The sequence below is a fragment of the Electrophorus electricus genome, unplaced genomic scaffold (assembly GCF_041902795.1).
Source record: "Electrophorus electricus isolate QZ-2024a unplaced genomic scaffold, ASM4190279v1 Scaffold63, whole genome shotgun sequence".
Taxonomy (NCBI): domain Eukaryota; kingdom Metazoa; phylum Chordata; class Actinopteri; order Gymnotiformes; family Gymnotidae; genus Electrophorus; species Electrophorus electricus.
Window position 1 is genome coordinate 387501 of NW_027658780.1, and position 115000 is coordinate 502500.

At 40.6% G+C, this 115000-nt stretch overlaps 6 protein-coding genes and 1 long non-coding RNA gene across 17 annotated transcripts in view; 3 read left to right on the top strand and 4 right to left on the bottom strand.

Annotated features, from left to right (window-relative positions):
• The window catches only part of LOC145656218 (uncharacterized), a 32112-nt gene extending 30260 nt beyond the window's left edge, over positions 1–1852 (top strand). For both annotated transcript variants that reach the window (XM_081709577.1, XM_081709578.1), the window contains exons 11-14: positions 125–171; positions 371–532; positions 743–893; positions 1168–1852. In XM_081709577.1, the coding sequence (XP_081565703.1) occupies positions 125–171; positions 371–532; positions 743–893; positions 1168–1562 (755 nt within the window). In that variant the 3' untranslated portion in view covers positions 1563–1852. The remainder of the gene's footprint in view (positions 1–124; positions 172–370; positions 533–742; positions 894–1167) is intronic.
• A 1342-nt stretch (positions 1853–3194) lies between these two features.
• On the bottom strand, positions 3195–11267 carry LOC113577456 (transforming growth factor beta regulator 1). 6 transcript variants are annotated; one of them, XM_027010102.3, is made up of 15 exons: positions 10966–11267; positions 10630–10813; positions 10374–10431; positions 10178–10260; positions 10038–10074; positions 9651–9713; positions 8784–8984; positions 8589–8659; positions 7021–7256; positions 6685–6824; positions 5963–6109; positions 5426–5523; positions 5195–5305; positions 4909–5072; positions 3195–4541 (listed from the first exon to the last, which is right to left on the bottom strand). In XM_027010102.3, exons 2-15 carry the CDS (start codon positions 10755–10757, stop codon positions 4447–4449), a joined length of 1632 nt encoding a protein of 543 aa, XP_026865903.2. In that variant the 5' UTR covers positions 10758–10813; positions 10966–11267; the 3' UTR covers positions 3195–4446. The 6 variants fall into 6 exon arrangements, with proteins under 6 accessions (XP_026865903.2, XP_026865902.2, XP_081565706.1 ...); XM_027010101.3 differs by having other exon boundaries at positions 3195–4574; XM_081709580.1 differs by having other exon boundaries at positions 9651–9731.
• An 11521-nt stretch (positions 11268–22788) lies between these two features.
• LOC113577432 (cilia- and flagella-associated protein 45) lies at positions 22789–30807 on the bottom strand. Its single transcript, XM_027010069.3, has 12 exons — positions 30519–30807; positions 30244–30363; positions 29979–30112; positions 29683–29827; positions 28392–28562; positions 27559–27737; positions 27278–27407; positions 26902–27048; positions 25872–25985; positions 25410–25603; positions 24337–24561; positions 22789–22968 (listed from the first exon to the last, which is right to left on the bottom strand). The coding sequence occupies exons 1-12, from the start codon at positions 30519–30521 to the stop codon at positions 22893–22895; spliced, it is 1638 nt and encodes a 545-aa protein (XP_026865870.2). The 5' UTR covers positions 30522–30807; the 3' UTR covers positions 22789–22892.
• A 7473-nt stretch (positions 30808–38280) lies between these two features.
• Positions 38281–52930, bottom strand: LOC113577461 (uncharacterized). Of its 4 annotated transcripts, none has more exons than XM_035525470.2 (13): positions 52888–52930; positions 52747–52785; positions 51248–51275; positions 50973–51103; positions 49274–49408; positions 48802–48984; positions 48194–48227; positions 42904–42959; positions 42067–42167; positions 41658–41881; positions 40194–40510; positions 39849–39911; positions 38281–39619 (listed from the first exon to the last, which is right to left on the bottom strand). In XM_035525470.2, exons 1-13 carry the CDS (start codon positions 52904–52906, stop codon positions 39366–39368), a joined length of 1584 nt encoding a protein of 527 aa, XP_035381363.1. In that variant the 5' UTR covers positions 52907–52930; the 3' UTR covers positions 38281–39365. The 4 variants fall into 4 exon arrangements, with proteins under 4 accessions (XP_035381363.1, XP_035381362.1, XP_035381361.1 ...); XM_035525469.2 differs by having other exon boundaries at positions 39849–39908; positions 48802–48987; XM_035525468.2 differs by having other exon boundaries at positions 48802–48987.
• Positions 52931–72908: 19978 nt separating this feature from the next.
• On the bottom strand, positions 72909–87185 carry trpc6b (transient receptor potential cation channel, subfamily C, member 6b). The gene is made up of 12 exons (XM_027010113.3): positions 87049–87185; positions 83213–83978; positions 81365–81550; positions 81060–81224; positions 80614–80830; positions 79937–80164; positions 79549–79813; positions 78070–78265; positions 76943–77146; positions 76416–76472; positions 76222–76297; positions 72909–75834 (listed from the first exon to the last, which is right to left on the bottom strand). Exons 1-12 carry the CDS (start codon positions 87183–87185, stop codon positions 75698–75700), a joined length of 2634 nt encoding a protein of 877 aa, XP_026865914.2. The 3' UTR covers positions 72909–75697.
• A 3127-nt stretch (positions 87186–90312) lies between these two features.
• On the top strand, positions 90313–92536 carry LOC113577429 (RING-box protein 2). 2 transcript variants are annotated; one of them, XM_027010066.3, is made up of 3 exons: positions 90317–90518; positions 91226–91273; positions 91669–92536. In XM_027010066.3, the coding sequence occupies exons 1-3, from the start codon at positions 90344–90346 to the stop codon at positions 91785–91787; spliced, it is 342 nt and encodes a 113-aa protein (XP_026865867.1). In that variant the 5' UTR covers positions 90317–90343; the 3' UTR covers positions 91788–92536. The 2 variants fall into 2 exon arrangements, with proteins under 2 accessions (XP_081565716.1, XP_026865867.1); XM_081709590.1 differs by lacking the exon at positions 91226–91273 and having other exon boundaries at positions 90313–90518.
• Positions 92537–96096: 3560 nt separating this feature from the next.
• LOC113577451 (uncharacterized) lies at positions 96097–103457 on the top strand. Its single transcript, XR_003410629.3, has 3 exons — positions 96097–96975; positions 97798–97976; positions 98777–103457. It is a non-coding gene; the product is annotated as an uncharacterized LOC113577451 (long non-coding RNA).
• The last annotated feature ends 11543 nt before the right edge of the window (positions 103458–115000 follow it).

Genomic DNA, 115000 nt, shown 5'->3' on the forward strand with positions numbered 1-115000 from the left:
GTAGTGATTATAATGAGCTGGCCAACAACTTGGTATCAGCAGTGACTCATTATGCAGCTGGTGCTCTTTTTGTCTGACAAGCAGACCTGCTTATTGATTGTGTAAAATATCATCAACACAACAGGGAACGGTAGCTGCCAGGGCCCGTGTTTCAACGGAGGACGCTGTGAGGTATGACATTCACCGCTCATGTCTTAGGGGCTGTGTCCCAAATCGCTCAAGTACTGAGTCTGCAGAATGCTAATTGCTAGCTAGCACTTGGATGAAAGCACTCTGAAGTGCACCAAGAGAAGCTACTTTGATTTGTGGACTCAAATGCTTTTTTTTTCTCCCCACTGCTGCATCTCACAATGTGTGCTGTCAATTGCAGGACTCGCAATGCATATGTTTGCCGGGTTTCTCTGGTGAGCGTTGCCAGACAGCTGTGGGACCATGTGACAGCACTCCCTGTCTGCATGGAGGAGAGTGCTTGGCACAAAAGGGTGGTGTGTTCTGCAACTGTCCACGGGGATACACTGGAACTTACTGTGAGGTAAAGCCCTGCTGTACATTATACTATTTGCCATAGCAGTATATGTGAATAGATAAAATGATACACAATTATGCCAAAAAAAAAAAAAATACTGCATATCATACTGCATGGGCCTACGGATCCTCAAATACACAAATGATTATAAAATGTTGTATTTTTACATTTTTCAATAATACTACTTAATACTACACTGTTCTGGTTCTGGCACAGGAGGTGGCAGATCTGTGTAATCCCAACCCCTGCCAGAAGGGGGTGCCATGTCAGAGTACAGAAGGTGGCTACATGTGTGCCTGCCCAGAAGGTTATTTTGGAAATGAATGCATGAGCCTGAAGGAATTATGCCATGGGCTGCACTGCCAAGGTTGGTGGGCAAACGCTGGGTGAAGTGACTTCAAAGGCATAAATTAATGATTTTTCTTCTTGGGTAGTGTAATACTCCAGTCCTCACTGGCTCGGTACTTTCCGTCTCTCACTCTGTTTCTCTCTTAATTAAATTCAAACAATCTTTATTGACGTAACCACATTAATTTTCATACTTGGCAAAGCATTTAAACCTACGGATGTTATGTTAGAAGCTTGCGTTATAACTGGTGCTGTGTTGTCAATGTGTCTCTCCCTACTCTCTGCTGTCTCAGTGTCAGAGCCGAGTGGCAGGGAGTTCAGTCTGTACATGGTGCTGTTAGGGGTGCTGGCGGTTCTGTTGGCGGGGGGGTTCTCGGCGTGCGCACTGCTCCTGTCACGCCAGAACCGGCGCCGACAGCGTCGCACCAAGCAGCCCACCACCGAAGCCGCCGGCATCAACAACCAGCGGCACTTCTGCGCCTTCGTCCACAATGTGGAGCGGGGCAGGGCGCCACCGGCAACCGGACAGGCCATGCCCACGCTCTGGTCCGAGGAGATCGAGCTGACCCTCCCACCGTCGCCCGCCCTCAAGCCGGCACACACAGCCAAGCTGGACATCTGCAACCGCGAGCGAGAGAAGCTGAATCGCTTTCACTATGCTGCCGACGGCCAGGAGCTGGAGGTGTGACCTCTCCAGAAGGAGCGCCCGCCTTCAGGAAGGACTCAGGGCCCTACGAAGAAGTGTCCCCTCCACTGACCTCTCTCAAGCAGCGTCCCGCTGAACCTCGAACTGGGACTTGAAAAGGTCAAAGCGGGTGAAGGTTCCGCTGCGAGGTTCCTGGAGGTGGCCGTGCTCCAGAAGAGCAGCGGACCTCGCCGTTGTCGGCTCACACCAGCACCAAGGGTCAAACAATCGTCAATCAGAAGGTCAACGAAGACGGGGAGGATTTCTTTGTTTGTCGTTACTGTAATTTTGGAGTCATGATAATTTAAATGTTTTTGGTGTGTGTTTACACGTGCTCTGTGTATTTCTTCAGATCTGTGATTGTATGTGTGTGTGCATGTGTGTGTGCAAATGCATGAAGTTCTAAGACTCCCACAAAGCCATGCACATCATTACGTATCTTTCGGAACACCTTCGTGTTCCCTTCTCTAGTCAGATTAATGCAGGAAAGGAGGATCTGCTTCCGTTAAAAAAATGGAAAAGCAGGACTGTGGAGCAAAGCTGTCTGAAAGCGTGCCACACAATTCCTGAATCAAAATATCTTTCAGATTTTACATGTGATATATCATGATGCAGCTCTCAGAGATGTATGATTTTTTATATATACCTGAATGTAAATATACCCTCTTGTAAATATGCTGTATATAGAGGTATGGATCAGTCTTTTGTACGGTGGTTGTTGCCGTTTTGTCACCTTCTCCTTTTCTTTCCTTCACCTTCTGCCTGATATCTGCAGGCAGGTTGGTTTGGAATTAAAAAAGGCACCTGTGAACCAAAGGCTCACTGTTTCTGAAAACCAGGAAACTGGAGTAGCCACTTTGAATAGTGTAGTAAGTGTAGTATTGTAGTTATTGATTCTAGATTTTTAAAAATGTACACAACGGCTTTCGACGCACGTAAGTTTAAGCAAGTGAAGGAGAGTTTTGATAACTGGGAGTATTGCACGCATCACCTGCCTTCTGTAACACAGTTGTGGTAATACTGCACTTAATTATATATACCAATTCTCATACATCTATTTGTATGAAAAAAAAAAAAATCAATGTGACTTGAAATGGGTTTCCTATTAGAAAGATGTTCTCATTTGAGCTCGTATGGAATCCAGCTTGCGACCATGTTCACAGTACTGGAGAAAGTGAGTCGGAGAACAGCTAAGCGTGTGCCCAGACTGGAGAGCAAGACAGAGGTGCCCTTTGAACCTTTCTAGAGTAGGAATGGGCGGATATGTCCGTTGCCTTCCTGTTACCGCCCTTCCATGAGGAAATATGGGAAGTGAAGTCCTCGTAAAGAGTGCAAACATGCATGCTGGCACTCAGCAGCGTGGGCCAGCCGCCTGCCCTCCACACCTGCTGGGGGTGTCAGGATATCTGCCCCTCCCTGCACTGAAGCACATTGTGCTCTAGCCAAGGTGGGTGAGCGCACGAGCAGGGATTTTCCTCGGAGCGAAATTTGCTTGTAGATTAACTGTTCTGTAACATCTTAAACTTATGACATCCCAGGCTGATCATCATGCTTCTTACAGATATCTACCGTCAAGAATCACGCACCACCAAAGGTTCAGAGACAAACAGATCACAACACACACACACACACAAAGAAAGTACTGCACCGTGTATTTAACTTATTGCTGTGCTGGCCCTGACAGAGTGTTACAACAAGCACAGGTTAGAACATCGTCCCTGCTACTTTCACAGCTGCTATGATAACTGTAACCAACACTTTGCTGGTGTCCTACTTTGAACCAAGTTTATACACAAGGCATCTTTGTCAAAAACATGGAGAGAGAGCAGCTTTTGTCCTAGTGAGAATCCAAAGAATTGGGCAAGATCAGGAAAGCTGTTTACATAATGATCTTTGAACTTCAAGAAGACAGGGCGCCGAATGCAGACCTATTCATAGCTATATGTATGGTGTAGCATAGACAAAAGCCATTCTTGATTGAGTAAAGGAAGGATTTGAGCCCGTCACATACACTGTAGCAGACTAAGATTTTGTTTCATTTCATCCTATAGGTTTAGCTAGTATAACTAATTATTACAGATTTTGCTAGTATGAAACAAGACCCATTCGTAAGACCAGCACTAGCCATCCGTTTTTTAAATTCGGATTGTGACATCTTGTGGCTATTAGTGGTACTTCTGTTAAACTATTCCAGTGCTAAATATGGAAAATATGATGGAAAAAATGGAGACAAGGAAAAAACGGAAGGAAGGAAGGAAAGAAAATAAATAAATTATGTTACTGGGACACAGGCATCCATATATTTGCTGATAGGGGAAAAAAATGCACACTTAAGAGTTCTGTTTTCACTGCACATATAACTGGGATCATTTGCAATCAGCAATACTGAATGAGAGTTCATTGTAGGCCTGGAGCACAGAGCAGTTTGACCAAAGCAGAGCAGAAAGTGCACTGAGCACAGATGAGCTTCAGCTTCTCAGAACAGGCCAGACGAGATGAAATTAATCTAAAAGAACTGAAAAGCTTTAGGGAGTACAATTGCCCACCTTTCTGGTATCTCCAGTTACACACAGCAGTACACATGCACACAATTACAATCCCACAGGATGAAAAGCAACTAACAACCAATCAAAACATTATGATGTTAGAAAGTCTTAAAAGAACACAGCTACACAAGAGAATTATTAAATCATTAGATTAAAAAAGAGGATTTTGCAATGACAACTTATGTCAAATTACTGAATTCAAACTTCATAAGAACTTCAACTGGACTGAACATGACCAGGACGTTTAGGTTTTAGGTTCACGTTAGGTGAAATGGCTTGCGTCTGTGTGTGTGTGTGTGTCCAGCCAGTGTACAGACAGGGGGGGGCAGGCACAAGTGCCCTCAGGAGCTGGAGATGGAGCTGGCTGTAGCCTCCTCCAGAGACGCAGCACTCAACAGGTGCTGATGGGATGAAATGCCGGTTTGTAGGGGCCGCACTGTGGAAAGACATGAGATGTGGTGTCCATTTCCTGAAGATGAACCATAAACCATAATTACCAATTTAGAGATTGAACAAGGTCATCCTAACTGCAGATTGGTGCCCCCTGTAGGAACCCTGTGTGAGCACTCATTATATTCAAAGGGCAAGGTAAGTGTTATTTTGGGCACTGTATAGTCTCTACCTAAAGCTTTTTGAAAGTGGTTCTGACTGTGTTGCCCTCTTTTGTGGAATCAAGCTTTGATTGGATATTTAGGGAATGGGGTCTTATTGACACAGAATTATACTAAAGTCAAAGTATGATTTCCAGATCTGGGATCAGCTCCAATGAGTTTCACTGTTCTATGATGATTTGATTGGCTGACCTGTACTACTCTGGTCCAGAGTAAGGCTCTGATTGGCCAGGCCCTCATCACAGGCCAGCAGATGCTGGAAAGCATCGAAATTCACGGATGCGTCATCTTCCGACAGCGTCTGAGGGACCTGTCCGTCGCCTGGCCGACACACTTCAAACCGCACCCAGTGATAGCTTAAAGACAGGCGCACACAAACAAACAAACAACTCCAGGTAGACCTATGCCAGTTTCCGTTGTTTCTCATTTTAGCATGGCTTTAATACGTGACCCGAGAGAGAAAGAGCTGCCCACTTACTTCCTGCATTTGCGCGCTCCAGGACAGCTCTGGATCAGGTTCTGAACGGTTGGGTGAGAGAAACCAAAGAAGTCAGCGCCAGAGGGGCTGACGTTGGTCAAGGGCTTCCCTCTGTGCAAAGTCAAAAGACCAAACTTAGAACAGCAATACGTACATGCATTACACTGTTTATTGTGGCACAGAAGCACTGTGATCAGCAGTTGAAGAACTGGCAGCAGCAGACGCCTCTACCTCGTAGCTGCGATGGCCTTCAGCAGCTCAGCATGGCAGCTGAGTGCGGAGGCAGCCACGATAGTGTTCTGGGGGTCCTCTTCCGGGACTATCTCGAACTGTAACACACAAATCACCCAGCCCTCCAATGGCACTTAGGACATTTTGGAAAGTTGAAGAGTTAGACTTCCGGCGGTTCAGTGTGGCAACTGGGTAAACAAATGCACCAACTTCTGCCTTTTGATTCGTGAATTTGAAGGAAAAGGCTGGGAGCCATTATAGACCTCAAATTAATTCAGTAAACTGAAAGAGATGAACTACAATAGCTCAAAAAAGACTTGTCACATAATGAGAACTGCTTTAAAGACAGAACTCAAGTTTGACTTACCAACACCAAGCTACACAAAATCCTGTAGCTCACCTGGTAGAGCGAAGCTAAGAACGCTGAAGCCATGCGGTCGATTTCCAAGGGCACTCGCATATGAACATACTGACAAATATGTAAGCTGCTGTTGCTCTGGATAAATGAAATGGTCTTAAAGAACGGACTGACCATACCTGTGGTCCCTGGCCACCATCCTTGATTTGACAGGTGTACAGGCACTGCTGCTCGGGGTTCCTGGTGCTGGCAAACACTCGTGTGCTGCAAAAACCCACTGGGTAGATAGCGCTTTCATCATGGAAGAGGGCCCTGTCTGTGATTATCTGTGAGATGCATACAAGCCAGCTGTCATTTACTGTACATCTCCCGATTAACCCCTATGCTACGGTGCACAGTGGTCAGTGAGAATATGAAAGAATGATGACTTCTAGAGTTTATTACAAAATATTACTTAGATTATAGATAACCGATTATATTAGATTAGACTATAGATTACTGGTCTAATATTGTCCAATTAGCACTCTGTAGGCATCATTAATTGTGGTTTAAATAGTACTAATAGCAGTGAGTTGTGTTAATTTCTTTGAATGAAACATTGTATAGTGGGATGTTTCTTCAGCAGTGTAACAGCATAATCAAGGCTTTTTTAGAAGGTCAAAAGTGATACAAAGCACACCAAATACACAAGCACTCTCTGTACACAAACAAAATGCAATTGCAACACAAAGTTGGAATCTGTGTTAATACTTCAAAGCAGAAACTTCTCAGTACTGCAGTACATGGAATTCAGAAATCGATACTGCATAGGAAAGCCGGCCTCCATTCAGGTCTGCGCAGGAGACGGGAGATAATATGATATTCGTGTGTTGTGGGTAAAGGGCCTGCGCTGATTACTAACCTCCCCCAGGCTGTAGAGAGTGAGACCACCCAATACGATGGGGAACACGGGTCTACCAGTGGAGTCCAGTGGGATGGGCCGCACCAGCTTACGTACCCCGCCCTCGGCCACTTTCCTCTTCTTAGACATTTTCTTTGTCACTGAGAACAGTAGGAGAACGAACACTTGCACAAAGAGGACAATACCCAGCAACAGCGTTACTGCCCAATCTATGGGCGTCTGCCTTTTCACAACAGAAACCTTTTATTATGAAAGAAATGGAAACCGTTCTGCGGTGGGAGAGAATAAAACTGGCAAGCTTGGATGTTGTGACCCTCAGGGGAATTTCTGGCTCACCACTTTCTTCTCTTCCGTTTTCCCGCCCTCGTTCTTTTCGTTCTTTCTTGGGTTTCTTCTGGAAGCCGTCGTCGGGCCCTGAGGGGACAGGTGCCTGGCTTTGGCTGGCCGGCGCAACAGTGCCCCCTGCAGTACTGGAACTGAAAGTGGCAGGAGTGTGGGAAGTGTTGCTGGGGGTTGAGAGCAGCTCCCCCTCTGTCAGAGACTGGAACTGCAAGAGAGTCTTCAGTAGGAACCTGAAAAAACAGTGTGAATTCAAAGTGAATTCAACAAGCTCTTGAGACAGATGAGGACAGACACATGGGATACTAAACCAACTGGACCAGCATCTGCTGATGCCTGCTACTCACCCATAAACGCCAGCAAAATACATATCACGAAGAATTTCTACACACTCCAGATTTTTATTCAGATACCAACTTCATAAGTATGGGTTCATGAAAAACAGAAATGTAATCACAGTGGAAAATTGCGAAATACTATATACACATGGAATTTCCTTTCAGTAGCAATATGCAGCATACCTGCCAGAATGAAAATCAAGGCCTCTGTTATATTGTTTTCATGTCATTTGACCTCTTTACTGAAAAACAATACATGTGGCTTTGCATTTTAAAATACTGAATTCAGGTCAGAATTTAATATAACCCACCTTGAGATGCCAACGTGAATATACCAAGAGGTAAGTTTTGGTCATCTGTGATCATTTAGGAGTCTGTTGTGGCTCCTGGACTACACCCCAAATTCATCAGCAGGCTACGACTGGACAGTAATTGCATTTCACTGTGGCATGAATAGCACACTGAAATGCAATGAATTGTATCGTGTTTTATTTTGGCATGTCCACAGCAGCAGACAGTGGGATGCAATATTGTTGGGAGTTGATTGCACGTCAAATTTTGCATTGTTTTACTGCAAATTCAGCATTTCATTTATTAAAACAAATTCATTCATATTGCTTTTCTGATAAGAGATGGAGCGAATGTTAAAATCAATGTAATGAATCTTTCATTTGGTATTTTGGCATGTTTTGTGCATTTCACGGTTTAAACAACTTCATGTGTGTTCTGCATAACTACATTCACTACATCTCAGTGTGGCATATATGGTTGAATTGAAAAACAACTGTTGTGCCTTGAATACATTTCAAGGTGGATTGTATTCCATTCTGACATGAATTCAGCATTTGTTCTTTTTAAATGCATAGCTGCATGCAATGTTTTTCAATAAAGAGGTCAAATAACGTGAAAGCAATAACAGGATTTCCATTTCATTCTGGCTGGTATTCTGCATGTTAATTCCATTTCACATTTTTACCACTGTCAATTTGGCACAAATTCCTCTCCATGTATTAGCAAATATAAACCTGACAATATATTGACTATTAAGACACATCGTGAATCTTTCTTTCTTTGGAATGATTTATTGCACATATTTGTCACTGCGCTTGCCTGAAGTTATTTTTAAGATAGCAGATTAATTCAAAAACACCAACTTATTTTGCTTATTAGGACTATAATATGCCCACCAGGGGCAAAGCATCCATCATCCTGGGATTTTTCACCTACCTCCTCTCCTCCTTTGCACGCACAAACTTCTCCTCCAAGTGGGCAACTTCATCACACAGAGCTGCGTTTTCCTGCATTCGAAAGGGAGCTTAGCACTTGGAAATCAGGCACACAGTAATAGGTCAGTAAGTCTTGTACAAGTGTTGAAATATTCCCACCATGCTTCGGAATCTTCCCCACCGAAGGAATACTCACAAACACCATGGCACGAGCAGCTCTGCGAAGACGGAGGTACTTGAACCTGTACTTCTCATTCTGGTTCCTGCGCAGGGTCTTCCTGGCCTTCGATCTAGGTTCTGGGTGTCCATGAGGGGAAGGCGCGGACGGGAGAGCCGAGCTGGAAAAGGCCGTCTGCGTGGAGAAAGCCTGCAAAGCCTGCTGCCTTTCCTCATCTGTCTGGATGTGGCACAAAGTGGAAAAGTACACATGGTATGTGGGGAACGCTAAAGTTTAACACAGGAACAAATGTTGCACTAAAACGAATAAATAAACAGGAGTCTGGGCCACACACACACACACACACACACACACACACACACACACACACACAGACAGACAGAGACGCAGACTGTGTGATGGCACAGGCTTTCTAGACACACACATTCACAAAATGGCCACTGTAGCATCCTGATGGTAACCTAAAAATACATTTACACAACAGGTAATAACAATTAATAGTGAATAAGAATAAAATAAATGATAGTGCTTATACAAAAATAACCTGAACACTGTACAGTGATGAACTTTAACAAATGTTTCAAATCAAAAGGTAAAATGTGCTTAGATGGTGAGACCTGGAGTGTCTTTTTCTTAATCTCCTTGCCATTTTGGCTTGGTTTTGGCCAACAGAGAAGTGAGATGTAGTCAGCACAAAGCAAACTTACCAAGAGGCAAGTTTGGTAAGAGATGTGTGCTCGGTATAATACACACACACTTACCAACTTACCAAAGTCGCACATATTACCGAGTTTGAGCTGTCTTATCTGGTGTTTCCTGGTCTGTTCTGCCCAGACTAATGATAGATTAGAAAAGTGACATGTACCCAGCATGAAACAAACTTACCAAGAGGGCAAAGACGCCGTTTCTGTTCTCAATCCTCTTGAAGCGCCTGCTTCCTTTCTGTGTCTGAAATACAGCGCGAAACTGAAGCCATGCTAAGTCTGGTGGCAAGGCCTGAGCGTCATAGTTGGAACACCACGGTGTAAACCTCTCATCATGTGGTGCTTGTCAGAGCTCCCTCTCGGGCAGAGGCATTAACCCCGATGCAAGTAACAATTGTGCTCTACCTCCCGGGTCATAATTAAATCAATATTTTATAACAAAAAGATGTAAATGAAAAACAGATACATGCTACTGGTTATAAATAAAATACATGGAATACAAATTATAAGTGGCATAATGACAGAAATGATATAGACACACACCATGGTAATCCATGCAATGACTTACCTCACGGTACATCACAGCTTCGAGACTTGACTTTGCACTGAGAATGGAATATTTTCTTTTAAATTTTTTTATTAATACTCCACTGAAAGTATTGGGTGTTGCATGCAAGGTGTCGCAAAGGACACAATTCGACTCCATACTTTGACTGCACCAGTCCCCGATCAATGATCCTCTGCTTGATCTCTTTGATGTGCATAGGTCTCCCTGCTTCTTCCAGAACAATCTGAAACAATTGAGGAAGGATTTAGTTCAAGAAGGCAGGAAATCACATGCAACAAAACAGAATTTAATTATTGTCTCACACCAGCATCTGAAGAAATAAGAAAAAGGTGTGACCTGGGCAGCATCAAGCCACGTAAGGTTTGGTTTATCTGAGACTTCTCCGGGTGGCTCACTTAATCAGAAAAACACCACAACACAACCTACTTGAATACAAATACAATACAAATCTAAGTGTGTTTTAAGCAGTACAAAGCTTAGTGTTTATACTTGTCTAGTTCATGTCATCCAGCAATCTAAACCTTTTGCTAATTGACTAAGGGGGGGGATTTTACAGACACTTGAATGCTTCACAGTACTGTCAAACACACACGTTTCAAGAGTTTCAGACGTCCCAGACAGGCCAGTCATGTTGTCCAATGCTGGGAAAAGTGAATAACTGCCTTGACCGTCGGACTCCATCTCTGACTCGAAGTTGGAAAGGGTGTTGAGAGAGTCCATTGGTACCAGTGGTACTGTCGTAGATCTGCGATTATGTGCTGTGTCGGTAAAGCAGGCTGGTGTGGGAAAACACAGACGATGGAGGTTAGCTAGCTAGGCAGCTAACTCGTATGTAAATAGGCTAAGTTAGTTAACCTAGCTAACTCGATCGCAATTAGCCAAATTCAGACTGCGGTCAGAAAAACAAACGGGCAAACCTCTCACTTACCTAGCTCTGCATCACCATCAAGAACGGGTGACAAACACCTAAGCTACGCTAACTAAGTAGCTAGCTAAGGATTTCATTGCATTTAAACCTAGCTAGCGCTACTTCACCTGGCTATATCCATCTTACCAACATTTAACGTTAGCTCGCTAACTAAATTAGTAGTCTTTTTTTAACCAGTGTTCTTATTTTGTGAAGAACAGCCGGAAATATAATGTAGGTAGATAACCTAGATATGCAATATATAGCCTATAACTAGCTACTTTATGCAGTCTGTACAGTGGTGGAACCCCTCACCATTCTCTTTTCCCGGGAAGGAATTTCCGAGAACACCAACGTCCGTTTGTTCTACATCGTCAGTCACCAAATTTGCATCGTCCGCTCGCCATCTAGTGGACGTGGAGTGAAGAATCCCGTGTTACTGCACGAGTACACGTTTACAAAGCTCGAGTGCACCATTTACTTCCACGCATATGTTACGGTTTACAAGCTGTCTTATCTGTACCGCGCGTGTATAGTATATATTAGACTATGCCATATCAGTCTGTATTATGGTTATAGTATGATATAATACTATATTATGAAATTAGGTCTGGCAGAATATTTCTGTTTATTTTCTTTTTTCAGTGTAGGTTATTGCGTGCATCGTGCTACAGTAGTGTCTGTGCTGCCTGATGTGATGTTATCATATCCTAGTCCCTTTGTTTGAGCCCCTTTTCACTTGTGTTCAACTCCTGTTGTGATAAACCTCACATTTCACCTAGATATTACTTAGTGGACAATTGTAATTAAGAATGTTTTAATAGTATATAAAGTCTATGGTTCAGTGGTTCAGTGATCTGGAATGGCCCTTACTGAAGCCAACAGGCTAGTAATCCTAGTAATCCTAGCAATATGTCTTGATGAGACACACTGTTGGCTCTTGCCCTGTGTTTGATTTTTCTTCTCCATGAACTCTTACCCCTCATGAACGCTAAATGACCTGAGTTCTTGAAAGTACTTAGTCTTGAATGTGCTATTTATAACCCACCCATGCACATGCACGTGTGCTCATGCACACACACACCACTAACAGTGGGGAGCAAACACACCCAGGTTTGGGAGGGTTATTTTAAAAGTATATTTGTTTACAGATTATTGATTAACTATTTAAAACATAAATTGTAAACTAATCCATTAGATTACTTACAATTCATTATTTTCTTGGTTTGACTGTCAGCGTTACCGATTCTGGCCACCAGTGGTCCACCTCGGAGGAATACTAGTTCGGTCTCCATAGTTACATTCTCATATCGTATTTTTCACCTCGAATCCCTGCCTAGCACTTTGTACTGTTGCTATTTCTGCCCTCTGCCCTCTCTGATTTTTGGCCCTGCTCTGCTTTTTGGAATACTCTTTACCTGGTCCTGTTGTACAGACTTTTGCTATTAAGTTTTACCCACATATGGTTTCTTCTTGTGCTCCTGAGTCTCATTCGTTACATTGACAAAGAGTTTCAGATCACTGGTCCTCTACTGTGCCAACTAGTGTAGCCAACAGCTCCCGCAAGATCCAGTATCTTCTCTGTGCAGAGTCATGAACAACTTAGCACAAGTGTGAAAGTCCTACACGCCTGTCAAATAGGCCCCAACAAACCTGGCAGACAAGCTAGTGTGATCACTTCAGAAAGAAACCAATGTGCTAAGAGAAAGATGCAAAGAAGAAGAATGGAGCAAAAGAGAATTTACAGGTATAACGAGGATAATATGAGTGAAAACAGAATGAAAATATGAGAGAGGAAGTCATCCAGATGCTGTCCAAGATGCTGAGTACTCACAGACAGGGTAAAAAGGGTCAAAACAGTCATAGACAGGTAACCCTGCAATGTATTACAAGTGCAACTACAATAACAAAATTCTGAAGATGTCAAAGAATTCTTGGAAGTGATGATGACGTGCCATGGATAATCGAGGATTCAGGAAGATGGTTTGGCAAGAGAGGATCTACCTGCAATTTGTTGATAAGGCTAGAAAAGCAGGTGAAAAAGCCACTGTCATGAAACCTGCATTCATAAATGCCAGACATGTCAGTACAGAAGACTAGCAGAGCATACATTAAGTACAAGCCATGACACTCCTGTGTTTACAAAACCTCTGGGTGTCCTCCACTGGTTGGCATCTGGCTGTCTCAGCATGGCCTGTAAACATGGCCACTCAATAAACAATACATTTTCAAGTAATATGCTAAACCAAACATGTCATCACCCATGTTGTGGCAAAGTACCCAAGATAAAACCTTGCAATTGGGTCCTCTGCCTTTTGTGTGTGTGTTTATGTGCTCAATCGTTACAGAATATTTTGCCTATCTATGGATCCAGTAGAGGTTCAAGACAGACTGGCCCAACAAGAAGTCTTCATTGCCAAACTACGTGAGACAGTTCAGACTTTCACAGGCTCTTCCCTCAGCTGCCTGGAACTGTTTTGTGTGAGATATATCAGGGGAGATGTACAGCTGCTGACTATGCTAGAGAATTCCGTACAACCACCCCTGGCAGTGGCTGGATGGAAACGGCACTGAAAACCATGTTTCATTGTGGACTCTCTCCTGAACTCCAAACAGAACTCATGTGGCAAGGAGAGTCAGCTACGCTATCTGAACTCATCAAATTCACCATTAACGTGGATAACCTACGACGTGCACATCGTCTATCGCAACGCACACCACAGCCATGTCGTTCTGGGCCACCCTGGCAGCGAATCCACTGAAGTCCCCAAGCCAATGCAAGTGGGTTGCTGATGCCTCACCATCCAAGAACTAGCTAGACAATTCTCCAGTGGGTTGTGCCTGTATTGTGGCGCTAACAGTCACTTCAGCGATTGCTGCCCTGTCCGCCTCTGTTGAGAGAACGAGAGGATTTCTACGTCTAGCACACATGTAAGAACATCTTCTCTACTGTATATTACTTGTTATCTTACACTACCTGTAGTTCTGTCTGTCAATGGTAAGTGTTTCTCTCTCTGCCTTCTGGATTCTGGAGCAGCTGGGATTTTTTTGGAGGTTGGGTTAGCTACACAACTAAGAATCACTAAAATGACCTTAGATCCCCCGTTATGTGTTAATTCCCTTAATGGCCAACCCATAGGTGAGGGTGTAATCACATACAAAACTGTCCTGGTCACACTTAAGATCGGCTTTTTTCACTGAGTCAATCCAGTTTATTCTTTTACCCACGTTCCGTGACTCCATTATATTGGACTTTCCCTGGTTGTCTACCCATGACCCTAGTATCCTGGTCTACTGCTGAACTGCAGTCATGGAGGAAGCACTGCTTTCAGAACTACATGTCTTTGCCAGTCTTCCAGATGCCCCATCCCTTTGCTCTATAGGCCCTTCTCGGATGTATTCATTAAGGCTACTGAACCTCCGCCTCATCGACCTTGGGACTGTATGGTGGAACTCCTTCCTGGGGCTTCCCTACCATGACGAGCTAAACCCTACCCACTTTCTCAGCCTGAGGAGGCAGCTATGGAGGCATATGTTGCAGAGGTCCTGCAACACGGCTTAATTCGTCCCTCCACTTCTCCAGTTGCTGCTGGTTTCTTCTTTGTAGAGCAAAAGGGAGGGGGATTAAGGCCATGCATTGACTACTGGACCCTAAACGGAGTGGAAAGCATGCTTATGTTCTCTACAGATAACGATACCAATCTTCTGTCTTTGAAATTGATATGAACATGTTTTCTGACTTTCCCACACACCCAGCTAAAGATGCCAGGAAAAGAGGTGCTTAGGGTCAGTGACTCATAACATTCATAATTTCTGTTAATAAGAATTAATTTTAAAAATAATTTCCCCTAGGGCAATGCCTGTGCAGCTTTTAAATGTCACAACACAGTCAGTCTGATGGCCATGTGTTCATGCACTCCTTTTTGTACAAAATAGCCACTCTGCTCACCAGGATCCAGGAGCTCACCGTTTGACTTCCTTTTCAGTTAAAAGAATACAAGAAAAGAGGTTAAGGAGGAATAAATAATCGAGATGATCTGAGCATTGTTCACATATCCAGCACTGACACCTAGGGTACCTATTCACTGTGGGGCACTGACCACCCTCCTGATGCCTGTTGTGGGATTAAGAAAAAAGCAGGGGTCAAGAACCATTGTCGTTGGATTTTCGGAATTTTTCACTGGGAGTTTTATAAAATCTTTAAATTTAAAACACTGATACAACTGTATGAGTGCTTCTTCTTTGAAGGACATTGTTTGGACATTGTTATCATATCCTAGTTAGCTTTGTTTGATCCCTTTTCACTCAGGTTCAACTCCTGCTGTGATAAGCCTCACATTTCACCTAGATATTTACATTTACATTACCTACATATTACTCAATGGACAATAAGAATGCATTAATAGCCAATGGCAAATTATTGTGTTCGTTTGGTGTTTGGGAGAGGCCCTTGTATAAGACAACAGGCTAATCATCCTGGATGAAGTCTTATCCCCAGTGACTACTAAATAACCAGAGTGCCATGTAAACGTTGAGTAGACATTCCAAAGTGCTGCGAATGTGCTTCGGAATATGTTCGGTATGTTTCTGTGTTTTGCTTATGAGGATGTTTGTAGTTAAAGAATTATTAGTCCTAACTTTTTTTGCTTATTTTGGGAAAGTTTCTCTACCCCCATTGTTCTTGGGTTGCATCAGACAGAAAAAAAACAGGAGTGGGTTTCAGTCAGCATGCCAAGCAGGAAAATTCCAAATTTTACAGATCACTTCATTAGGGTGGGGTAGTTTGAATTAGGCTTTATATGATTATTTCAAAGTTTGAGTTCTTTTTCATGTTTTGCCAGACTAACGCCTAGCTTGCGCTGCCTTTGCTAAAATAGGCCATTGCAAGTATGATTTCAAACTGATGTATGTCATTCTTCTGCACCAGTGATCTGAAGATGTAATTATGTTTATGGTAAGATGATTATGACACTAGTCTTACTAAGACACAATCTTTTTAACAGCACATTCTTGTGGTCATGGGCTAACTAGGGTCTTACTCAACCTAAACTAGTGTGATTTAAAACATCTGATCCAGTGCAATGTTGCTCTACGTTTCCCTACCAAAGTCTGTTTTTGTGTAACCCTAAAAAGAAAGGTTGCCTGCTTTTTTCCCCCTTTTTTCAACAAACTTGTTTGTCTCCACACATGCTTTGCTCCTGTGTGTACAAAATGTCACAGTAGACCTTTAAAGTCATCACATGCGATCTTAAACTGGATGGTGCCTCAGGCGTAAACCACACTAACATTAGTAAATTGGAAAACATTTGTTTTGTTTGGAAAATGTATGTCTATAAAATAAAACATCTTTTCAAATGTGCTCTTGGGAATGTGGGCAGTTCTGAAATGCAGCTTTAGTGTTGTGGTCTGAATAAGGGAAGACGTAGCTGTTATAAAACACTGACATAAATATGTGACCTCCACAGTTACAAAATTGCAGAGCTTTACTGCAGTAAGTATTTTAATTTCATGTTGAGCTGCTCAACTTCCTAATCTGTCAAAGCAAATAAACTTTTCCCTGCCATTGGCTCTACATATTGGCTGCTATGTTTCATGCAACTGTGACGTAGCAGCCAACAAAGTACTGTCTTTGAAATGACAGAGGAGTCATAGGTCAGACAAATGCGCATGCATATCATTCACCATTTCCACCTCTTTTACGATAATTGATAAGGGGTGTGACTGGGATATCTCTGTATATTCAGTCAAATACTTGTCTCTAATCCTTTGAGATTTGTGGCATCTGACAACAAAAAAAATCACTGACGATAACACACCTAAACTTTGCAACTCAATGAGCTTGTATTTTGTTCTGATTTCTCATCTTTTGACTCATTTTGTTTTAATCACTTTGTTTAAACAATGCATAATTGATGTTGGCAATTTACCAGATTTGCTGTTCAGGATTAGCTAAGTGGCACATGAATAGTAGCAGCAGACTGAGATGTTTAGGCCTGTTACCATCCCCTATATTCCTTATAGAATATGGTCTATGGGGCCTGTAGTTGCTATCCAGTCATCCTGTATCTCATTTTATTAAGAGCTTTCTAATTACTGCCAGATTATGAGACCTAACAGGTACAGAATTCAGTGACAAAGATCCTCTTAGAGATATAAAATAAAAGCTATCTATTAAAATCGATTTGCTCCAGTTGACATTTCATCAGAACATGAGGCCACGAGTCATTTGTTTATTTTAAAAGAAAACTGTTGTTTTCTTTTAAAATTTGCTTTGTCCATTTCCATAATAGTTCGGTTTTTACTGCTCCATAAGAATTAGGTCATTTCCTTCCTCTATTACAATTAGGTAATTTTCTTGCTTCTTATAAGCATAGTTGATGTCATCAGTTTAGGAAGGACTGCCAGACCTCTCACCAAGTCAGTTAAAACAACTGAGTTGTGAGCAAGAAGTGTGATTCACCTCCCCCCCCCCCCCCCCCCCCCCCGAGAATGTCAGCACAATGATGAACAGATGAACGTGTCCGCATGTCTGAAATTGATCTATGTGTTTATTCGCAGCCTAGTTTCATAACTCCGAGCATTTATTTCTTTACTGGGAAAGAACCATGGGTTCAGCTAGTGTCACGTGTTATTATATCACTCGGAAATGTTTAGAACCGTATAGAACAAACAAACAAAAAGGATCTTTTTATTGTGCATATTATATACATGATCTGAACACAGGTGAGGTATTTCAACAAGGACATTGTCTCTCAGTACTGTGCCAGTCTGTGCAAGAGCAGGAGAGATCCAGCATGCCTTGAACACATTCTCCAGTGGACCCCTGGGCTGTAGTATTAGTCTGGGGGCTGTGTGGTCTAAGCATCTTCTCTTGTGTAGTAATGTGATTATCTTGCAGACATGTCTGTACATGGCCACAGGGATATAGGAAATGTTTGTAAACAAATAAGCCATTGCAAGCATGAAAAAAATATCTAAATGATTTATGTCAGAATTCTGTGTCAGTGCTTTGAAAATGTAATTATGTTTATGGTAAGACACAGCCTTACGAAGTCATACTCATTAATAGCACATTCTTGTTGTCATGGTCTAACTAAGGTCTTTAAAACATTTGGTCTGGACCAATGTTGCTCTAATTGCCCAACTATATTTTTGTGTAGACCTAAAAAGGTTTGGAGCACAGGATTTTTCAATACATGCAGAAACTCACAGTATAGCCAATCTATGCTGGAGTGTGTCTAAAAACAATTACAAGAGATTAATAAAGGATTACAATAATTCATTAAGAGTAGTGTGACTTAAGCATGGACTGCAAGGTGGAGAAGGGTCCAGCAGGTCATTAAACTGGATGCACCTGCACCTTTGTTATGGGAAGGCCATTTAAACTGTTTTCTTTCCTAGCAGGCTACCAAATATGCAGAAAGTTATAAGGTGATGAGTCATAGATGATGAGAGAGAAAGGCCAGTAGTTGCTCATTTTGTTTCCAGTTCTATAGTTAACCTGCGTTGTAATTGAATCAAGAGACCGGGCCTTCGGAAATGTTTTCATATTTACAAACAGCAACAGACAAAAAGTCCATAAACAGATTAATTAATAAACTTGAATCAGAAATGCAAGGAAAAACCCCCAAAACATGTAGTTCATTGAGTTCCCCAGGACTAGTGTAAAAGAACACTCCCTTAATACATGTGCACTGACTCCCAATGCTTACAGAATGATTAGCTATTGTTAAATTCAGTGTATTTCTATTATGATTAAACTCAATTTATTTCTATTCAGTTTTATTTCTATAGCAGACATTGTATCAGCTATAGTCCCCTAATGACAAATGAAACGGGATACATGATACAACTGGATAAAACCTGGAGCATTAACTACAAACAGGATCTTGTGGATTAAGTTGAAAATTAGTCAGTAGGCTGACACTGACATATTTACTTTATGTTGATTGCTGTGCCTTGTTCTTTAATAGTGTAACAACATAAGGAGTTGCTAATTCTGATCTATTTAAATAAAACTTTGCTGAACTAGCAGTTGCTCTCCTTAAACAAGCTGAATTGAGAAAATATGAATTATTATTTGGTAGCTAAGCCAAAGAATTAGCCTACCATGGTTAAAGCTACACGGTGGAATGAAGCGAAAAAATTTATATGGTAGATGCCTGGGAATTTTCAAATCAAACAGTACAAATCAATCGCTGACCTTTGGCCTGAGTGCACAGACATCTCATAGCATTTTCCCAATCAGATTCAGAGCACAGAAGCTGTTCCTCCCAATCACATCCTTCCAGATATCTCTATCATTCCAAACATGTTCCCCCAACAGGACTACAGAGTTAAAAACCTTAAATACCTGTCTCAGATGCAGAACTTCCTGCATCCACACAAAGAATTATTTTCCTCCCTGAGGTGCACAGTCTCAACGAAGTGACTCCTATCTATGCGCTGCCTTGTTTTGATTCCATTCCTGTTTCCACACTTCGCTTCGATTTTGTTGCTGGTTCCACCCCTTGTTTCGATTTTGTTCTTGGTTTTGCCCTTCATTGGTTCTGCCCTTCACGAGGTGCTCCTCATTGTCTTGGCATTACACACTGTATTTAAACCCTGTGTTTTCTCAGTCTTGTCGTTGGTCATAATTTGATGTTTAATGCTTTGGTTCCATTTGTAGGTATCCGAAGTGTACTCATCTACCTGTTTTGCTTTTGTCGGGTTTTTTGGGTTCTTCGTGTTACCTGTTTATTCTCATTTCGTTTCTATGTCTGATTTTACTGGCTATTTGATCTTGGACTGTCCTCATAGATATGAATATGGATTTGCCCTTAATGAATATCATTCACCTACACACTTGTGTCCTGCTTCACCTGTTCCACTGTTGCAGTGCTACAATATACAATAAAGCTGAGGTGCCCTCACTCTAATTTGTCCAGTTTCTCATTCCTAGAGCAATATGACCAGTGACTTTCTGTTCAAATTGTAGTAATAGTAATGTATTATTAGTATTATTAATGAATGAATGAATGAATTAATTAATTAATTAATTGGTTTGCGAGCTGTCTAACCTACCCATCAGCGGACCTCATGCTGTGTGATTTTAACTCTTTCACAAAATCTCTTGCTGATGGGATTTGTTCACCTTGCATGATTTTGCTGACAGTTTCAAAATCCAGCAGTCCTCTCAGCAAGATAATCATTTCATGAATGACACTGAATAAAAATGTTATGTAACGCTGTCCTTCAAACGGGAACTGGGTTAAAAGGGTCCAGTTTATCCAATTAACTTTTTATTGAGGACAATCATTCGGAGTAATTCTGGAAGGCACATGTTTTAGTGGGGAGGCACTGGGATGATGTACCCTCGCCTGGAGCCTCCATCAGGGTGCAGTAGATGTGGCTCATCCACATGTGGCTCGTCCACATGTTTGTTATACATGCTTGTCTGTTGTGCTTGACTTACACACTTGTGATGAACACATGACTCAGGTTCTGTGGGTTGTGCCTCATTGCAACTGTGTGATGTTCTTATGTTGTCCCTTTTATAAGCCCTTGGTGTTTTTATGATCATTTGTCTGTCATAATGTTGGCTTCTTTTGTTCTCATTAGTGCACTTTCATGTTTGCATCATTAAAGTCTTTAGTTGGAGACGTGTTTGCCTCCACTTTTTTTTCCTTTTTTTGGAAGACAACTACTTGTTCATGTTCCTTTTCTGCCTCCACACTAATTCTGTTTCCTCTATCCCAGACATTTTTCCTAGCCCACTGCTTTCAAAAAGGTCCAAATGAGGACCTTTTGCAAGTTATATAGATGAGTCATAGGGCTCAAACTTTAGCAGAGCTTTCCCTCCTTTGGATTGACCTTTAAATCTGTACTGAGTGTACATTCTACTGGTGGGCAGGGCTTCTTAGACAATCCCAGAATTCCTAGTGAATTAGTAACATGGAGCAAGGGACAGAGACCATAAAGCTGAACAGGTGAAAGCATATTCACTGATTAAACATTTAAAAACAGACACCTTTCAGTTAGAAACTCATGTGTTGCTGTTTCTTATCCTAACCATTTCTAAAGCCTTTGTGGAATGTATTTCTAAGTAAATGACAAAAACTGTTTTGCCAGAGTTATATATATTATATATATATCATACTTTTCATGAATATATATATATATATATATATATATATATATATATATATATATATATATATATATATATATATATATATGAAGATTCCAGGTGACTATGGGAACTTGTGTTAACTCTGAACTGCTTCAGTGTCGAACTCCGGGGTTCTCCACCACCTCCGGTGTGACCGCGAGCTCCAGTCGCAGTCTTATCCCCAACACCCAGGGATCCAGGCAGCAGCTTGGGATGTCAGCGATAGGGGCTGGGAATAGCCGTGGCTAGGGCAATATCCCCTAGCTTTAGAGCAGCGCGCTTCATCCTGGGAAGCGCCTGTTTTATGCTCTCCCAATAGCTCACTCTTGAGTGCATTCCCATGAGCAATCCATATGGCGGCGAGAGAGTTGGAGTCCTGTGGTGGCCGGCCCTTCTGTGACCGCCCAAGTGCTGCAGGGCAAGGAGCAGGACGCACAGACTCCCTTGATGTAGACAGACATTTATTGACACACAGGAAAGATAAACACAATTGCACTCACATAGAACAAGCAGCGTGAACACGAGCAAAGTCTAACCAGGGCAAGACTACAATCACAACAAAAATCACGATTAAAGACTGACAAAGAGGCACACACCAACGGGTTTAAATACATACATGCATAATATTAAACAAGGTGCAGGTGTGTGCTAACAAGGGGACGTGATTACAAATAAGATCACTGCACATGGCAGCCCATACCATGTGATCAGTGGGAAGGGGAGCGTTCTGTGACAGTCTACTGTGTTATTTGTAAGAGATGTAATCAGCTTTGCATTGGAGAAACCAAGAGATGGCTTTGAATATCTCTGTCATGATTGCCCCTCCCTGGTGTCGCGTTTCCCATAGCAACAGTGTCTATTATTGTTTAATTCCTGGTTCCGTTTCCTCGAGCTTCCTTGTTTTGGTTTCATTCTGTTCTGCACCCTTGCTTGTATCCCCGTCTACATTTATGTTCACCTGTGTCTTGTTCATCAGTCTTGGTATTTAAGCCCTGTGTTTGTTGGTTATTTTGGTAATCTATGTCTGTTTGGTACTTCAGGTCGTTCAGTATGTTTGGTTCTTGCTGTTTTGTGCCTTAGCCTTCATTATTTTTGTTATCCTGGTTCGTCCCTGGTCAGTGTTTATGTTTCTATCTGTCCGTTAATAGATTCCCTCTGCTCTTGCATCCGACCCCTCTTTATATATAAAAAGTGTATTCTAATACTATTGTGTATTATTTTACAATAATTATTCCATATACCACTGTTGTACTGTTATTATCTATAGTCCCATTGGTTCTCCACATTGTATACCTGCTATTTCACACTGTCACTTTCATTATGCTCCATATCATATCATATAACTAGTGGATAGGGTGGCACTTGGGCAATTGTGTTCATTATAGTAACTGTCCCCATAGTTTTTATTTTTCCTTTATTCTACTCTATTTATTTATTTTTTTACATTTTTCTTTATTCTAATCTACTCTTTATTCTACTTTACTCTTTTTTTGTTTGATCAACTGCGTCACCCAAATTTCCTCCATGGGGATCAATAAAGGAAACTTATCTTATCTAACTATAGACCCCTAATGAGCAAGCCAAAGGCGGACTTGTCAGCATAAAAAAGAATTTAAAAGGGATTTAAAAGGGATTTAAAAGGGAAACATCCTCCCACCCTAAACTAGTATGAAATAACTGAAATCTGAGAACAGTTTGTTTTAATATTTTTATTTGCTCATGTTACATACAAGACATTCTTCATGTTTGTTTGTTTTTTTTAAATGTATATGTGGGGGGAAATACATGAATAGAATATTTAGCGTACCAATGTGGGTAAGACGTAACTTTTCCGTTCCACTTCATTGCAATATTTTTCAGGAAGTCCAGCCACCCTGTGGGAGATTAAACCATTTATCATTAGCCATAAACCACCAAAGCCATTATATTCAATTCAACTACATACTTCCTGTGTATTGGCTTAAAATAATTAGATATGGGAGTCATTCTTGGCTGTTTGAGTACATGTTTTAAAGGGTCTACATCTGGAAAATGTTACTGTATCTATTTATGACATGTTTTGGCAGCTACAGAAAGCTGGAAACTTCAGAAGCATTCCAAAACCACACTACACATATTTCAGGACAAAACACCTTTTCCTGTGGGTGTTCGAGTTTGAATGGCACCGGATACATGATACAACTGGATAAAAACCTGGATCATTAACCACAAGCAGGCACTTGTGGATTTTTATTTGAAAATTAGCCAGCTGGCTGACACTGAGATATTTACTTTATATTGGTTGCTGTGCATTGTTCCTTAACAATGTGACATTAGGATTTGGTAATTCTGATCTATTTAGATAAAACAATGCTGAACTAGTAGTTGCTCTCCATTAACAAGCTTTCTTCTAAGATAAGAAAATTAATGAATTATTTGTTAGCTAATCCAAGGAATCAGCCTACCATGGTAAAAGCCTTAGAGTACTCTGAAATAAAGTAATAAATTAATATGGTAGATGCCTGGGAATTTCCCAATTAATGGGTCCAAATTGATCGTTGACCTTTGGCCCAAGATGCACCCCTTGTTTTGATTTTGTTTCTGGTTCTGCCCTTCATTGTTTTTCGGGTGCTCCTCATTGTCCTATAATAATGTAATAACATACTGTATTTAAACCCTGTGTTTTCTCTGTCATGTAGTTTTCTCTGTCATTCATTTGCTTGTTTGTTTTTGCAAATTAATTGGTGCAAGCTAGTAAAAGTAACTAACCAGTATCAAATACTCTTTAAATTAGTTAACTACAGGAAGTTACTATCAGAATATGCAGTAATTCTCTCCTTGTGAATCTTATGAATCTTTAAGTTGGTTTGTCATGCATTTGACTTTTTCATAATTACCAAGTTTGTGAGCTGTCTAAGCTACCCATCAGCGAACCTCATGCTGTGTGATTTTAACTCTTTCTCAAAATCTCTTGCTGATGGGATTTGTTCACCTTGCATGATTCTGCTGACAGTTAAAATATCCAGCAGTCCTCTCATCAAGATAATCATTTCATGAATGACACTGAATAAAAATGTTATGTAACGCTGTCCTTCAAACAGGAACTGGGTTAAAAGGGCCAATTATGAAACTTATCATTGATGATGTGGTAGCTCAGTGGTTAAAGTAATTGACTTATAATTGGTAAATGTAAAATGGTGTCAGTCATTGGGACCAATAGTGCTGTTTGCCAAGCTTCTTTGTGTTGCTTTTGTGTGGCTCACTTCAGCTCTTTTATCTTCTTCTCTTTGATCTCATCCAGACGTGCTCTGCGAGCGCGCTCCCCTTCGTTGAGTCTCTCTGCCTCATGGAAGCGCTCCCGTCTCTGGACAATGGCCTGCATCTCTCGCTCACGAACCTGCTGGCGAACTCCCTCACCGTGGCAGAGTGCCTGCTGGCGTTGACGCTCCTCTTGCTCCTTCTCCCATGCAATTAACTCCTGCTGTGTTCTGTCAAATCCAGAATTCAGAGACACCTCTGACACCTTCATGTCAGTGTTGATCCCAAATGTGAAGATTACCTGAGATAAATATCCTTTAATCTGGCCCAAAATCAAGATCGAAAAATAGGTGATGTTTTCAAAATGACACTTTACATGCCACATTATACAATTTGCAGTAATAAATCCAGCAGCACCTCTGGGAAAGCAGACAAGGTGTGGAATCCTGTCTGGGAAATAGTGAGGGATTGATCATATGATCCTGATGTTCCATAATTGTATAAAAATTTAAAAGTGTAATGCCCAGAACTATCATTCCCAGACTTCTGTCTATTCAGGTCCATGTTGTATCTGTGGATTCACAGGCTTGAAATGTAATCTAGTCTCTGGTGGATACCAAATGCTAACTTGCTTTTTGGAACATGAAACAATTCCCAGCTTCCTTTCTTATAGTATGTAAATGTACTATTTTTCCACCAGAAAAAAAATAAATGCATATGCTTATGCTAGACTTCCAGCAGACAATAAATGTGTTTTCCAGTAAATGGAAAGAACAGTTGGCTCCCATTCCTTTCCCTCCTCCACCACACTTCTGTTTTCTCTGAACTTTTTCCCTAAACTAGCCCACAAAAATAATTATCAAGTTCTTGTTTTGACCTTTAGATCTGTATTGCACCCTTATGCTAGCATCTCAAAACTGCCAAGGCTTGCCTGAGACACTGCCTCGAGTGTTTATGCCAAATGTATGCATTCCAATGCAGGCTGGGATGTTTTCAGACATTCACCAAATTCCTGATGAATTAGTAACACGGTCAATGTGGAAAACGCCTGGTGCTTATGAATGTGGTGCTTGTTCACCTCAGGACCCTGTCGAACTCCGCCCTCTCCCGGCTAGCCTCAATAGATAGCATGTGCTCTTTGTAGGAAACCTGCTGTAAGCGAGCGACTTTCAGCTTTTCCTCTTCCTCCAGTTTCTTCTTGATCTGCTCTTTCTCCTTTCTTCTCCATTCCCTCTCTGCAGCTTCCTGGTTCCTGCGAGCCCTGAGCTCATCCTAGGAGGATATGAGATCACAAAATTAACTAAAAAAAAATCAAGGAAAAAAAAAAAAAAAGAGAACTTTGCCCCCACAGATATGATTTATTACAGTCATTATTCATATAAAATATGTATATAGATTTTATCCTCCTCTGTCATAAATCTGTCATGACATTGTTATTTACTTAGAAATACAATCCACAAAGCTTTTAAGAAAATGATAAGAAACAGCAACACTGAAAGGAGTCTGTTGTTGAATGTTTAATCAGTGAATACGCTTTCACCTGCTCAGCTTTATGGTCTCTGTCTCTTTCCTGAAGAGTTCTGAGTCTGGCCACTTCTTTCTCCTTCTCTCTCTTTATTCTTCTCTGCTCATCCTCATACTCAGCCTCTCGTTCCTGCAGCCAGAAAACAAACCCTAGCAGGGTCAAAAGGTCACCAAGTTCACTTTTCTGTCTGTCCAAATTCCTGGGTCTATCTCACAGCCTTTCCACCATTCTTGCTTTGGGAGAAAATATTTCCTTTATATATAAAGGTTGGACTATATTGAATTTTCTAAGTTTTATTACTCCAAGTGCATTGCATTTCTGTTATACTCTGAAGAGGTAACAACATAATTTTCTATTGCTGAGTATTGTTTCACTGCTGGGTGCCATAGACAGATCAGAACATTGTGTACTTGGTACCAGATGGCAATCGAAGGAGAGAAGAAAATCCAGCTTGCATCTTTGTAACATTAATTCTAACATTCACAATTTCCCCAAAAAAGCACATGATTTAATGGTTTTAGTTATGTTTCATATAAAGTGTTAATATCGTCACTGTGACAGGATAAGACATGCCTCATTTTCCAAACACCTAACTCTTGGACATCAGTAGAAACTAGCCATTCAAGAAATCTGTATAATTTACTAATTCAGTCTGATTCTGTCCAGATTATAAATCTACCGATTTACTATCAGACCTTCAGGTTTGTACATAATGTACATGATTTATATAAAGTATATAATTTAGCCACGTCCTATAGGACTTAAAGAATGGGTTTGCAGTTCCTTTTCAGAATGTAAATGAATACCACAATGCTGTGTCACAGTAAAAGGGGCATGTCTTCAGACATGCAGGCCCAGAACCCAGACAATAATTAGTCACAAACCAAGCTTCAGTCTTTCAACCAGGTTCTCACTGATCTTGCCAGACCCAAATAATTCACATGCTGCCAATATGTCTGAACAGATGTTTGCATATTTTTGTCTAGTAATATCCATTTGGCAGACCTTTCTCATAGACAGATACTTTATGCCCAGTTTCACGTACCAGTTTCTGGCGTGTGTAGTCCAGAGCTCGGCGGTCTGCCATTCTTTCTTCTTCCTTACGGTGCTCCTTAGCAAGCAGACTATCTTCATTTATCTTCTGAATTTCCAGTTGTAGCTTGCTCTTCTCTGATTTCTTTCTTTCCATAGACTAGAACCACAGACCCACCCAAACACACACACACACAAACACACACACACAACATACATATACATATACATGCACATAAAAAACAGGTTTACCGGCATTGCAACACTTTCACAATAGCTGACCCACTCTTTAAGATATCAGGGCTACTATATTGGGCACTAGAAGGAGTGCTGCAATCAGATCACTTGGGAGAGTGTTATGTTAATAAGTGTGAAGTTGTGGATAACACCTCCAGCTCCTCCATCTGCATCCGCTCCATGTTCTCCAGCATCTGTTGCCCCTCCTGTTCCTTCATTTCCTCCTGAAGCAGCTGCTCTTCTAGGCGTTCCTCAATCTGCTTTAGGATACACATCTTCCCTCTGATGTTAGAGAAGTGTGTGAACGCACACGCACACACACACACACACACACACGCACACACATGCATGCACGCACAGACAGTAATGCAGGTGCAAGCAGGAGCAACACGTGGCTGAAGAGCAGCTGATGTGGCACATGGTGAGCCCTCACTGCATGCGCTGCTCTTTGCGCAGCTGGTCAATCTTCTCCTGAGCTTCCAGGGCTCTGCGGCGGTCTAGCTCCATGAAGGCATCCAGCCTCCGCTCCTCTTCTTCCAGCTCAGACTGAATCTGCTTCTTCTCCAGTATCTGAGCATCACGTACTGCATGGCACTGAGCTCCCAGGATCAGCTGTACAGGTTCCCATCCAGCCACACACACACACACATTGCACACGTTAACCAAATTGGAAAAAAATAGCGCATGCCTTCTTGGCATACAAACTAATTTCAACATAGATATTAGTGTAAAATATGACTAATAGTTTACATAATTTCAGTTGAGAGCTTTTAGTGATTCAGACCATATATGCACTAATGTGTTCCATTCCTAACCCATTAACAATTAACAACACTTTAGCACCTGTATATTCTCGTGAAACAGTTCAGCTATTGCTCAACCTAATTCAAAGTTGGACATCAGTACATAGTTAACTTCCTGACATGTTACTGCTCTTCACACCATTGGCCAATCGTATCTCCCAATAAACTATTTTATCAATTAATCTGCGTTGCCAGTGTTTACTACAATGTAGTCATCTATGTAGGATATATGATCTAACCAAACAGTTCCTTATTAAAAGTTATTATGTTAGCGTGTTGCGATGAGATGTACCTTGATGACATACTGAAAAGCCAACTGCATTTCATCAGAGATTCAGCAACATTACATTGGATTACATTTGTGTGAAAAGACGAAAGAGGGAGAAATTACGAGAAAGGACGAAAAGAAGCATGTTGATACATGCAGGCACAGCTAGGGAGAGCCAGAGGGTGCCAGTCAGACCTCGTTGAGCTTCTTGACTTCATCCTCTTGCTCAATCCTCAGGGCCTTAGCCCTCTCCAGCAGGTACTGAGCACGCTCCCTGGCCTCCTCCTCCAGCTCGCTAAGACCCTGGTTCTTCTGCCGAGACAGGTCCACCTGACGCATGTGAGCCTTTCGCTCCTCTGCTGCATCCTACCACACGTGGGGAAAAAGCACTGAGAGCAGCAGAGTGAAAAAGTGCAGTGGTTGAGGTGCTCACTCGATTTGTAAACAGAAAGTTGCCAGTTCATGCCCCTCCACTATCAAGTTGCTACCTTTGGGCACCTGAGCAAGGCCCTTAATCCTCAATGACTTGAATTGCATTCAATCATAATTGTAAATTGCTTTGAATAAAAAGTGTCAGCTAAATGGTTTATTTCAGGCATTATCAGCCTTCTTTACTATATACATTTTTTTCTCTCTGTCTCTATCAGGTTTGTTGCCACCCATTCTGAAGTTCTGAAGTTGTTATTACCTCAACAAATGCAACACCCAACAATTGTAATAATAGCTATGCTAACAAAAATGGTAATTCACATTCAGTCTTTTGTAAGAAATCATTCTTAATCTGAAACTGAGAGGCTGGAGCACTGGACTCTTAGTTGACTAGGTGCAGCCTTTGGAAAGGAAAGGTGTAAGAAAAATGTCTGCAGTGTCTGAGAAGATTCCACTATCCATGGAAATGTGTCCCCATATGTTTTATTACAGTAATGGACTGACTATATAAAATGATATAAAATACACATATAACTCTCTGAATACTGACAAATCCTGCTCACAGAACCTTTTGCCTTAGAAGAGAGATAATATAGTGTGGCCATTGGCAATCAGCCAGAGAGAGAGCTTGTAAACTAGAGAGAGCTTGTAAATGTTGTTTTAGAAATTGTTGAGCTGTATGAGTATTTAGTTTAGCCTGTCTCTATTAGTGATCATTTTTAGAAGGCCACACTTATGCTCTTCCCATTAGTCTTAAGTCTTATCTGTTGCTATTACAAAACCGTGTTTGTGAAAAAATAAAACATTTAAAAACTCTTTACCTTTTTTCTACACTGATGCTAGTAAGCTGACTAAACTTGTTCAAATGTTCAGATCTTTTTAATTCATTGGCTATCTTAGTGGAACTCTGGAGATGTAGAGTCATTAATACGCATCATATTGTTCATAGAGCTTCAGATTAACACAGCTCTAGATCAGATAAAATATTAGGATACAGCTTTAGGCACAGGTAGCCTACTAAAATTAATATGGAGCGAATTTTTTTTTCTTTCCATACCATGGCCTTCTCCCGAGATATGCGCTGGCTTTGCAGTACCGCTTCCTTCTCAGCTTTCGTTAATACACGTGACTCGGCCGTGATGCGCTCAATTTCATCTGGGCAGAGGATGACGGACTGTCCGGATGGATCCTTTCTTGGAATTCTATTTGAAAGCATTTGTATAGTTAACGTTTAACTTATGTGTATGTATATGTATAGCAAACCTAATTGTTAGTAAGGAGTATATCATGTTATTTCTTTATATTTAGCGTTGACATGTATCTTTGGGACCAAACAACTCTGATCAAACTTTCCTCAAGTCTCTGATCAGGTCCTTAGTAATGACGCGGACTGTCTCCGATTTCTGTGCTTTGCCGATGGGAGCAGAGCGAGACAGTGTTCTGGATGTCGGGACGTGGCCTGTATTGTCTTCCAATTCACACTGTGACTGATGGAAAAAAGCGAAAACTAGTTTCAAAATGTCCGCTTTATTCCAGAAATATTGTCCTTGTGACGCGATCAAAGACTACCGGTTTAGTTGTAGGGCTGTATGTCAACGAAACGTTGCACAGTGTTCACCTGTTTGGGTGTTCCAAAAAGAGCCTCATCCACTTGAGAGGTGAGGGCGCGCCTGCGGTAGCGTCGAGAGTGAGCGCTGTTGCTGGACATCCGTGTAGACGAAGATGCCACACTTTGAGGCTACGAATGCCAACAAAAAGGAACATTCTTCACAGGCATACTATTTTTTTTATTATCTCATGCATCATGTTATGCCTATAGAACAACTGACAGATTCTTGAACCTTTAGTCTGTCGTGGCTCTTTGTAATCAAACATGAAAACTCATCAACTTACCATGGTTCTATGAGATTTCAGTAATGCACCTAAAGCTTTGCTTCAGATACGATTATGAACTCTTATTATTGCATATACGTTTACCGTCATTTCTTCATTCAATACATTGCTTTTCCTTTATGTTTCCTCTACGGTCCAACCAGCCCTAACCGAGTTAAAGCCCTTTGTTGTTATGTTTCTATAGAAACGGCGAAACCGAGGAAGCTGTTGCTGTGGTTACAAAGATCTAAGAGCCAGTATGTTAGAACTGCTAATACAACACTTGCGGCTATGACAGGAGCCACAGAACTACGACAAACTTTTGGTGTATTCTTAGAGCATCCGGAAGTACACGAACTTTCACCCAGTTTCGCTTTCAGCTGACAGAACACTTTATGCGGTCAAGTCATCCGCGCTTTAAATCTGAATGCGCCTAAATGCTCGTGTATACTGCGGTATTTCCATGCTCTCCGCAAACGTATTCTCCCCAAGCAGATAGAAACTTTCATAGTTTGTTCAAGGGTATTGGCACAGACACGGTTTAAATACAGGTACAGTTTAAATCACAACTCATAGCATTAAAAAATCACCTTTGCAAGGATAGGCAGATTCTAATGTAGCATTTTAAAAGCCCTAATATCATTAATGGGACTTATCGCACAGAAATTTCCCATAATGCCAAAATAATTCTTGTCACGGCATGGCCCCCTCCTCCTCGACGTGTGTGTGTGTGTGTGTGTGTGTGTGTGTGTGTGTGTGTGTGTGTGTGTGCGCGCGCGCACATCACCACGCCTTTCCTTTATTAATTGGTCATGTGTTACACCTGTACTTCGTTATTGTCCTTGTTAGTATGTGTATTTAATGTTTTGTTAGTGTTTGACCTCGTGTTCCACAGGGTTCTCTGTGTAAGACTGTGCTTGTTCCACTTTATTGTGTTTTGCCTTTTTGTTGTTTTTTTATCTGTCAGCGTAGTGTCATTCTTAGTGTTTTAAATTTAGATCATTACTGTGTCAATAAACGTCAGTGTCTTTTGAACCACAACTCGCCTCTGCATCATTACAATTCCAATAGAACCTAAGGGCCTTAGCTCCTTGCTATCACCTTTGCTATCACAAGTTTAGACAGATTCTACTGTACAATTTGTTCATAAATTCACAAGTTCACAAATTAAAGTCATATTACTTTCAGGCAAATTAATATATGTATTTCTTATTTCTTATTGTTATCTATTTCTCAGAATTTTCCTGTAATGCCAAAACAATTCCACTATCACCCAAGACTAGTAGCTTGTTTACCTAGTTTAGTTCAGCATCCAGATTCATTTCATTCCTCAATTCCGATTATTTTTTTCACGTTCAATCTGTCTCACTCTCCCGAACGTTGTAGTTGTCTTGCATACCTAACAAGAGTAGTTACCTGTCAAAGGAATTTTGGGAACATGATAAAATAATGGAACACATTCACCTCTTGACTTCTGCCAAATATGGAGGCAGGTCAGCTTGTTGCTGGAGCTATATTAATTGGGAGCTAACTAGTATACTTTTCTGCTGTCTACTGAGCTACAAGGGCTGATATTAAGTTAAAGAAGTTATTGAATTGAAGTCTTTGGCACATCAAAGTAGTTTAGCCAGCATTCAGTTTTAAAAGACTGCAGTTAAATCAATCCACTAATAAATGACATCCGTTCTCATGAACAAGCCCTCCCAGTTTCCGTGTTCCATGTTTTCCCCGTCTTGTGTTTTTATTTCCGTTCCATAGTTTCGTTTTCTCCCTCGTTTGATTTTCAACACCTCGTTTAAATTTTCTATAGATTTTCAACTCCTCGTTTAGTTGATTGTATTTAAACCCTTAGTTTTTGCTTTTTATTGTGCATGTTTATTGACTCCGTGCGTACATATAATTTTGAATCATTGTGTTTGTTAAGTTTCTACTCCGTGCCTTTGTGTTTCTTAGCCCCGAGTTTTCCTAGCGTCTTGTTATAGCCGGATACTCCTGTTTGTGTTCGTTAATCCTATATCTTGTTTATCCTAGCCCTTGTTTTGTAATCCTGTACTCTTCCCGTACTCTCTGTGTTGGTAATATGACACTGGAATGCTACAATGACTCTGGTTTTGATTTGCCCATAATAAATTTCGCTCATATCCCTTTGGAGAATCAGGATGTTTTCTAACATGGTAGCAGCAATTCCTCTATGACCAAATGGGAAGGGAGATTATGGGAGTTGCTTTCTTGTCCAGAAATGGAACAGGGGTCATGTCTATTTTTATTTAATGATTTCTTTAGTTTCCTTTACACTCCTCTGTCATTTACGTCAAAGAACATCTGGATATCTTGTCATTTTAGCTTTGTTTCCACCTGTTGCATCATCATGGTGAGACATGGTATGAGACCGGTGTGCTTGTATGTTAAAGCACTAGTATGACCTGTATGATGGATATGAGAGTTGTGAACCCTTGCTTAACCCTAGCACATAATTTTTTCCATTATATCAAGAAATCACCAGTGAAACAAACAAGAAAAGTTTTGGGATTTTTCACTAGGAGAGATTGAAAAGACATTATGTGCCATTAAGCAATCTCTGATGTGGGATTTCCCTCACATGGAATCTCCTAGAGGACATGTTGTGTCAATATTACACCATAATGATGCAATAGGGGGAAACTGCTGAGACGTCCAGCTTCATTTCTCCTCTCATGTGAATAAACAAAAATGAGGAGTGGCAATGAGAAACTACAAAATAATGTATTTAATTTTCAGCAGAAAGAGACATGGTCCAAGCTCCAGGTCTGAAAACCAAAACAACACCTCCTTCCCATCGGGGCTCAGGAGAATCCCTGCTATCATGTTAAAGGACAATCCAATTCTACAAAGGGAAAGTGGACAGCAAACCCTCAAACCTTCCATATCATACAGGTCAGACCTGTATACAGCTCTATCACAGAGGTATACAGCTCTATCATAGAGCTGTACACAGGTCTGACCATTACGATAGGGGTATCCTTTTGCATTTTTATGACTGATTGAGACTCTTTTTTGGTCTATTCTATTCTATTCTATTCTATTCTATTCTATTCTATTCTATTCTATTCCTAACATGCCAATGACACTGAGAATGTAGTGACATGTTATATAGTGTTGAGCTGGTATGAATGCATCAGGATACAGCAGTGTTAAGAAGGGGAGTTAAAGTGTCACTGCTGTTTTGAGAGTGGTCTACCTCCTACAAAAACCCAGCTAAAAAGGGCCATGTGGTCACACACTGAAACTGGCTATTGAAGCAAATGTGAAGGATGGACAACACAGATAAAACAAAAATCAATGTGCCATAAATATGATGTGATGTAAATAGATTTTACTGTAGTTGCTGATTGAGGAGATCTGTGTCTTATCTGCCCGCATGTTAAATACATTTACAACACTGCACCCTGTGTCACCGGTGTAAAGGAAATACTATGTGCTTCAGTGATTCACATACATTCAGCAGTATCGAATGTTTGTGTAAGCAAAGAACGTTAAGGGAGTGTGACAATAGATCAGATAAGCAGCAAATGTCACTCTTGTTTTATTGCCTGCAACTTATTTATTGCCTACAAAGAAGAAACGACACCCAGCCAGATTGTTACCAGCTGGCCAGAGATAAGCAACGCTTAAAGCTGATTGGTATATGAGCCATAGCAACAGGAGGCAGGAAGTCCGTGATTGGTCAAAGCATACAGTTAGAATTGTATATAGGAATTGTATTAAGCAATGCTCTGTATGACTCGGGGCTTCTCTTGGTAGTGAGCCCCACACTCTGTGGAATCTTTCTTTTCTATTAAAAACCTTTTTTACTTATTATCCACATCTGACTCCCCGTTTCATTGAATTTCCACCACACCGGACACCTGGTTGCAAATGCAAGTTTAAAATTTTCCATGTTTATCAGAAGTCAGTGTAGTGGAACAAACCCAAAGTGATGCCATTTGTTATTTTACATGAAACCAATATGTTATAGCAGTTGAGACTAAAAGTGTTGTCTGTACAGCTCTATCAGAGACACAGATCATGTGAACCAGAGTTTGAGATTTTCCATGATTACCAGAAATTTGTGTATTGGAACAAAGCCAAAGTCATGTCTGAAACCAGTATGTGTATGTGTGTGTGTGTGTGTGTGTGTGTGTGTGTGTGTGTGTGTGTGTGTGTGTGTGTGTGTGTGTGTGTGTGTGTGTGTGTGTCTTAACCTTCTCCCCTTCCTCTGCACCTGGTGTAATCCCTCAAGGGGTTGTGGTTTCCGGTTTCCGATTGAAAATACACTGCACAAATTGGCTACCGCTTCTCATTTTTGTGTGGGTGATTGTAAAAGCTGTCTGAGTAACTGTAAAAGCATCCTTGAGTTCGAGATTGGTGCTATATAAATGTAACTAATGATATTTTAAAATTGTTGACTGTCCTAGAAATTCTAATAGAATAATAATATTATTAATTATAAATAATACTATTATTAATTATAAATAATAATATTAATAATTATTAATCATTAATAGAGGTATGTAATAGAGGTTTATGCCCATTCATATCTTACCTTAAAGATCTTTTGAGTCTTTAAGGCATTCCTGAGTTTATGACCCCTGTTTCAGTAGGCAGACAAAGGCTAATCTTCATTCATACTGTCATGTACACAAACCACTCCACTCCCAGAACAATTAAACCCCCCAGTAAATTACGCCCACCTTGTTCATCATCTTCTGAATACTAATGTCCTACACCTGTCACTTTCTATCAGCTTCCATATTTAATCCTTCTCTTCCCACTGCTTCATTTCATATTGTTTCTGCGCAGACTCATCGTACAGAGTGCTTTTCTGGATTTCTGTCCCTTTGGAGTTCTGTAATTTGATATTAAATTCCCCAACACTTCACATATGGATCCCTGTCCTCTAACATGCTAAAAAACATCACCAACTATAGCCATACCTGAGAGGTGTGAGAGCACTCATCACCACTGCACCAACTTTCTAAGGCATTACTCCCTTTACTTAGGTACACAACACCAATCATTTACAGTTTATTCCCATGTTAACTGGGAGAGAGCACGCCTGGGCCACAGCTCTCTGGCATAGCAATCACCCAGCCTTTGACACTGATCCAGTTTGATCTCCTACTGCTGGTATTATATGACAGGAAAAAGGAACTGCTGCAGATTATGCTTGGCAATTCTAGGCTATAGCAGCTATCAGTGGCCAGAGTCACCCAGTTTTGCCAACAGGGACTTGAACACAGCCCTCCAAACTGAACTAGCATGCAGGGTGACCGTAGATGACCTGGAAGAGTTTTGTTCACATGTCTTTTTCAGTGGATAATCTCATGCAGACACACAGAACGGCCTGAGCAAAGGTGCTCCCTCCATTTTCAACATCCACGAGGAGTACCTCTGCCATCTCAACGTCAGACACCCCAAGAAATTATTCTACTGCTCCATTTTTAGTAGGAAGCCCCACTATTGTAACTCTGATGTGGGGAATAGAGAGCACCTTGTGATCAATCTCATACAGAAGCACTGGCATCACTGGATCAAGGGTGCCCAGCATCCCACATCATAAGAACTTCAGCTACAAAAAGATCCCTTATCCCTCGACAGACAAGGTAATCACTATTCCTTACTTGCTTAGACTTGTTGGTAAACTACTGACGCGGTTCAAGAAACACCAAGACAGATGCTTTCTGTCGTCTGTATGAGATACCCTGAGAGTCCTCCCAACCCAATCCTGTCCTTCCAGCTACCTGCTTCTTAAACACCATACAATGGGAGCTGCATGAGGGCAATAATTTAAATCAACTAGTTTTGAACCTGACTGGAATAGAGCAACAATCATTTTGAAGAGGACTGTATGGTGAAACAGCACAGGAAGTTAAATATAAGTATACATTTTCTGTGTGGACATCAGAGCACTTTTATAAGTCTCTCTGGATAAGAGCATCTGCTAAATGCTGCAAATGTAGGAAAGTAAATCTAAGCAACATTCATTCACACACACACACACACACACACACACACACACACACACACACACACACACACACACACATACACACACACACATACACACACACACACACACACACACACACACACACACACTCACACACACTCACACACACACACACACACACACACACACACTCACACTCACACACATACACACACACACATACACACACACACACACACACACACACACACACACACACACACACACACACACACACACACACACACTCACACACACACACACACACACACACACACTCACACACATACACACACACACACACACACACACACACACACACACACACACACATAGCTACCTACCTTGTTTTCATACTGCTTTCATTCTTTCATTATGATGTTTTTTAAAGCTCCTTATTGTCCAAAGGTATATGCCTGAACTAATGCTGGAAATGTGAACTAAAAGACCACAGGAATGCAGATGTGCATAGCAGAGAGGAATACATCACTGACCTACTCACGTGACTCAATCCCCATAAACTGTTCTTCGGTTATTTTTTCTTTAATTAGGTTTAATTTCCGGTCTTGTTAATTGATGTAATAGTGTGATATTTTTGGGTTTATTTATTAATGACAGATTATTAACAACATATTACTTAACAATAGATTTTTGCACAGCAGGCCTCTGTGACCCTGAGTGTAAACATGATGAGCCCTCACCCACCAAAAAAAGAAGCTGCACAGAAACCTTTGTTTTTTCATAACTTTATCACATATTTTAATCATAGTTGCATATTACTCTTTCATATGACCTGCTGTAAAATGCTTTCACCTGATCCTTTAACTTGCTACTGTGACTAGTGCTGATTTGATATAGACTGCTCAAACTGTAAAGGTTGTGCAATAAGTGCGTGCTAATTGCTATTATAGTAATGATCTGTATTACAACTGTTTAACAAAATCATTCTTGGCTAATAAATTTATACTAATACACTTGGCTAATAAAAATACACTAGCTCTGCACTTCCTTGAATGAATTTTTGATTCAGGTTTCCGAGACAACATCCCTGGGCCAAACACAGCTTCTAAGCACCCTCTTTTTAACTTGCACTCTCACTTATCTGGGCCTCACAATAGATGGTAACCTCTTCAGCAAGATTCAAATCTTTAACATTTATTTTAGACAGTGATAGCTCAGTGGTTAGGGTACCTGACTTGTAATCGGACAGTTGCTGGTTTAAGCCCCAAGTTGCCATGGCTGGGCCCCTGAGCAAGGCCCTTAACCTTCAATTGCTCAACTTGTACTCAGTCATAATTGTAAGTCTCTTTGGATAAAAGTGTCAGCTTAATGCTGTAAATATAAACTTTGTAGTCACATAAATTCATTTACTTCTCACTTGTAATAGTTGCCTCTCATACTGGTATAAACATGTGTAGCTGGGTAGGTGACACCTCATGGTAATGTACACCTCTTACACTTAGAAAGCTAAAATAACTGCACTTATAGAGCATATGGTTATTTGCAATAACAGTATAGTTAACATAACTCTTTTGAAGCTGCAGTAATAAAACAATTGTGGTAAACTATTTTTAACATTTCTAGGATAAATATCATAAGCCTTAGGACTGGTGAAATGGTTTTTACATCATAACTCATTTAACTTTCATTGTAAGCAGATTATATATATATATATATATGAAATGTTGGCCATTACCCACTTTCCCAAATAGTATACTCTTTTCTCTGCAACTAGATTTCATCAAAATAAAAGCACAAATGTTAAATGTTCTTTGAATACTTTATTTGAAAGCATTATTTAATACATTGTATGAATGTGCAAAAAAAGGTTCATATGTAACTGGCACATTTATGCCATCATAAAAATGTTGAAATGCATACTTGTAAATATAGAAAATAAATGTATCATATAAATGTAGAAAATTGATCCCTGACACCAGAAAGCTTAATTTTAAGTAATACCATGCAATTACTGTATTATATTATAGCAAGCCATTTCCATATCTGAGTGCTCAAATAGTATTATGGATGTGTTTACAGTATTAATAAAATAAATCAATCTGCACCATATTACAGTACACCATTAATAGGTATCAGGATAATTAATAGTTTCATGTAAGGATTTAATTGATAACTGAATGGATAGCTGTGGCCTTAAACCAATAAGATCTAGGAGCAGTAAAAACTACTTTTAGATCCATTTAAAACTAATTCATTCATATTAAGAAATTAATAAATATTGAAAACACTTGCAACTTGTGTTGGCTCATTGTAGCTGAGAAATATTACATTCACTCCCAAATTGACTTCACGGAAATTAATTGCATATCATAGCTGTTGGCTGCTATGCTGTATAAACCGCACAAACATTAGTATAACTGATAAAAACACACTCAAGGTATACTAAGTAGTCTTAAGACTTCTAATCAACATTAGACGCATAATGCATAAATTAAGACTGGCATCATCTTATAAAATAATTCATGATGTTTCAAGATTTTGTGCACCTGGGCATGTAATACACCTCAGCCTCAAAGCACCAAAGCATCAAAGCTGTGTTTTTGCATTATAGGCATTCACAAAGGACCTGTCCCTGTGATCACAAATCATGTAATTTCTCAGTGCATAGTTTTTTTCAAATGATGCCACATTATTGCACGCTTAACAGTTTATGAGCTTAGTGTTTTTCCATTATCTTAGTGTTTTTCCACTGGAATGAGTTAAAGTGTGTTGTTTGGTCAAATGTCTAGTGCACAGGCCATTGCCAAGACATTAGTAAGATTACTGGGGAAAACAGAGGGGGCAGAATGTGTACTGTAAATATGAACTGAAGGTTAACTAGTATGTCTTGTATGAAATACTTAACAGTGGCTCAAGATGGAATGGAGAGCAGCCACATCAGGGACATTGGCTATTGGCTCATACTGACTGCCGTTGAACCTCCAAAGGTAGGGCCTGCCTGGCTCCAAAAGAGGGAAACTGCAGTGGTCTAGTGAGCTGACTTCATGGTGTCTCTGTGGTGTTATGGTGGTGTTCGACACATACAGAACATCCATCAACACTACAGAGCGAAATGCTTGATTTACAGCTTCACTCACCACTGTTCCCAGTAGCACTGAAAATGTACACGCCCACACACACATACACACACACACATGCACACACACACACACACACACACACACACACACACACACACACACACACACACTTAAAAAACACTAGATGAATACCATATCATAGGCTATGGAAAACTATCTAGAAATTTACCCTCTGTTTTCTTATTTTGTTTGTTAATATCAGGAATATTGAAGCATGAATAACTATGGATAAAATGACCTTACTTTTCTCTCTGCAAATGGTGGAGGTGTTGTAGTCTGACAGATGTGGAAGAAGCCTGAACTCTGCTAAAAGATTGAAAGACTCTTTAATCACAACATATTGAAGCTAACTCAGTCTTTTTTTGTAAGCCTGGACTCTTTTTAAAATCAGTTATTTTCATGACTACACAAAAACATCAGTGAGTGCAAGCATTATGAGGTCATTTCCTGTTCCAAAGTAGCAGCCCTGTAATTTATCAGAAATGCAACCAAACAAAAAATGTGATTTGCAATAATGATTTACAGAGCAAGCATTTTGTATCCCTACTGTCCATGTACATTTACTGTATTTTAAGTATTTCATCATACCTTGTCGCTGACCAACCCATGAGTCATTTGTCAGTGGAAAGAGTTTCCCAGCGCAGCACCTCCACAAGGACATGTTGTAGTACCAGTGTCCACAGCAGGAATGTCCATCCTGGACCTCATACACCAGAGTTTTCTCTGTGGAGTAGCAGCACTGCTGCTTCTTCCTCAGGAGGAGAGGACCACAGCACTCAGCCTCTGATTGGTCCTTCAGCCCTTTGAGGTCATGAAGGTGACCGGCGCAGCACTTGTAGCCAGGTGTGCTGGGGCTGTAGGCATCGAGGCCACAGCAGACCACATCCTCCGCTGGCCTGCTGTGTCTGTACACACAGAAAAAAAAAAACATTCATATACCTGGAGAATGTGCAGAAGCCTACATACAACACAGACCAGTTAGACTCTAGGTACACATCAGCTGTGTTTATTTAATTTGCTACACAGGCATCTTAAAATAGAGTCTATCTGAATGAATAGTATTAAAATAGCAAACTTAATGTCCTTTCATTTAGCTCACATTCTGATCCCCTCTCCTACATATGCATACCCATTATTATGTCAGAGGTGTCCATAAAATAACCGGGCAGCCAATCAGAAATGGGTATTTTCTGAGGCCAATAAACACAGAAAGATTTGCAGGACAAAGAACCTAATAACATTGTGTTTAATACAAATAATAGTGGTAATTATTCAGAAAAGAAAAATAAAATAATCTGCACAGATCACCCATTCTTATCAGACAATTACTAAGCACCAATGTCTCTTTATCTTCCGTTCTTTTAGCTCTACATATATAGGATGGTTATACAGATAAAGACAGGCTGGCACTTGTTTGATTTTGTAATAGATACAAAAGGCAGCAGTACCATCATGGTCTATGTAACAACATGAAAAATACTCCATCTTTGAAAAGTTATATGCTTATATTCACCAAAATACATTTTTTTAGGGCAGGTCATGTCTATACAGTTTTGTCATTGCTCTGGCATGAAACACTGATGAATGAGTACTGCAATTGTCTTATTGCTGGTCTGTGTCTTCCCAGTGACCTGTAAATCCTGTAGTTGCACTAGGGCGCCTCCTTGTCTATTAATGACTTGGGCTATTGCCAGGACACATTTTTCACATTACAGAATGGATGTTTCACAAACAGGATCAGTGAGATCAGTGAGAGCAGCTTGGTTGGAAAACAAAGCAAGGAATTAAAAAACCCCTGGTAATACATCCGCCCAACACACGTATGCACAGAGAGAGAGACAAATCCATCTCAGTCCAGTTCCCAAGGACTGCCAGTCCAGATTCCCTTTCATCTCTTCATTAAAACAGCTGGCAAAAATGTCTTGCATGCTTGAAATAAAAAATAAACAAACTGGTATACAAAAAAAAAAACCCCACAAAGGAATGTCCTGTACAGAACCTACACGAGCAAATCACACAAGTTTGAAAATGATGTGAGTGGCTGTACAGCACCTATGTCCTTTGCAGCAGATCTCCTTGTGAGGGTTGTAGGGGTGACTTCCACAGCACTGCTTGCCCGCGGGCAGGTGCACGTGTCCCTGGCACACGGTGTAACGATGCGGAGAGTAAACGGCTTTCCCAGCGCACATCGAGCTTGCCGGCTGGTCACGATACAGCACATCATCACAGCACAACGCTCCGTCTTCCCAGAGCTGGTACACTTCTGCACCGCAACACTGCCAACCACACAGTGGTCATTAAATCAAAGGCGAGAGAGAAGTGTGCAAGAGAGCAACACAGAATCAGAACTGAACAGCTTTTAAAAATTCTCCTGTCTTGGAAGATCTCCACTGCTGCAGAAACATTACAGTGCCCGTTTGCACACTACACTCATCAAAAACAAAAACTTAATGAAGCATACTCGCGTGAGGCCAGATTTCTTCTGACGCTTCTTCCCTGAGCAACAGATGCTGGTGTTTTCATCCTCCTCCTGCCCGCCACTGTATTGACACTCAGGGTGAGCTAAATGAAATTGAGAAGAGAATTGAGAATGGAAGAGAATTGAGAATGGAAGAGAATTGAGAATGGAAGTGAGAGGGGGGTATGTAACACCGTATGTAACACTATGTTTATAAATAACACGTTTTCTTGCTTTTTCCTAAATCACATACATCTGCTACTACTACAAGGAGGTGGGAACACGTACTGAAAGAAAAAGACAACAAAGCATCTGAACGTTTCCAACCCTGTAATTCTACAGCGAACCTTTTGGACCCATGTTTCCACTGGTCTGAGATCTGTGAGACTTTCAGCTGGAAGACTTTGTATAATTATATGGCAGAACGTGCTCTTCTTCTGCAAATTTAGCTTCTTTCTTTGAGGGTGTATTTACACATTCAGAATCAACTTTTTCAGCTGTATTTACTAAGGATCTCGTGCTTTTAAGTGTAAATGACCAGTGTTAAAACTGACATAACAAATGCATGGTATTCCATGTTGCGATGGTACATATCTGTCAAGAATAGCTATGTTGCTGGTGTTTTAATATGTAGAGTTGACAGTGGACCCAAAAAATATCCAAGATGAAGATTTACTAAGCTTCTGGTGTTTTATTTTAAGCTCTTTCAAAACCTGCAAGTAGAAAAGTCTGGCCTTTTATCACCTACAAATAATTGTATAACAAATGTTGTTGCCTTGGAGAGCATTTAAGCTGTTTACATCAAATATTAACTGTTGCTAATTATGTTGAATACTTTACCTTCAGTGTCCATTTTTCTGGTTACATTCAGACTACATTCTGCCTGGCCCTTCTTGCTGGTTACACACACACCCACACACACATGCGCAGAGAAACATTATGCAAATCATAAATGTATTCCATTCAATGGAGTATTATATATACACATTTATATATATATATATATATATATATATATATATATATATATATATATATATATATATATTTTTTTTTTTTTTTTTTTTTTTTTTATATTGCCAAAAGCATTCGATTGTCTGCTTTCGCATTCATATTGTCACGGCTGGTGGGCTGGCTAGCAGGAGGGACACGCCCACTCCTGCTAGGGATCACACCCCTTACCTGCCGCGCTCACAATCGCTGGAGTACTGATTGAACTCACCTGTTCGTAATCATGATCTGCTTATTTAAACCCACAGATCCCAAGAGACGGGGCTGCACATTAGAGGACCTAAGACACCAGTCTCGTCTGATAACTGCATTCACTTAAAGAGACCTACTGTTTGAGTTTTGCTTAAGTGTTATCATCACTAGATACCAATGGATAATAAAGAGCACTTTGCTGTAACCCCGCATCTCGTTTCTTCCGTGCTGCAAGCGTCACAGAATGTGCAGCCATCTGGAAGCAAGGCGAGTAGCTCTGATTGGGCTCAACTGCTGGCTGCCCAGAAGGTGGCAATGGATCAGCAGGAGCAGGGGACGGGGGAGTTACGCTTGCTTGTCATGCACCTCAGGCAGGTTGACAATCATCTGGCTACGAGCCCTGAACAATGAGCAACTCCTCCCATTACACCACCTGTACCGGAGGGGATAAAATGCCTCATCGCTAACCCCGTGATGTATGGCAGAGACCCAGAAGGATGTGAGGGCTTTGTCTTCCAGTATGAGCTTTTCTTTGGATTTCAACCCTGACAGCCTGGCCATGCCTAGGTTGCTTTTGTAATCCCCTGACTCAGGGGGAAAGCACATACCTGGAGAGCTGCTCTCATTACTAATGCTTCCCCACTTATGAACAATTATGTCAGTTTTATTCAAGAGCTCAAGGCTGTATTTTTTCATTCATGTCAGCGGAGTGTTTGTGGGCACTCCTTGCTCCGCCTAAGGCAAGGAATCGAATAGCGGAGGATTATGCAATGAAATTCCGGACGCTAGCAATGAGGAAGGAAGGCAATGAGTGGAAAACCACCTTCAGCACAGCTTCAGGACATTACAAATACTTGGTGCTATAGTATGGTATAGCCACTGCCCCTATACATGGGTAGATCTGTCATCGCATATATAGATGACATCTTGGTCTATTCCTCCTCCCAGGACCAACATGTGCGTGACGTACGGGCTGTCCTCCGCACCCTTCTGCAGAACCACCTCTATTGCAAACTGAAGAAATGTGAGTTCCATCAGAAAGAGGTGAGTATCCTGGGGTATATCATCTGCGAGGGCAGTGTACGCATGCAACCATGCAAGGTAGAAGCAGTAAGGGACTGGCCAAGACCACAAACTCGCAGGGAAATACAGCACTTCCTAGCATTTGCTAACTTTTATTGCCATTTTATTAAGTACGGTCTGCTCAGAGCTGAAGGAGGCCTTCTCCACTGCCCCGGTACTGCAGCAACCAGACCCAGAAAGGCCTTTCGTGGTGGAGGTAGATACCTCAAATGTGGGGGTAGGCACAATACTATCCCAACACAAGGGCAAAGCAGAACAGCTAAAACCAATTTCCTATTTTTAAAAAAAACTAAGCCCCGCAGAGAGGAACTATGGCGTGGGAGACTGTGAACTCCTCGCCATGAAACTAGCGTTTGAGTAATGCTCCTTTTTTGTCATCAGTGACCACAAAAACCTGGAATACCTCCAAAAGGCAAGGAAGCTCAATTCCAGGCAAGTCTGGTGGTCACTTTTTTCACTAGGTTTAACTTCCACGTTATTTATAGGCCAGAAGAGAGGAACGTGATGCTCTCTCTCGACAACACAATAAAGAATCACAGTCTACCAGCATGGAGCCAGTACTGTCACCCACCTGCTTCCTGGCAACTCTGAGCTGGGATCTGGACTGACAGAGGCAGCAAATCCGCCACCACACTGCCCACCAAACTGCCTCTTTGTCCCACTCCACCTCCGTCAAGGCCTTATTAGATGGGCACACACCTCCATGGGGACAGGCCATCCAGGAGCAACCTGCATGGCGCAGCTACTGAGTGCTCACTATTGGTGGCCAGCCATGCACAAAGACATAGTGAGGTATGTGGCGTCTTGTTCCAATTGTGCCCACAACAAGATCCCTCGCACACCACCTGCAGGTAAACTGCTGCCGCTGCCCACACCAATAAGACCCTGGTCTCACCTGGCTATTGACTTTATCACTGACTTTCCTGTGTCTGAGAGCAACACGGTGATCCTGGTCATAGTGGACCGATTTTCCAAAATGGTACGGTTCCTCCCCCTCAAGGGCCTACCTACTGCCTGGGAGACGGCGGACCAGCTCTTCCGCCACGTCTTTCGGCAATTCGGGCTACCGGAGGACATTGTCTCAGACTGGCGCCCACAATTCACCTCCAGAGTGTGGAAGGAACTGTTGGGTAAGATGAATATCCCGGTTAGCCTGACATCTGGGTACCACCCCCAGGCCAACAGGCAGGTAGAAAGGGTGAACCAGGAGCTAGGCAAGTTTCTCAGGCTGTACTGCCAGAGGCAGCCTGAGACTTGGAGCACCTACCTCCCCTGGGCGGAATATGCCCAGAATTCACTGTGGCGTGCATTTAACACCCTTTCAATGTGTGCTAGGGTTCCAGCCCCCGCTATATCTATGGCATCCCCCCACATCTGACCAGTCAGCTGTGGAGTCGCAGCGAGCAGGTGTGGGAGGAGGTGCACCAGAAACTGCGCAGAGCCACAACCGACTACAAGTGGAAAGCGGAAACTAGCCGCGAAGTACGAGGGCCCGTACACCATCTCAGAGCGGATTAATGAAGTCACCTATTGTGTCGGCTTGCCTGGGTACAGCCGGGCATCTGGGGCTTTCCATGTATCGGCCCTGAAGCCGGTTGTGGAGGTAGGTCCAGTATGTCGTGGACTGGTAAGGGTATGGACCTGAGGAGCGCTGCTGAATACCGGCCTGCCAAGTGTCGGACCCTGACCTCGCTGCCTCCTTTCATCGGGAACATCCTCAGAAGCCTGCCCCTCGGCGGCCGAGTCGGCCACACACCAGAAGGCTGGCAGGACCTAAGACACCAGTCTCATCTGATAACTGCACTCACACAAAGACCTACTGTTTGAGATTTGTTTAAGTGTTCTCATCGCTAGATACCGATGGATAATAAAGAGCACTTTGCTGTAACCCTGCTTCTCACTTCACAGTTGACTGTGGAATATTTAGTATCGAGGAAATTTCACGACTATACTTGTTGTTGCGCTGGTGGCATGCTATCATGGTACCACGCTACATATATATATATTTATTATTATTATTGTTTATTTATTTATTTTATTTTATTTATTTATTTTTTTTAATTATTATTACTTGCTGATTACGTGAGAAGCCTGTGTAGAAATGGAACAGATAAAATTTACACTGGATGGCATTCCCCCAGGTCTAAACTAAACCCTCTGCATTAATCTGCAGTTGCTGGAATTCTTAACAGTCCTGGATGTAAAAGTTGAGGAATATTAAACACTGCTGCTGCTCTGCACTTCATGGCAGCCAAGGATGGTCGCTAGCACCGCTACCGCTCTGCTCCACACACCGACTGAGGGCAGCCACTAGCGCCGCTCTTGCTCTGCCCCATACGCAAACTGAGAGGTGGATCCTACCAGCACCACTCCTACTCTGCTCTACATACCAACCGAAGGCAATCACTACACCAATGCAGTTCTGCTTCACATGCTGAGCAACAGCAGCTGCACTGCTGCTACTCTGCTCTACATGCCAAGACGAGATGCCACCACTCACTCGGTCATTATGTACAAACTGCCACCTTTTGAAGGAGGAGATTGAAGAGCTAGGGCACCAGATCTCTGTACTGCATCAGGTTCAGAAAGATGAGACCTTGATAGACTCCATGCTCCCTATAGACATCACTGTGGGAGGCATACTGAATGATTCTGTCTCTGGGATTCCAGGATCCTCAGACACCCCAGGTCCAGTACAAACATCTCTAGAGAAGAACACCACTCTCCATCAACATAGTGCTGCCACCAGCCAATTGAGAGTGTGAATAATGATCAGCCTGCAACTGTGCCCCCCAATCACAGACAGGCAGAGTGGTGGTGTGTTACTAACTGAACACTCTCCCACTCATGAGAGCCACTGATTAGACAAAAATTCACAGAACAGCAAGCACAACCACTGCACATGTCCAGGATAATACCATCCCTATGGTGAAACATGGTAATAGCAGCATCATGCTATGGGGATGTTTCTAAATAGTAGAGACAAGGAAGACTGATAATGATTGAAGGACAGATGAAGGCAGCCAAATACAGGAACACCCAGAAAAGCTTCTTCAAAGCACACTCAAACACAGACTGGTGTGACAGGATGACAGTAGCTCATAGCAACCAAAACCACAGTGGAGCGGCTTTTGGTTAAGTATTGGAATGTAATGAAGAGCGGAATAAACTGCCCAAATCAAACAGTGCAAATCTTGTAGAGGCAGCTATTATAGCTGCCAAAGGACTTCTACAAAAATGTCAAAATGCTTTCACTTTGTCATTATGGGAGATTAATTGTAGATTTATAGGTAAAAATGACAATTATATCTATTATTCAAACCCTCTATGAAATAAAGTGTGCAACTAGTAAAGGGGACTAAATACTTTCTGAATCCATTATGTATGCATGTATGTGTATACATACATACATACATACAGCTGTACAGACAGCTCACTCACTCGCTCGCTCTCTCTCTCTCTCTCTCTCTCTCTCTCTCTCTCTCTCTCTATCTGGAGTCAACCTCAAATCGGGCACCAGTCCATCAAAGGAAGCAAGCAAGCACATGCCTCCCACTCAGAGTAGGCAATTTTCAATACTTGCCCTTTTCCTGCATATCTTTGGAATGATAGAAACTAATCCGCCCCAAAGAGGAAACCAAGCCACCCACAGGAACACCACAGATGATTAACACAAGAAAGCAACTGGATTAATATGGATTATACTTGAACTTGAGTTATTTTATTTATTTTTACTCTTAGTTGAATTGACAACTACTTCATACATCTTTCCTTCTCAATTTTCTAAATCTGTTTCTGGACAAATATATCCAAACCAATACAAATGTAAAGATTTAGAACTTACTCTGTTCCCGATATAGTGTCAGTACTAGAAGAATCTGTTGCAGGAAAGAGAAAAAAGAAACAAATAAGAGAATTTATACAATACGATGAAAGGGCCTCTGCTATGAACTCTACCAAATCACATTAAGTTCAGGCATAGAACTTTTCCACCAACAAAGTGCTGGTGCTCGTCCCGGAGCTGGTGCCAGTTCCTGTGATCGAACTTTTTAAGAACGGACCCATGTTTCCACTGGTCTGAGAGCACAACTATTATGTATCTGGATATGGGCATTCCTTCATACGAAAACTGAAGTCGGAAGACTGTGTAACAATATGGCGGAATGTGCTCTTCTCTTGCAAATTTTGTTTCTTTCTTTGAGGGTGTATCTAAGCATCCAGCTGCATTTGCTTTTAGTTGTAAATTATGGTAAGGCAGGTAAACAGCTTTACAAGGTGATGCTAGGATGCTGCCCTTGGGCCCCTTGTATCACAGGTTCATTGGTTCCAGACCAGCAAGATTATGGGACCAGAAATGCACAAATCTTTCTATTTGAGAATCTGTGATTTTGCTAACTAAACATGTTAGGTATTCTCTAGCAATTCTGCCACATTCAGTGCTTTTAGGCATACCTTTTGGTATATCCTCTGAACAGCATCTGCTGGTACTGCGATTCTCCACTTTTAATTGGAAGGTAGAACAGCAACATTCTGTTCTATTGTCATACAAATCCTCGCCACAGCATCGATGAAACACTGATGTCTTTTTCATGACTTTGTTCCCAGCACAGCATAAATGAGTTGCATCATTAATGACTACTGCAAAAAAAGAAACAAATGTGTGACAGAATTGCAAAGAAAGTATTTGGCAAAACATTTTTAAAATTTGCCCAGAATGAGCCCTTTCATGATCCCACTGGCAGACTGACAAAAAATAACATCAGATTAAAAACAAATTCCCAATTCTGATTTATTATGAGAAATTATTATTATTGTCTATGTACATCATATGTCCAGTTGCAAAATAACTCATTGGCTGTGTAGCAGGATATATAATGCTGGGCGATTTAATCTCAGACTGATTTCAGGACTGCTATGTCTGTACCTGATCCACAACAACTGGCCTGAGGACCAAGCCTGTTCTGGATGCTTCCCCCACAGCAAATCTGGTTGATGGGGTTGTAAGCCTTGGATCCACAGCAGTCTGACACAGCCTGGCCCAAACCATGTGTAACCTCATCTACCCGACATCAATGAGAAGAGATTAAAGGAGAAGTATGTATGCACAAAAAAGGGAGCATGATAAAACTTGGGGGGGGGGGGGGTGAGTAAATATAAGAATGAAATAATGGGAAAAGTTTCAACTTTTCATCTAACAAAGAATCAGTGTTAGTTACAGGAAAAATGTGCTGAGAACAGACCAGCATCATCTCTTTTCCAGCGGGAACTGAACATGGATCACATCCTTTGTAAAGGTTAGATCATAGTCCAATATGTGGCAATAGAGAATTAACTATTTAAGAGTATCCATTTTTTTTTCAGTAAGTGAAAAAGTGCTGTGTGTGTGACTGTATGTTTGCATGTGTGTGTGAAAAACAAAAGGTGTTTAGTTGTACTCAATCCAAGAAAACAAACTGAAAAACATTTGCTGTAGGTGTGTGAAACAAATAGTAGAATGTCCATAAAAATAAAGAATGTAGCTCGCACACTACCAAAAAAGATCATGCACTGATGCATATACACTGAAACATTTGCATTTACCTGACACTTTTATCCAAAGCAACTTAAAAATGACCGAGGGCCTCGCTCAGCAGCCAAACAGCAGCAACTTGGCAGTGGAAGGGCTTAAACCCCCTGGCTTTTGATTACAAGTTAAGTACCTTAACCACTGAGCTACCACTACCCTCAGCCTGGCCTTCTTTCCTCAGAGGGAGGAGCCAACACATGAAGAAAGGATGCAAGGAAAATTAAAGAGTATGTACAATTAAAGTTCTGTGACCACACACTCTACAATGCAAGTGTTAGCAGTACCATAACTGAACATCATGGAAATCTCTAAAGAGAGCACAGAATTTGAGTGATGATCTATATCTTACCACTAAGAAAAATGCCTTCATACCTAGAAGCCTGTTATGTTGCAAGCTATCTGAGGTAGAGAGTAGCAAGAATCATAGTATTGCCATTGAGAAAATAAGATAATTAAAATATCCATCTTTCCCAGAAGCACTTCAGTCTTCACTCATTCTTTTTAATAACTATGGGAGAGGAATGGAATTATAAGCGTTCCCGTCAAAAAACCATTATTCCCAACATTACAGGCAGTGTGTGAAAATGACACTTCACATCATAACTGCCAGTGGCTATAGGACATTTTATTCCAAGTAATTTTGACTTCTTTTTTTTTTGCTAGATTCTGTCATTATGAAAGGCTTCCACAATGTAAAGCATATGATTTTCCTTTGGGGTGAAGAAAAAAACTTAAAAAACTAGTTTTAAAAAAATAGTTTTGAAGAACAAAACTAGAGTTATATTATTTTCCTATGACACCAACGATACCCATGACGGTCACAAGATTATACACTCTATATACTGTATATTGAAGCAAATGTTCATATGTCAAACATGGAAGTTATGTTGTAAGTAATATAATGGTTCATTGTAAGTTAATTTTGGTCCCACTGTAAATTAATTTTGCAGATTTTGCACTATTTTGCTTAGTCATCCTTGTCTAGCCTTTCCTTTCCAGACATCCAGTAGGGTTATTGGCTAGAGCTGTAAAACTGGAATAATGCAACGTTACTCACTTTTGCAGCAAGAACTCTCCATGGCATTATAGGCCAAAGTTCCACAGCAGTCCAGTCCAGAACCATTATGTATATTCCTTCTGCAACATGTGTACTTGTTGACATTAAATAAGAGTTCACCACACTGCTGACTTTGTGGGGAAAAAAAACAGCAGAATCCATTCATTCATGACAAAGCTTGACAAATATAGTAGTTTTCATTTTACACATATATTTGCTGAATAAAATATACATTTTTCATATGCGATTAAACATATAAAAGAAATAACAGTTACCTGGACTCTTCTTTACAAGTGCAATCTCCTGCAAGAAACAGAGTAATTGTATTCCTGATTAAAATATACAAATAAATTGGGATTGTTAAATAATACAATTCAATTACTATATTTTCATTTTATAGGTAATGTTACTACAATATAGTAACCCATTTCAACTAATAGCTACTTACTGTTCAGTATAAAACCCCATCAACAACACAACACATAAAACTACAAAGGATCGACTGAAATAAGCTTTTATACAGATATCCAGCAGATGGTGCAGCTTCTGTGCATCTTTATGTCTCCAATATGCATAAGCATTAATGCATCATGGATGGAAGACAAGGGAGTAGTCGAGTAGACTTCTTTTATCAAGAACATTAGACAAAAATACACAAAGTAAATATCTACATACAGTGGGCTCCCCTGTGTGTGTGTGTGTGTGTGTGTGTGTGTGTGTGTGTGTGTGTGTGTGTGTGTGTGTGTGTATATATATATATATATATATATATATATATATATATATATATATATACAGAGAGAGAGAGCGAGAGAGAGAGCGAGACCATCTACCATCTGAGAGAGAGAGAGAGAGAGAGAGAGAGAGAGAGAGAGAGAGAGAGAGAGAGAGACCATCTACCATCTGAGAAGAAAGAGAGAGAGAGAGAGAGGCTACCCCGTAAAAAAGCCTTCTCTAACGTTAAAGGAAATGTTCGCGTTCGACTACCTTTGCGGATCGCAACAAATATATTAAATGTTAAACTGACACGCGACTGGCCAAATAAGATTTTTTTTTTTTTCTGAGAACCATTGCTGGGCTACATGCGTATTTGGATATAATAGATATTTTTGATATATTTTAATGGCATTACATTAATGTTTTAGGATTTTAGAGTTAAAATTAATTAATATATATTGTCTGGAAGAAAAAAGCCATTCGTCACTTTGTATACAACGGATGAGGTTCATTATGAATAAAAGCTGCTTAAATAAAAGTCAGGATAACTAAATTAACATGTACGTAGATTATCTGGTGAGCCCATAAAGGAGCGGTTCATGAATAACAGAGAATTCCATGAAGTTTCCAGACTGGAATTTTATTGGGCCCATCCACTCCGACAACCTCCCCTGTCCCCACCCTCGCGTCGCCTCTCACCCCATCTTATATTATATACGAAATAATTAATAAAATAGCTAATTAAATAATAAAAGATAGTAAATGTAGTAAATTATACTACTACATATGGTACTACTAAATGATACATTTACCTGTGGGCGTGCTAAGGCTATAGAATAGCGCTTGAAACATCATCCATATCACCTGGTGCATTACAAGCGTAATATTTAGGATAAATGTAGCCTACTGACTATATATGTATATATATATATATATATATATATATATATATATATATATATATATATATATATATATATATATCACACACACACACACACACACACACACACACACACACACACACACAAACTGTTTGTTTGATATATATGCTTACCTTGTGTAGAACAGGTCACCAGAATACATAACGCTAATACTGACATGAGGACAAACCAGAATTAGGTTTAGAAAATCAACAGATAATTTAAATGTTTTTTTTTTTAAATATCCAGTAAATTCAGGAGTGATATTCACTTACATGCCGTGTTGTGTGCCATGGTGCATCCTTTTTCCCGTGACCAACTGTGCGCACGCAATATAAATGACCGGACATTTTCAGTTTAAACCCCGCCTCTTTGCCAGACTGGTTCAGTTGTGTCCTGGGTTAATGTAACACTGTAAGTGTTAATGTAACACTGTAAGTGTTACATTATCAGGTAAATTCACTGTAACAGGTAAGTTCATCATTATCAGCACAAGACCACATAAATAAAACTGCATTCCGTGAGGACATCCAAAGTGTGCAAACCTGTCAATCTATTTGTGAACGTGAAGTGAAACAATTTTCGCATTAGAATTCAGAATGTGAAAACGATACCATTGCAATTACATAAATTACAAACTAATGCTGATCTGGCTACTGACTTACTCGTCATCAGGTTGACTCATCAGTATTATCTCACAATTTACGAAAAAACGCTGTATGAAAAGGCTTCCTGCTATCAACTGCAGGAAGAATAATAAACTGGCGGGACATACGATAAAAAAATAATTTATCATTTATCATATTAAAATGCACAGTTATTGTGTGTTGCCTGTAGTGTGATTCGTCAACGGCAGAAAGTTAATCATTAAATTTAGCTGCCGTGGAAACCGAAACGAATGGGCCCGTTGACATACACGGCTGTAACCCACAACAGTCCACCTTTAGGCTTCACCAATACTGTGTAGACAACGTTATCCGTTTCAGGGCGCGGGCGTCCAACAGTGACACTTATTCCAAGACTGGCTATTCACTTCCTCGCATCAATACTTCTAAAAGGTAGTTCTGATCAGATGAACAAAGACCAATGTGAGTTTTAGATAATATTTAATGTAACGGTTAATTGGTTATTCTTAAAAGACAAGCTAAAGGGCTTCTTCCTAGTTAGACTTGCTCTAGTATTCAGGATAGTATAGTAGCCTGAAGATGAAGCTATCTCTCAGTTCTAAGAAACAAACAAACAAACAAACAAACAAACACACACGAAAAGGCTAAGCAACTATGGAAAGCCAAAGTGATCTAAATTCGCCTCAAAGAGGCTAGTCATTTTTATCGTAGAATATGATGACAACTACTTTTGGGTCAGACTGGATTTCAAAATGTAAATTGAAAATATGTTAACACTGACATTGACATTTCAACAGTACATCAACCACTAAATCTAAATGATTAATTGTTTGTATGTGAGCATTCCCTGTGTTTTGTTTAGGATTATGATCCTTGTGAAAGATGAAATGTTCTTGTGTGTGTATGTATAGGCTGAGACTGGCTCTGCAGGCGGGTTGGGAATGGACCCTGGTAGGTATCCGTCTCCTGGGAGGGATCCAATGTTGGAAATAAGATTAAAAGAACTTGAGCTGGAAATCAAACGACAGGAGAGTGAGACGGAACTACTCCGAGTGCGGGAGGTTCAGGTGGAGGCTGAAAAAGGTTACCTTAATGAGAATGAGCATGGGCTTGGAAAAGCCTCTGTCTCTTCCTCAGGAAGTAGTCTCACCAACATGAGTTCCTGACACACTCACCAGAGGTCCGGTTCCTAAGCCTCGCTCCTCCAGTGCAATGGCTCGTCTAGCTATTCCTGTTCCAGAAAATGCAATGTTTGATGCAAGTCGGCATATCGGGTTGGTGCCAGTATTTAGGGAACATGAAGTTCATGTGTATTTCCCTATTTTTGAATGCATTGCTACTGCACTCAACTGGCCACCTAGCATTTGGTCTTTGCTTTTACAATGCAAACTTACAGGTAAAGCACAGGAAGTATGCTCTTCTTTGACTGTGGAGTAGAGTTTAGATTATGACTTGGTAAAGTCTACTATCTTGAAAGCTTATGAATTGGTGCCAGACGTTCAGAAACAAACAAACAAAAAAAACCAGCCAAACTTATGTGGAATTTGCCAGAGAGAAGTTTGGGTTGTTTGAGAAATGGTGTGCAGCGAGTGGAGTGACTACTTTCAAACAGCTTAAGGAGCTGATTATGTTGGAAGAATAAAATGGTGGGTTTTTTGAATGAGAAAAAGATAGATAATTTGTCTGCTGCAGCTACATTGGCAGATGAATTTGTGTTAACACACAAAACCGTCTTTAACTCAATTTCACCGCAGGTCGTTTTATGACTAGTAAACCGATCGGCAAAGCCACTATTGGTTCAGAGCTACCGCTACCCGATGAGACCACTGTGTTGGATACCCATAAGTGTTTTTATTGTCATGACCAGGGGCACCTTATTGCCATGTGTCCTGTTTTGAAATGCAAAAACATTCATAAGAGCACATCTGTGAAAAAAGTAAATGCATATTGCAAGGTGACTACAAACCCTGGAAATTGTGAAGTACCTACTGCTGATGTTGAGCCTGTCTTTAAGCCTTTTGTGTTCTCAGGAACTTGCATTGACAGAAGGTGAGCAGAGCAAGTCCGTAACTATCCTGCGGGATACTGGGGAAGCTCAATCATTTGTTTTGGACAGTATACTTTTAAAAGGCACTTTTAATTGGAGGGACAATAAAGCAGCGTTTTTCAGCATTTTAAACTGACATGTAAAGGCCATAAAATAAGGCATTTTTGATGGATTTTGCTGCGTATTTTACAGCATAGTGAAAAATAATGGCATTTGTTTGTGGTGTAAAAAATGTCCAAAACGTCAATTTTTTCACTGTTTTACAAATTAAATGTTTCATCTGGGGTGAATTTAAACCACTTTGGCTTTCCATAAGCAACATCATAACCACACTATTTGGGGCGTGGGTGTAGGCATTTCACAAGTCTTTAAAGTCATCTAGTTTAAATGAGGTTCATGCATAATAGCCTAAGGCATTGTTGGGTGTGTTGAGCAGCTTATCACATTGCTCAGAAGCTTATCACAATAGACTACTTGAGAAAATAATGATTTTAATGAAATTATATCTTACAGCAATAGCTTTTAAAGGTATTTTTAATATAAAATCCAGTGATAAAACTCAGCAGCAAGATGTGTGGCCACAGATAAGCAATCTGTAGCTTGCATAACGTATACATTGTCAAATTAAAATTAACCTAGTTAAATACATCTTTTAAAGCTAGACGTAGTATCAGCGAGGTAGGTAATTCAAACCAGTTACTTGTTTAGAACTTACTTCTAAACAAATCTGATAAGAATGGTTCAATCTCTGTGAAATGGCACATTTCACATAAGCATTGTTAAAGAGTGTGGCAGCTACAGCGTGAAGATTGCCAATTTACACAGGCCATGAGTCACGTATTAACAGACCCTGAGTCAAGTATTCTGACATCATATATTGCCCAAAGTATCCTTCCCATATCTCAAAGACACGGCAGACATCCTGCCCACACTGCTCAGTGGACTAATGTTGATGACTTCATCCGAATCCAGTACAGGGACTTAGCTACTAAGACATTGTCATGACTGGACACCCTCCTAGCATCCCTGTCTCATGTCTTTGTTTTGCATTACTTCCTTGTTGCTTTTACCGCCCCTCGTTTGGTTTTCCTCACCTGTCATTACTTGCACCTGTTCCTCATTTCTATCCTTGTTATGTTCAGTATTTAATGTTCCTCCAAGATGTGAGTTAATAAAGTTAACTGACACTGACCATAAAAATGAGAACTACCAGAGAGAAAAAAACACCCCATGCCCTCTCTCTCACACACACCTGCCACAATTATTCCCTGTGCCTACATCACACCATGTGAGCACATTTTCAGTGAGAAAGGGCTGTGATCAACGAGAGGCTTGTCCTGATGTACAGACTGCTGTGAATTTTCTTACCTGCACCTCCTTTTACCAGTTCCCTACTTCAGCATTTCAGGTATTGTGCTGTTTAAACCAGATAAACTTAATGTTTCTCCTCATGATCTGTAAGCTCATGGTAGTTCTTGGTATGGTTTAGTAGGTTTTGCTGTAGGTTTAATAAACCTCATGTTTATAGCCTATACATTGCTTATTGTTAAAGTATTAACAGCAAAACCTTACTTTATGAAGCCAGCCTCTAGTGCTATATGTAATACTAGGTGTAAGGGTTGGCACCAGGCTGAGGCCCCCTCCGGCCACCAGAGGGAAGCCTCGAGTCAATCACCCTACTAATCAGGCTTGATGCCCAACAGCTGGGCTAGATCTATAAAAGCCCAGTGACCCAATCATTCAGTGCTGGGACTTTGCTAAAGCTTTGAGCCAAGTGCCTAGCTGGTAACTTCAGGTATTGAGGTCTGTGAGACCTTGTGCCACACCTCATTTCTTTCCTGTTCGGGTGTTGGTGTTTTTACACATCCCCTCCCCTCTTGAGTCTGTCTCTCTCCTGAGGTTTCCCTTGGCCATTAAAGTTCCTCCCTGTTTTCTGGTTTTGTTTGGGAGGTTTTAGTCTGGTTTTCCCCAGTGCATCGGGGTTGTCAATCTTCCCATGGCGTTCTTTGTTTTCCCTTTTTACACGCACGGCGTGGTGTTTTGTTTTTCATTTTGTTTTACCTGATCCAAGATCTAACTGTTCTGCACATGGGCCCACCCTCATTAGTGGATGGTTGCTCACTCATTAGGCTGTCACTGTCAGTACCTACCTGACCTGGGTTCAAGCCCACCTGACATTAGGTTTTCTTTACTCTTAATGTAGCAACTACGTCTTACTTTTACTCGTCTCGCAAAATCTTTTGTTTATACCAAATTGGATACATAATGGCTCATTAAAAATGAATATATGATAAAAGACTTGTTGAAGATGAACAGCATAATGAATTTATTTTACGATCTGTCCAACAGCAGATTTGTTTTGGGTTCTCAGTCATTTTCTCCATTGTTCGCAGCTCTGAATATTTCTATTATAGTTCCAATAATCACAGTACTGCCTTAAATACAGCTATAAAAGAATTATAGTTACATTTCAACTTACTGTTTAACACATTAATGAAAAGAGAGCAAAGGTTATTGTCAGTGTCTCGCAATTTTTCGCAAACGCTGTCTTTCACCGTGGCACCACCTCGGAGGGAAAAATTGTGTCTATCCAAACAAAACAATAGAAAAAAAGAATGTTCTCTCATACATTATCATCAAAATATGTTTGCTTTACTGTTTTGCACAGAATTAAGACTATCCTGGATCTATAAGCAGTATATTTAGCAGTTTTTCCAATGCATTCTCCATTGCATTCTTGACTCAACTCTACACGCCTGCAGACTTCTGATTAGTCAGACAAAATGGCTAAAAAAATATATGCTGATGTTAGCTACTTAGCTATTTAATTATGCAAGTCATCACTGCACAAAATTTTAGCGCACTTTTTAGTTGCTGCCGTTATTAATTCATGCTAATACTGGCTTCCTTTCAACTACTGCTATAGACATTTTACTAACTTAAGCCCCTCGTCAATATAATTCACATATTGTTTGTGGGCTTACTCGTAACTCAACCACTCAAACCCTGATTTTATGATGGCTAGCCAAATGATCTCCTCAAAACAGCAAGCTAACGTTTAGCAATAATGCTAGTTAACTACAAACATCAGGAGGTAACTAACTACAAATGCAGAGCGAACCCATGTTAAATAGTTCAATGAACTTGGTAAACATGCATTGGCAAGATTTTAGCCTCAGGTCGTTAAGACACGTGGGTAAACAATGGGTTTTATTTAGCTAACTATTGTAGCCTAGTTAAAAGCCATCTCACGTTTGCTAGCTAGTTATTGGCACCAAAAAGACTGACTGGCATCAAAAAACCATAACAGTATTTGTACAGAAATGGTAAAAATAGTAAAATATATATATATATATTGGTAAAAAATGGTAAAAAATTAACAACCACTCAATAAAGATTGTTAGGATAAAGTTACTTCTATTCTTCCTTTCTCCGGGCGATTAGCAGCAGCTGAACACCTGTGCCATTAATGGGTGCATCTTAATGCAGCTAAATTCATAAATGAGGTATCTCCACAAATTTTGGACATATAGTGAATGAGAATAGCAAACGCATTATTTTATTTAGTGTACTGGCAATCCCCATCTTGTTTACTGGGAGTAGTCTAAGCAGAAGGCTAATAACATTTCAATGTTTCCATTAACCGATTTTGTGATTGTAAAGTTTGGAGAACAGACATATTCCAATGCAGGAAGAATTGTAATATTGAAGGGCAATCCAAGGCGTAGTCTGAGAAACAGGCAGGGTCAAGATCCAAAGAATCTGATATAGCAAAGAAATCCAAAAATACAAAATGGGAAATGAAATAATGAAATGAAATGAAAGACCAGAGAAATATAACTATTCAATAATGCTCAGTAATGTAAGCTAGGCAAGTGAGACTTCGCAAAGATTTAGTGAACTCCTCTGTATATATATATATGAAGATACATCAGGTTAACAATATCTATTCATATTCAGCTCTCACCATTTTCTCTGATTCATTAATTCATGACATATGTAAAGAAAAAGTATAGGATAACATAAATTTTTTTTTAAAAACTATTAAAAATTGTCTTTTTCTGAGCAGGAGTGACCATATACTTGGTCCAAACTTGGTGCAGTGTCAAAATGCAATGACACACTTAAATATAGATCATTTTTGGTTTAAAACATGCCACACCAACATTATATATATTATATGGTTGCATTTGGGCCACTTCTGGCCCAGAGTCCAAATGCCATAGTAAACTTAATCTGTAGCTGCTACGATGAGGCCACTTCTGGTCCAAAATGGAAATGTCATACAAAATATTTCACATGGTTGCCTGTATGTGGACCATATGTAGCCCAGAGTCTGAATGTCATGAGTCATGACAAACTTTGAATGTGACTGACATGAGTTAAGACACGAATACAATATATGACTTTCAAGCTCACTATCTTTTAAATTAGAATCATTGTTGTATGCTGACGTATTGGCGACAGGGGATAACACACTACAAGGTGTTTGGCGAGTCTTACAGTCTTAAGAAAATATCTGTAGGAGGGTTCTTCTCAGGTCTTGCTTCAAGAAAATGTTTTCAAGCTCTCATCCATCTTAATTTGGGATGACTGTATACAAACATTTAATGTCCACTGAAAAAAGCAAGACGGTAGCAGGTAGTGCTTGTTTTTTCAGTTGTTAAAGGATTTGTAGAAAGTGTGTGAAGAATCTTTAACATATGTAAGGAAGGACTGAACAATCGGTTGTAAAATCTCATACAGAAACTGGATTATTACTTCTGTTGCAGGAAGATGTAGATATAATAGCATGTCTAGGATTGTTTTCCTTATGAATTTTAAGAAGAAAATAAACAGCTGCAACAAGGATTATCTACAATAAGATTCTGTGCAGAATAAGGGAGGTGTCCTGCTATAATGGTATGATAAATAGTTGAATGGTTGGTAGACTGTAACCGTGGAGTAATGTCAGGGGTGTTCTGTCTATAATAACTAGTATCAGAAAATTGCTTGACTGCTTCCTCCTTGTAAAGGTCTTTTCCCCCAAACTACAACAGCTCTACCCTTATTAATGGGCTTAATAACAATGTCACTCCAGTGAATAGTATTCTTCCTTCTGTGGATTGTTTTTTATCAGATTTCTTGAAATTTATGTTACTAATTTCTCTTTCCTAGGTATTAATAAAAAATTTAGTGCTTCAATTTCCCCTTTAGGATGTGTCCAGGAAGTTGAATCTTGGTTAAGAAAGTACAACACAAGTTCATTAGGACATATATTTCTGAACAATACTAAGCACTGGTTTATTCACAGACTTGCTCCTAAACTTTAATTTCCAAATCTAAAAGTTTACATTTTAAAATCTATTTTACAAGCAGTTGTCAGGACAGGGTTTACTTTTTTTGAAGAGCAGAGATTAATGGCATAATTTCAGTGGCACTGTGCACTATTTTGGACATGAATTGGCAGAACCTCCACCCAAATAGTGCATAATACATCTTATCTAAAGCCATTTATATTCAGGAATAGTTTAGATAACTCATTTAACATTCAATGGCTGTTAATTGAAATGTTTTTAAGTAGGTGTCATTCCCTACTTAAATGGCACCAATAGTCTTTATTCAAGTGGCAGACTAAATGTACTGACTAACTTATGCCAAGAACACACTACATGACTTTCACAGCCATCAGATAGCTGTACTTTTCACTCTACATGACTTGCTGTCTTGTAATGGGAAATCTTTAAATTGTGGTAGTTTGTACAGTACATAAATTACTGGTGACAGGGGATCACACAATACAAGATCTTTGAACACCTGGCAAGTCTGTCTGGTCTCCAAGCTATGTTTTGTCATGAAAACAAGTGAGAAATGAACAGGAGAATGATGCTCTAGCATGCGTGAGACAGATTGTTGCTATCACTTTAAAGTAATAGCTTTACATTTTTAAAGAATAATTGGTCTTTGAATATATTGATATTGAAGTTCAGTAGGTCTATCAATATATTGAAATCAAGAATCATATGTATAGGCCCTATATGAACTTACAGCTGTCAAGATTAGTCCCTCCATTTTTCCTTGTTCCATGGTTTCCGTGTCTTGTGTATTTTAGTTCCATGCCGTGGTTTCATTTTCTCCGTCCCTCATTTCTAGTCTTGTTAAGTTCATGTCTTTAAACCCTGTCATGTGCCTTGTGTTTTGTTAGATTCATTGTGTGTGGTTTAATGTATTTGAATGGTTGTGTTTGGTGGATGTTTGAAAGCCCGTCTGTTTCAAAGCCTTCGGTTGTTAGCCTGTTTTATCCTAGCCTTCGTGTTTCCTAGCTTATAGCCTGTTTCACCTGTTTGCCTTCGTGTGTTCAAGTTCAAAGGGGTTTTGTCATTTCAGCTATATACAAGTACACAACAAAAAACGAGACAGTGTTCCTCCAGGACCATGGTGCAACACAAAACAACAGTGCAACAGACAACATGCTACAAGTGCAAACAGTCCAATATGGTGCAAAAATGTCATTAAATAAACATTAAATAAACAATAATAAATACAGAACAGGACAAATACAAAGTGAGTAGACAGTGCAATTATTTAGTGCAGTACACAGTACTGGGCATATGTAAAGCGACTTGTGCATAGGAATCAGTGACATGCTACCCTGAACATAGCAGTCACTGGTAGCAGCCAGAACAGTTCAGAGTACAGTGCTGGTTTAGTACAGTACTCTAGCAGCAAGTGTGTTTTTGGTTTGTCATTACTAGCCTTCGTTATCCTAGCCCTTGGTTTATTTCTCATGTATCCCAGTACTCTCCATCTTGGTAATATGACCCTGGACTGCTATAATGACTCTGACTTTGGATTTGTCCTTAATAAATCTTGCTCTTCAACGCACGTGCATCCGCCTCCTTACCGCTCACCGTGCATGTTGATGCATGTAAATATTTTTCCCCTGGGTTTCCACTCACTCCGTATCATCATGCATTGGCTATACCTTGACACAGTACTCAATGCCAGTCATAAAACTTGGGCTATATTTGAAATAGCCTACTACATACTCGCGATCTGATTGGGCCCCAAATCAGTATGAAGTACGAGACCAAAATACATTTTTCCAGTATACACAGATGACCTATTCTGTCAAATATTTCAGTATGCGACCAGAGCTATCTTTGTGGTGTACTGTATCCTGCCTGGCAGGAACGTTCATGCAGTCACATTACCTTGTAATATGATTTGCATTTGTCACATTTTTTCTATACCGCATACTACTATGGGGACCAGTTTACAGTATGTAGTAGATATTTCGAACAGAGCCTTGGTTGCGCTTTTCACACTACAGGTTTGGACTAGCCAGCAGGTCCTGATATTTAGCACACTAGATATTTTCAGGACTCTGCAAGCGATTGACGAAACATTGGGAACGATTCACACATAGTGATTGAGAGCTGATTTTCAAACCCCGGTGATTTGGCTATGACCTGTGACCTCCACAACCTGTCGGCTAATGGAAAGTCAGGGCTAATACTGTGTAATGTGATCTTGGCCAAGATCCAATGAAACAAAGGCTCTGAACTATGAGCATACCTTTTCTGTACTTCAGCTAACAACCAAACAAGTTCTGCAACTGAATGCGTCTTGTTGAAGTATTTTTTATGATGTGCCTTTTCAGCCCTTCTTTTGTGCTTTTGTATCCTGTGGGAGACAGCATTTCCGTTATTGGCTGATGGACATACACTAAGGATACTGTAGGCCAATACACAGTTCAATATTAGAATACTTAATTTGGGTTCTACTTTGAGCTCTCTCAATAGTGTATGCAAAAATTCCCACTCGGAATTGTCCTAGTACTCAGGATGGCCAGTCCATCCTAGCCAGAGTGGCTCCAAAACACTAACTCTCAATGCCACGGCTCAAGAGTGCCAGTGCGCTGCACTGTCAGGAGCCCAACTCTTTGGCCTTATGCACAGAGAGCTCACCATAAAAAACTGTTCAGACATTTCTTTGGTTTAACTCTACCATGATGGGCAGTTGGCTGAAGTCAGAATCTTACAGATTTTGAGTGTTAGTGGGAACCAGGCTCTCAGAGATTAGGGAGCTGAGAGATACGTTGATTAATCAAACAATCCTGAGGCCAACTGTGGGACACAATGAAAAACATTCCCACATTGAGACTGGTAATGGGAGTGAGCTTTACAATAGCCTACATCTGTGGGAATGATAATAGGTGAGAAGTTTGTTCACAACATTATTATGTATGTCCCTTCTTCACAGGTGATTTTATGATATATGAATCATGTATGGTTGTTACTGATTTATATACATTTCTTTTGTGACATTAATTATGAACATTTGAAAGTTATAGAGTTACTAAATACAATTCTTTTAATAGAATCTTGTAGTGTCTCCCTGGAAGGTAAGGAGTGGGCAAGGTAACTGGTCAAATACAAAGGAGAAGCACAAATCTTTCTAGCATACCAGGTCTTGATATTCACTCTGACTCATGTGTTTTAATTACGAAGGGAGAAAAGAGGCTTCTGGCCTGCTTACTAAACAGCTTCTCCAATAACTGAGGAAGTTTCCAGACATTTTTGCAGTCTCAATGTTCATCATCCATCTTTGAAGGGACTCTGCCCTTCCAGAGCATTACTGTTTCCAGTATAGAAAAATATGCTCACTGTAGTATCAGATGTACAGCATTTGGCAGACACTCTAATCCAGAGCAACTTGCATATTATACTGTGCATATTATACATATTATACTATAATATTACATATTGTACTGTGTATGACTATGTATGTGACAAATAAACCGAACTTGAACATATTTATGTAGGTACTACACCAGTCAGCAGGTGGCAGCACCACCAGCAACACTTTAAAGCACCATTTTCCTTCTGTGGGTTTCTAATTGTCGAGTTAGGGAGTAAATCTTGATTCTTTCTTTATTGTCTGGTAGCACTGACTTAAATAGGCTTGTGAATGTTCGCAATGGGAAGCGTATTCTTTTCTTTGGCTTTCAAAGGTTTTGGTTCGTTCAGTTTGTTTGTCAAACATTTTGCTCAGGTTTTCTATTGCCTCAAGGAGGACTTTGTTGATGACTGTTGTCTCCGGCAGTTGTTTTTTGGCTTTCATACCACTTTATCTCTGTGGGGTTATTGCTTCGCCCTCGTTTTAACTATAAATTTTATGCATCTGTATTGTTTATTTTTTAATGTTTTTTTCTATTTTAAGAATTTTTTTTCTACTTTAAACAGAGAGCGATGAACATTACATAGGGCATGCCCTTTTTGCCATTGTATGTTGTACTAGACAAAAAAGGCCATTCAGCTTATTTAGCACTCAAACATTTTCCTGCACATAAGTCTGTAAAACAAGATCTCTATATAATTTTGATATAGACTTTTAAAAATGTATATAGCTTGGCACTATGAATAATACCATAAATCTTATTTCTTCTATCCTTCAGATGTGGACATATCCAAATTCCTATTACTAGATTCCTTCAGCAGTCAATGTATGTGAATACAACATTTACATACAATTAATATGCAGGAAAGATTTCTTTCAATTCAAGGCTTTTTTTCACAATAGACTTGCTTTTCTTCACTAACAATAATATATCAATAATCAACAATATTTATACTGGACTGCAGGACTTAAGCCAGGATCAATATACAAAGGTAGGCCAGACACTGTTCCAGTGACTGAGTGCACTCAGAGTCACTGTTGTTAAGGCAGCTGACATTCTTGTGGCTTGTTTGATACTACAGATACCCAGCCATGCAACGTAATGATCCTAAGGGCAGAAAAGGAAAAAAAATGGATGAAGAAAAATGGAAAAATTCGGAGACTGTGGCTGTGTGTGGAGATGGGGTGTGCAGCAGTATGGGCAGTGCAGCTGGGGCTAGGGAAGCATCTGTGTGGCAAGACAGGGAAGGAGGCTGTGGGCTGTGTGCCTGGAGACGGGAAGGAGGCTGTGTGCCTGGAGACGGGGAGGCGGGCTGTGTGACAAGACAGGGAGGGGGGCTGTGTAACTGGAAACAAGAAGGAGGCTGTGTGCCTGGAGACGGGGAGGTGGGCTGTGTGGCTGGAGACAGGAAGCGGGCTGTGTGACAAGACAGGGAAGGAGGCTGTGTGGGCTGTGTGGCTGGAGACGGGGAGGCGGGCTGCTGAGGATTGCATTCTAGCTTCATCAGTCACTATTCATCAGTGTACCTGTTAACTTTAATAGGTATAGCTAATAAAAAAACAAGTAAATACTTGTGCAGGCCTACTGTCACGGAATGCTCGCCTCCCACGAGTCACGTGGTTTGGCCTGCCACGTGCACTGGGAGGATCCTGTTCGTAGCCACACCTGCATTGTTATTAGTCTTTGTGTATTTAAACTCTTGTCATTGTGTGCAGTGATGTTGGTTATTGTTGAAGTAATGTGTCAATGTAGTGTGGTAATGTGAATATTAAATGATCTTCTTGTTGTTAAAGGTATCCGTGTTCATCATGTTTGTTCAGTGTTAACGGTGTTGCGTTCAGTGTTTGTAATACATGTGAGTGCCGTTGTCTTTGTGTTTTGATTAAATGTTCATCCATGTCGAGGAAGTCTATGCATCCTGCTCCGTGCCATGCGGCACTCCGGCCTCCACGTTACACCTACTGCTTATATACCCATGACAGCATACCATTTCACAACAGAAATACTATCATTAAGTATGCAAGGGATATGACTGATTACTGATGGAGATGGTCACCTACAGTGCCAGCCAGTATGACCCCCAACAAGCTTCCACAGAGAAGTCAAGTGTATTTATACAGCGCTTTTTACAACAGATGTCACAAAGCAGCTTTACAAATGTCCGAGTCAAAGCAAATCAAGTGAGCAAGCCATGGGCAAAAGTGGCAAGGAAAAAGTCTCTAGAGCATGAGAATCCTCCTCTGACTGACAACGGTCACCACAATAGTAACAATATAAACAATAAGGAGCAGAATAAATAGTGAAAGATGGAGAAAAATAAGTAAATAATATTAAAAATGTAAAAATAAGCAATCAGTGTCTAGTCTGGTTTTATAGAAGTCCTAGTCTGGTACCGAGACTGTGCGTGTATCTGAAGCCCATCCCGCATGAGAACATCCATCAAGGGCAACAGAGAAGTAGTTGGCTGGGGTGGAGGTGTGGTTGGCTATAGCAAGGGGCATCAGGGGGTGGTGGGAGGAGCCATGGCAGCTGAGACGGGTTGAAGCTCAGTAACATGACATCAGGAGTAGGTGTCCCTCGGCAGAAAGAGAAAATAGATCATAAGCATAACTATCATAATCATAACCAGGTTTCTGGTTTAAATCTAATGTGTCTGTATAAAAAACTGCAATGCCGCCTCCATGGCCAGCTGGATGAAGGCGGTCTACATAGCTGTAGCCAGAAGGACCTGCTTCACTTAAAGCTATGTGGCTTGATCCAAGTGTCTGTTAAACAGAGTACATTAAATCTATGATCTGTGATGATTTCATTTATCATGAGCACTTTAGATGTTAGGAATCTAATATTTAGTAATCCTAGATTTAGATCAAAGGTGCTATCAGTGTTCAAGTCACTTACTTTAATACTAATTAGAACAATACACAAGACATTTCGAAACATTTGGCCCTGTGTACTAGAATTAAGAAGCAAATTCAAAGTTCAATATCATTCAGAATGCCATCTTGTGGACTGTTCCACCTAGACATACTCCACATATGTTTGCATTACTTCTTGTCATTCAGCCAAAGGCTCAATAACTAATCCAAACAAAAGCAGGGACAGAGGACACCCCTGATGTGTGCCCCTACCCAGCTGGAAAGCCTCTGATACACAGCCATTCATAAAGACCCTGGCCATTGTAGAGCTATAAAGAACCCTAACCCATTTTATGAACGCAGGACTTAGTTAAAATCTTTCTAAGACATCAAATAGAAATCAAATTTAACTCTGTCAAAAGCTTTATAAGCATCAAGAGATACACAGAGTATCTTGCATTGAGTAGAGTGGGCATACTATATCACACTAAGGTGATACCGAACATTTGTATGGGAGGATTGACTCAATATAAAACCTGTTTGATCTTGATTAATTGGGTTGGGTAGAAAAACCTCCAGTCTGCAGGCTAATAATTTAGACACTATCTTACAGTCAACCACTATCAAACTGATTGGGCAGTAAAAGAACAATTATCTGTTGCCTTCGTGTGTGATTATTTTGTTTTTTCATGTATCCTCATGCTCAACATGTTGGCTCTATGACCCTGGACTGCCTTAACAACTCGGATTTTGGATTTCTCCTATTAAATGTCGCTCTTCTCTGCACATGTCCACCTCCCTACCGCTCAACATTACACCAGATTAAGTTTTTCAGGTAAATAGCCCTTTTAAAATGACATGCCATACATTTTGGTAAGAGTTGCTATAACTTTGGCCAGAATTTTATAAAATTTCGCACAAAACCCATCAGGCCCTGGTGCCCTACCCCCTGGAAGAGTAGCGATAGTATCAAGAAACTCTTGCTCTGTGATGGAGCAGCACAGGATTTTTCTGTATTATTCAGATGATATCAGGAGATTTAGATCTTTGACAAACCTCCCCCTATCGTAAGAGGTCCCTTGGCATCCTGGAGAGTATAGATCCTTGCAGAGGTTCTGACAATACTGTATCTTTAGCTTATAATGAATTGCTCCTCCATTATCTTTAAAAATTTAATAACATTAGATTCAATCCTACCCTTAGCCAGACAAGCTAGCAGTCTTTCCTGTCTTTCTAGTCTGTCAGCAATTTTGTCTGAAGTTTTGGAAAGTTTAGACAGTTTGTCTTCCTTGTCTTCCTTCCTCATGGACTCATTGTGACATTCCCAAACAACAGCTGAGATGTCCAGGAGGCTGGGCTCGGTATTGCTAGCGGTGACGCTAGTTGTAGAGAAGGACACCATTGCATTGTCCACAATTTTCTGCTGAGTTCTCTCTCTGAGGCAGACTGCCAGTGTTCCAAAACATATTACTAGACATATGATCAATTAGTTTATATGTCTAACAATTAGGAAGAATAGTGAAGACACAACCGTCAGCCAGCCATCGTCACGTGACCTCCATGTTGTGATATTTATATGGACAAACCTGGCACTTGCCACATTTCCTGTCTGCAATTTTGGGTATGTCTCCGTACGCATGTCCTTCACAACAGCTACAGCAGCTGTTGTTACTCTTGGAAGGCTGCACCAGGAAATTCCTACTTCAACTTTCCATCATTCAAGCCCTTGTTTTTCACTCCTTCAATGATGTTTAAGAGAATGATGGGAATGATAACAGGCAGTCAAGTGTCAGCAACTGTATGAGTTTTTGACTTTGTAAAGGTTACGAACTCTTCCCTTTATCTCATAGTAGTCCAAAACTATTTGAGGTTTTCTGTCTTCTCTGATTCTCAGGGCAGCTTATTGGTGCATTGTTCTCATCAGCAGAACATTTTCTCTTTTTCCTAAGGCTACAAATTACTAGCTTTTTCAGTGATATGAAACACTGAAGATGTGACCTTTCAGTTTTTCCAGAAGCTGAGAGGGAAGCTCTGACTTGTTTTTTGTTTATTTTTTTCCAATGTTCCCCACCTGGTAACCTTCCTTTTGAGCAGTTCCTGATGTGGAGAAATGAGCACATGTAACCTTGTGACAATTTAGGTCATCAGTCAGGTCTAGTTTCACTCTTATGTCCATATGCATAGATTTTTTGGGGGGAAATGTCCCCCAAATAATTCCTGCTCACATTACTCATAAGATTGTTAGGTTGGGTGGTGTGAGCAGTGTTGTACCCAAAGTAGAAAAAAAAAAACAATACCATTCCTCATGCAATAATTTTAAGTTACTTTGTCTGGGACCTTTGGAACGTACATCTGTGTATTCCAGGCACTGTGCCCAGGCAATTCAACTAATTATATGCTCACAGTCACGTAGCAGCTTGTACTGGAAGGCAAGAAAGGCAAATACTCAAAAGAAGGCATATAAAACCTCAAGAGAAATAGTTTAGAAGGTTGCTGTGTAATATTTTCTCCTCTGTGTTGTGTGACCTATAAATAGACCTCCGAGACATGTAAAATCATGCCAATTCCTTCCCACACACATCATGTGATCTATTAGTGGTTCTCAAACTGGTATGGTTTTGTTAGGTTAAGTGCCTAAAATAGAGGAAAGCTTCTTGAATATTAGTATCCAAAACAATCTAAATAAAGGTATATAAAATGTTGATATTTCTTATGTCGTAAACAGCTAAAACACCATACGGTCAAAGTGATCCCAAAGAGCATTATTGCATACAAAATATGGTCAGGAAACTGAAAGCATATAATCATGTTAATTTTATGTCATATTAAGGCACAACTAAACTTTCTTGTTTTTCATGAACAGATGGTTGTAAAATAGCATTGTTTTATAACATGAAACTTGGAAGATAATTAAGATGTTTAATTAAAATTAATATTTAAGATAAATGAATAACACACAACAGTGTGACCATGCCTCTGTGTGTCATGTTTACACTAAGTTGTGTATAAAACAGACCTGCAGACTGGAAACATCTCTTTCATCCATCACTTGTCCAGTGCATGTTCACAATGATCCTGTCTGGAAAATCGGCTGTGGGATATCCCCTGCGAAGTTCCCTAGACTTCTTCCAAGCAGTTAAGGAAGTGATGTGTAGCTTATTAGTACAAAGAAAAAGGGAGAAATGTTTCTCAGCCAAGTCCTAAAGGACAGTTTAAAAAATATCTGCCTATGCACTTTTGCTATAGCCAAACTAAGTATGGACAAGTTCACAATATATGCAATATGAATCACGGAGTCATTTCTTTATGTACAGATCTGGCACCTATCATATGCTTTCAAAGTTGATGTGTTTATAAATGTGTGGTCTCTGTCCTTCCCTCTGTCTTGCTTGCGCTGGCCTGTGTCAGGTCGATTGGTCCTCCGGCTTTGCCATTTTGCGCTGGCTTCGGGGCCGTAGGTGGGCACGCCAGGAGTCGCACCGTTGAGGAGGGGCTCTGTCACGGTATGACCCCTCCTCCCAAGTGTCTCCCCGTGTGTGTGTGTGTTTGGTTGGTTGTTTGCAAGTGTATGTGCACTGAGCCAACTGCAATTCTAACTGCATATTCTTTGTGCTCCAACAATTATCATTTTATCTCATACTGTTTACTACAGCAGTTTCTAGAAAAGAAAATCTAGAAGTTCATAACTGTTGGGAATACACCACTGGAATGATGTCATATCAATTGGGATAGCTGCAAAATTTGCTTTCACAAATTCCCTGGTTCATGTTAATGTCATTATGAAATATAATCTGCTTTTGCTTTTTCAAAAAGCAGATTGTTTTCATACTTCACAATGTATGTATGACAAAGAAAATTATATTTAACAATCTTCTCAAATGATATCATTATCAAAGCTGTAAGAGCCATTGGTCAAAAATCATTCATTCCCTTGGGATTGGATTTCATTGGAACTGGAACAAATGTAGAATCTTTCCACATCTGAGGAATGACACTTGTTGGAATATAACCCTAGCAGTAGAACACAGTATTTCAGAGTCCTACCACATATGCCAAGGACCTGCAGCTTTGTACATACTAATAGATTTAAAACATCTAGAGAAACTAACAAACTCAATAATAAGATGTTGTTCAGGACATAGAGCTTAAGTCAGCCTAGGATTTCACCGTCAAGTCAGTTAAAACCTTGCTAAAAGTGTTGAACAGACACTCACAATCCCTTCCACCTGGATATGTTTAAAGGAATCTCTTGACCGGTTTTCTGAAGCCACATTTTGAACACCTTGCCAAACACATAAAAGGTGCAACTCTCAAAATATTTGTGATTTTAAACACAGGATGTGTGCCCTATGAGAACTTTTTATATCCGCCGGAATATTTTACCATGATGCCCGTAAATACCGAATAAAGTATAAGAACGGTAGGTTAGAAATTTATAAAATAGCTTTCAAAAGTATCTGAAAAATCATGATAAAGAAAGGGTTTTATTTCATTAAATCAGTCTGAAAAACGTTTCTCTGCACAACACAGTGGTTCATTAAGTCACACTAATTGCTTCGCTCTAATTTTAAATTAAGCCTTAAAAATAAAATACTCCAACCCATAGAGTTGGGTATACTGCCCAACTAACCAATTTACACTAATTCCCATGTTCATTAAAAGTCAAAAGCATGAAAGCAAGCAGTAATCTACGGATCTATTAATACCAAACTTTACAATGCAACAGGATGATTCAAAACATACTTTAAAACTGTATAGACAGGCTAGAATAACAAGCTGAACTCAGAAAAAGGTTTAGTGCTCACAGGCCCCAATCTCTCAGAGTTTCTACGGGGTGACCATTCGGTGAGAAAAGCACACCCCATCAGTCAGAAAGTATGTACATGCCATATATAGCTGCTTTACCTTCTTGAAAGGAAGCCTCAAATATGTCAGGCTGTCATTACAGCTGATATGCAAAATGTCTGTAAGAAAATAAAAATCACCTGTGCCATATGATATTTAAAAAATAAATATGTAGAATGGAAACTTTCATAATATAATTATAATAGCTCCTTATACACATGGTATTTCATAATAAACTATATGTATACAGTATAAGAGCTGTATGTGTTAAATGTTCTAAGTGTAGTAAAAGCTACAACAATTATGTTTAAAAATATTTTATATATAAGCAACGTGTATTAAAATTGTTCTCTGATGTTTCTATAGAAGGTATGTGACTTTGGTTAGACCAAAAAATGCCCAGATGCAGTTTTACATGATGACGTTGAGTCAGCTGCCTGCGTTTCCACGCTTGACCGTAAGTATTAGCAGTCATCACCTCATCGCCACACCCCTTGGAAAAATAATCAAATAAATTATAGAAAACCCATTAATCGTAAAGAAAAGAGAGATAACTGTAGGTGACCTTATAGAATCGACAGAGCACAATTGCCAAAAAATGTAGATGTGTAATTTAAAATGAAAATTTGTCATCTAAGCCACTCGCTTACATGAGAATGGGTGGGGTTAAAAGTTGTACTACAGCCAGCCACTAGAGGGCATCAGATACATAGTGGCTTCATTTTTCACCCGTTGTCATCCGGTCCACTTGTATATAACTGTCTATGACTGGAACTGCCTCTCTTTTTAGTGTCAAGTACTGAGTGAAGCTTTCTCGATATTATCTAAGGCTTGAGAAATTGTCCAGAGTGAAATGTGAAGAGCAAAATGAACAACTTATCCTGTATCTTGTTAAATATGAACATCAACCATGCCTGTTGCTCTTTTGTAGCAGCTTGTACTGGAAGGCAAGAAAGGCAATTACTCAAAAGAAGGCATATAAAACCTCAAGAGAAATAGTTTAGAAGGTTGCTGTGTAATATATTTTCTCCTCTCCGAGACATGTGTAAAGTTGCAAATCATGCAAATTCTTTCCCACACACATCATGTGATCTATTAGTGGTTCTCAAACTGGTATGGTTTTGTTAGGTTAAGTGCCTAAAATAGAGGAAAGCTTCTTGAATATTAGTATCCAAAACAATCTAAATAAAGGTATATAAAATGTTGATATTTCTTATGTCGTAAACAGCTAAAACACCATACGGTCAAAGTGATCCCAAAGAGCATTATTGCATACAAAATATGGTCAGGAAACTGAAAGCATATAATCATGTTAATTTTATGTCATATTAAGGCACAACTAAACTTTCTTGTTTTTCATGAACAGATGGTTGTAAAATAGCATTGTTTTATAACATGAAACTTGGAAGATAATTAAGATGTTTAATTAAAATTAATATTTAAGATAAATGAATAACACACAACAGTGTGACCATGCTTCTGTGTGTCATGTTTACACTAAGTTGTGTATAAAACAGACCTGCAGACTGGAAACATCTCTTTCATCCATCACTTGTCCAGTGCATGTTCACAATGATCCTTTCTGGAAAATCGGCTGTGGGATATCCCCTGCGAAGTTCCCTAGACTTCTTCCAAGCAGTTAAGGAAGTGATATGTAGCTTATTAGTACAAAGAGAAAGGGAGTAATGTTTCTCAGCCAAGTCCTAAAGGACAGTTTAAAAAATATCTGCCTATGCACTTTTGCTATAGCCAAACTAAGTATGGACAAGTTCACAATATATGCAATATGAATCACGGAGTCATTTCTTTATGTACAGATCTGGCACCTATCATATGCTTTCAAAGTTGATGTGTTTATAAATGTGTGGTCTCTGTCCTTCCCTCTGTCTTGCTTGCGCTGGCCTGTGTCAGGTCGATTGGTCCTCCGGCTTTGCCATTTTGCGCTGGCTTCGGGGCCGTAGGTGGGCACGCCAGGAGTCGCACCGTTGAGGAGGGGCTCTGTCACGGTATGACCCCTCCTCCCAAGTGTCTCCCCGTGTGTGTGTGTGTTTGGTTGGTTGTTTGCAAGTGTATGTGCACTGAGCCAACTGCAATTCTAACTGCATATTCTTTGTGCTCCAACAATTATCATTTTATCTCATACTGTTTACTACAGCAGTTTCTAGAAAAGAAAATCTAGAAGTTCATAACTGTTGGGAATACACCACTGGAATGATGTCATATCAATTGGGATAGCTGCAAAATTTGCTTTCACAAATTCCCTGGTTCATGTTAATGTCATTATGAAATATAATCTGCTTTTGCTTTTTCAAAAAGCAGATTGTTTTCATACTTCACAATGTATGTATGACAAAGAAAATTATATTTAACAATCTTCTCAAATGATATCATTATCAAAGCTGTAAGAGCCATTGGTCAAAAATCATTCATTCCCTTGGGATTGGATTTCATTGGAACTGGAACAAATGTAGAATCTTTCCACATCTGAGGAATGACACTTGTTGGAATATAACCCTAGCAGTAGAACACAGTATTTCAGAGTCCTACCACATATGCCAAGGACCTGCAGCTTTGTACATACTAATAGATTTAAAACATCTAGAGAAACTAACAAACTCAATAATATGTTGTTCAGGACATAGAGCTTAAGTCAGCCTAGGATTTCACCGTCAAGTCAGTTAAAACCTTGCTAAAAGTGTTGAACAGACACTCACAATCCCTTCCACCTGGATATGTTTAAAGGAATCTCTCGACCGGTTTTCTGAAGCCACATTTTGAACACCTTGCCAAACACATAAAAGGTGCAACTCTCAAAATATTTGTGATTTTAAACACAGGATGTGTGCCCTATGAGAACTTTTTATATCCGCCGGAATATTTTACCATGATGCCCGTAAATACCGAATAAAGTATAAGAACGGTAGGTTAGAAATTTATAAAATAGCTTTGGTTAGACCAAAAAATGCCCAGATGCAGTTTTACATGATGACGTTGAGTCAGCTGCCTGCGTTTCCACGCTTGACCGTAAGTATTAGCAGTCATCACCTCATCGCCACACCCCTTGGAAAAATAATCAAATAACTTATAGAAAACCCATTAATCGTAAAGAAAAGAGAGATAACTGTAGGTGACCTTATAGAATCGACAGAGCACAATTGCCAAAAAATGTAGATGTGTAATTTAAAATGAAAATTTGTCATCTAAGCCATTCGCTTACATGAGAATGGGTGGGGTTAAAAGTTGTACTACAGCCAGCCACTAGAGGGCATCAGATACATAGTGGCTTCATTTTTCACCCGTTGTCATCCGGTCCACTTGTATATAACTGTCTATGACTGGAACTGCCTCTTTTTAGTGTCAAGTACTGAGTGAAGCTTTCTCGATATTATCTAAGGCTTGAGAAATTGTCCAGAGTGAAATGTGAAGAGCAAAATGAACAACTTATCCTGTATCTTGTTAAATATGAACATCAACCATGCCTGTTGCTCTTTTGTGCAGGTCCATGTTAATACTGCCTGGTATAGGATGTGGAATGGTGTATACAAATCTTAGGGGCATAAATATTCATCAAGACTGTCACATAATAGGCTAGGACCTTCTGGAATTGGTCCATTTAAAGGCCCACTTTGCTTATGCGGGATTTATATTTGACGTAAATGACAAGAGTTTGAGGTTCGTGCTATGTCAGTTCCATGTATCAAACTCTCCTTATTCAACTATGCCAAAGTACACCGTTTTCCATTCTATGGCACCATTAACTCATTATCATATGTTATTTACAGACATTTTGCATATAGGAGCTAAAGGACAAAAAAAGCAGAGAATCGGAGAGTTGAAACCTTTTTGTGATCTGTTAGACACATTCCTTGTCTGTTATTGCTTGAAAAAGTAAAATTTTCATCTTTACTTTTACAAAGTTAGTGTTGCTTCCAAACCTTTAGCCTGTAATACAAGTTGTTTTTCAAAGTCCTCTGCTGTTGTAGTCCCACAGACTGGCCAGTTGGTGGCAGCATTTCTTCATCCACTGGGCCGTTGTGTGGGAGTTGGAGACTAGTGCTTGTGCTGTCTGCTGAGTGTTTGTCCCAGTCTCCTGATCAGCTCTGCCAGCTGTTCTGTCTCACAGGATTTATCCTCCAAGAGTTCATAACGTAAACTTGAGATGTCCTGTTTTATCTCTCTCAGTTCCCCTGTGGAGTAAGGCAGACAGCTGATACCTGTGGACTAGGCATTGTCATATTTTAATGCAGTCCCGCTCCCAACTCTTCCACCAGACAGCTTGTCTCACAAGAAGATGGTGTTGACAAAAATAATGCAATATTCTAGAAAAAGAAACTCTACAGGTTTTGTAAATCATACGTGTCTCAGTTTTAATCAACTGAACAGTTTAACTTATTTAGTTGTATCCACAAAGATCGCACTAGAATCAAAATTCTTTACAATTATTTTACTTAGTTTATGTATTTTTGCTGTAATATATATTTACATTTTTTTGCTTGAATTTGGGCCAGAGTAGTTATATGGCGTAGTCTGTTATAGAGTTATCAATGCATGAATAAATAACAGCCATACTATACCTTCATTCACCTCATCACACTCTTTGTCCATTTGGGCTTTAATGATGTATCTTTTGATGAGTCGTTTCATAATTCTCTGTCATGAGTACAGGAAATTGAAGGCATTCAATTAGGCATAGTTTATATAGTTTATCTAATATTTAATTTATTTGCCACACACACACACACACACACACACACACTTGTTTGTTTACCGGATAATGACTTGATTGAGGTGATCCTCTGTAATTTGAATCTTTTTGGTTACCTAGCTGAAATTAAAACAAGAAAATCATCCCTTGCCTTTAATTCCATTAGATGACACAAGTGGTCCCCATGCATCTATGATCAGTGACGATGACTGTGATTTCTGGCAGGGGTTCTTAAGACTATACTGTACAACTGTAACAAAAAATAAATAAAATAAAATAATAATAATAATAATAATAATAATAAAATTGAATGAGGCCTTTCTGCTGATATCTGCTCACAGATGGCGCTTGTAATCTGAGATTAAAGCATTTCCATATCCCCTACTCGCATTTAAGTCGTAGTCCAGAGACTCTGGAACTGGCAGGTCAGGTTTTATCATTTAGAGCAACATCAGCCTGACAAGGCAGCACCTGCTGCAACCTTTAACATGTGAATTTACCACAGTAGCTGTTAGTAGACAAGGCACTGTGTTTTTTCTGGTCTCTGATTGGTGCGTTAAAGGGATGGGTGGAGTCCCTGCCCATCTTACTTCATTGAGCTCTGTGTCATCATTCAGGTCAGCCTTGTGTTTATGCAGAGGTGACAGCAGGAGCTGCTTCGTCAACAGGGCCAGCCTGATCATGAACTTGGGACTGGGGATGAGGTTAAAAGGAACAGGCAAAGTTCCTCCTTCCTCAAAATAGGAGAACCACAACTTGGCCCTGGCAAATTTCCACTCCACATCTGCATCATCCTATCAGCCAACCAGAGGACAGAACTTGGTTAGAAAGGTTCTAAACTACCAAGTATAGCTACATCTTTTTTTAACAAGTTATTTTAATATAATGATATATCCAGATGTTATCACAGAGGCAAAAATGCAACTGATATAAGTGCAATACATCAATAATGATTATGATAAAGGAAATTACTAAAATGTATGTTACCTAAATGTATGTAACTGGGACTGGAGGTTCTCACTGAGATGAGACATTTTGCTATTATTCAGCACTCTGAGCACATTAGAGGGAACAACTTTCTATGCTAACAATTTCTATTACCAAATCAGTGAGTCACATTTAACAGTATAATACTTTATTCTAATAAAAGTAATTTAGTAAGCATATTTTTAAAGTTACTGCTAAATTTAGGACCTACTATAATGAGATCCCCAGAAAGCTATTAAATGCATCAGAAGTGACTTCTGAGAACTGGACCTTACACATATAGTGAAGAGGTCCTTTAGGGTTGACCGTTGATTGGTGTGGATTGATCTATAATTCCTGATATACTTTTCATTAATAACTATAATGAGAAATTACATGCACTTTTCCAGGCATGTAAAGTCCATCTAAAGATCCAAGAAGACTAGATACTCAGAATTACACTGATTTTGACTATCATGATGTCAAGCAGCCAGCTAGCAATATAAACAAGTAAACATTTCAGTAACACAGTGCACAATGCTTCGTGTAACATTGTAGAAAGGATTACCATCAAATGTCCACCCAAGGAAATATGATGGCAACTGAGCTGCTTTGCCTTGATTTTAAAAAAAGGTTCAATAAACAGACTGACATTTACAGGGATACTTCAGTCTTACCTTGTTTTGAGTATTTAATAAGCTTGAGTGTGTGTGTGTGTGTGTGTGTGTGTGTGTGTGTGTGTGTGTGTTACCTCAATTTCCTGAAATGAGCTGTTGATCATGGCAATAAGCATGTTGAGCAGAACGATAACCACAGTAACGTTGTAAACGCCATAAAGGACATAGCCAATGTTTTCAATGAATTTATGTCCATTGTTAATGACGACTGACTTGACCTCAGATAGTCCAAAAATAGCCCAGAATAATGTTTTAAAGCTCTCTTCAACGCTAGGGAGAAAATAACAAGTACAAAAAATAAAGCATCAAAGCAGAATATCATTCAATAAAGGCAAACAGTTGCTTTCTCAGGATGTTTTACAAGTTTTGCCAAAATGAAACAGACAGGACTCCTAAACAGAACCCCTAAACAGAATTTTCTATTCATCTCTTAAATTTATCTCTCATGCACAAACTAACAGAAGAAAATGAGCCATGAGGAACCTCTAAAGTCATGACAATCAACCTTAAACAATATAAGAAAAGTCACTTAAGAAATGGAAATCTATTCACTGAAAAGTAAGCATGTCAAGTCACTGAGAAGCAATAGCAATATGTCATAAATTGCTGGCAGTGTAAATAAAATGATTTTACAAATCCATGAGCCTTCGGCAAACTTCTATATGCTGTGCCAGTACTTGTGACTGTTTATGATATGATTGAGAATGCACTGGCAGCTCTACATACCCACTTTATATGTGACTCAATCAATTTGCCAAACGCCTACTGGCAGTACGGTTGGGACTGTTTTTTGCCAATGCATTTGTATCATTTGTACCCATGTAACACGTGAATATGCTAGGCAACTGTGGGGGAAATGTCTGAAAACATTTGATAAAGATATGGCATTTGAAAACATAATCTAGTGCAATTGGTTCTAATTATGGCAATGAGATATTTAGTATATTTTCAATTTTAAAATAAATTTGAAATATTGCAGAAATAATTGGATATTATTGGATATTGTATATAACTGGATACACAATTAAGGTAAATTAAGGAAAAAATTAAGCTCTATAAATTTGAATATGTTCAGAACAGACCAACGCTTAGAGTCTTCCTAATAATAATATTTGAAAGGAGCCATTTTCATTGGATAAATGTGTTTTAGTTAGTCCGTTACACCTTTAGTTTTGAATTCAGATTAATAAATCAAAATTCACTTCTGTTCTGGTACAAGAACTGTCTCTGTAGTATTTCAGACTGACTGGCTGTGTTCTATGAAATCTAAGGGTAATTCAAATAGCTTGTTTAAACTTTTTTTTTTTTTATTCTCAAAACATGATTTTTTTGGAATATGATATTTTGGAAAATGTAGTGAGTTATGAACATCTGTGTTCACAAAATTAGAATAGAGTGAATGAACACATTCTAATTCAAAGACAATCTTCAATAACATTCCAGTAATAGTTCACATATGAGTCTAATATTTAGGTTCATCTGTATGGAGGACTCTAAGATGAGGTGTGAAAAAGCCTGAAACCCATATATACATCGGAATACAACCTACTTACGTTGTGAAGGCATTGTTCTGCTTCGCTCCAAGGTAGTAGGAGTAGAGATTGAACATGCCGATCATGAAAGCCACAAACACCATGATGAAGATCACCATAAACTTGAATATGTCTTTAACAGTCCTGCCCAGAGAGATCTGCAGGGGTCCAAAGCTCTCATTGGCTGGCAGGATATAAGCGATTCTAGAGAAGCTTAACACCACAGCGATGGCATAGAGACCCTCTGATATCAGCTGGGGGTCAGAGGGCACCCAGTAAACACGTGCTAGATTTAAAAAAAATGGTAAGTCAGATCTGAGCAGGCTTTTCAACTCACTCATACCCTTTCACAATCTAGAACATATTTTTTGTATAACTCTGTATTTAAACATCACTGACTGAAACTCACCCAGGCGGTAATACTCAATCTCGAAGGGAAGCGTTATGTTTGACAGGTCTGTGTAGTGCTCATTAACATAGCACTGTGCGACGTAGGCATGCCAGAAAGCCATGAATCTTGCTATGAACGACGTCACAAATATTGCCAGCATTCCAAAGTCCAGCAGATTCCAAGGTTCTAACAGGTATTCCCGAGGGCCTTGAGACCAGATTTCTTTGCATTCAGCCCAGATCATTCCTTTAAATCAGATTAGTGAGGAACAATGATACATTTTTTTAAAAGATGAGATAGCACTTTAAATATCCTTGCCCCTCAAAAATTCCCATTCCTATAAAATGTTATTAATATAGGAGGACTTTACAAACCACTAATTTACTAGAATTTTACAAATCAATCTAGACAATAATATAAGGACTTAAAATATAAGGTTCTCGACTGCAGACAACTCCTGCAGTGAAGCATGAGGAGGAATGGGTGATGATAATTGATCCTTTTGTGCCAGTTATTGTAGGGGCTGTGTTAATGTATTTACATATTTACATTTAATTATTCTTTAAATAATTATTGTATAAATAAATCTTATTCCATCTTTGGTATAGCATGAAGGGTTTACACTTCAGTGTACTCTGCACTTCAGTCCTGAACCAGGTATGTGTGGAAATTAGAGATTATAGATTATATTTTACCTATGACCCAGGAAATTATTAGCATCTCCATCCAGGTGAAAGGGGTGGTCTTCATTCGGAACAACTGGGTGGGGTGGTCATGGACAGTCATGTTGGGGAGAAGAGTGGTCCCCTCAAACCGGTCTGCTGCGTTCACGATCAGGAGACCCAGAAAGATGGTGAACGAAGCTGCATGGGCCACAAATTTCAGGAAAGGACCACGGAGGATCTTCCCTAACTGCAAAGCACATGCACAGAGGTAAATGTAATGCACGGAAGTCACCTATATGGACATGTTTACTGACTACATTCACAATATTCACACAACTCACTGCAAATCATCTTTTTGACAGAACAACTGTCTGAGCTAAGATAACCCAAATACAAGGGTGACGGAAAGGGCACATCAACACACTGTAGCAGATTTAATCCATGTTCAACAAATGTCCGGGCTAGCCGAGACTAACCTTGCTCGAGGGTGCAATCCAGTACAGCATGGCCAGAGCTGGCAGCCCCACCGCCACCCCAAACACCACTAGCAACTTTACGGCCGTAGTCTGCTGCCTGAGTCCCGACAGATTCTCGTACCAAATGGACAAGAGCTGCTGCTGGCAGTTTGGATGCGCTACAAACTGCAGAGGAGTTTGGAACAGGCACAGATGCGTCACGAGGCAGGCGCAGAGCCAGTCCCACACAGCCCACGGCAGTTACGGCAACGCAGGGACGGCACCAAATTCATGCAGTTAGGTGGTTAGAATGAACTGAGACTCACCTTTTTAAGCTCATATTTGATGGCCAGTTTTAATCGAATGAGACTTGGTCTGCCTGTGGGGTCAAAGCTGTCATTTATTTCTGTGTCTCCGCTCAAGATGGCCTCCACCTCTTCTGTGTTCCGACACAAGTCCAAAAGCCCAACCACAAAGTCCTTGCACTGCGTAGAAAGTTCCCTGTAATCATTCTGTGAATGAAGATGAGCATGAGCTTAACATAGTAGCATTGGTATTATAATAACTACATGCCATACATCATATACATAGCATATTGAATATTTTAGAGCATCAAACAGTAATGCTTTAATAATGGTTTAATAACACAAATTTGATTTGTATTTTATCAGGTCACACGCTGTACTTAAATAAATAGTTTTATTAAGTACCTTCCGTATTAGCTTGCCTTTGAAAGAAAGCCTGTTTCTATGACAGGAATTGTATCTATGTTATCACCTGTTATAACAGAAAAGAATCAAAATACACTGTAATTTCATGTGATTTATACATGTGGCATCTGTAATTAATAACCTCAAAGAATTCAGAGTGGCAAAAAGAATCTCTTACTATCTGTTTATCACAGAAAAGCTAAAAGCTATCAAAATCTTAATCTCCGCTATGCAAATATATACAAGCAGAGCTGAAACTACCCACATTCGGTCAAAGGACACAGGCCAGCTAAATGTTGGCAAAGGCTGTATTCACCCATATCTTACACTCTGTGCATCCCTAACCACAACTCCCAGAGTTGACAACATTAACAATTTACGCATGTCTGGGAGCACTGCTATAGTCTGTCATCTCCACGACAGCCTCACAAAGGTAACCGCAACAACAGTTATCAGGGCAGGGAATGAAGCGTATATTACCAAGCACATATAGACATCTACACTGCACACACAATTATTAGCCAATTCTGGTCATTATTTCTATGCATATTATGTAACTCTTAACCATATAAATGCTAACTGGGTATAATTATTTTTGGGGGAAGCTGAATTGTTTAATGTGGGAGGGTGTGGCTTAAAATCATTAACACTATATAAGGTGTGCATTAAGCAGCTTTTCTACCTCTGGAAAATAGGCCAAAAAACAGATTTAACTGAGAAAAAAGTCAAAAATCGTAAAATGTCTCTGAGATGGATGTAGTACACTGCAGAATGCCAAACCACTGTTGTGTAACCACCAGGCAATCAAACCTTTCTTATGAATATTCAAAAGGGTCCTAAAAAATATGTGTGAAGAAAAAGTTATTATTATTTAAGAAAAATAAAACATGACGTTATCAGGATTCTGTGCTGACCTGATGATGACTAGGTGCCCTTTCTCACCTGACTTCTCACAGTCCTACTGAGAGCTTCTGGGCCATTGTCAAGCATGAGCTTTACAGTGAGGGATGAGAATTCACCTCTGTGAACAGCATTTTGGAGGCTGTAGTGGCTGCTTCAAATAAAATCGACCATGAACAGATCAAAAATTAGTTTTGAAGGCCCAAAATTGCTTTTTGTTAGTTGTGGGTTGCTTTTTATTTTGTTACTTGTTACACATTACTTTAAGATTGAAGAAAAAGTACTTTTACACAGAAAATCAGTATTAATAAAAAGACAAAACCTGGTATTATTTGCCCAGCTAAAGCAAACGCCTTCCAATGGATGGGGGTTAAAACCTCAGCTTGACAAAGCAAAAGTCCAGCTTTGAGTTTTGTATCTTTCAGCAATTAATCTTACTTGCTGTCTGAAGCTAATTATCAAATTCAGACAGCGGGAAAAAAATCCCAGGAAGTATTTTTACTGTCTTTACCTGAACTATATACCTCTGCCCATGGATCTGCAGCATGTGCGGAGGACTCTTACCTTGAATTCCTTTTCTATATTGGCCAGCACTGCTAGCTCATTGCTTAATTCCAGGGCAGTCAGCACAGGGTCTTCACTGGAGAGGGATAGGTATGCGGGACTGGCCAAGCCTTTGTAGGCATTGATCCTGGACCGCGAGTGACTGAATGAGTCATGCCTCTGGTGGTACACACAGGCATTGCACTTGCAGAAGTAGTCATGTGGCCGCTCAATTCGGGCACCTTTCCGCAACAGGATGTGTACAATCTCGTACTCATGGCAGTGAGAGGCCAGGATGATGGGTGTAATGTCATGTGAGAACCGTGTGCCGTCCTCGTCATAGGCGAATAAGTCGTCATTCGTTTCTGCTTGGAGAGGGCTGCTGGTGAGCTTCGAAGTTTCAGCAAAGGCCTGATGGGACAGGATGGCTTCCACTATACGGATGTAGCCTTTGCTGATAGCCAGAAGAAGTGCATCTCCTATCCTGGCCAGGTTCTCCTTCTTCAGCAAGAGCTCTGTCACCTCTAGGTGCTCATTTGTCACTGCCAGCTGTAAAGCATTCTGGCCCATGTAGTCCACACAGTTAACATTAAGTTCAGGCAGCTCTTCCAGCATCTTACGGACAACTGGGATGTTTCCATACTCGGCTGCCTCGAGGAAACGCTCTTCGACAGGAGTCAAGCTATTGTAACGAGCACTGAACATGTAGGCGGGCCCGCGCATAGCCAAGCGGCGACTCTTTGCAAATGCACGCCTCTGGATAACCTGTCTGTCAGCATTGCTCCTCCTACCAGGACAGAGAATAAGAAACCAATTAGGTCCATTACAGCAAGGGTCACAGTATGAAAGGAGATCCCTCAGTTTTAATCAAGGCAGCTGACACAATGGCAGAGCACATTTATGACTCCAAAAATTTAACTGCTGAAGTTCAACTGCATACAAGTTGCCTCCAATTATTCCAAGTTATTCATTTTGATCATCAGAGTAACTTTATCTTCACATATGATTATTAGGCTTACAGCAAAAAATTAATTAATTAATATATATATATATATATATATATATATATATATATATATATAATACACACACACACACACACACACACACACACACACACACACACGCCTCTGTAACCTTTTTGAAAGCATCTAAGTGCCCTAATAAAAGGTGCTGGTGACATGACGTTTTTTATAGTTATTCTTTATGAATGTTATGCTTTCTGAGTTTAACTGTGCTTATTTTGGGCTTAAATGATGCTTGATGCAAAAAAAAGTTTATTTTGTAATAATGGCTGGCTGCATGTATAAGAAACACAACATAGCTAATTACATAAGAAATCATTAAATAACACTAAATCATAGTTTTGAAGTGATTGTATTAGCCACTTGCAAGCCTTTGCTAAGAGAACCAGTCAGAATTACATAGCCAACAACGGTTGCCCATAGCTGCAATTTGTTAGACCGTTTTATGGGGGTTGAGAGCAGAACCAAACTACAAATACCGGTATTAAGATGCCCTTCTTCAGAATCATCTGGAAGAGCTCTTAGAGCCAACTTGTTTCAGTTGGATAACAGGTCTAAAGTCCAAAGCTTTTTTTATCTTTTTCTCAGAGTCGTTTCCCTTGAGCTCATGGGCAGGCTGATGGCACGAGGGAGCCGCAGGAGAGTCAGGGCAGTGAAGTACAGTGAGTCAGAGTCCACGGCTCTCAGGGGCTGATGGCAGAGAATGGAAATGTTCCCACTGTTTGACTCACTGCTAATAACATGTCCTGGGTCCAATTATCATATTTCAAGTGAGGCTAATGAGATAAAAGCTTGTGCTTCTATCTCTGCAGCATAAGTGTGGCATCTTGGTCTCTACAGTATTCTTAGTGATTTTTGATTCAATAAACCCGTAATATGCACTGTTCTAGTACATCTGCCTTCAATTAACAAAGACGCTGTTATAAATAAGGCTTGTATACTTAAAAACTTAAAATGGCTAATTCAATTTGAGGTACAGTTTAGTTTTAGCAACAACTAAAAATTTAAAAGTAGACCATTTATGAATGGGAGACTGGTCATTGTGAACATGCAGAGAAACATGACCATGTCTCAAAAATGTCTCAAATGCCAGTGTCAAAGAGAAATATCCATTTTCTGATAGAATAACTGAAGAACATAGGAATAAACAATTGCATTTGAATGACCTAATGTAGTTTGACAATAATGACGTGGTACTGTTGCTTTTATTGAAATAATGGTGATGAAACAATGGTTGATAAGTCCCTCTACTCAAGTGCTGTCCTTGTTGTTAATGAAAAACAGTCCATGAACCCAAACAAAATCTTGGCACACTCCGGTGCAATAGAGTAAAGCCACAGAGCTCCACAGCAACTGCTCAAAAAGTGACAATAACCTTTAAACACACCCTGGCATAACAAAATTTGTAATACTGTGAGAAATTAAGTACAGTAAATCTTTCTTCACTATTTGTCAGAAAAGGCAAAACTTTTAAAATCATTACCAGTACCAGCAGAAACAGAGCGACTCCAAACACACAGATAAAACCTGAAGTGTGTAAGACGCAGGTGTCAGAGGTATATCAGCGCTGAGCACAAACACTATAGGACATGCTTTAAAGCTGACACACCTCACTGTGAGAGGAGAAGGCCGGTAAACAGGTTAAGGAATAAAGCATGTCAGCAGTACTACAGAAGCGGGAGCCCACAGTTACACAATGACAGCTGCAGGTACTGGGCAAATCTGGGTGAGCATCTGACTAGAGAGAAAAGGAAGAGCTCCCTCGTTCTTGCAGTAGGGAGATGACAGTCAGATTTGGATTTAGTGCAAGACAGCAAACTGAAAAAAAAAAAACCCTAACAAAAACATCCAACACACCCCCTTCCCCCAACACATGAAACATGCCTCTTGAGAGCTTAGTTTAATAGCTTTACACTGTTTGAACTGTGGAAGAACTAGGATGTGTCATAGATGTGAAGCATCACCCTTTTGCTCTGCCAGTATCCAACTCCACAACTTACTTCAATTATATAGATTTGTAGGAATTTAAAGCGCTTATGGCTTACAACTTGCTGAGGTCATGTTTTATGGTAACTAATAACAACCCAGAAAAGGAGCTTGAGACATCAGCAACATTCATTATGTTTCAAAAGAAGATTTTGTTTGAGATTGAGAAAGGTGATTAGATGATGCCCAAAAATGCAGCCTTCCCACCCACACACCCCCAAATATCTATATACATGAATCAGCTAAAATATGAATGAGTGAGTGAATCAATGAGTGAGTGAATCAGTGATTCATATTCTTTTCTTCCAAAGGATGAATACACTTAACAGTCACACATATTAAATTGGAACTGAAAATTTGGAGATTAAACATTGTGTCAGTATGTTAATATGAGTTATTAGTTAAAATATCACTGCCCTTTTTGAGTTGTGACTTCTGCATTATGTCATTAATCGTTTTAACTTTTAATTGCTATTAACTGTCAGTGAGAGAGTGATCTAACTCAGTACTCAGTTAGACACAGCCTCTGTATGCGTGGGCGCCTCAATCCAGCCAATTTCTGAGTACATGTTAAAGCACTACATGAGTGATTATAGCTATAGAAGGATCCGCCAGTAATCTTTGTTGTTGAGATGAAAATCTTACAATTATTCTCAATATAATGCACATGTCCCCGTATACCTTTTTCAAATAGACAAACACCAAATGCAAAATAAGTTAAAATAATATATTTCAGTGTTTATGCAGCCTACAACCGAAGTAACCTATGCAATGATCTTCACGCGCGAGAAAATGGACCGCTGTCTTACTGCACTATAGCCTAAAGCGACAGATGAAAATGGGTACCTCAAGTAACACCCTTGGTAAACTGTGCTTCCTCCCTCACATTCAGCGCTCATCCGTCGATATCCGTCAATCTCCCGATTTACACTGTCCGAACTTTCTTCAGGAGGTAAGCAGTCAGGCGATATTGTTCTTCGCATGACTCGCCTTATCCAGCGCGCGCCTTATCCAGCTGGATCGCCTTATCCAGCGCGCGCAAAAGCGCAAAATTTAACATAGCTGCAAAAGTGGAATGCACGCGTGCTTAATTTAAAGTTTTCTCAGTTCATCGTGTAATTATTTATATATTAATACTGATGACGTTTAATGACGCGATGACAGTTTCTCTTGATGTCGATCGAAATTTGCATACGCATTCTGGGTCCAGGTTTTCCGCACTGATGTCACAGCGGCAGCAGTCGCAGTGAACACTTAACTGTAACTCAATTGTTTTACTAATGAAGGAGGACTTGGAATTACTAATCGTTTAGGCTCTTAAGAATGTTCATGACCACTTGCTTGGTGTAAGTAAGTAAGTAAATGCACAAAATTAGTTACCCTTAAACACCAAAGGGCAGAAGATATTCTGCAAGCACAGACTACATTACACAGTAGAGCTAATGTAGAAATTTGATCTTCTAAAGATTCTGATGGAATTTTTTTCATATAAGCTTCATAAATCACTGATTTCACAGATATGTAGACAACCTTGATCTTCAAGTATGCTCTTCTGTTATGTAGCTGATCAATTCCAGTCATCTTTAAAGGTTCAAGTCATGATGGTTTATAGGAACAAATTGATGGAGGTCATATTTAATGTCCTTAGACGTGGTAAATTCATCCCTTATGGGGCAGTGTCTTATGGTATTCCAGGAGTATTACCATATTTTACAGTATTGCAATATTTACATAATTTGAGTTGCCTTTTTGACACATTTTATTGGTCAGTGCAATTCTATCAGATTCAGACTTTTTTGCAGAACTCTCACCCTAGCTGGATTTTTAAAATTCTTTTACCAAAAAGTCTGTGACGTGATCAGATGGCATCGAACTGGTTGTGATGCAATCACGTCAGTCACCAGGAAGTCCTGTAAGGCCTGTAATGTACGTCAGAATTGTTTAGTTTATTCAAAAAGATTCATAGTCTTTCATCATTTCTAAAAGAGGCATACTTGTTGACCAGTTGGTTATGATAAAAGCTTTATTTACATTTAAGGCATTTAGCAGACGCTCTTATTGAGAGTGACTTACAAAAGTGCTTTTTATTTACCATGCATGAAACAAAAAACAATTGGTTTTGCACTGGTGAACCATTTACCATTTCCATTAATCTCCATTTGAATTCCTACCCCTGAGTGACTGTGATCCACTAGAAAGAAATTATGGATAGAATTTCCTTCGAGAACCCCCCAGTTTCACCATCCAAAGCTTCCTGTAGCCTGGGCATAACTTTGGACAACCAATTGTCATTCTCAGCTCATGTTTCAAATCTAACCAGATCTTGCAGATTTATTTGTAACATACAAAGGATTCGGCCCTTTCTCTCGCAGGAAGCTACCCAGGTGCTTGTGCAGTCTCTTATGATCTCAAAGCTAGCCTACTGCAACTCGCAACTCTAAGAGCTATCAAACCTCTACAATTTGTCCAGAATGCAGCACGACTGGGCTATAATCTTCCGAAGTTCACACATTGCTCCACTGCTGCGCTCCCTTGGTTGGCTTCCAGTAGCTGCACGCATCAGATTTAAAACCTTGACGCTTGCATATAAAGCCAAAGATGGATCAGCCCCTTTATACATGAGGTCAATGGTCAAAGCCTAATCCGCACCTTGAGTACTTTGAACCTCAAGTACGGCCCGGCTTCAAATACCTTGCTTCAGGTCTCATGGAAGACAAGCATTGAGACTATTTTCTGGCCTGGCTCCAAGATGGTGGAATGAACTTCCACTTGCTGTCTGGACATAAGAGTCCCTTGCAGTCTTCAAATGCAGACTGAAGACCAATCTATTTGCAGAATATTTAAAGGACAACTGACCCTGCTCCCATATTGACTGACTAAATTAGTACTTATTTTAGGGTATTGTTTATGTTGTGTAACAAACTCTAGCACTTATTGTTTATTGCACTTATCATTGTTTAAGAGAGACCTTTTGTATTCTAGTTCATTGGTATGTTTGACTCTAACCTACTGTACTGTACTAGGATGTATTCTATGAATAAATGACAAAGCACTTTTGTAAGTCGCTCTGGATAAGAGCGTCTGCTAAATGCCGTAAATGTAAATGTAAATGGATATCCCACCAGAAGGAAGGGTGATTCTGTAGACTATCCAGGTTCCATGTGTCACACAGGATTTCAGGATATGTCTACATGCCATCATAACCACCATCACTATGTAGCCGATAGTTGAGGCTATAGTCAAGTTACATGTTTATGAATTTATGAATGAATGAACCAGCTATTATAGGTGCACTCATCTTGTTTCAAGTAACCACTTTCTGGGTGATGCAAACAGCCTGTTTTATTTAAGGTTCAAATTAACAGTGTCATCCTGACCATCATCTGTTATCTCTAGAAGAGGGATAACCAAAAGCTGAAGAATTTTTCTCTTGCTGTCGTGCCCTCATGGGCCATGGGCCACTCATGATGATATTATCCTAACATTCATATAGGTTACATGTATCAAAGCCATGCAGCCTCTCCACAGCATTAAATCCTACAATGTGACTGTTTCACATTTCAGTAGCCTAACATTCCTGACTAGCATGTAACAGCTCAGTCAAAAGTATGAAGCACATTAAATAGCACATTAAGCAAATGTGCCAAAAACGACCGAAATTGGTTGAGTGAAACAAACGAATTACTTATTGATTAATTAGCCAATACTGGTTAATTTAGTATAACAAATTAAAGTTGCCTAGGCTAAAAGCCTTCCTCCTAAAAAGAGAATATCTGCTCTTCAGATTTAAGTTAAGTTCAGTTTTTATTGGCAAATGTTGTGAGTCACTATTTATGTCAAGATTTATAATTTAATAATGAACTTTTAACAATTCAATAACGTTTAATAATTAAAAATAAAGCTCATCAAACAATAAAGATAATCAAAAATTACATTAATCACCCTTCCTTTATTGTCTGTCAGTTTTTTGTGGGCAGCTGGAAATATGGGAAGTTGCATTTTCCGCTGATCTGTGAACAGTTCAATGCTTCTCTTAAAATGTTTAAGAACCCTATTTGGTGTAGGGTAGCTGATTCAGCGTCAGTTTTAAAAGCAGCGTCCTCTCCTGAAGTCGGCCATTTTGTGGATGCCCTTTTAAGCCATGGCGGAGATGGATGACGGCGACGAGCCGGGTTTGGTGCACACACACAGCGGTTCATCGGGTCCTAAGTCGGGGGGAGATAAAATGTTTTCTCTCAAGAAGTGGAATGCCGTAGCAATGTGGAGCTGGGATGTCGAGTGTGACACATGCGCCATTTGTAGGGTCCAAGTAATGGGTAAGATACTATCTAGCCGGCTAGCTTTCTAGCCAATAAAGGTATTAGCGAGCTAATAAACTCATTCACTCTAGCTAACCTAGTTAGCCAGTTGGCTAGCTAGCATCCAGCTATATATAGTAAGCTTGTGTGTTTACTACTGCCAAAATATATCGCCTTAACAAAGCACTGATATAGCAGTTAGCCGTAGCTAGTGCTATTAATGAGAGATGATGTAAGGAGTCGTGGATAGCGCGGAGATCTTCCAGCCAGCTAGTTATCTCCTGGCTACTAGTTGTATGTGTAATATTCTACCTTTCAGTCTTTTGCAATTCGGATGGCTCGACTTTACCCGTCCAACGCTCCTAAAGGCGACTAAGCTAGCTAGCTAGCTAACTATCAGTTTCTTGCATATCTTTGGTGGCTAGCTAGATACAGATCCTTGAACTCCCTTGAGTGATTCATTCGTTCAGCGTATATAGCTAGTCAGTGATATAATAATAATAATATTTTTATTATTATTATTATTATTATTATTATTACTGCACAGAAAGCATTGATTAAAACCCCCCACCACACGGTGACTATCTAGCTAAATGTCTTTACCTCTATAGCAAGGTTAAGTATGACATTTTAAGGTGCCTGGTAGAACTGCATGATTCTGCCTAGGATTGATAACCACTAAAATTATTACTTGTTTAGTTATACCGAGCCTGTCGATCTTTCAGATGCATGTTTGAGGTGTCAGGCAGAAAATAAGCAGGAGGACTGTGTTGGTGAGTAAAACGCTTGCTCAGTCTGCCGCTGCGGCACATGTAAGGCGCAGATGGCAATAGCACTCCCAGCTGTATGAGCAGCATGGTGACTGCGTCTATGAGGAGAACCGTTCCTACTGACATACAGCTATATGAGTGGAATACTGAAAGCTTTTTTTTTAGTGCATCAACAGCACACACACACACACACACTTTGCATTCCTTTATCTTTCTTTCCCACCCTGTCCATTTTTTTTGTTCTCTCTCTCATCTTACAGCCCATATCTCATTATCCAGGGTCTTATTGTAAAGGAGAATAGGCTTTTGATAAATGTACATTTATGGCATTGAACAGTATACTTATCTGATTTAATAAAGGTATTTAATGTGTGAAGTATTTTCTCTCTCTCTTTTAGTTGTATGGGGGGAGTGTAACCATTCCTTCCACAACTGCTGCATGTCTCTGTGGGTAAAACAGAACAACCGATGCCCCCTGTGCCAACAAGACTGGGTCGTACAGAGGATTGGCAAGTGACGATGCCCACCCAATTGTGTGTGCTCTCTGGCACCACCTGACTTTAAAGCTCAGGACTGTGAACGCTTCCTTAGCTGCTCAACGGAACAGTGATGTGCATGTTTGTGACGGTCAGGTGGAACCTGGAGACATTTTAATGGAACTCTTGACGATGCTAGCTGCCTGTGTGCTCTGTCACCGTGCCCGGTAACAGGACACAAGGCTGAGCAGCACTGTGGAGCAGCAGTCTTACTTCACTGCCTGTGCAAGTGTGGATGGTGATTTTGCTTGTGTGTTTTATTTGTGTTATAATAATAATAATAATAATATGATGATGATTTAAGAAAAATAAAAGTGTGTTAGGTCTGTCCGTGCTGTTGGTTGTGTAATAAAGAGCCAGCTAGATATGCTTTGGAATAGATGTGCGTGTACAATATGCAATGTTGTCTTTAACTCAACAGAATTTGGCTACTTCTTTAAAGTTGCACTGATCATTTGTTACACTGAAAATGTCCAACAAAAAGCATCTTTTTACCTGTTACACAGTATTGTCGCCATGAGGTGAGTGGCGAATATAAAGGCAAACAGGTTGGTAGAAATCGGACAACAAGCAAGATGTATAGCAGGAGACACTTCAGCAGGACTGACTTATGGGTTTTTTTTTTTGTTTTCCACAAATGACAATATGAGACCTGTTCATTATAATCTAACATCTTTTCAGTAATAGCTGCCTCTTTATTTTGGCTGTTTAATAAACAGGGTTAAGTGAATCAGGTTAGCGACATGCTTTTTTTCCGTCCTTAGTGAAGGGTGACTTGCATGTCCTCAGTCTTGGCTACTTGATGTACATTTTTTTAATAAGATCCTCTGTTCATGTTCCAATGTCATGTAATATGCAGAATATTGTTTCATAAGATATTTTCACCCTGAATAACCTATTTCTGAACACCTGGTGCCTGTTTAAGAAAACAGGATTAGTGAAACAGGTTTAGAGTTGTCAGTTTCACAAAGCAAGTTCAGCGTATCTCTTAGTTACTATGGCAACATGTTCCATGTAGCTAACATGCTTGCTTACAGGTTTTGCTTAATTAACCCTGGGTTTTTCCTCGACCTGAAGTCTTCAGACTAGAGGAAGTGTCAGACATGACATGTCCTTTTCTTGAAGAGCCAGCTAATATTGAAGCACTATTACACTTCAGAATTCTGTCGATAGAAAGTGATCAGACCCTGCGTGTAGGTTTTATTTTTCCCTGATCATCTATTTGAGCGTTACTGTTTTTCTGCACAACTGGTCATTTATCTCAGCAATGTTCTCAGTCCTCGTGTCGTTCATATGACACATTGTGGACATTTCTGAACAAAATCTATATGTATCATGTTCTTTCTGCCAATGGGAGTTTTCACATTGATGCTGGACATATTTCCAAGGCAACTGTTGGTTGATCTGTCAAATGTATCTCTTGCACTGAAACATTTACTGTACACTTTTGTGGTGTTCCCAAGACCCATACCATTTTCTACAAATGAGAATTCCACAGAGTTGCAGGTACCAGTCTAAGCAATAATTAATTTTATTATGAAGCTTTGAGATTTGAAACAATAATCGGTTAACGATATATTTTAGGGTTTCTAGGTGTGATTTGATAGCACAAATATGATCCTTTAATAAATGATTAATCATCATAAGTTATTGTGAATAGGAAGATTCACATAATCATTTATTAATGCTTTCCCCAGCATTAATGTTCAGAGCAATAGTAACCTTTAGCAACAAAACAGCTACCAATCTAGGGCATAGATGAACATGGGGATACTGAAGGCCAAGTTTCATTGCCTTGGTAGGCTCAGGGTCATCACAGAAAGGCCATGTGACATTTCTGTGGCATGTGTGATTCTCCACAACGTTGCCACAATTAAAACAATGTCCTACTTAACCAGAGAATGATCCTGATAACGAACATCCTGACCACCCTGTTGATGCACAAGATGGAAGAGAAGTCACACAATAGAGGAATGTATGTTTTATGATGATACTGCACTATCATCAGCTGTTGGATATTATTTTAAAGGTAAATCTCAACAGGCCTCTGTATCTTCCCTCTGTGGCAACTAACAGGGTCTCTTCATCCTGTAAAGAATATGAGCAGTTTTGTTCTAAACCATTATGAAACATCTGTGGAGTATTAAGAGCACTTACTAGTGAATGGAGGTCTGTTATGGCGGGCACTCCACCATCAGTAACTGGTCGAAAATGACGGAAATTAGACAGTTAACTTTACTAGAAAGGTTTACCACGTAATTTGTCTTTTGCTTTTACAACAGTGGACAGGCCACGTCACAGTTTTTCAAACACATTTACAGAATTTTAGCTGATGCTTTTATCCAAAGGGACTTACACTTATGACTAAATAGAAATTGAGCAATCAAGGGTTAAGGGCCTTGCTCTGGGGCCCAACAGTGGCAAGTTGGCAGTGGTGGGGCTTGAACTGGTAACCTTCTAACCTAAGAAAGTAACAGCAGTCATTACAAAGAATTGTATGACTATAAGAAGAGCAGCGTGTCAAATTATGCCTAAAATAGATTGGTTCGCTTCACTGAGCTAACATACATACACATATTTTAAAGAAATAGTCTCCACTTGCCCTCCTCTAGCTTTCTATTTCCTTCAAGCGCCATTCCTTTACCTGAGGCATGGGAGCTTGAGGGTCCTGTGCAATATCTTAGCTGTTCCCAGAACTGCACTCTTCTGGACAGACATCTTGGATGTTGTACCTGAGATCTGCTGGAGCCCTTCTCCCAGTTGGGGAGGGGGGTCACAGCTCCTAGTGCTCTGATTACTAGTGGAACAACTGTTGCCTTCACCTTCCACATCTTTTCTAGCTATTTTCTCAGCCTTTGGTATTTCTCAAGCTTTTTGTGTTCCTTGTTCCTGCTATTGCGATCACTTGGGATTGCTACATCTATCACTATGGCACTCTCCTGCTGTTTATCCACCACTACTATGTCCGGTTGGTTAGCCATTACCATTTTGTTTGTTTGTATCTTAGCATGGTTATTCTCCACCACCTTCGGGAGTGTATCCCACTTTGACCATGGAACTTCTGGCCCGTACTCGACACAGATATTTCTGTACGCTAAACCAGCCACTTGGTTATGGCATTCCATGTATGCGCTGCCTGCTATCATTTTGTATCCCGTTATGTGCTGGATTGTCTCAGTGGCATATTTGCACAGCCTGCATCTGGGGTCCTGCCTGGTGTGGTAGATCCCAGCCACAAAAAAAAAAAAAAAAAAAAAAAAAACCAGCAGCAAAATGGAATTGGGTTTCTTGCCTTGGTTCTAAGATTCCTGACTATATTGTTCATATAGTTCTGACCATAAGTAATGGGACAGTGATATTTTTTTTTCCCCTTTGAACATTGAATATGGAATTAAACAATGATTATGATGTTGAAATCTCAGAATCTCAGATGTAAATTGATAACAATTATATTCTCGTTAAGATGCTTATGGATTGCACTGTATGTGTAAAGTTATTCAAGCTCACAGCACGTCAGGGTTAAATCTGTTAGATTTTTGTTAGAACTTTGACTCATTTTACCCAGGCCTTCTTTAACATTTGTCAAGCTTAAATGCCATGAGGTGTAGTAACCACCATCTACCAGACAGTGTCAGTAAATACCCAACAAGAGGGATTTATAACGTCAAGTCCAGGTTAAGTTACACATTTAGCCACTCATTTCGAATGCTCCTGGCTAATCACTCGCCGTGGGTAAGTCTAATTACTGCAAATCCCTCATGGTTATGGCCATTGAATGAAGAAGAGTCTATTAGTACGTTAAATATTCAAACACATTTAAGCACAGGAGCTTCTCTACAGACAGCCTCTTCAAAGGGCAGTGTGTTATTGGTATAACATAAATGAGTTAAATGAACTAGTTATTGTTTCTAGAGAAATATTTAACAAGTTATCTGTTGAAAGAGCACGTTTCACAAAAGTGCTTTGAGTCTTGTAGACGTCTGGGATGGGACGACCGGGAAATTTGGTAAATGCTTAATAAGACATGTCTTTAACAGTTTGAAAATAAATATCTATATATTTCACGCCTATATTAATCGATGGGTTGACCGTCGTAGATTCCTTGCTGCCACAAGCTGACCGCCATGGCCTCTGCATTATTCACCGTTAAATCCCTGGAATTTCTTGCTTCTGCTCGGCCGAGGATTTAAAGTACAAGTATCTGCTAGGAAGGAACATTTGAATGAGTTACCCGTAGCTAACCAGCAGAGGGCACTGTTGAGTTCAAAATTCTACTCGTGCATGGCTGGATGGAGGAGCGAGTGACCAAGTGTTCGCTCGTGTCAACAGGTTTTTGTTAGTGCTGAAAATAACTCATTTTACTGGAATGCCTTTCTCGCTTAGCCCCATTGTGAAAGCATAAGTCTGAAGTGGAAAGAGGGGCGAGGACCCGTGGTTTTGGACGCGGAGCAGACATTTGTCCTCCGGCGTGTTCTTGGATGACACCTCGGCCGTGCCATAAACAGGCCCTCCGGAGGCTCGTGGAAAGCGCGGGGCGCGGCGCGGTCTCGCTGAACTTTCCGGAATCTACGAGCGAGCTCCCTTCTGCGCGACCGTTCGTTCTGTTATTCTATCCCAGCGCGAGAGGACACGGACCGAAATAGCCCGCGGTTTCATTAGAAAAATAAGGCTTGTCTATTCGCGTTGGGTGGATGAGGGTGATGTTCTTAAGCATGTAATATTTATTTTTTCTTCAGGCGCCCCTAAACTGAGACTCTTTGATGGAGTCTGTTGAATACTTTTAAATTGATTTAAATTATTAGTGTTTGGGCTGTAATATGATGTTGTATATCACAGTGTTGTATATGACCGCTGAGACGACATTCTTTATTTAAGCCTAGACCAGAACAAAACAATTTCCCTCCTAAATATCATGTCCAGATTTCCATTGATGAGGGATACATTTATACTCATCCTGTCTGTTTATTAGCCAGGCTAATTAAGAGTCAGATCTTTTGGAGAAAGGTTTTCTGCTTTACTTTAAATGCACAACTGGTGACTCATGCTACTGCTCTCAGGTGTTTTGCTGTGATGTCAGCACCGCAAATGATCATGTCATTTCAGGTCTAATGAAGTGAGGAACAAGTCTTGCATTTGCAGGGCTGATCCCTGTGTGGATGTCATTGAACAGTGAGTAACCCAGACCACAGGCTTCTGCTCGCCACGATTTCAGAGTCAGGTTTCATCTCAGTCACACAGCCAGTGTTCTCATTTAATCTCATTTAACAAGCTGACATGTGGCTGCTAACACAGGCCTAACATGAAACCCTCCATCACCAGCTGCCAGCCTCACCATTTGACACACCGCTAGCATGTTTTTCAGGGTTCGGGTGAACACATGAACACACTTGCTTAGGTAAGGCTGATATTTCTCGCTGTTGTAAAATTATATATGTATGTTTATGTGCAGGCTTCCTAGAACACACCCACATGCACACACATAAGCTTAGGCTCTCAACACAGCTCTAGGGTGATTAGGACAAACATTTAGCAGTATTTCCTCTGGGAGCAGGGGGAACACGCACACATTTTTAGCCAACTTAAATGGTAAGGTAGTCTTTGGAGACCTTTGAGAGGGAAGGACAGAGATGTTCACACATGCTCACAACCAACCAGACACAGAGATGGGAAATTATAGTGCAGGCAAATTGCATTGCTGTGTGTGTGTGTGTGTGTGTGTGTGTGTGTGTGTGTGTGTGTGTGTGTGTGTGTGTGTGTGTGTGTGTGTGTGAGAGAGAGAGAGAGAGAGAGAGAGAATGCATTTAGATTTAGCTCTTTTTGGAACTAACCATCATGAGTAAAATATTGCCAGTAGATTTGGTGTTGCTGAGGCTAAGGGGTTAATGTTAGGGGTTGGTTTGGGTATAGACAAAGCATTATTTAGCTACAGTAACACACAAGTCAATGGGAATACCCCAGAGAGATGGTAACGTAAGATGGTGTGTGTGTCAGAGTGAATGATGGTAGGTAGGTTTCACACCAGAGCTATAGAGGTGCATCTCGGAGCAGCAGCCCTGATGGAAATCTAAGACTGAGAGCACGAAGGAGACTAGACCAGCAGGGAGACATCTGTGGCTACCGTGACGACAGCTAAACTCCCACCAAGACATCTCAGAACATGTTTTTTCCAGGTGTGTGTGTCTGTTTGTTAGAGAGAGAGAGATGACATCGACGACATGGACGGTTTAGGCCTTCACCCAAAGTACTCAAATGAGGAAAAAAAACTCCTTCAGCACACACACACATACACGTGTATAAGGAGTGTAACATCCACTGATATAGCACCTACACTGACATGTGCACTAAAACTCTGAGCTCTGATCATATATATAATATAAATAACTGATCACATATGCACACACTGCTGCCTCTGAGTGACAGCAGTTGGTGTGTAAGATCAAAGCCATGGTGAAAGTAATTTAGGAGTTGTGTTTTCGACACAAACTGGCTCCACTTCAAAGAGCCATGCTGCAGTAAAATGCTATGTGGGCAACTTTGGGATGTTATCAGCATCCCTTACAACCATACCCTTTTTTTTGGTGTGTGTATGTGTTCAACATTTGTATCATCTAGGTTTGAACTTGAAATAATAACTTTCAAAGAACACCTAGCATCCTTGATAGCACCCTGCTTTACCCATGTGTTTGTGTGTGTGTGTGTGTTTGAATATGCATATGTACATGTCTGCATGCATCGCGGTTGACCCAAAAGGCACGTATTCGTGAAGTGTTTGTGAGAGTGTGTTATGCTTGTCTGTGTTTGACAGGTGTGTTGTGTCTCAGTGTGCTTTGTGTGTTGATTGTAATGGTGTAAAAGTAAGTGGTGTGTCAGATATAGTCCTCACCATCAGTCAGGAATTGAGTCAACCTGGATTAACACCACTGAACCAGCTGACTGTAGTTCTCCAACCTGCTCTCACGTCTTGCCTTAGATCAGAGGCTGCATCAAAGGCACTGCTGGAGACACAAATAACGAGGTTAAGGACGAGTAATAATCACCCCAGAACTAGACGCTGGGGATCGACACCTTCTATGGCACAATGGAGAGGAGGGGACATGAGAGGAGTCTTGAGTGTAAGATCATAGAAGTTAAAAGACCTCTGGCAAAGGTCTCAGGTTCACATGAATGTGCACGGACAGCATGAATGGAGTGATAAATTGTGCTAAGGAATGGGGATGGTATTTCTGGTCACATGCTAAGCGGTCTTCTTTGTAACTGGTCTGTGCAAGGTTTCTGTGTGTTCAGAGCAACGAGAAACTGAAGACCTATGTTAGTAGCGCTGTTTACAGATCTTGTTGCCATGGTCCTCACTCAACCACGCTCATCAGTTTAGGCAGCCACTACAGCCAATTTTATTTTATTTTTTTTACATTGTTTTGTAGGGTCCATTGCTTGAATTCTTGACATTTCTGCAAATAAGTAAATTCCAAGTCCAAAAGAAACATGGAACTCCAACCTCTCTGTAGGATTCTCTCTCTCTCCCTCTGTCTCTCTTTCTCATTCTCTCTCCGTTTCTGCCTGTTTCTTATAACAAATTAATAAAACTATATACATAAATTTAGAGAAACAAAACTGCTGTTTCATGGGTAAAGTGTACAATGTAATAAAATGACTATTCGGTAATATCCAGTGCTGTGTAGAAATTATTACAAAAAGACTCACTTTAACAGACCTTTACTACTAGAAACTTACTGTAATGATTGGACCTTTACAGTATATACCAACAGATACCAATTGTTTCGAGGAGATGCCAGACTAACAACTACACATATCAAGATGTGAAAATAAATTCAGCTGAAACTTTTAAATCAGACATTGCTATAATCCTTTACACCTCTCCAAGAGCCAGAACTTGCATCTCAGATCTTGCATTCAAAAACCTCAACTTGCTTACTAGATTCACTACCCACACACTTAGGAAATCCTACTGGAAGTAACTGAACTTTTACTAAATTTAATAAAGTCCTCCTTGAACATTGGCTACGTTCCTAAATAATTTAAATTAGCCACTTAACAAAAAATATAACCTCAACCCATGTCAGCTGTCAAACTACAGGCCGATCTCAAACCTTCCATTTATTTCCAAGATTGTAGCTCAGCAGCTAATCTCATAAAGTCTTTCAGTCAGGGTTTAGGTCTCATAGGACAGGGACAGTGCTGGTTAAAGTAGTTAATGACCTGTTGTTGGCTTCTGACCAGGGTTATGTCTCTGTTTATTTTGCTTGATCTGAGTGCAGCATTTGACATTATAGATCATAACATTTTACTAGGTAGACTTGAAAATGTTGTTGGAATTAGGGGAATAGCCCTTACCTGATTTAAATCTTATCTAGCCGGTCGCTACCAGTTTATTAACATAAATGGAGACTACTCAGCATGCAACAAGGTTAGCTGTGGTGTCCCACAAGGATCTGTTCTAGGGCCTTTGCATTTTTTATTTATATATGCTACCTTTAGGTGACATTATATGTAAACACTGTGCTAGTTTCCACTGCTACACTGATGATACTCAGCTATATGTCTTAGCCAAACCAGAGGACATATATCATCTTAGTATTATTGGGGAATGTATAAAGGATGTCAGAAACTGGATGTTGAGGAACTTTATCTAACTTAATCCTGACAAAACAGGTGCTTCTATTAGGCCCAGAGACAGCTAGGTCCTCACTCTCTAATTACTGAACGAACCTCAATGGTCTCCCAATCACATCTTCTCTAACAGTTAAAGATCCTGGAGTTATTATGGATCCTAGTCTTTTGTTCAAAGCTCATGTAAATAATATTTTATGACTGCTTTTCTCCACCTCAGGAACATTGCAAAGATTAGGAACATGCTCACATGATGCAGAAAAGCTAGGCTGCACATTTATCGCTTCAGGATTGGACTACTGTAATGCCTTACTATCTGGCTGTACCATTAAGTGCCTAAACAAGCTCCAGCTAGTTCAAAATGCATCAGCCAGAGTTCTTACTAGAACTAGAAAATGTATTATAAAATACTTCTAATGACCTACAAAGCACTGAGTGGTCTTGCCCCACAGTACCTTAGGGAACTCCTAGTGTATTATGACCCATCATGTCTGCTTAGATCAAAAGGTGCAGGCTCTTTACTAGTACCAAGAATAAGAAAATCTACCACAGGGGGCATAGCCTTTTCCTTTATTTACCTGATGTTGTGGGGTTTTGTTGTTGTTGTTGTTGTTTTAATCCAAAGCAATTTACAGTTATGACTGAGTACAGTTTGAGCAATTGAGGTTTAAGGGACCTACCAGTGGCAACCTTCTGATTATGCTTCAACCTTAACCTATGCTTACCTATGCTACCACTGCCCCCTACAAGTCTCCCCCTATAAACTTCCCACACTATGGAATAACCTTTTTGTATCTGTTCAAGACTGAGAAACAATATTTCTGATATCTCAATATTTAAGGCTAGGCTGAAAACTTATCTATACAGTCAGGTATTTTAACTACTTCCCATCTTAGGTAAAGGTGTAGATTTGGGGGTCCTTGGGCATTGAGCGTTATTTTAAACTGGGATGTTATGATGCTGTCACTACACCTCTCTTTTGTCACTTACGTTTGTGGCTGAGAGCGGCAGAGTGCTGATGTTCCAAGGTGCCCTCGTGCATGTGGTTCCTTCTGGCTCTTTCCTTTTAGCTATGCTGCCAAAGCTAGATCTGCCAGAGTCCATCTTTGCGCAGAGGTACACTTACCCCTGATGTCATGGTGTTGCTGAGCCTCAACCCGTTTCAGCTACCATGGCTACTCCCACCACCCTTTGATGTCCCCTGCTGTAGCCCACCACACCTCCACCCCAGCCAAACTACTTCTCCATTGCCCTCGATGGACATTCTCGTGTGGGATGGGTTTCGCACATGCACACACCATCGGGACCAATCTAGGACTTCTAGAAAACCAGACTAGTCATTTATGCTTATTTTTTCATTTTATTATTATTTATTTATTTTTCTCTTAAAATAGTTATTGTTGTGGGCCCCCACTTCGAGTCTTGTTTCCTCTCAAGGTTTCTTCAAGCTCTAGGGAGTTTTTCCTTGCCACCGTCACCTTTGGCTTGCTCACTGGGGGCTTGGACTCAGATATTTGTAAAGCTGCTTTGTGACAACATCTGTTGTAAAAAGTGCTGTATAAATACATTTGAATCGATTTGATTTAAATCAAGTCCTCCCATAACAGTACGATTAAAATGATTTAAATCATTAATTCAACCAATATTTCTATATGTCAGTGGGATGTGGGGGCATGAATGAATAAAAGGTTGTAAAACTTGGAATAAAAAGTTATGGAATTATGATAATCACTAAGAGAAAATACATCTACAAAAGACACCACATTAGCAAAGAAGTCCAACATGTGTATGCAGGCTTTTCCAATCTTGCCAGCCAGGCAGTGCTTGGCAGACAGGAACTTATTCATGACACTGAAAAAGAAGCAGCAACTTTGCGCACCACCTCGCCGAATCAGACCCCGACTCCCATTACCACAACATTCCTTAGTAACAAAATAAAAAACGCTTCATCAGCAACCAGACTAAATTACTCCCTCAAGCCAGGTCCAGATTAAACCCTTTTGTGGCCCTAGCCTATGAAAGATTTGGGGCACTTTGTAATGAAGATTTTATATATGCAATATAAAAACCATGACAGCATCATGAATAGGTCAGTGTGATGCGATAAAAGTAATATGCCTGCACTAATTCTAACACAACAGGAAAGCAAAAAAACAAACCAAAAGAACAGCCAAGTGATCTGACCAGGGCTAGAACTTAGCAAATGACTGCAGTTCATCTAGCCATGCATGCATCCACTGTGTTTAAAGAAAAAATATGAAAGTAACCCAGCTCGATTTACTACACTGAATGGAATAGAAAACAGTGGTTAAATTACACCTACTGCTGGGGAAATGAAATAACAAATTAAATTCAAATTATATGAAACACGAGCGTCAGTTAAAATTAGCGGGGTTTCTCATCAAAATTAAAGACAACAAGCAAAGAGTTTGAACAAAGTGCAGAATCAGTAGTGATATTTCAAATAGGACAACAGAAGAACTTGGCGGACAAGCGAGGACAGAATCTCTAGCCACTGTCAGTCAGGAGAAGTAGAAGCTGAAACTCCTTTTGTCATTTCCTGTGTAAAATATAAAGATGTCAGAAATACTCCTAAAACTGTCCCAAAATGAGTGCCAAGGTCCTATCTCCCAGAAAATGAAAAAATGAGGATCTTTCTGTGAGAAACCTCTGAGATCATAGACTTAATAGGACAGTTTGTCTATAACTGCTATAAGAAATGACTGTAACTCATCTTTCCTCATCTTGTCAAAGTACTGCTAGTCCAAACTTTAAATAGGTTCCTTAACATTCATATTCACCTTCACAGTTGGTTTTATATTTTTAGATAGTTTCATGTTCAAATTCTTAATTTTGTTAAACGTTTGTTTTTATTTTTTATAATTTTGTCTCCTTTTTGCTTTTAATTACGTAAAATTATTGTCCCTTAGATGAATAATAACATTACACTTTATATTGTCTGATTATGTGCTGGATTATTCACTTAATTTCTACAGTTTTGGCAACAACTTTGCCAATATACCTCACTCCTGTCAGTGATTATTATCATCTAATATAATGAAAACACAATGTGAATCTTTTCTTTTTGGACTCGCTTCATTTCAGCAGCACACGGATGATGAAGTGAACATTGGTTATTTCATTGTTTTGTTTGCTTTTACAAGGCAAATGATCTGTAAGATATACTTCCAAGGACACAGCACAAGAAACAAGAATACTTGGAGGACTTAATGCAGAGCATATACAAAAAACTCTAACACAGGTTTATTATTACAGTAATTGCACAGCATCAAGAAAAACCCTGACATGACATGCAGATTTCCTTACATGTGCAAATGTACTTGAACACACTGTAATCCCCTGCTTATGTGGTCTTGAGGCTTGGCTCCAGAACTTGTGTGTGTGTGTGTGTGTGTGTGTGTGTGTGTGTGTGTGTGTGTGTGTGTGTGTGTGTGTGTGTAAAAGAAAGTGAAAAAGATGAAAAGGAGTATTAGAAGACACAGGCAGGCATCCAGAAGTTTGTAAATACAAAATAAAAAATAATGAGTCAAATACTAACACACCAAGGCTATATGGAGGTGGAGAAATACTAACACACCAAGGCTATATGGAGGTGGAGAAATACTAACACACCAAGGCTATATGGAGGTGGAGAAATACTAACACACCAAGGCTATATGGAGGTGGAGAAATACTAACACACCAAGGCTATATGGAGGTGGAGAAATACTAACACACCAAGGCTATATGGAGGTGGAGAAATACTAACACACCAAGGCTATATGGAAGTGGAGAAATACTAACACACCAAGGCTATATAGAGGTGGAGAAATACTAACACACCAAGGCTATATGGAAGTGGAGAAATACTAACACACCAAGGCTATATAGAGGTGGAGAAATACTAACACACCAAGGCTATATGGAAGTGGAGAAATACTAACACACCAAGGCTATATGGAGGTGGAGAAATACTAACACACCAAGGCTATATGGAGGTGGAGAAATACTAACACACAAAGGCTATATAGAGGTGGAGAAATACTAACACACCAAGGCTATATGGAAGTGGAGAAATACTAACACACCAAGGCTATATGGAGGTGGAGAAATACTAACACACCAAGGCTATATGGAGGTGGAGAAATACTAACACACAAAGGCTATATGGAGGTGGAGAAATACTAACACACCAAGGCTATATGGAGGTGGAGAAATACTAACACACCAAGGCTATATGGAAGTGGAGAAATACTAACACACCAAGGCTATATGGAGGTGGAGAAATACTAACACACAAAGGCTATATAGAGGTGGAGAAATACTAACACACCAAGGCTATATGGAAGTGGAGAAATACTAACACACCAAGGCTATATGGAAGTGGAGAAATACTAACACACCAAGGCTATATGGAGGTGGAGAAAATGACCCATGGCCAAATCAGCAGTGTCGGTCAGTTCACCACACACATCTCACGTTCACCCCAAACAGATGGAAATACAGTGAGTCAGGTGTGGAAACAAGAGCAGCGAGGTATAATCCAATCACAGAGCACTTAAAGCATTCTTCCTCTGCGCCGTCACTCTACTGGCAGTTAGCAACGGCAGAAGGAGCTGGAGGTGCTATAGGGCTGTCACATGCATCTGCTCTTTCTGCTCACCGTTACATGTTCTCATCTCTGTCTTTATGGGATACTGAGTATGATTTACTGAGTCACTAGGCACATTCAGAATTAGAGGCATGGTGTCTCCCATTTGTGTGAGTGTGGGTGCGTGCGTGCGTGTGTGTGTGTGTGTGTGTGGATTAGTGTATGTGGCTCTGGGAGTGTGTGTGTGTGGGGGTGGTTGGCGGGGAACACCCAGCATTTCACACCCAGCATTCATACACATGTTGCAGTAAAACGGAATTGTAAAATGTGCAAAATAAATAAATCAATAAAATTTCAAAAAGCATTAATGTTAGATGTGTAGGATGTAGAAATAACCAATGCTGTGTGTCAAAGGCCAGCTTGCTATAAACCTTTGTGCAAAAATGATTTACAATTTTTGTTATTCTGGTGCCAAATGATATCACATTTACACACCTGCTGAAAATGCCGCTACCAGAACAGCTAGGTGCAGAGTTCACAGTAACTCAATATGTTTGTTATAGTTTTGCATTCTCTGCTACATGGGTGATCTTAATTCTTGTGGCGTCACTTTGGCTACAAGATGACCTCTGAACTGCCATCAAGAAACTTCAGTTTGCTCTGCCTATGACAATATTCCCATTCATGCAAATAAGCGCAATAAAAGACATATGGAACATGATGGAATTCATAGCTTTTCATGCAGCGTTTACATGTAGTTGTCAGACGTCATTTCAGGGTCTGAACGAAGCAACTGTTGCAATTAGTGCTAGTTAACACTAAGTCAGGACTAATACTTTCTGTTGAAAACACATGGGTCTTGAAGGCTGGGAGTATGAATGGGGTATTAGGCATATTAAACTTTCAAATATGCTTGCACACACACTGTACCCAGATGTTGGCCCAGGTCTGTCTGACAGTAGTGTATTTATCTGTGCACGCCTGGTTGACATTCTATGCTCTGTTGAACAGAAGTCCACTGTGCCCACTTTTCCACTGTACAACTTTTCCAGGCCAACACACACACATGCACGCACACACCTCTCTCTCTCTCTCTCTCTCTCTCTCTCTCTCTCTCTCTCTCACATACACACACATACACATACAGACCAAATTGCTCTAGTGTATTCTGCTAAGCTCTTTATCAAATCATCAAATCAGCTGTTCAATGCTGTTCTTTATTCTGCACTGCTGCAAAGAACTGCTTGCATATTTATCACTCGGGGCCTTAAGTGCTGAGCCAAAATAATGGGCTAAATTCTAGGCAGCATCAACCCAGCTGCACTCATGCTGAAGAAGACTACTGAGGAAGAATGTCAGCGTGAACTCCCTCTCAAAATCAGGTCTCCAGGCCCAGCAACACACCTACACTGCTTCACCTGCCTCTTTGAAAGGCACTTTGAAAGGGGAACACTTCCATTTCTTCCTCTATAGTACACTCTCTCTCCCTCTCTCTCCCCCTCTTTCTCTCGGCCTCCGTGGCATTTGCCGTGGCGGTGTACTGGAGCCGTGAGGACTAGGCAGGTTTCGTGTGCCCGCCACCCCACTAAAATTCAGGTCAAACATAATGAGGTCTGAAGGTTCCAAACTGCTCTCACCTGTTGCCTCTGGCAGCCCGTGGCCAGACAATTAGCGCCTGCTGCCCACAATGCTTGCCTTGTCTCTCTCCTCACTGTTCTCTCCTGTTCCCCTTCGTTCCTTCACGTTCGCCTTTTCATCCTGTTTCCCTCAATACCTCCCTTGTTTCCTGCTTTCCAATGCTGTTATTTTCTCACTCGTCTTTCGTTTTTCATTCTCTCTTTATTTCTCTCTGTTTCTCCTGTTCTCCCTCCGCTTCTGTTCGCTTCGTGGCTGCGTGCGTGCGTGCGCGCGCGTGCATTGGGTATGTTTCTGCCTTGTTGCTCTTGTGCTCTTAAACACATGTTGTGCTGCTCCAGATGTGCTTCTGTGGAAGTGCATGTGCTAAACCACAATGCCTTTTATTAACACACTACCCCACTTCTTTTTTTTTTTACTGAGAGAAGTCTTTCTTAAGTATACATGCTGGCACAGATGTCCAGCATGTAGGCGCAGTAGCACTGAACAACCCGCTGCCCACTGTTGAGAGGAGTATGAGGGACAGCAAGAAGTCCAGAACCAGAACATCTGGGGTTTGAGAGGGACAGTGTGGATGGAGAAGATGTGAGAGTATGAGAAGGAGAATGTGGATAGAGAAGATGTGATGGTTTGAGAGGGATAGTGTGGAAGGGAGAGGGATGGTCTGGATGGAGAAGCTCAGTGAGGTACACAGGAGACCATGAAGACCATGTTTCTCAGTATTCTGTTTCAGAATCAGAACTTTCACTGCCAGCACATGAAGAGCTGCCATTCTCTCTGTAAGTGCCCTCGAACCTCGCTTTCAGCCCCAAGCCCCATGAAGCCTGGATGAGAAGGACCTCCCAGTGGAGAACTGTGATCCGAACCACAGCTGCGAGTGCTATCACAGCTCCACTGAACAGGCCAAAGAGCTTCATGTATCTGCAGCTGCATTTATTTCTTTTATCTTTCGTGGCTGAGGCAAAGTTTCTGGGTTGGCGTGGAGGAGGGTATGCTCCTCGTGGCTCGGACTGAGTTGTGAAGCTTGCGGGAAGGGCCGAACCAATGGCGTGCTTCTGTGATCCTCCATTCATATGGCTCCATTGAGCACTCCTGCCTCCCAGCTCATACGCATCCTCTGTCCAGTTCTGGCCTGCATGCTGGAGCACACTCCAGCTTCCCCCAAGGAACCACGTTTCCCAGCAAGACCTGCGGTGGTCTGTGTTCTGATTGGCCAACGGGGTCCTGGATTTTAGGCAGGAGGGGTCCCAGGGCTGAGGAAGCAGATGAGAGAAAGGCTGTAAATCACACACTCCAGGCAAGGAGCCCAAAAAGTCAGGGACATGAGAGGTCCCTAACAGCACAGTAAAACTCAGCCCTGAGAATCAAACCTATAACTCAGCACTCATTTAGGCCGAGTCTTCTACATTCACACATACATGCACATGCATGTACGCACATACACATACACATACACACACAAATCTACACAAACCCACATACATACACACAAAAGCATGCACACACACCACCACCACACACACACACACACACACACACACACACACACACACACACACACACACACACACACACACACACACACACACACACACACACACACACACACACACAGACAGCTGCAGCTTCAGAAGCAATCTTCGTTACACCCTGTTGCTACTACTTGGACAGAGCCCAAGTAATGAGATTTATATGGGTGAATTTGTATCTGTAAGCCAAAGTTATAAAAAACGTAGACAGGAACTTATTTCATGGTCATATGAATTACTGGTCATTAAACAAAAGCTTATAACAAAGGGTTTTTTTTTGTTTTGGAACAGATAAGTATGAATTTAAATAATTTATAGAATATATATCTTTTTTGGAATTGCACAGGAAAGGCAAGATCTACGGAGGCTGATAGAAACATGCATCGCTGTAGAGTATGGCTTGATCTGACTAGGTTGTTCCAAAATAGTCATCCTTGTGGTGCTTTGGTAATTTGGTAATTGGATGTTGGGCTCTACAAAGTGTAATTCTGTGGTTGCCTGTTTGTCACTGGCTCTACCACATCACTTCCACAAGTCAAAGTCTTATGTCACAGCGGGAATCCTCTTCTCCAGACGAGGTTAATCTGGGATTTGGAAATAGATTTTATGGGCTATTTTCAAAAGATCACACTTTTTCTTTTTTCTCTTTTTTTGTGAAACTGAAAGGAAACAATTACAGAGTTGCCCACACTTTTTTTGACCAATAAAGGTCAGTTGATCTCTCGCGAAACTCCAGGATTACTGCCACCGGTAATGGTTTTTTTATTGATGTATTGTAGTACATTGAAAGCTTTTGACAAACCATATTCTGTCCTGATAACTCTCTGTTTCTTAGTAAAAGCAATGGGATAGAATATAGTGACATTGGAAAGCTCTGCTCTATGCCTGATCGAGACCTGCACTGGGAAAAAGATTCCGAAGTCGGATTGGCATTCGGAGGCCGAGCCCTGCATGCAGACAGCTCTCCGGATACACAAGGCATGCCATCTGATGGCTGCATCCTCTCTTCAGAAGTGCAGCGATACAGGCACTTTGAGATGACTATCGTACACTCAGTGGAACACACTTCTCTATCCCACAGGTTTTCCCTTTAAATCTACTACATTCAGGCAAAGCAGCCCTCTCTCTCTCTTTCTCTCTCTCTCTCTCTCTCTCTCTCTCTATCAACAGAACTTTGAAGCTAACTCACCACCTTGTTCCCCACTTCCTGTTGTTACATTTCACTCAGGTGGTCTACACTACTACACACAGCCCTGATAGGGGGTGAGGGAGAGAGCGTTACCTAAAGCCCTTCTTTAGAAATCCTCTATCTCATCCATCTACTTCCTGAAGAGAGGGTAAGGCCTCTCACAGGAAGTCTCCTGGGTTCTCTGCTATTCTTGGCTCCTCCCCCTTGTGGCTGGGTGAGTTTGTTTATGAATGAAACACACATGAAGGCGGGGCAGACATGGCAGTGCCCCGCACGCTTGAACTCTTTCCTGCACACGCAGCACAGAAACGGCCTGTTCTGTTTCAGAACTGCCACATAATTGCTAACAGATTTCACGACGACATATAGTCGGCTATCAGAGGGGGGTCACCGTTGGGGTTTGGGCTGAATAAAAGGTACTTTTGTGTTTAGGTTTTGTGTGATGGATTTGTTTTAGGAAGGCGATTCTGAAAGGGGATGTGGGTACTCTCTGCCCATCTCATTGAGTGGTGTTTTCCCTCTTTTGATGAGACGCTGGTCCAGTGGTAGGAATTTCCAGCCTGTGTGGAATCTTGGCACGGTTGGCTTATAGACACTTACTGGTAGTATGTATGTGAGGCGTTGCATCCGATGAGGTTTGCCAAGATTTGAGTTGAATTTTGTGCTGGCTAATATGTGTGTATGTGTGTGTGTGTGTGTGTGTGTGTGTGTGTGTGTGTGTACTGCTTTGATCCCCGTGTGTTTATGTACAACTTCTGGGAGGTTAGGCCAACCAGACCAAAAGACATAAATAAAAAAAAATGCAGAAAGCTTGTAGAATTGCCACTGTCCATGCTGGATTTCATATTCTTGGCTTCCTAAAAAGCTTTCTCAGCTTTCGGCACTGCTATTTCCACCACCAATATAAAGGTCTCTCTGATCAAATTTATCCTCATATCATGTCATGTTTTCTTTCATCCATGGAGTCGGGGGTACTGGCAGTCCCTGCTAAAGCAAACAGGCCTCCTGCACAAATTTTTTTTTTTCTAAAAGCAACCCCCAAATTAACATGTTGATAAGTGTTGCTCAAATTCTGATTGGCTAGGAAAAAGAAGAGTAAAAAAGCCTGCTGTCTCTGACGGTGGTGGCTGTTCTTCTGAGTTGAGGGGTTCTTTTTCCAGTGGTTTGGCCGGGGATTGAGGGGGTATAGAGGGGTTCAGCTCTGGGACTGGGTGAGAACTAGCAGCAGCCTTTGGGACAGAAACAGCTTCTGGATCCTGTGTCTCTCAACCCCTCCACACTCCCTTGCACCCACGTTGCTTGCCCCTCGGGTCCTGGGTCTTTTGGCCTGTGCTGAATGCCTGCTCTGTGTCCACCTGCCTCACATAATGCAGCAGTTCATTCCGTGGCGTGGCGGAGGTGTGCATGCTTGGTCACCAGCACACAAGTAGGCGATTAGTGATCGGCGGTGATCATGATGCGCAGATCAGGGATCTCACAAGGCTGGGAAGCATCGCGTCTCATCTCCAGCCGTGGGGCTAACGAGTTTCTGTCCGGCACGGGCCGGTAATTACCTGCCATGTAGAACAGTTCCAAGGGCCTGAGAGTGAGCTCCAGTGCAAACTGTTCAGTATCATTACAAAAGAGTAAATAGCATAATGGATAAGAACCTAATTTAAATAAGTAGAGAAGTACTTCAAAATATTCATTTCACAACTTTCTCCATTTGACAAAACCCTGTGCATATGGGGGTTTCCAGCAAAGTTAATAATTGACTTTCACCAGTCCTGGTTTCTTTCCCCTGAAGGCTGACTATTGTGAGAGATTCTTTAATAATGTAAGGAAGTGGTTTGGAAGCATTCTGCTGAGAACATTCCGCTCTAGTATCTCTCCTCTCCCCTGGACCTGCTGATCTTGTTTCCTTTTGCCCTGTTCTTTAGCCCCCATGTCTCTTATCTAATCCAATGATATCACAGTACAGACAAGCCTAAATTACCCTGCCCTGTTGTCTCTAATGCCTGTCAATCATGGCAGACTCCTTCAACTGGCAAAGGAGTGTGTGTGTGTGTGTGTGTGTGTGTATGTGTGTGTGTGTGTGTGTGTGTGTGTGTGTGTGTGTGCATCCGTGTGTGAGTTGACCTCTCAGTTCTTCTCTGTTTTCCTCAGCTATTATCTCTGACTCTCCCCTGTGTGACACTGCTGGACGGCATCCTGTCTGTGATGGCTCGGTTCAGGTTTTAAGGAAGGCTGTGGCACGGCTCACCTTGTTCCCCATGTGTCTGAGCTGGCTCAGTTCTAGGCAGGGTGTGGGGGAGGGGCAGACTGTGGCACGGCTCACCTTGTTCCCCATGTGTCTGAGCTGGCTCAGTTCTAGGCAGGGTGTGGGGGAGGGGCAGACTGTGGCACGGCTCACCTTGTTCCCCATGTGTCTGAGCTGGCTCAGTTCTAGGCAGGGTGTGGGGGAGGGGCAGACTGTGGCACGGCTCACCTTGTTCCCCATGTGTCTGAGCTGGCTCAGTTCTAGGCAGGGTGCGGGGGAGGGGCAGACTGTGGCACGGCTCACTCGGTTCCTCTCATGTCCGAGCAGGTTCGGTTGGAGGACCGGTGTGCGGGAGCTTCACGAGCTTCTCTTCGTCTGTCCTCATGTTGCTTTCCTTTCAGCCCTTCCTCTTTATCTTTCAGCTAAAACAGACCAGCAAACCAATCTGGCGCCACACTCTCCAAGATCACTGCCGTGATTAGATAACACGAGTGTCTGCGTTGTCTCTGCTTGTCCGGACAGCGTGATTCCGCTGGCCTAAGAGCTCTCTTGTTTTAGGCCGTGCTAAAAAGGAAGGCTTAAAACCAGAACACGAGACACCAGATAACTCCCTATCACTGTCAAACAGCGAATCGCCCCGCGGCCCGCAGGAAAGAACCGCAGCTTCAGTTTACCAACACTTCTTTGGCTTGCTGCTTGTTTCGTGTTTCTGGATTGTTCCGGGTTTCGGTTGGACGCTATGTCAGCCTGGCACCACGCAGAGTTACGTAAACAGCCCCTTTCTGGCAGCCGTAGCAGTCCTGAGAGCTGCTCTGATTTCCAGCCGTTCAGCGAGCAGACATGCTGGGACGCACTGAGGAAAGCCCGCGTGTGCCATACAGTATAGTAGGGCCACTGTTCTCACCACTGGCTGCCTGGTCCGCTGCGTGTGAGCCCGGACGTCTCTCTGTCTTGCATTCCCTCTCTCTCTCCCTCTCTAAGAAACACATTTAGGAGAACAAGGAGCAACAGTGTCTGGCTGGCTGCCGCCACCGTATGCCAAAAATTATCATGCGCGTTTTTCTTTGTATCCATTTTTAAACATGCAGGAGATGAATTGGGCCTTTATATGAGCAAAGGTTGCACTGTTTATTCTGCTAACTCCAGATTTGACAGAGAGAGAATGACTGGAAGCCTGGAAGGTACAGAAGCGAGGAAAAGAGGAAAGAGGAAAGGAGGGGAGAGCTCAAGGTCTTTTAGAGTGACAGTAATTTAGAAACCTTTTGCTTTTTATGAGTTTCCTGCTGATAAGAAAACATGGCATGACAGAGAGCGAGAGGTTGGGTACTAGGCCTTGAATCAAAGTGAATCAATGATTTCTCTCTTAGGCAGGCAGGCAGGAACTATTAGTATATTATATAGTGTGTGTGTGTGTGTGTGTGTGTGTGTGTGTGTGTGTGTGTGTGTGTGTGTGTGTGTGTGTGGACATAGCTTCTTTGCAGAAGTATGTAGATTATTTTCTATTTTGAAGCATTGCTATTTACATACATTTTTGCTTTTCAAAACATATCCATATAAAATCCATGAAATCACACTGACCTAGATTTTCATTCAGTGCTAGCTAAAATGTGTTCATTACATAAGTGGTAGCGGGAATACATTAATTACTTATTAATTGTGGCAAAAGGAAATTGCTGTGTGTCCACAGACAATTGATCTAGCCAGGTAAAGTTGCCTGGACAGTTTCTAAACTACAGGCTGTAAGAGATTCTCTGTGGAAAATGACCTGTCAGATTCCTACTCAGAGCCTTGCGCTGTTGTGCTGCATTGGAAGTACTGGGCCCACAGGCCTCTGTTCGAGCCTCACTAGCTTGTCCAAAGGCCATTAAGAAGTATTTTGTCTTACGGATTTGAAGCAGAACACCTCTGAAAGAAGGTCTCCAGGTGTTCCTACTGATGACGCATTCTGTGCACCCCAGCTGCATTAAACAGAATTGCCAACAGTGACACAGACCAGTATTAACTACACAGAATGACTAGCATTCTTAATAATAGAGATAATTTTAAATGATAACTAAGATAATGATAAAAACTAAGGTTTTTTTTTTTTTTTTGCTTGCTTGCATGTACTCATGTGCACTCCAATTTTATGAATATGTGCATTATGAACTCATGTGCATTATGAATATGTACATTATGAACTCATGTACATTATGAACATGTGCATTATAAACTCATGTGCATTATGAACTTGTGTGCATTATGAACATGTACATTATAAACTCATATGCATTATGAGCTCGTGTGTATTACGAACATGTGCATTATAAACTCATATGCATTATGAACTCGTGTGCATTATGAACATGTGCATTATGAACTCATATGCATTGCATTATGAACTCATGTGTATTATGAACATGTGCATTATAAACACATATTCATTATGAACTCGTGTGCATTATGAACATGTGCATTATGAACTCGTGTGCATTATGAACTCGTGTAATATTAACATGTGCATCATGAACTTGTGCAACATGACCCAGCTTGTTTTTCATTATTTTTCTTGACCATTTGTGTTTAACAAGAAAATATGAAATGCTTAAATATTATAATGTTTGAATATGTATTCTATGAGGTGGTGTATATTAGCAAATGAGTATTTGTGTGTGTGTGTGCGTGTGTGTGTGTGCGCGCGCGCGCGTGCGTGCATGTGTGTGTGTGTGTGTGTGTGTGTGTGTGTGTGTGTGTGTGTGTGTGTGTGTGTGTGTGCTTTCTCTGATATGGAGGACTGGACATGGCATGGAGGAGATGAATCTGACATGTGTCTGGCCTGTGAACAGTCCATTGTTGTGTGAGGGCGACACTGCTCAGCTCTCCACACAGGAGATGCCACAGGGGTGCTGTTACCTCCACCCTGCTGCTCCAACATGCCGGGCTGCTTCACCAGACCCTGCGTCGCCTACGCTCCGTCTGAACTCCCTCCAAGTTGTCGCACAGCATGTTTGCATTAAAAGCAAAACAATGCTTTTCCATTGACTTTATCAATTTCCCTCCCCCACCCCCCTGGGCTAATCTTATCTGATCTAGGTGCTAGAGTGTTGGAAATCAGTAGAACAGCAAGTGTGGTCCAAAGTAAACAGAGCGTTACTGCCAAGAAAGTTCCGACCCAGCAAGCGCAGGAGCGCGAAGGTTTCTGGGAATGCGCAGCACTGTTTGCAGTCAATTACAACTCATTTCAACCATTTTTTCCTTGCTCCAGTATGACATGAAGAGAACAGTGTGAGCTTGGCAACAGCCTCGTGCTTTCACGTTAAGGCTGAGGCCACTGCTTGCTGGCTAAGCTGCCATCACTACTAACATCAAACATCTGACAGTTTTTGGAAATAAATTAATTTATG

Bases quoted from the DNA above. Each gene is read 5' to 3' on its own strand.
- LOC113577456 (XM_081709579.1), bottom strand. From the start codon at position 10,757: ATGGACTCTCTCAACACCCTTTCCAACTTCGAGTCAGAGATGGAGTCC. The intron at 10,261-10,373 runs GTCACACCTTTT...CAATTGTTTCAG, and splicing joins CGTGGCTTGATGCTGCCCAG to ATTGTTCTGGAAGAAGCAGG. The intron at 6,825-7,020 runs GTGAGCCAGAAA...TACTGTTCTCAG, and splicing joins AAACGGAAGAGAAGAAAGTG to TGACAAAGAAAATGTCTAAG.
- trpc6b (XM_027010113.3), bottom strand. From the start codon at position 87,185: ATGCGAAGAACAATATCGCCTGACTGCTTACCTCCTGAAGAAAGTTCG. The intron at 80,165-80,613 runs GTAAAATATAAT...TCTGATTTAAAG, and splicing joins AATAATTTCCTGGGTCATAG to GAATGATCTGGGCTGAATGC. The intron at 76,473-76,942 runs GTAAGATGGGCA...TTTTAATTTCAG, and splicing joins ATGACACAGAGCTCAATGAA to CTAGGTAACCAAAAAGATTC.
- LOC113577429 (XM_027010066.3), top strand. From the start codon at position 90,344: ATGGCGGAGATGGATGACGGCGACGAGCCGGGTTTGGTGCACACACAC. The intron at 90,519-91,225 runs GTAAGATACTAT...TCGATCTTTCAG, and splicing joins TTGTAGGGTCCAAGTAATGG to ATGCATGTTTGAGGTGTCAG. The intron at 91,274-91,668 runs GTGAGTAAAACG...TCTCTCTTTTAG, and splicing joins TAAGCAGGAGGACTGTGTTG to TTGTATGGGGGGAGTGTAAC.
- LOC113577432 (XM_027010069.3), bottom strand. The intron at 28,563-29,682 runs GTATGGAAAGAA...CACGTGTGGTAG, and splicing joins TATCTCGGGAGAAGGCCATG to GATGCAGCAGAGGAGCGAAA. The intron at 27,408-27,558 runs GTGAGGGCTCAC...CTCTAACATCAG, and splicing joins CGCAAAGAGCAGCGCATGCA to AGGGAAGATGTGTATCCTAA.
- LOC113577461 (XM_035525468.2), bottom strand. The intron at 51,276-52,746 runs GTAAGCATATAT...TGTTTCTTGCAG, and splicing joins GGTGACCTGTTCTACACAAG to GAGATTGCACTTGTAAAGAA. The intron at 48,228-48,801 runs GTATGCCTAAAA...TTCCTGCAACAG, and splicing joins TTCAGAGGATATACCAAAAG to ATTCTTCTAGTACTGACACT.